We start from the raw sequence: 144,179 nt of genomic DNA on the forward strand, positions 1-144,179 counted from the left end.
GTTGAACTTAGCCAATTAAGTTTATTTCAGTGTTGCCACTGGCCTTGTGTAACCTGCATGTGAGGGACTGATGGCAGGAAGACATCATTGAGCACAATATGAAAGTAATATTTGTTACATGTACTATGCCCATTGGACTTCTATTGAAGGAGCGAGTTGCCAGCTTGATCTCTCATTGACATCGCTGATAGATTTTTATTAGACAAGGGCATTAAGGATTATAAAGCCAAGGTGGGTGGATGGAGTTAAGATATAGAACAGCCATAATCTAACTGAATGGTTGAAGAGACTCAAGAGGGTGAATGGCCAATTCCACTTCCTATGTTCCATCCTTCCAATCACCCAACAATTGAGAAGCACGGGGGAGAGGGATGTTGCAAGTGAATCTGTTGTTACAAATGTTCCACTGCACTTTTACATCATATTCTTCAAAGCCGTGCTTTATGGTAAAAGAAATTACAGTGGATTGCATTTGCATTGATCGTGCCGATGTAAGTTTCAAAATATGTTTGCCAAAACCCCCCAGTTAGATTAAGCCTGGAAGCTTTCCATTGTTTGCACTACTAGAATGAAATTGGTTCTACCAATCAATTGGGTCTGACTCCGCAAAAAGAAGATAGAAAAGTGGTGGCAACTCTTCATTCCTTTGCTGCAACCTCTGTTAACAGGAGTGACAGTTTAAGTAGTGCACTATGGGGTATGGTAGCGTTAAGAGCTCAAAATGCACAATGCAATTTTCAATACACGACATCCCTCCCCTTCTTAGTAAATGTGAGGCAGGGCATGTTTCAATGGTTTATTTCCAAAAGTATAAACAATAAACATAACTTTATTGAACTTTCAACTTCACCAGTAACACTTTTGTATATACCCAACTTTTGTGTTAATTTTGCAATGCACTCAGTCATACACAATGAAATCAGAGATTTGTTCAACTAAAAATATTCACTTTGTAACGTAATTACTTAAGTATGGCGGATGTTTTCTCTCATGAGCAGAATATTGTCTGACATCAAGTGTGCTCTCATTTAACTCATGTTCTTCATCTGAGATGTCAGTGTCAGAAGCAGATGATTACGAATGACATTTTCAGTGCTTTGAAGAATGATGTATTTCCTGTGATGATATGTGAACCGCGTTTAGCAGTGATCATTGATTCTTTTGTGTTGTTACAACAAATGCCTGGATGTCATAAGGAGTTGTTTGTTTTCCAACATGACTATCATGTTTCACAAACACTTTATCTCCTGACTTTAGCAGTGTAGCTTTAAATTTCATGTTTTGCTCTGTATTTACTCTCATTGGATCCTTCTGTTTGCATGCATGTTGAGAATTAGCTATGTGGGGTAGCTCAGGAAGATATGTGTGCATAGGATGTGTAAAGGTGAGTGTACCTGAAGACTTTTCAGTAGTCAAGTAAGTAGCCACTTTGTAATTGTGAGCAAAGCAGTACAACCCAGGTAGTTCGCAAATTTACTGAACAATGGGGTCCATTGTCACTTCTCACCATTCTGGGGACTCCAAACAAAACAAAGATCTGGTCAAGCTTTAGGATGGCTGCTTTCGTTGAAGCTGACTTAATTATTTCTACGACTGGGAATCTGCTGTAGTTGTCAGTGACAATAAGCAGGTACTCACCAATGGGCAAGTCTGCAAAATCAACACTAACCTCAATTCATGGCCCTGGAAGTAATTCATGCATCTTGAGAGGATCATGAAGATTTGACATTGTGGTTGCTTGACATGGCAAACACTGATTGATTTTGTGCTCTACCATGCAGTCAGTTCCTGGGAACCATACCTTTTCCAAAAGGAGTTGTTTAGTTTTGACAATTCCCTGGTGACCTTCATGTGCTATATCATCTACACATTCCCTCAATGACTGTGGAATGACAATACAGTTTCTGCATAACACAAGATCAGATGTGGTTGTAATGGTGAGCCAATTTCAAACATTCTGAAGAACTTGTAGTGTGTGAGTGATTTTATTTGTAGATGTTCTCTCGATCATGTCTTTGCAGCTTCTATAGCCATCATACATAGTTGTAATGCCTCATTTTGTTTTGTTGCTGCTTTGATGTCAGCTAGTTTTAGCAACCGTATTTAGACTTACGTAAGACAACCTTTTCCTCATGACTTGCAGGACTAACTGTCAACAACGGATGTCATGAAAGATAGTCCGCTGGTTTGTGCTTGCCTGACTGATGCTTAACATAAAACTCATATTGTTGTAGTTTGAGAATCCAATGCTCTATTCCAGTGGCTGGTTTGCTTTATGGATTTTGAACAAGCTTACTAGTGGTCTATGAATGGACATTTCTTCAAACTTGCTTCCATACAAGTAGAGATGAAAGTGTAGAATACCCTACAGGCAGAATTTTACATCCTGTGGGTGGGCACGCACCCGACCCAGTCGGGTGTAATATCATGTGAGAAGACATCGGGCAAGCGTCCCGACGTCATCACGCACTCGCGTGAGATTTCGCTCAGCAGGCGCACTTCTGACTTTTGCGCGCAAAAGTTGGAAGCGCGCCCACTGAATTAGGCGGACAATGAAGCCCATTAACGGTGCAATTGTCTGCAATTTTTTGTGACCCATCCAACCTTACGGTTGGCAGACAGGTGAAGTGGCCAGGCGGCCTTTACATTTTTCATGAAACCACATCCAAGGGCGGGATGAGACGTCTGTTAGGAAATAAAATAAAAAGAAATATCTGGGGACAGCATTTTTATGAGGTATGCTTTCAGGTGCTTATTGTGATGCATGGATTTTTTTGCAGCTTTTTGGTGCTTCATTTAATTATTTGCAGGTCTGCAGGTCCCTGAGGCAGCCGTCTGCCTTCATGGATCTCTCTCAGCGCTCACCCGCGCCCGGGGTGATGCCATCACCCACCTTCTTCCTGCCCTGACCCCAGCAGCGTTGCGCTTTTCAGCGCACGTTCCACGCTGCTGGCCATTAATTGGCTAGCCAGCATGAAATCGTGGTCAGGGGCCAATTGCAGTCGGGGGCCTGCTTCATGGCCCCTCCCAGGCCCGCTGATCGCACACGCCCGACGAGGAAAAAATTCAGGCCTATGTGATTGAGAGCGCTTCTCTTTCGGTTTGCAAAGAAGGTTGCTCTACAGGCATTAACAATCTGCTTGCCACCAAAACAGTCGATGGGTTACCTGTTTTGTCTTTTTGAATGAGAACAGCACCTAAGCAAACTAGGCTTGCAGCCATGACAAGCTGGGTGGTTTCCTCCGGTTCAAAATAAGCATCTGTGCAACTTGCTGACAACTGTCATTTGATCTGATGTACAGCCTGTTTGTGTGATTTAGTCCACTCCCACTTAGTAATCCCTTTTGTCAGGTCACGTCAGGGGGTGCAGATAGTGTAGCAAGGTCAGGAAAGAAGCCACTACAGTACATGATGAGTGCTAGCAGACTCCAGGCTTCCTGCACATTTGTAGGATTCGCAGCATTTGAAATGGCTTCAACTTTCCATGGGTCAGGTGATACTCCATCACCGCTGAACACATGACCAAAAAATTCAAGCCTGCTTTCATTGAACAAACACTTGTCTCTATTCAAGGTGAGGTTACATTCTCTAAACATTGTAGGCATAGATGTAGGCATGCGTCAAAGTCAGGTTGAGTGCGACCATAGACGAAATTGTCATCACTGATGTTCAGCGTGCCTTCAAGTCCTTGAAGTGCAGACCGAATCAGGTGCTGAAATTCCTCAGCCACTGAATTGACTCAGCTGGAGTATTGTGTACAGTTCTGGGTGCCACATTACAGGAAGGATATGAACACATTGGAGAGAGTGCAAAAGAGGTTTACAAGAATAGTTCCAGGGGTGAGAAACTTCAGTTACCAAGATAGATTGGAGAGGTTGGGACTGTTCTCCTTGGAGAGAAGAAGGCTGAGAGGAGATTTGGTAGAGACATTCAAAGTCATGTGGGGGCTGGACAGAGTAGATAGGGAGAAGCTGTTCCCACTTGTAAAAGGATCAAAAACGAAAGGGCACAGATTTAAAGTGATTTGCAAAAGAAGCAAATGTGAAAAAACTTTTTCACACAACGAGTGGTTCGGGCCTGGAATGCACTGCCTGGAAGTCTAGTGGAGGCAGTTTCAACCGAGGCATTCAGGAGGGAATGATTATTTTATTTATTGGATGTGGACATCATTGGCTAGGTCAACATTTATTGCCCATCCCTAATTGCCCTTGCTCAGCGAGCATTTAAGAGTCAATCATATTGCTGTGGGCCAGGAGTCACATGTAGGCCAGATGGCAGATTTCCTTCCCCAAAGGACATTAGTGAACCAGATGGGTTTTTATGACAATCGGCAATGCCTTCATGGTCATGATTAGACTTTTAATTCCAGATTTTTTTTTTATTGAATTCAAATTCCACCATCTGCTGCAGCAAGATTCGAACACATCTCCCCAGGGTACTATCCTGGGTCTCTGGGTTACTAGTCCAACAACAGTACTACTACGTCATCACCTCCCCTGAATTTGAATAAAAACAATTTGCAGGGGTATGGGGACAAGGCAGGGCAATGCCACTAGGTCATAATGCTCATTTGGAGAACTGGTGCAGACACAATGGGCTGAATGGCCTCCTTCTGTGCCATTTAAATTCTGTGATTCTGTGACTCCAAAGTTGCGCCTCTTATATCAAAAAACTCCGATCTGAGTAGGGAATACCATTACATACCTTGATTCTCCTGCAAGCTCAATAGCTCAATTTGATGGTTACCTGCATTGATGTCAAGTTTAGCAAAGTGTTTAGCACCATTAGTGCCTCTTTGATTTCATCGATTATCGGTGTCAAGTCTCTTTCTCATTGTATGTCTTGGTTCGGTGACCACATATCAATGCAAATTGTAATCTGGTTCTCGCTCTTGGGTTTCTTGATGACTTGGATACATGAGACCCAAGGGGTAAACTAATCCTCAGCTTTCTCAATATTGTCAAGGTCAAGTGGGCACTAAAGTTCCTTCTCTGCTTTGTGACATGAAATGATATTTGTCACCATTGATATGTGACTGGAGCAGATTGCATGTAACATCTTCCAGTTTTCCAAAACCAGTGAAGTGGTCAGCATACAATTCAAGAAAGTTGTGACTTTGTGTAAGAATCATGTTTGTGACTGCAGTCACGTACAGATCTATTGCTGTGTGGAAACTGATACTCACAGAATCACAGAATTGTTACAGCGCAGAAGGAGGCAATTCAGCTGGTGCGTCTGCACCGGCTCTCTGAATGAGCAATTCACTTTGTGCCAAGCCCCCACCTTCTCCTCATAATGTTGCACATTCTTCCTTTTCAGATAACAGTCTAATTCCATTTTGAATGCTTCTATTGAACCCGCCTTCACCACACTCTCGGGCAGTGCATTCCAGACCCCAACAACTTGCTGTGTGAAAAAGTTTTCTCTCATGTCGCTTTAGTTTCTTTTGTCAATTACTTTAATTACTCTTGTTCTTGATCCTTTCACCAGTGGGAACAATTTCTCCCTATCTACTCTGTCCAGACCCCTCATGATTTTGAATACCACTATCAAATCTCCCCTCAACTTTCTCTCCTCCAAGGAAAACAGTCCCAAATTCTCCAATCTATCTTCATACCTGAAGTTCCTCATCTCTGGAACCATTCTCGTGAATCTTTTCTGCACTCTCTCCAATGCCTTCACATCCTTCCTAGGGTGCGGCACCCAGAGATGCAATTCTCCAATTGAGACCGAACTTGTGTCTTATACAAATTCAATATAACCTCCTTGGTCTTCTAATCTATGTTCCTAATAATAAAGCCTAGGATACTGTATGCTTTATTAATTGCTCTCTCAACCTGTCCTGCCACCTTCAATGACTTATGCACATATACATCCAGGTTCCTCTGCTTCCTTTAGAGTTGTATCCTTTATTTTATATTGTCTCTCCATCTTCTTCCTACCAGAATGAATCACTTCACTTTTCTCCGCTTTGAACTTCATTTGCCACTTCTCCGCCCATTCCATCAACTTGTCTATGCCCTTTTGAAGTTCTACGCTATCCTCCTCACAGTTCCCAATGCTTCCAAGTTTTGTATCATCCACAAATTTTGAAATTGTGCCCTGTACACCAAGATCTAGACTATTAATATATATCAGGAATAGCAATATATCAGTTCTAAAACTGCCCCCTGGGGAAGTCCACTACAAACCTTCCTGCAGCCTAAAAAACATATATCAACATCTGTTTTCTGTCACTCAACCAATTTTGTATCCATGTTGCTACTTTTCCTTATATTCCATCAGCTATAAATTTGCACAGAAATCTGTTCTGCAGTACTATATCAAATGCCTTTTGAAGACAATATACACCACATCAACAGCATTGCCCTCATCAACCTTTTCTGTTACCTCTTCAAAAACATTACATGCAAGTTAGTTAAACACAATTTTTCCCTTAACAAATCCATGCTGATTTTCCTAAATTAATCTGCATTTGTCCATGTGGCTATTAATTTTGTCCTGAATTATTGTTTCTAGAAGTTTCCCCATCACCAAAGTTAAACTCCAACTGGCCTGTAGCTGCTGGGCTTATCTTTAAAGCCTTTTTTGAACAAGGGTGTAACATTTGCAATTCTCCAGTTTTCTGAAACTAGCCCTGAATCTAAGGAAGAAAAATTATGGCTAATGCCTCTGCAATTTCCGCTCTGACTTCCATCAGTATCCTTGAATGCATCTCATCTGGTCCTGGTGCTTTATTAAGTATAGACAGTCTATCCAATACCTCCTCCTTATCAATTTTAAACCCTTCTAATGTATTAATTACCTCCTCATTCACCATGGCTTGGGTAGCATCCTGGTAAAGACACATACAAAGTTTTCATTTAATACCTCAGCTATTCCCCTGCCTCCATGTGTAAATTCTCTTTTCGGTCCCTAATCGGCCCTACTCTTCCGATTACCACCCTTTTACTATTTATATGCCTAGAGAAGGCTTTGGGATTCCCTATCATGTTAGCTGCCAGTCTCTTTTCATACTCTCTCTTTGTTTCTATTTTGTTTTATCGCTTCCCCTCTGAATTTTCTATATTCAGCCTGGTTCTCCCTTGTATTATCCACCTGATGTCTGTCATAAGTACACTTTTTCTTCTTCTTCTTAATCTCTATCCCTTTTGACATCCAGGGAGCTCTGGATTTGTTTACCCTACCTTTCCTTTTTGAGGAATATATCTTGTCTGTGCCTGAATGATCTCTTCTTTGAAAGTGGCCCACTGTTCAGTTTTCCTGCCAACCTTTGATTCCCATTTATTTGGCCCAGATTCATTCCTATCTTGTTGATGTTGGATTCCCCCTAGTTAATTATTCCTACATGGGATTGTTCTTTGTCCTTTCCCAGAGCCAGCCTAAACCTTATGATACAATGACCACTGTCCCCTAAATGTTCTCCTACTGATATTTGATCCACTTGGCAAACCTCATTCCCAAGAATAGGCGGTCGTGTCGGATCAGCGAGGAGAGCAGAAGAAGAGTCTGGCCAGTGGATGGGTGAGGACGAATATGAGGCAGCGATTGGGCAGGGAGGCTTCATAAACATGTGCTGCAGGCCTCAAACTGGGAACAAGAAGTTTCTGATCCTGCATTTGGACCGAAATGGCGGCTGTGGCATTTCTCTCGATAGCAGACCAGGATCAATGGCTGCCATATGTGGAGTGGTAGCGGAGTGGCTGTATAAAGAGTGGGAGTTCACCTGTGAGAGAGCGGAGCGGCTGTATAAAAAGTGGAGCACAGTTTACCTGAGAGGGAGCCGATTCTCACCCAGAGGCACTGGAAATGAGTGACATCAGGACAAGGGAGAGAGCTGATTGGTAGGTAGTGGGTAAGTTGTTTTTTCCATTTTAAAGTGATATTACAGAAGGTAGGCGCCTCAGCATTTGTTTTTTTTTTAAGAAAAATTAAATAGTTTTGTACTTAGCTTAAATTTAAAGAAATAGTTTTTTTAATTAAAAACTAACAAAATGTATGGCAAGGGAGCTCAGTCCCGTGTATTGTACAGCCTGCAGCATGTGGGAATTCTTAGACACTCTTAGCAGTCTGGATGATCACATGTGCAGGAAGTGCCACCGGCTTGACCAGCTTGAGCAACGGATTTCGGAGCTTGAGCGTCAGCTGGAGACACAGCGGTGCATCCGTGAGGCTGAGGGTTACATGGATAGCATGTTTTTAGATGTGGTAACTCTGCAGTTTAAGGAAGTGCAGTCAGAGAGGGAATGGGTGATCACCAGTCAGAAGAAGGGAGGCAGGCAGGTAGTCACGAAAGCCCCAGAGCGCATCTCACTCAAGAGCTGTTTTTCTGTGTTGGAAAACAGTGAGGGTGAAGGTTCCTCTGGAGAGTGCAGCCAGAGGCAGGTTCACGGCACTGTGGGTGGCTCAGCTGCACATGAGGGAAGGAGTAAGAGTGCCAGAGCAAAAGTGGTAGGAAACTCAATAATGAGACAGATGCTTCTGCAGCCGTAGACATGACTCCAAGGTGGTATGTTGCCTCCCTAGTGCCAGGGTCAAGGATGTCACAGAACGGCTGTAGGGCATTCTGAAGGGGGAAGGCGAACAGTCAGAGATCATAGTTCACACTGGTACCAACAACATAGGTAGAAAGAGGGATGAGGTCCTGCAACAAGAATTTAGGGAGCTAGGTAGCAAATTAAAAAGCAGGACCTCAAAGGTTGCAATCTCTGGATTACTCCCTGTGCCACATGCTAGTGAATATAGGAATAGCAAGACAGAGGGGATGAATGCATGGCTGAAGAGATGGTGCAGGAGGGAGGGCTTTAGTTTCCTGGATCACTGGGTCTGTTTTTGGCAAAGGTGAAGCCTGAACCGGAACAGGCAAACGTCCTTGCGAGGAGGTTTGCTAGTGCTGTTGGGTATCTTAAACTAGTTTAGCGGGGGATGGGATACAGAGTGGAGGCACAGCCAAATAAAGAAGAGAAACTAAGTCAGTCTGGAAGGTTGAGCAAATATAGACCTGTTAAGGCACAAGGGAATAATGCAAGGCTGGATTGCACCTATTTTAACGCAAAGAGTCTTACAAGTAAGGCAGATGAATTGAGGGCATTGATTAACACTTCGGAATAGGATATTGTTGCTATCACAGAGATGTGGTTGAGGGAAGGGCAGGACTGGCAGCTCAATATTCCAGGGTATAGAATCTTCAGGCGTGATGGGGGGTTGTAAAAGATGAGATGGCATTGCACTATTGATCAAGGCATCAATTACTGTGGTAAGGAAGGATGGTATCTTAGAAGGTTCCTCAAATGAACCCATTTTAGGGCAATCACTTTGCTGTGAGTGTACTATAGGCCTCCAAACAGTCAGGGGGAGATGGAGGAGCTGACATGTAGGCAAATCTCAGGGAAGTGTAAAAATAATAGGGTAATAATAGGGGATTTCAACTTCCCCAATATTAACTGGAATAGTCTTAGTGTGAAAGGCTTGAAGGGGGCAGAATTCTTAAAGTGCATCCAGGAGAGCTTTTTGAGCCAGCACGTAAAAGGTCCTACAAGAGAAGGGGCGGTACTGAACCTAATCTTAGAGAATGAAGCCCGACAAGTGGTAGAAGTGTCAGTGGGGAGTGTTTCGGGGATAGTGACCATAACTCTGTAAGATTTAAAGTAGTGATGGAAAAGGGCAAAGATGGACTGGAAATAAAGGTCCTGAACTGGGGGAAGGCTGATTTCAATATGATAAAACAGGATCTGGCCAAAGTGGACTGGGAGCAGCTACTTGTAGGAAAGTTTACATCAGACCAGTGGGAGTCATTCAAAAAGGAAATAGTGAGAGTTCAGGGCCAACATGTTCCCGTAAAGGTGAAGGGTAGAACCAACAATGCAGGGAATCCTGGATGTCAGGGGGTATAGAGGATTGGATAAGGAAAAAAAGGAGGCTTATGGCAGATACAATATAGAAAGTGTAGAGGGGTACTTAAAAAAGCAATTAAGAGAGTGAAGAGGGGGCATGAAAAAAACACTGGCGGGCAAGATAAAGGAAAACCCCAAGGCATTTTATAGATATATTAAGGGCAAGAGGAAAGAGTATGGCCCATGAGGGACCAAAGTGGCAACATGTGCGTAGAGCCGGAGGACATAGGTAAGGTTTTAAATGATTACTTTTTATCTGTGTTCACTATGGAGGAGGACGATGTAGGTGTAGAAATCAGGGAGGGGGACTGTGATATACTTGAACAAATTAGCATTGAAAGGGAGGAGGTATTAAAAATGGATAAATCTCCAGACCCAGATGAGGTGTATCCCGGGCTGCTATGTGAGGTGAGGGAGGAGATTGCAGGGGCCCTGACACTAATTTTCAAATCCTTTCTGGCTACAGGAGAGGTGCCAGAGGACTGGAGGGCAATGAGTGCGATACCATTTTTCAAGAAGGACAGTAGGGATGAACCAGTTAATTACAGACCAGTCAGTCTAACATCAGTGGTAGGGAAACTATTGGAAAAAATTCTGAGGGACAGAATTAATCTCCACTTGGAGAAGCAGGGATTGATCAGGGATAGTCAGCATGGTTTTGTCAGGGGGAGATCATGTCTAACAAAATTGATTGAATTTTTCGAGGAGGTGACTAGTTGTGTGGATGAGGGTAGTGTAGTTGATGTAGTCTACACGGACTTCAGTAAGGTTTTTGACAAGGTCCCGCATGAGAGAGCGGTCAAGAAGGTAAGAGCCCATGGGATCCAGGGCAATTTGGCAAATTGGATCCAAAATTGGCTTAGTGGCAGGAGGCAGAGCGTGATGGTTGAAGGTTGTTTTTGTGATTGGAAGCCTGTGACGAGTGGTGTACTGCAGGGATCAGTGCTTTTGTTATTTGTAGTGTACGTTAATAATTTAGACGTGAATATGTGACATATGATCTGTAAGTTCACAGATGACATGAAAATTGGTGGTGTCGTAAATAATGAGGAGGGAAGCCTTAGATTACAGGACGGTATAGGTGGGCTGATAAGATAGGCAGAGCAGTGGCAAATGGAATTTAATCCTGAGAAGTGTGAGGTGATGCATTTTGGGAGGAGTAACACAGTAAGGGAATACACGATGAAAGGTAGGACCCTAGGAAATACAGAGGATCAGAGGGACCTTGGTGTACTTGTCCATAGATCCCTGAAGGCAGCAGCGTAGGTAGATAAGGTGATTAAGAAGGTATATGGGATACTTGCTTTTATTAGCCAAGGCACAGAATATAAGAGCAAAGAGATTATGTTGGAGCTGTATAAAACACTAGTTAGGCCACAGCTGAAGTACTGTGTACAGTTCTGGTCGCCACACTATAGGAAGGATGTGATTGCACTGGAGAGGGTGCAGAGGAGGTTCTCCAGGATGTTGCCTAGTCTGGGGCATTTCAGCTATGAAAAGAGAGTGAATAGGCTAGGGTTCTTTTCCTTCAAGGAGAGAAGGCTGAGGGGGGTCCTCATGGAGGTATACAAAATTATGAAGGGGCATAGATAGGGTACATAGGAAGAAACTTTTCCCCTTAGTGGAGGTGTCAAATAACCAGCGGGCATAGATTTAAGGTAAGGGACAAGAGGTTTAAAGGAGATTTGAGGAAAAAAATGTTTCATCCAGAGGGTTGTTGGAATCTGGAACACACTGCCTGCGGGGGTGGTAGAGGCAGGAACCCTCACAACATTTAAGAAGTATTTAGATGAGCACTTGAAACTCCATATCATACAGGGCTATGGGCCAAGTGCTGGAAAATGGAATTAGAATAGATAGGTGCTTGATGTCTGGCACATACATGATGCGCCGAAGGGCATGTTTCTGTGCTATATAACTCTATGACTCTATGACTAAGAACCAGGTCCAACCAGGTTGTTTGACTGGAAACATACTGCTATAGAAAACACAATCGAGGAACTCTTGCACCTCTCTGCCCTATATATTACAACTATCCCAGTTTATATTTTGTTACAAAAGTATAATAATTTTCAAGATATTTTTCTGGTTTATTGTAAAGTGGGTTTATGGGTGTGAGTATAGTTGGTCCTGTCTGTGTAAGTTAATACATTTGGAGTCAAGTAGACTGCAAGCTTGAAATCATCAAAAGAAGCTAGGTGTAGAAATGTGCTTGACATGCTATGAGTAAACATAGATGTTGGCTTCACATGTAAAGTGTGAAGGGAATTTACATGTTTTTAGATAAATTAAGGGATTTTTTTGAATTTCAAAGGGATGTTAGTCTGTTTACAACAAGCCAGGTAAGCAAGGCTAAGGAGTGTGTTTATTTTTCCCAAAGGTTACTGAAAATATTAGCAACATGAAAGTTTTTATATCATTAGGAAGATACTGTTTCAAAGACATATGGAACAATAGCATTTACATATTAAAGAGAGAGAAACATATATAAAGAGAATGATAGGCTTTGTGAGGAGTGAGCCAGGTAAAATCTAATAGGAGTGTGTGAAACAGCCTTCAAGAAGCCTCCAGCCATTTGTGCATAAGTTTGCTATGTAAAGTACCTGAAGTTGGGGAAGCCATTTGGAATTCCACTGTTAATGGGTACTGTGTTACCTTGTTGGCTTTGTTTTAAATCTAAAATCTGTTTTAGGCTGTTGCCTTAAAGGTGGTGTGTAACTGAGAGTCAGGTTAATTAGGGATTTTAGGAGTTATTATAGTAGTAAGTAATTGTAGTCTTTTGTATGTGCTCAAAATCTTTAATTTTGTTAATGAATATTTTGATGTAATTTTTAAAATTTCTAAAGGTCTTGGTGGACTCATTACTTCTGAATTCAGTGCACACACCTTCCCATAATAAATACAATTTTCAAAACCTTTGTGATAGCTACCAAGTTTCCCTTATGGATTTGGTCTGCCTGGCATGCATCATCTGCCACATCATAACAATTTGGATAATTAAAGTCCCATTATGCCTGCTCTTTAATTCTTGCACTTCTCTGTAATTTCCTTGTGAATGTGTTCCTCTACATCCTTCCCACTAGTTGATGGCCTATAGAATACGCCAAGCAATGAAATTGTACCTTTTTTGTTCCTTAGCTCTAGGCAAATAGATTCTGTCCCTGAACCCTCTGGGACATCCTCTTTCTCCAGCACTGCAATGCTCTCCTTAACTAATACCACCACTCCCACACCAATCCTCCACAACTCCCTCAAAATTTTCTTCCTTTCCTATCTTTCCTGAACACCTTATACCCCGGAATATTTAGCACCCAGTTCTGCCCTTCTTTGAGCCAGGCATCTGTCATAGCCACAACATCATGGGCGGAATTGTTCCAGATTTTCACAAACTGCGGTAGCAGGCGGGTAAAATGATATTTTACCTACTGACCTCAATGGCGACCTTTCACACCTTATTTTCCTAGACCCACTGCATTAATGATGCATTCCAGGGAAACACGCCGTTTCCATGGCAGGCAGTCTCTAATTCGCCCACTGTGCCATCACCTCACTGCTTCAGCATGCTGGGCACCATATTTAATGTCCAGCCATGCACACACATCTCAGAGCTTCCAGTCCACCGCTGCTGTAAAGAAGGCATGGCCCTGAAGGGCAAGAAGACTGCAGCTCCCAGGTCCAATGACGCACCCCTTGAGCGCCTTTTGGACTCACTGTGAAGCCCTCTACCCCTGCCCTGGCTGCAGGATGGGCAGCAACCTCACTAATCCAGTTTGGAAGGTGGTGGCAGCAGTGGTCAGCGCCAACGCCCTTCAAAAAAGGACAGCCACCCAGTGCCGCAAGCAGATGATGATCTCCTTCATTTTGCCAGAGTAAGACACTCTTTCATCATTCTCAACTCACACACTCACAAACCCATCACACATCCACAGGGCCCTCACTCGCTGATGGTTCAAGGAACATCACCATTTACTCTCTCACACATACCTTCAGTGCTCTCATTCCATCCATGGGACCACTCACCACCTACACATGCCAGGCATACTTATCATCTGGCCTGGCAGGTGTCGTGCTCACACTCTCTACATATCTATTCATGCAGGACAAGCTGGCACACAATAAGGGGGAGAGGTCGCAGACTGATGGAGGAATTCCTGAAATCAAGGTCCTCACGGATTTTGAAAACAGAGCCATCCAGCCGGTTGGCGAGGATCTGGATCATTCCTGTGCTGATGGTGAGGTTGTTGGTGATCTACTGAGTGAGGATCCAGCAGTGCAACATCCATCAGACAACCATGCCATGAGTGATGTGTCCTATTTCATAGGCCACTGCCATGCACTAATTATCTCTCCTTGCTTTCACAGGCACATCTGGGAAAACAGCTGACGGAGTCCATAACCCAGGGCATCCAATCAAGCCCCAAAGAAACCTCTGAAGGGGAATCTTGGGGCATCCTCCTTGAAGTCCCTGTCGCAGCGCTCACCCACACCCTCGACCAGTGCAAAGACACACACCTCGTTGGGACATAACTTTAGAATAACCTCGGGATCACAATCTGGTGAGTACATCGCACTTTCTTTTTTTTTTATTATTCGTTCATGGGATGTAGGCATTGCTGGCTAGGCCAGCATTTATTGCCAATCCCCAAACACCCTTGTTCAGAGGGCATTTAAGAGTCAACCACATTGCTGTGGGTTTGGAGACCAGGTAAGGATGGCAGATTTCCTTCCCTATAGGACATTAGCGAACAAGATGGGTTTTTATAACAATCGGCAATGGTTTCATGGTCATCATCAGACTTTTAATTCCAGATTTTTATAGAATTAAAATTTCACCATTTGCCATGGTGGAATTCAAACCCGGGTCCCCAGAGCATCACCCTGGATCTCTGGATTACTAGCCCAGTGAGAATACCTCTACGTCATCACCTCCCCATCTCCTCTGATCCACAGCTGGTGACTGTAGGGACCTCCCATGTGTCCGGCACTCAGAGGACTGCTGGTGGCCAGACATTTGCTGAGCCCAAGTCAGATGACGAGCCTCTGGACTTGGTCATGTCTCAGTTCTTGGAGCTGCAAAGGCAACATCTGGAACACCAGGAAGGAATGTTCACTGTACTCCTCAGATTGCAAGGCATGATGGAGGAATCCATCCACTTTCTGGCTGAGCTGATAGCGCCAGCATGCCAATGCACTGAGGTCAACACTGGTGGATGACCGATGGCGGATGCAGGCCTTGGTCAAGGATGTCGCTCCTGCACTGCTGCGTGGGCTCAACTCCATCGCTGATGCCATAGTTGGTCTCCAACAGTGTGTAGAAAACAGGGTGTGGGGAAGCTCAATCTCAATCAAGCTACCCCTTTTCCTCAAGGAGTCAGCAGTGGCCATTGGGCACCCATAGGGAAGAGGATCAGCAGGTGTACCCCCAGGACCATCCATTCAGGTGATTCTGGGAGTGTCCAGCTCATCCGAATCCCCTCTTCCTGTGTCCTCAGCAGTTCCAGCTCCACAGGCTGAGGAGGGTGCCACTGCCACACTGCAGGACCCTGAAACCAGGCTGGGACCCTCCAGGTCTCGGCCCTCTAGATAACACCTGTCAAGGTCATCATAGACAGGGCATCGCAGTCAGCAGGCTACCTTCGCTGTGAATGGCTCGGGAAAACTAAGACATAGCGGCAGGGTTAGGAAAGTTAAGAATTAGTCGCACAGCCTGAGCACAGGTGTTAATCACTTGTACATAATGTTCATTATTGTCAATAAACTCCCAAGAACGTCTCCCTGCCTATGGCTCCTTGTTCTGATGGACAGTGTTTGTATCACTCAGGTGTGAAACCTTACTGTACAAAATAAAGGCAGGTGTCTCAGTCCAGGGTCTCCTCCCTGTGCTCTGTACCGCCTTTAGACCAAAGTGATGGTCCGGCCTCACACTCACTGGAAACATTACCGATGCCTGCACCTCGGCGGTACTTGTCATTGCTGCCAGAATGTCGTGAGCAGGCATCACAGAGTTCCATCATTCTCTTTCTGTGCTCTCAGCACCTTTAAGGTGGGGCTGGCCCCCATCCGCTTCAGTATTTGTGACCAGCGACGCAGCGCTTCTGAAGGGCTCAGGTGCTGAAGGCAGACAAAGGGCCAGATGGTTTTAAAGTTTCATGGCTGCGTCACTATGATATGACCCTGATCACAGAGCGCAAGCGAGTTGGCCTCTGCCAGACAGGAGTCAAACATTCTCAGAGGCTATGTGAAGATCTATGGAGTGTTCTCGCTGCATGTCACCATCATTCTCCTGCAATCGAGCGAGTATTATGGCCTGCACTGCATCCCTATGACAGAAGTATTATCACAGAAAGCATGCGCGTTGCCATAAGCCAAACTGGAGTCAAACGTTCATAGAAGCAATACGAGGATCTATGGTGCCTCCTCACTGCATATTGTCATCATCCTCCACAAATCTAACAGCTATGAGGGCCTGCCCAAGCGTGCCTGCCTCATCTGGCTGGTGCAAGAGCCTCACCCTAGTCATTTTCACCTTCGAGGACCTCGTCACACTCATCCCTGTCAGCGTCCTCCTTATCGGAGGAGACCTCCAGCTCCTCCATCTCCTCCTCAGCTCCTCTCCCCATTGCAGCCCCAGGTTATAGAGGGCACAGCAGGCGACGACGATGCGTGACACCCTCTGTGGACTGTATTGTAGGGCTCCACCAGACAGGTCCAGACACTGGAACCTCATTTTCAGCATCCCGATGGTCTGCTCCACCAAGTTGCGAGTTGCAGCATAAGCCTCGTTATAGCGTCGCTCTGCTGCAGTCTAAGGCCACCGCACGGGCGTCATCAGCCATGGCCTCTGCAGCTTGTCCTTGAGGAGCCATCCCTGCAGCTTCTGTGGACCCTGGAAGACATCAGGGATCTGTGACCGAATGATAATGTAGGAGCCCTGCACACGCCCTGTAAACCATGCACAGACCTGTAGGATGCGTTTGGGGTGGACGCACACCAGCTGCACATTCAACGATTGGAAGCCTTTGCGGTTGACATAGTTGACCATGTGTTGCGACGGAGATCTGAGCGCCATGTGAGTGCAGTTGATGGCACCCAGCACCTGTGGGAAACCTGAGATCTGGGCAAGTCCAATCGGTCTTGCATTCTGGCTGTTCTGGCCCTGGGCGAAATGCACAAAGTTCTGTGCCCTCGCGAAGATGGTATCCGTGACCTCATGGATGCATTTGTGGGTGTAGGCTTGTGATATCCCACAGAGGTCACTTGTGGAGCACTGAAAGGAGCCACTGGCATAGAGTTAGCATTCCAGGTCGCGACCTCTGATCAGCACTGGGACAGTGGAATTTTACTGTATTGTAAAAGATCTAATACACAATATTCCATGGAAGAGTGGAGAACATTTGGTGCAGTAGAACATTTAAAAACAATTTTCATTTGAGAAACCTAATTCCTTATTTTCAACCTACATTCAAATGATCTACTTCTCTTAAATGGCATTATACTCTCCACAGCAAAATACCAATTTTTACACCTGTGTGTTTAAAAGTGATTCACATGCTCTTATTTATATTTGGCTTATGCAAAATGCAGCTGCACTCTGTGTAATAATGTATTGACCTAGAAATCTGGCTGCTGAGCCCTCTAATATGGGCACTTAACAGCCTTGTTAACCTCCAATATGGTGAGCAGGAAGAGCACACTTACTCCGAGCCAGAATTGCACCATCTGTTATGTAGGCGAAGGCCAAAAGATTGATATGCAGTGCCTATGCCTGTAGGATGTTACACCTTTGGATATGCCCATTAGCAGCCAAATAACAGTGACGCCCCACTGCAAGACTGCTTTGTCAGAAAGGAGGAAGAAAGCAACCTGGCATGTAAGAAAGAAATAAGCTTGCATTTAATGCCTGTTGGAAGGAAGGAATGAAAGAAGGAAAGAGAGAGAGAGAGAAAGAAAGATACATAAATGCATGCATTTATATTCAGCCTTTCATGGTCTCAGGACACTTTTGATACTGTAATAATGTAGGGAAATGTAGCAGCCATCCTTTGCACAAAGTGGCTCCAAACAGCAGTGAGGTAAGTAACTAGATGATCTGTTGCATACCTGAGAAATGGCAGCAGTGATGTGGACTTCAATCCTTTTCTCTTCAGTGAAAATCAGCAGCTCTTCAATGTGACATTTGTGTTTTAACAGTGATTTCATAGAATCATAGAATCATGGCTACAGAACAAAAGGAGGCTATTCAGCCCAGTGTCTCTATTCTGACTCCCTGCAAGAGCAATTCAGCTAGTCCCACTCCACCGCCCTTTCCCGATAGTCATGTAATTTTTTCTCACTTCAGATAATTGGCCAATTCTCTTTTGAAAGCCACAATTGAATCCACCTCTAACACACTCTCAGGCAGTGCATTCCAGATCCTAACCACTTGCTGTGCAATAAAATTTTCCCACATTGCCTTTGGTTCTTTTGCCATTTTCTTATATCAATATTCCTTGGTTCTCGATCCTTCCGCCAACAAAATTTCTCTCTATCTGCTCTGTCCAGACCCTCATGATTTTGAACACCTCTATCAAATCTCCTCTCAACTCTTCTAAGGAGAGCAACCCCAGCTTCTACAACCTATCCTGGTAACTGAAGTCCATCATCCCTGGAATCATTCTGGCAAGTCTTTTCTGCACTCTCTCTAATACCTTCACATCCTTCCTGAAGTGCAGTGGCCAGAAATGGACACAATACCCCAAATGAGGCCAAACCAGCGTTTTACAAAGGTTCATCATAACTTCTTTGCTTATGTATCCTATGCTTCTATTTATAAAGTCCTGGATCCCATATACTTTTGAACTACTTTGGCAACCTGACCTGCAACCTTCAACGATTTGTACACGTATGTCCCCAGGTCCCTCTGCTCCTGCACCACCTTTAGAATTATATCCCTTATTTTGCATTGCCTCTCCTCATTCTTCCTACCAAAATGTATCACTTTTTCACACTTCTCTGCATTAAATTTCATCTGCCATGTTTCTGTCCATTCCGCCAGCCTGTCTATCTACTCTTGGGCCAGGACCTTTGCTCCCAAAGTGGTTAGCATGAGTCAGGAAATTTCCCTGCTCGCCGCTCTTGGAAGAAAATGGCAGGATCTTCGTTCCAGGTGGGGGAAGTGGGGGGCAGCTGCAGGGTAGAGTCAGGCCTGCCGCTCCCAGATGCAAATCAGAAGCAGCCACAGGGGCAGCTGAGTGCCGAGGCTGGTTAAAAAGCTTCCCTTGGTTCTCTAGGTTTTCATCCAAGTTGTTTAGCTAAATATTTGGCCCTCTAGCCCTCACCCTGTACACCCCATCACCCCCCACCCACTCCTCTTGCCTCCATGCCAAATTAATATCAATCTATGCCCCTATGCACTCCCATGGCCTCTTATAATCCCCTTAATGCCAACTCATGCTAATCCATGCTCCCCATTCACTACCTTTGCCCCTTATGCCCTCCATGCCAACTCACTCAGTATCCTGTTATGTCACAGCCAATGGTAAATGCTGAGTTATTCAAATCCCAGAGGGAAACTTGAGACAACTCTCACAACTATCTTTGCAATTTGTATGTTTCAAGATATGGGCTTTGAATTCAATAGTAATAAGACCACCGAGCCTTATAGGTTTTTACAAAACTAGATTAGCCATTTATTAATAGGAGAAATTACTTTAAGCACATACATATGTCTACAAATTACTACTATAACTTCTAAACCCCCTAATTAATCTGACTCCCAGTTACACCTTCGTTAAGGCAACAGTAAGATGCACAGATTTTAAAAGACCCAGGCAAAGAAACATGATACCCTGAACAATCCAATTCAAAGTGAGTTTTCTTAACTTCAGATCGTTGTAGACAGCAGCTTGAAGTGTAGATGCTGAAGGCTTTTCATACCTGTTAGATCTTAAAATGTCTGCCTTTATACACAGCCTTCTCTCCTTTATACATATTTTCCCCTTTGAATACAAATTCCCATTGTTTCACTATGCCTTTTGACTTTACCTCTCTGATCAAAAAAATTTATCATAGTATCAATTTTACCAGTAAACTTTGGGAAAAAGAAACACTATTTCTTAACTTCTGCTAGTTAGGTGCAATATTTCACTCCCTCTTTTGAATTTAACCTAATCTAACTTATTCAAAAATGTAAATGTCCTTTTACACCTTACATTCTAAACTTCTGTCATGTTTGCCTACTTAACATTTCAAACCTAACTTATCTTCTAATACATCAAAGCCTTCAGACCAGCTGTCTTCAATCCAATTAAGCCACACACACACACACACATATAGACACAGATATCACTATTTTACAATAAATTCCACAGACGCCAGGAGCCATGTTAAAATTAAATAAACAATGGTCTAAACATCTATTACAAACTTCACTCTATATGTAAAAAAAACTCTCATTCATGAGTGCCCTTTCAAATCTTTTAAATTTCTTCAAGTTTTTAATATCATATAAAAAAACTTTTATGCATAACCCCACATCAATGACAGTTCCTTTGATGACCTCTTTGAGCTATCAATCAAACAGTGAACTTAGGAAACCCCTGCTAGAATAATTATAGCTTGTGAAAAGCAGAAAAACATTCATGATGACATTAAGATAGCTCCTGGGGAAATGGCAACAATGAGCTACTGTAACTGCTAGAACAGAGTTTTTCAACTTTCACTGATATAGGCGGCTTATTTTTTTTAATTTTTAAAGGGTTAAGGATCAAAATACCTTCACATCATGAGAGTTCTAAAGACCTTATCCATCCTTCAAGAACAGTTAAGTCTGCCTTAAAAATTTATGGCTTCCACATTACGGATTAAGGCTCTTGCTACAATGAAAATGAGGCTTGTTTGAACTCAGCACTGAGTCTAAATGACCCTGCATGTTTGTGTTTCCGTGTTGTGTGAGTCAGGCCCACTACCTTTTCCTACTACCAAAAATGGAATATATTGGAAATGGGGTGGGATCTCTGTATCCCACCTGACATTTTTAAAGGTTCACGGGGTCTCCACAAAAATCACGGCCTTTAAGCCTATCATTAGCATTGGACGATAGGAGCTGGGGTGGGCCATTTGGCCCTTTGAGCCTGCTGCGCCAATTAACCAGATGATGGTTGACCTTCTATCTCAACACCATCTTTTCGCATTACCCCCGCATCCCTTGATGTCATTGGTATCTAGAAATCTATTGACCTCTGCTTTGAATATATTCAATGACAGAGCCTCCACAGCCCTCTGGGAGCCTCCTGACAGTTCACAATACTATTGTGTCATTTCAAATTTTGAAGTAGTGCCCAGAAAACCTCAGTTGAGGTCAGTAGTGGTCTTAGTACTGACCCCTGGGGAACCCTACTATGTACGTTAAGAACATAAGAACTAGGAGCAGGAGTAGGCCATTCGGTCCCTCAAGCCTGCCCCGCCATTCAATAAGGTCATGGCTGATCTACCCCAAGACTCAACTCCTCTTTTGTGCCAGTTCCTCATAGCCCTTAACTCCCCGATATTTCAAAAATCTGTCTACCTCCTCTTTAAATAATTTCAGCGATCTAATCTCCACAACTCTCAGGGTTCGAGAATTCCAGACATTCACTATCCTCTGAGAGAAGAAATTCCTTCACATCTCAGTTTTAAATGAGTGTCCCCTTATTCTGCAACTATGTCCCCTAGTTCGAGATTCTCCCACTACTGGAAACACCTTCTCAACATCTACCCTGTCAAGCCCCCTCAGAATCTTGTACGTTTCAATAAGATCTCACCTCATTCTTCTAAACTCTAATGAATAAAGGCCTAACCTGTTTAACCATTCTTGATAAGTCAACCCCTTCATCCCAGGAATCAGCCTCGTGAATCTCTTTTGAGCTGCCTCCAATGCCAGTATATCCATTCTTAAATACAGGGACCATAAATATACACAGTACTCCAGGTGAGGTCTCCCCAACACCCTGTACAGTTGTAACAAGACTTCACAATTTTTAAAATCCAACCCCCTAGCAATACAGGCCAAAATTCCATTTGCCTTCTTAATTACTTGCTACACCTGTATGCTAACATTTTGTGTTTCATGCACAGGAACACCCAGATCCCTCTGTGCTGCACTTTTTTGGAGTCTCTCTAGATTTAAGTAACAGTGTGCCTTTTGATTCTTCCTACCAAAGTGCATGACCTCATACTTTCCTACATTAAACTCCATCTGCCAAGTTTTTGCCCACTAACTCAATCTGTCTATATCCCCTTGCAGAATCCTTATTTCTTTGACATAACATGCCCTCCCGCCTATTTGTGTATCATCAACAGATTTGGATAAATTACAGTCTGCCCCTCAGAATCAGAGGGTCACAAAATCACAGAATCACACAGTGCAGAAGAGGTCCTTCAGCCCATCGAGTCTGCACCAACACGTGAGAAACACCTGACCTCCCTACCTAATCCCATTTACCAGCTCTTGGCCCATAGCCTTGAATGTTATGACATGCCAAGTGCTCATCCAGGTGCTTTTTAAAGGATGTGAGGCAACCCGCCTCCACCACCCTCCCAGGCACTGCATTCCAGACCGTCACCACCCTCACATACCCCCAAATCTCCTGCCCCTCACCTTGAACTTATGTCCCCTTGTGACTGCCCCTTCAACTAAGGGGAACAGCTGCTCCCTATCCACCCATCATAATCTTGTACACCTTGATCAGGTCGCCCCTCAGTCTTCTGTGCTCCAACGAAAACAACCCAAGTCTATCCAATCTCTCTTCATAACTTAAATGTTTCATCCCAGGTAACATCCTGGTGAATCTCCTCTGCACCCCCTCCAGTACAATCACATCCTTCCTATAATGTGGTGGCCAGAACTGCACATAGTACTCCAGCTGTGGCTTCACCAAGGTTCTATACAACTCCAACATGACCTACCTACGTTTGTAATCTATGCCTTGATTGATAAAGGCAAGTGTCCCATATGCCTTTTTCACCACCCCACAAACATGCCCCTCTGCCTTCAGAGATCTATGGACATATACGCCAAGGTCCCTTTGTTCCTCAGAACTTCCTTGTGTCATTCCATTCATTGAATACCTCCTTGTCCAATTACTCCTTCCAAAGTATATCACCTCACACTTTTCAGGGTTAAATTCCATCTGCCCATTTGACCATCCCGTCTATATCTTCCTGTAGCCCAAGACACTCAACCTCACTGTTAATCACCCGGCCAACCTTTGTATCATCCGCAAACTTACTAATTCTACCCCCCACATAGTCATCTATGTCATTTATATAAATGATGAATAATAGGTGGCCCAGCACAGATCCCTGTGGCACGCCATTGGACACTGGCTTCCAGTCACTAAAGCATCCTTCTGTCATCAGCCTCTGTCTCCTACAACTAAGCCAATTTTGAATCCACCTTATCAAATTACCCTGTATCCCATGCGCATTTGCCTTCTTTATAAGTCTCCCATGTGGGACCTTATCAAAGGCTTTGCTGAAATCCATATAAACTACATCAACTACACTACCCTCATCTACACACCTGGTCACCTCCTCAAAAAATTCAATCAAATTTGTTAGGCATGACCTCCCTCTGACAAAGCCATGCTGACTATCCCTGATCAAACCTTGCCTCTCCAAGTGGAGATAGATTATCTCCTTCAGAATTTTCTCCAATAGTTTCCCTACCACTGACATGAGACTCACTGGCCTGTAGTTCCCTGGCTTATCACTACAACACTTCTTAAATAGCGGAACCACATTATCTGTTCTCCAGTCATCTGGCACCTCCCCCGTGGCCAGAGAGGAATTAAAAATTTGGGTCGGAGCTCCTGCGATCTCCTCCCTTGCCTCCCTCAGCAGTCTGGGACACAAATCATCTAGACCTGGAGATTTGTCCACTTTTAAGCCTGCCAACACCACCAATACCTTGTCACTCCCTATATCAATTTGCTTAAGAACCTCGCAGTCTCTCTCCACAAGTTCGACACCTTCATCCTCATTCTCTTGGGTGAAGACAGATGTGAAGTATTCATTCATCACTCTAGTGACGTCATCTGGCTCCACCCATAGATTGCCCCCTTGGTCCCTTATGGGCCCTACTCTTTCCCTGGTTATCCTCTTCCCATTGATATACTTATAGAATAACTTGGGATTTTCCCTACTTTTACCAGCCAGAGCTTTCTCATATCCCCTCTTTGCTCTCCTAATTGCTTTCTTAAGCTCCACCCTGCACTTTCTGTACTCCTAAAAGCCTCTCTTTTCCTTCTCATCGTAACCTGAATATCTCTGGTTATCCATGTTTCTCTGGGCCTGTTACTCCTTCCTATCACCCTAGAGGGAACATGTTGAGCCTGTAACCCCCCCCCCCCACCTCCCATTTCCTTTTTGAACATCCCCCACTGTTCCTTTGTAGATTTCCCCACAAGTAGCTGTTCCCAGTCTACCTTGGCCAGATCCTGCCTTATTTTACTAAAGTCCACTCTCCCCAATCGAAAACATTTTTTTGCAAGTTGTCTATTTCTTTGTCCATAACAAACTTAAACTGTACCATATTGTGGTCGCTATCACTAAAATGCTCCCCCACCACCACCTCAGCCATCTGTTCAGCTTCATTCCCCAGAATTAGGTCCAGCACTGCGCCATCCCTTGTTGGATCCTCTACATATTGATCTAAAAAGTTCTCCTGTACACATTTCAAGAAATCCACTCCACTCAAGCCCTTAACACTATGTCTACCCCAATTAATGTTGGGAAAGTTGAAATCACCTAATATAATTACCCTATTGTTATTGTTTTTACACACCTCCGTGAATTGTGCACATATTTGCTCCTTAATTTCCTGCTGACTATCTGGGGTCTATAATAAACACCTAACAATGTGGCTGCCCCTTTTTAATTCCTAAACTCAACCCACAAAGCTTCATTCAATGCCCCCTCCAAGATATCATCTCTCCTTACTGCAGTAACTGACTCCTTAACTATTAATGCAATGCCTCCTCCTCTTTGACCCCCTCCCCTGTCTCGCCTAAAGATTCTATATCCCAGAATGTTGAGCTGCCAATTCTGCCCCTCCATCAACCACGTCTCAGTGATGGCTACTATATCACAATTCCACGTGTCAATCCTCACCCTTAACTCATCCGTTTTACCTGTAATACTCCTGGCATTAAAGTAGAGGCCATCCAGCCTTGCCTTACTCCCTTGAAACTTAATGCAGCTGTACTTCCTCTGACTTGATAGTTTTACTGTATTATGATGTGTCCCTATTCTCCCTCCTCCAAGGCATTAATATAAATAGTAAATAATTGAGGCCCTAGGACTGATCCTTGTAGCACTCCACTAGTTATGTCTTTCCAACCTGAAAAAGGCCCATTAACCCCAACTTCCTGACTTCTGTGTGTTAACCAATCCTCAATCCATGCTAATACATTACCCCCAATACCGTGCGCTCCTATCTTGTGCAATAACCTTTTATATGGCACCTTATCAAATGCCTTCTGGAAATCCAAATACACTACACCTACCTGTTCCCCTTTATCAACTCCACTTGTTATATCCTCAAAGAACTCTAGCAACTGTGTCAAACATGATTTCCCTTTCACAAAACCATGTTGTCTCTGTTTGATTGCATTAAGCTTTTCTAAATGTCCTGCTACTTCTTCCTTAATAATGGACTCTAACATTTTCCCAACGACAGGTGTTAGGCTGACTGGCCTATAGTTTCCTGCTTTTTGCCTCCTTCCCTTCTTGAAAAAGGGCGTCACATTACCGCTTTTCCAATCTGCAGGAACCCACTGGAATCCAGTGAGTTCTGAAATATTTCCACCAATGCTGCCACTATCTCTGCAGCCACTTCCCTTAAAACCCTTGGATGCAGGCCATCAGGTCCTGGTGACTTGTCTACCTTTAGTCCCATTAGTTTGTCAACTACTTTGTCCCTCATGATAAAGACTGCTACAAAATCTTTCCTCCCATTGGCTCTTTGCTTATCTGATATCTTTGGGACATTTATGGAGTGCTTCACCGAGAAGATGCATGCAAAATATTGGTTTAAATTATCTGCCATTTCCCTGTTCCCCGTTATCAATTCTCCAGTCACATCCTCCAAGGGTCCCACGCTCACTTTAGCTACTCTCTTTTTATATACCCATAGAAGCTTTTGCTGTTTGTTTTTATATTTCTTGCCAATTTACTTTCATAATCAATTTTCTCCCTCTTTATTAGCTTTTTAGTAATCCACTGCTGGTTCCTAAAAAATTCCCAGTAATCTGGCCTACCACTAGTTTTTGCCACTTTGTATGCCTTAGTTTTTGATAAGATATTCTCCTTGACCGCCTTTGTTAACCACAGGTGGTTCATCCTTTTCATCAAGTCTTTCTCTTTGACAGGGATAAATTTTTGCTGAGCGTTATGAAATATCTGCTTAAATGTTTGCCACTGCTCGTCCACTGACCTTCCCCTTAGTCCTTTTCCCAGCCTGCTTTAGACAACTCTTTCTTCATACATCTGTAATTGCCCTTATTTAAATTGAGGACACTGGTTTGAGAACCAAGTTGTTCGCCCTCAAACTGAATTTGAAATTCTACCATGTTCTGATCACTACCCCCTGGAGGATCCTTAACTACGATATCTCTTATTAATCCCACCTCATTACATATTACTAGATCTAAAATAGCCTGTGACTTCTTCCCCTTGCTATTCCTTACTCCACCTAAACTGATTCCACATCACGATCAATTGCACCTATTCACCACCGCACTGATACCTTCCTTTATTAACAAAGCTACCCCACCCCCTTTTCCTTTTGACTATTTTTTCCAGAACGTTGAATACCTTTGAACATTGAGTTCCCAGCCTTGGTCACCCTGCAACCACGTCTCTGTAATAGCTATCAAGTCATATCCATGTATTTCTATTTGTGCCATCAACTCACCTATCCTGTTACAAATGCTGCGTGCATTCAGATAACGAGCCTTAAGCTTTGACTTTTTACCATTATTGCTCATTCTGGTTCTGATTTCTGCCTATATTTCCTGCCCCTTCCTGTCACTCTTTGATTATTGCTTGCCTCTTCGCTACCCTGAACTTCTGCTCTCTTGTTTCTTTTTGATTTTTTAAACTTCCCTTCAATTGAACCCCCCCCCCACCAACTAATTAGTTTAAAGTCCTATCTACAACCCTAGTTATACAATTCACCAGGATTCTGGTCCCAGCATGGTTCAAATGAAGTCCATCCCCATGGAACTGCTCGCTCCTTCTCCAGTACTGGTGCCAGTGCCCCATGAAGCGGAACCCATTTCTCCCACACCAATCTTTGAGCCACGCATTTACCTCTCTAATCTTATTTACCCTACATCAATTTGCATGTGGCTCAGGTAGTAATCCGGAGATTATTACCTTTGTGGTTCTGCTTTTTATTTTAGCGCCGAGCTGCAGAACCTCTTTCCTATCCTACCCAAGACGTTGGTACCTACGTGGATCACAACAACCAGATCCTTCCCCTCCGACTCCAAGTTCCTCTCCTGCACAGAAGAGATGTCCTTAACCTTAGCACTAGATAAGCAACACAGCCTTCAGGACTCTCTGTCTGTGCTGCAGAGAACAGTATCAATTCCCCTAACTCTGCTGTCCCCTATTACTACTATATTTCTCTTCCTGCCCCCACTTCAATGGCACTCTGTACTACAGTGCTGTGGTCAGTTGACTCATCCTCCCTGCAGTCTGTGCCCTCATCCACACCAGGAGCAAGAACCTCGTACCTATTGGACAAGGGCACTGGCTGAGGCTCCTCCAAAGCTAAATTTTGGATCCCCATACCTGCATCGCTCGCAGCCACATCCTCCTGTCCCTGACCACGGTCCAGATATGATGTAATTAATCTAAGGGGTGTGACTGTCTCCTGAAACAGTGTCCGGCTAACTCTCCCTCTCTCTGATGTGTCGCAGTGTCTGGAGATCCACAGCCAGAAAGTTTTTTTTTTGAAAAATATACTTTATTCATAAAATATCTGGCAGAACATTCCAAACCATTTCAAAATCACTATCACATAAGTACAATCAGATTCAACTTTTACACATGTATCACAAGATGCATCAATACAATCAATGAATATTACAATCATTTCAATATGGTCAATGCAAACAATCAGACAAAGGTATTGGAGTTATCAACATACATCACGCTGCACTCTGAGGTGCTTCAATACATTTATAATACACTTAGTATTCACTGCATACATTCATTTTGAGCTGTACAGCCCGAGAGGCTCTCAACAGTCCCGGAGATCCACAGCCAGAAAGATTTTTTTTTTGCAAAAATATACTTTATTCATAAAATATCTTCAATCACATTCCAAACCATTTCAAAAACACCATTACAAGGGTACAATCCGGTTAAACTTCTACAAAATGTATCACCAGGTGCATCAGTACAAACAAAATTACAATCATTTACAGCCTTTCATTTTGAGCTGTACAGCCCGAGGGGCTCTAAACAGTTCCCAGTCTCTCGGTGCGCTGTGGCAGAAAGGTCTTAGACAGCGACCCTTCCCCATTGCGCCTTTGCGGCAGCTGCCCCAAGCTTTAGTGCGTCCCTCAGCACGTAGTCCTGGACTTTGGATTGTGCCAGTCCGCAACAATCGGTCGGGGACAACTCTTTGTGCTGGAAGACCAACAAGTTTCGGGCAGACCAAAGCGCGTCTTTCACCGAGTTGATGATCCTCCAGCTGCAGTTGATGTTTGTCTCGGTGTGTGTCCCTGGGAACAGCCCGTAGAGCACAGAGTCCTGTGTCACAGAACTGCTCGGGATGAACCTCGACAGCAACCACTGCATCTCTCTCCAGACTTTCTTTGCAAAGGCACAATCCACAAGGAGGTGAACAACGGTCTCTTCCCCACCACAGCCACCTCGAGGGCAACGTGCAGAGGGGGTGAGCCTCCTGGCGTGTAGGAAGGATCTGACGGGGAGGGCCTTTCTCACCACCAGCCAAGCTACGTCTTGGTGCTTGTTGGAAAGTTCTGGCGATGAGGCATTCTGCCAAATGACTTTGACAGTCTGCTCGGGGAACCATCCAACAGGGTCCACCCTCTCCTTTTCCCTCAGGGCCTCTAGGACGTTACGTGCTGACCACTGCCTGATGGACTTGTGGTCAAAGGTGTTTTTCTGCATAAATTTTTCCACCAGGGACAGGTGGTACGGCACGGTCCAACTACTTGGAGCGTTCCGCGGCAGCGTGGCCAGACCCATCCTTCGCAACACCGGGGACAGGTAGAACCTCAGCACGTAGTGACACTTGGTGTTTGCGTACTGAGGGTCTACGCACCGCTTGATGCAGCCACACACAAAGGTGGCCATCAGTATGAGGGCGATGTTGGGCACGTTTTTTCCCCCTTTATCTAGAGGCTTGTACATCGCGTCCCTGCGGACACGATCCATTTTCGACCTCCAGATAAAGCGGAAGATGGCTCGAGTGATCGCCATCGCGCAGGAGTCTGGAATGGGCCAGACCTGCGCCACGTACAGCAACAGCGAGAGTGCCTCACACCTGATGACCAGGTTCTTACCCGCAATGGAGAGGGAGCGTCGCTCCCACATGCCCAGCTTGCTTTTCACCATAGCCACTCGCTCCTTCCAGTTTCTAACGCATGCCCTGGTCCCTCCGAACCATATCCCCAGCACCTTCAGGCCGTCAGCCCTGACAGTGAAGGGGACAAAGGATCGGTCAGCCCAGTTCCCAAAGAACATGGCCTCGCTCTTCCCACGATTTACCTTGGCTCCCGAGGCCAGTTCGAACTGGTCGCAGATGTGCATCAGTCTGCGCACCGACAGCGGATCCGAGCAGAAGACGGCGACGTCGTCCATGTACAGGGAGGCTTTTACCTGAGTGCCTCCACTGCCTGGGATCGTCACTCCTCTTATGCCCGGATCCTTCCTGATGGACTCGGCAAAGGGTTCTATGCAACACACGAAAAGGACAGGCGAGAGAGGACAGCCCTGCCTGACTCCAGATTTAATCGGAAAGCTATCTGTTTCCCACCCATTGATTGAGACTGCGCTACTGATGTTAGTGTAGAGCAGTTGGATCCAATTTCGAATTCCCTCCCCAAACCCCATTTTGGAGAGCACATCCCCCATGTAGGTGTGCGATATTCTGTCAAAGGCCTTCTCCTGATCCAAGCTGATGAGGCAGGTATCCACACCCCTGTCTTGTACATAGGCAATCGTATCCCTGAGCAGCGCCAGGCTGTCAGAGATCTTCCTGCCTGGCACAGAGCAGGTCTGGTCAGGGTGAATCACCAATTCCAGAGCGGATTTGACCCGGTTGGCGATGACCTTGGACAGAATCTTATAGTCCACATTCAACAGTGAAATGGGTCGCCAATTTCTAATTTCCTCCCTTTCCCCCTTGTGCTTGTAGATGAGGGTGATGATGCCTTTCCTCATGGATTCTGACATACTACCGGCCAGGAGCATACTCTCGTACACTCCTAGCAGGTCTGGGCCGATCAAGTCCCACAGAGCCGAATACAACTCCGCCGGCAAGCCGTCGCTTCCGGGGGTTTTACTCTTCTCGAAGGACTCGAGGGCCTTAGTCAGTTCATCAGGAGTTAGCGGTTTGTCCAGGCTCTCCCGCGTACTGTGGTCTAAGACCTCCGTGATAGAGGACAGGAAGGACTGGGAGGCCGTGCTGTCCGTGGGCTTCACGTCATACAATCCGGCATAAAAGGATTTGCTGATCCTCAGAATGTCGGACCGTGTTGACTTTACTGAGCCGTCTTCTTCCTTCAGGCTGCTGATCACAGAGCGCTCTCTGTGTACCTTTTGGAAGAAGAAACGTGAGCACGTCTCATCCTGCTCCACGGAGCGGACTCTGGAACGGAAGATGATCTTGGAGGCCTCCGAGGCAAAGTGCGAGGCTTGCTGGCCCTTCACCTCTTGGAGCTCCTCCTTGACATCGACCCCCATCGACTGCAGCCGGAGCAGATTCTGCATCTTTTTCTGGAGTCGGGACATTTCCCTCTGTTCCTTTCTAGCTTTCTGGGTGCCTTTGCGGATGAAAAACCTCTTGATGCTTCCCTTGATCGCTTCCCACCAGTGTGTCAGGAACTCAAAGAGGGGTTTCACGGTTCTCCAACCTTTGTAATCCCTCTTGAGCTCCTCAATGTTCTCTGGGGTCAGCAGTTGCACATTTAGCTTCCATGCCCCCCTGCCCACCCTCAGGTCCTTCTCCAAGTGGCAGTCCGCCAGTAGGAGGCAGTGGTCAGAGAAGAACACCGGCTTGACCTCGGTGGATCTGACTGTGAATGCACGGGACACAAACAGGAAGTCTATCCTGGAACGAATGGACCCGTCTGGCCGCGACCAGGTGTATCTACGCTGCGCTCCGTCTGCAGGGTTGCTGAAGACGTCGTGCAGCTTGGCATCCTTAACTGTTTCCATCAGGGATCTGGACGTAGCGTCCAATCTGCTGCCGGCCCTGCCGGATCGTCCAGCCGCATCGATGATGCAGTTGAAGTCCCCGCCCAGAATGACCGGCCTGGAGGTCGCCAGCAGCAGTGGGAGCTGCTGAAAAACCTCCAGCCGCTCAGCCCCTTGTGCCGGGCCGTACACGTTAATTAACCGGAGTGGAGCGTTCTTGTACATTACGTCTGCTACGAGGAGTCGCCCGCCCACCACCTCCTTGACCTCGGAGACGGTGAAGTTGCCTCCCCGCAGCAGAATACCCAGGCCGGAGGAACGAGAGTCATTTCCGCCCGACCAGATCGATGGCCCATGGGACCACCATCGTGACCATTGCCTGTAGGAGCTGAGGTGCGGTATCGCACACTCCTGCAGAAACAACAGGTCAGCTTTGACCTTGGCTAGGTAGTCCAAGGTCGCAACACATCGCGTAGTAGATTTAATGCTACGCACATTTATGGATACAATCTTTAAACCCATTTTAAAGCATTTATTCTCCTACCAAACCCACTGTCTCTGAGAGTCCCAGACCTTTAGTCTGCTCCTTCATACCCGTAGTGAGCTCAAATTCCTTCACTTTGGATGGGCTGAGGTAGATCTCCTTGGCCGTGTTCTGCTCCGGTGGCATCTGGAGGTTCAAGTAGAGAGTGGGTTTTGAGATGACCTTTGCTGGAGAAGCTTCTCCAAAACTCACCCCCTCTGGGGTGTTGCTGTTCCCGGCTTCCTGGAGCTGGGGTGCGATGATTGCCTCACTGCTCCCAGATTCCAGGGGCTGTGGTGCACTGGCCTCCTCAGGTTGCAGGCAAAGTTGGGGTGCGCTGGTCTCCTTGTTGTCTCCAATTTTCTGGAGCTCGGGTGTCTCGTCCTCCAACGCCCTGGAGCTTTGCCGCCTCTTCTGTCGGTGCCGCTCTGGCACTTCATCATCCGAAGAGCTGCTGCCCTTGTCATCCGTGTCGGATGGGAGACGCCTCTTGCCGCTTCTCTGGGAAACGCCTTTGCTTCTTCTTCGCTCCCTCTTACTTTTCTTGTTCTTCACCGTCCGCCACTCCCCCTGCTGCTTTTCCACTGCTGCCTCCTCCTCCATTGATTCGCTGTCCTGAGGACTGGGAGGTTCAGGGGGTAGTGCTGTTGATTGGCTCTCTGTTGCCTCGATCTCTTTCTCCACCTTGTCTCTCTCTGTGTCCTCCTTTGTCCCGTTTAGCTCCCTGGGGGCCTTGGTGGTTGGAGTGACACGAAACATTTCTTCTGCTTCCCCCTGGTCGGCTTTGGCTGCCTGTGCGTAAGTACGGCAGCGTTTGGGGCAGGTCCTGTAGAGGTGACTTGCCTCGCCACACAGGTTGCAGCACTTGGCCTGTTTGCAGTCTTTTGTCTGGTGCCCTTCCTGTTTGCAGATCTTGCAAAGGGAGGCGCTGCAGTTGGCCGCCACATGACCAGCCTTGCCGCATGAGCGACAATGCTTGGGTTGCCCAGCGTAGACCAGGTAGCCACGGTTTCCCCCGATAGCAAGATTTTTTTTTTTGTAAAAATATACTTTATTCATAAAATATCTTCAATCACATTCCAAACCATTTCAAAAACAACATTACAAGGGTACAATCCAGGTTAAACTTTTACAAAATGTATCACCAGGTGCATCAGTACAAACAATATTACAATCATTTACAGCCTTTCATTTTGATCTGTACAGCCCGAGGGGCTCTAAACAGTTCCCAGTCTCTCGGTGCGCTGTGGTAGAAAGGTCTTAGACAGCGACCCTTCCCCATTGCGCCTTTGCGGCAGCTGCCCCAAGCTTTAGTGCGTCCCTCAGCACGTAGTCCTGGACTTTGGATTGTGCCAGTCCGCAACAATCGGTCGGGGACAACTCTTTGTGCTGGAAGACCAACAAGTTTCGGGCAGACCAAAGCGCGTCTTTCACCGAGTTGATGATCCTCCAGCTGCAGTTGATGTTTGTCTCGGTGTGTGTCCCTGGGAACAGCCCGTAGAGCACAGAGTCCTGTGTCACAGAACTGCTCGGGATGAACCTCGACAGCAACCACTGCATCTCTCTCCAGACTTTCTTTGCAAAGGCACAATCCACAAGGAGGTGAACAACGGTCTCTTCCCCACCACAGCCACCTCGAGGGCAACGTGCAGAGGGGGTGAGCCTCCTGGCGTGTAGGAAGGATCTGACGGGGAGGGCCTTTCTCACCACCAGCCAAGCTACGTCTTGGTGCTTGTTGGAAAGTTCTGGCGATGAGGCATTCTGCCAAATGACTTTGACAGTCTGCTCGGGGAACCATCCCACAGGGTCCACCCTCTCCTTTTCCCTCAGGGCCTCTAGGACGGAAGGACTAGCAAGATTTTTTTTTTTTTTTTGTAAAAATATACTTTATTCATAAAATATCTTCAATCACATTCCAAACCATTTCAAAAACAACATTACAAGGGTACAATCCAGGTTAAACTTTTACAAAATGTATCACCAGGTGCATCAGTACAAACAATATTACAATCATTTACAGCCTTTCATTTTGATCTGTACAGCCCGAGGGGCTCTAAACAGTTCCCAGTCTCTCGGTGCGCTGTGGTAGAAAGGTCTTAGACAGCGACCCTTCCCCATTGCGCCTTTGCGGCAGCTGCCCCAAGCTTTAGTGCGTCCCTCAGCACGTAGTTCTGGACTTTGGATTGTGCCAGTCCGCAACAATCGGTCGGGGACAACTCTTTGTGCTGGAAGAGCAACAAGTTTCGGGCAGACCAAAGCGCGTCTTTCACCGAGTTGATGATCCTCCAGCTGCAGTTGATGTTTGTCTCGGTGTGTGTCCCTGGGAACAGCCCGTAGAGCACAGAGTCCTGTGTCACAGAACTGCTCGGGATGAACCTCGACAGCAACCACTGCATCTCTCTCCAGACTTTCTTTGCAAAGGCACAATCCACAAAGAGGTGAACAACGGTCTCTTCCCCACTGCAGCCACCTCGAGGGCAACGTGCAGAGGGGGTGAGCTTCCTGGCGTGTAGGAAGGATCTGACGGGGAGGGCCTTTCTCACCACCAGCCAAGCTACGTCTTGGTGCTTGTTGGAAAGTTCTGGCGATGAGGCATTCTGCCAAATGACTTTGACAGTCTGCTCGGGGAACCATCCCACAGGGTCCACCCTCTCCTTATCCCTCAGGGCCTCTAGGACGTTACGTGCTGACCACTGCCTGATGGACTTGTGGTCAAAGGTGTTTTTCTGCATAAATTTTTCCACCAGGGACAGGTGGTACGGCACGGTCCAACTACTTGGAGCGTTCCGCGGCAGCGTGGCCAGACCCATCCTTCGCAACACCGGGGACAGGTAGAACCTCAGCACGTAGTGACACTTGGTGTTTGCGTACTGAGGGTCTACGCACCGCTTGATGCAGCCACACACAAAGGTGGCCATCAGTATGAGGGCGATGTTGGGCACGTTTTTTCCCCCTTTATCTAGAGGCTTGTACATCGCGTCCCTGCGGACACGATCCATTTTCGACCTCCAGATAAAGCGGAAGATGGCTCGAGTGATCGCCATCGCGCAGGAGTCTGGAATGGGCCAGACCTGCGCCACGTACAGCAACAGCGAGAGTACTTCACACCTGATGACCAGGTTCTTACCCGCAATGGAGAGGGAGCGTCGCTCCCACATGCCCAGTTTCCTTTTCACCATAGCCACTCGCTCCTTCCAGTTTCTAACGCATACCCCGGTCCCTCCGAACCATATCCCCAGCACCTTCAGGCCGTCAGCCCTGACAGTGAAGGGGACAAAGGATCGGTCAGCCCAGTTCCCAAAGAACATGGCCTCGTTCTTCCCACGATTTACCTTGGCTCCCGAGGCCAGTTCGAACTGGTCGCAGATGTTCATCAGTCTGCGCACCGACAGCGGATCCGAGCAGAAGACGGCGACGTCGTCCATGTACAGGGAGGCTTTTACCTGAGTGCCTCCACTGCCTGGGATCGTCACTCCTCTTATGCCCGGATCCTTCCTGATGGACTCGGCAAAGGGTTCTATGCAACACACGAAAAGGACAGGCGAGAGAGGACAGCCCTGCCTGACTCCAGATTTAATCGGAAAGCTATCTGTTTCCCACCCATTGATTGAGACTGCGCTGCTGATGTTAGTGTAGAGCAGTTGGATCCAATTTCGAATTCCCTCCCCAAACCCCATTTTGGAGAGCACATCCCCCATGTAGGTGTGCGATATTCTGTCAAAGGCCTTCTCCTGATCCAAGCTGATGAGGCAGGTATCCACACCCCTGTCCTGTACATAGGCAATCGTATCCCTGAGCAGCGCCAGGCTGTCAGAGATCTTCCTGCCTGGCACAGAGCAGGTCTGGTCAGGGTGAATCACCAATTCCAGAGCGGATTTGACCCGATTGGCGATGACCTTGGACAGAATCTTATAGTCCATATTCAACAGTGAAATGGGTCGCCAATTTCTAATTTCCTCCCTTTCCCCCTTGTGCTTGTAGATGAGGGTGATGATGCCTTTCCTCATGGATTCTGACATACCAGTCACCTACCCGTTTTTCTTTGACTTCATACTTTGGCTCTGACAGGTAGAAATAAGACCTCCTCTCACACCATCTTTTAGGTACTGCTGACTACCTGTCTTGGGGTCCTCCCCTCACACTCTCCTTCTTCTTCCAGTCTGAAAAACAATTTCTCTCTGTTTCCAGTCACTCTATGAACGTTGTATCCATGTGACCACTGTCCCTTTTACTCCATGGGTTTTGATTTTGCTGACAAAATTTGCTTATCTTAATGTGGAATTTGAATCAATCATCAGTTGTTCTTTTTTTCATGAATGTAACATATTGAGCCAAACACCAGCCTTCACATCTTACGGAAGTTTTCCACTAACATCAGATACAAAAATTTAATAGTAAGGACAGTTTAGGAGAAATGATTGCAGTTTAGAGAACATAATCCAGTTTTTGCCAGTGGCATCAGATAAGACACATCCTACACAAATATTGTACTGGTGCTAGGACTCTCAGAATTTCAAATAGGACTAAACACTCTACTAGCAATTGCTGAACTATCCCGGAGGGATAAGCTGCCACAAAGCTCCGAAAGATTCCTTCCTACATATACGCTGGATTTGAAAGATTGTCCTGGAGGAGAAGAAATTGTACTGAAAAAATAAGTGGGAAAATGTGAAATCCTCAGGTACTCTGACATGCTCCGGCCATACATTGGATGGGAATGCAACCAAAGTCCTGTGAATTAGGCTGGAAACACTTTCTACTCCAGATGTCAGAGGGGCATGGGTCTGGAGGAAGGGACTGCTGGGTCAGGTGTTTCCTTGGCCCCAGCCGGAGCTCCCGTGGTAATCACCAAACTAAACAAGCAAGGTATGCTGACTGCAAGATGTGGTGTCCACCTTGGAGTTCAATGTTGGCCTGCCTGCCCACTCCATCTCAACACCAGCAAAGGCAATTCTTTACCTGATTTCCTCTGTCCCTTTACAAAGGTAGCCAAGTGACCACAAATTTTAATCTTCTTTTTCAAGGGGACATACATTTCAACCCATCACCCAAGCTCCCACCCCGACCCCCATACACAGCCCTGGCACCAGTGTGGCTTTCCAGTAATGGTACCAGAACTGAACCCACAGTGGCATGGATGCCTGACAGTAAAAGGCAGATAAAGGACTCCGGAATTTCTGGTGTGATCAGTGTGGGTGTTGCCAACAGGCATATCCAAACACAAAATACAAACTTGGGAGATATTTGAGACCCTTTTTACTTTGGTAAGGAAAAATATACTACAGGTTAAATTAATTGTCATTATTTAGTAAGAGAAAAACTTACATTTATAGAGATCCTTATCACCTCCTCATGCCATTACAAAAACCTCCAGTCAGTTAATTACCTTTGAAATGTAGTCACTGTTGTTATGGATAACTCAGCAAAATGATGGAAGGTGTCATTGACAGTGCTATCAAGCGGCACTTAATAACAGTAATAACCTGCTCACTGACATTTAGTTTGGGTTCTGACAGGGCCATTTGGTTCCTGACCTCATTATAGCCTTGGTCCAAACATGGACAAAAGAGCTGAACTCCCGAGGTGAGATGAGAGCGACTGCCCTTGACATCAAGGCAGCATTTGACCGTGTGGCATCAAAGAGCCCTAGCAAAACTGGAGTCAATGGGAAAACTCTCCACTAGTTGGAGTCATACATAGCACAAAGGAAGATGGTTGTGGCTGTTGGAGGCAAATCACCTCAATCCCAGGACATCACTGCAGGAGTTCTTCAATGTAGTGTCCTAGGCCCATCCATCTTCAGCTGCTTCATTAATGACCTTTCTTCCATCATAAGGTCAGAAGTGGGGATGTTCGCTGATGATTGCACAATGTTCACCACCTTTCACGACTCCTCAAATACTAAAGCAGTCCATGTCCAAATGCAACAAGACCTGGACAACATCCAGGCTTGGGCTGACATGTGGCAAGTAACATTCACACCACACAAATGCCAGCAATGACCGTCTCAACAAAATGGAATCTAACCATCCCCCCTTGATATTCAATGGGATTACCATCGATGAATCCTCCACCATCAACATCCTGGGGGTTAACATGGATCAGAAACTGAACTGGAACAGCCTTATAAATACAGTGGCTATAAGAGCAGGTGAAGGGCTGGGAATTCTGTGGTGAGAAACCCACCTCCTGACTCCCCAAAACCTGTCCTTCATCTGCAAGGCACAAGTCAGGCTTGTCACTGGGTCAAAATCCTGGGACTCCCTTCCTAACAGCACTGTGGGTGTACAAATACCACATGGACTGCTGCGGTTTAAGAAGGTGGCTCACCACCATCTTCTCAAGGGAATTATGAATGGGCAATGAATGCTGGGCTATCCAGCAACGCCTACATCCCATGAAAGAATAAAAAGCCTAAAAAATAATTTTTAAAAAATCACATCCATCTATCTATCTGTTTGTCTATCTGTCTATCTGTCTATGGCTGGGATTTTCCGTGTTTGCCGGCATCAGGCATGTTTGGCAATATAGTGCAATTGGTTTCATCATGGCGTGAAACCAGTTTGCAATTGTCCGCTCAGCCCGCCAAAGGCAGGCCGCATTTCCTGCCATCGGACGTCATGAACCTCATTGTAATATATCAGCATATCATTATAAGGCCAGCCCACCAGACTCATCACCAACCCCCACCCCTCCCCCTCACCATGCTGAATCGTTTGCCCACTTCAGCTGGAAAACACACCGACATGTTTTGCAACAGCACATAAGCAGCGTGCACCTGGTGGGCTGCACTTCACTCAGGACTTCGAGGTTTGTTTGTCTATCTTGCTTGGGTCAGCACTCACAGTCATCAGCACCAGGCTTCACAGGCAGCACCACATCACTTTTAGGGGGCCTCATGGGTAGTTCCCCACCTACCGGATCAGCCATACATTGGTGGCTTTTCACTGGCTGCAGGGCAAGTTCTTGCTTGGGGAATGGGGAGAAATTGCCTGGGAAGGCTGGGAAGAGGCTGCAGGACAAGAGCTTTAGTGGGGAAGGAGGGTCTCCCAGGATGTGTGGGGCACAATGTTGATCTGTGCAAGTGGCCTCAAGAGGGTGAGGACTGAGGAGGCAGTCTCCAGAGAAGATGAGGCCAGAGGGACATGTAAGGGTGTGTGTGTGAGAATGGGTGGGGATGTCCCTTGAGCTGACAATGAGTGAGATGCCAGTGAATGTGTGATGGGCTTGAGTGTGTGAGTTTAGAGTGATGAGATGGCTGCCACACCCTGGCTGCATAGATGAGATCTTTCATCCTCTATCTGCATTGGATGGCCAATCTCTTCTGTGCAGCATTGGCACTGGCCACCACACCCTTCGCCTACCAAGCCGGGGTGGTACTGTTGCTGCCCCTCCTGTGACCAGAACGGGGCTAGAGGACATCATAGCGGGCCATCATGGCATGCAAAAGGCACTTGAGGGCTGCAGTCTTCTTACTTTTAGGAACAAAGGCCAGGATTTCCCGGTCAGCGAGCAGGGGGCGGGGCCCACTCGCCGACGCATAAAATGACACGGGATGACGTCCGGCGGAACTCCCGATGTCACTGCGCCTCATTTCAATTTCCAGGTCGGCGGGGGCTCAGCTGAGTCAGCTGTGTGCCCGCCAATCTGTCAATGGACTATTGAGGCCATTGACAAAGTCACTAAAGTAAAGACACATATTTCAATAACATTATACATGTGCACTATACACTCAATCCAGAGAGGACGCCAAACAGTAAAATAAAACAGAAAACAGGGTGCGGGTTAGCAAGCACCGGAGACAGTCAAACAGAAGGGCTTTGAAGAAGAAGAAGAACAACAACTTGCATTTATATAGTTATATACGAAAATGTGCCAAGGTTTATCAAACAAAATTTAATACTGAGTCACATAGGAGATGTTAGGGAAGATGACCAACACAGAGTGTCTTAAAGAAGTAGAGTGGTTGAGAGGTTGAGATGGTTAGGGTGGAAATTCCAGAGCTTAGAGTCTTCACACCCGAAGGCATAGTTGCCAATGGTACAAGCGATTAAAATCGGAAATGCACAAGAGACCAGAATTAGATGAGTGCCCATATCATGGAAGGCTGTAAGGCTGGAGAAGATTAAAGGTGTAAGGAAGAATGAGGCCATAGAGGGATTGTAAAACAAGGATCAGAATTTTAAGAGCAAGTCTTCCTTCAGCAGCAGCCAATGTAGGTCAGTAAGCACAGGCATAATAAGCGAATGATATTTGGTGTGAATTCGGACATGTGTAGCAGAGGTTTGAATGACTTTAAGTTTATGGGGGTGGGGTGGGGGGGTAGAACCCATAGGAGGCTAGTCAGGAGTGCAGAGGAGTAGTCAGATCCAGAGCTAACAAAACCATTGATGAACATTTCAGCAGCAGGTGAACTGAAGTAATGGCAGAGTCATGCAGCAGGAGCTAGAAATAGACAGTCTTTGTGTTGGTGCGGTTGTGTGGTAAAAAGTTCATCTTGGAGTCAAAAATGACACCAATGTTATGAGCAACCTCGGTTCAGCCTTAGACTGTTGCCAGGGAGAGGAATAGTCAGTGCTAAGGAAAAGCATTTGTGGTGGAGACTGAAGGGAATGGCTTGGGACTTCCGAGTATTTGATTGGAGAGTATTTCAGTACTGGATGCTGGACAAGCAGGTGGACAATTTAGAAATAGAAGAGAGCATTGAGCTAGAGCTGGGCATTATCAGTGGAAACTGATGCTGTGTTTTTGGATGATGTCACCGAGGGACAGCACGCAATTAAGAAATAGGAGAGGGCTGTAAGACTTTTTGAGGTGTCAGCTGTGGCTCAGTTCATAGCACCCTCGCCTTTGAATCAGAGGGTTGTGGGTTCATGCCCCACTCCCAGAAACCAAGAACTGTGATTGTACTCGAAAGAGTTGCAATCTGTGACTGTTGGTAACTCGAAAGAGTTTCCTTATGAAAACTTGTTTGTTTGTTTTGACGAGGGAACTACAGGAGAATAAATTGATTACTCACTCAAACATTTGTTTCCTTAATGGGGTGAACTTATTTGTACTCATGATTACAGAATTAAAATGGGAACAGATTTAAAATGCTTACCGAAAAATTAAATAGGTTAGAAAAAATGATTACAGCTTCAACAGTTTGAGAAAGAAAAGAAAATAATGATTAAAAAACAACAGAACTGCTTTGACAGCATCTGCAGAGAGGAACACAGTTAATGTTTTGAGTCTGTATGACTCTTCATCAGAAAACTAAGGAAAAATAGATAAATAATAACAAATAAATTCCTATTTTTCCTTAGTTCTGATGAAGAGCCATATGGACTCAAAACGTTAACTGTATCCCTCTCCGCAGATGCTGTCAGACGTGCTGAGTTTTTCCAGCTATTTTTGTTTTTGTTTCAGATTTCCAATATCCGCAGTATTTTGCTTTTAACAGAACTGCTTTATTGCATTACTCCCAGCAAATGAATGCTTCAACAATATCTAACATTAGAACGCTCGAATATATTACCAATTAGTCGTACAATGAAATGACCAGCTCCCATTGATTGCAGATTCTACTTCCAATCCTCCATGGAGTTTCTCCTCTTGACTGCAGTGATGGTCTTTCGTCATTCAGTAATGATCTCTAATGTGCTCAGCCTCTTGTACCACTTTTCAGGGCTGTACCTATGTTACCATATTGACAGGCCACACAATGCTATGACACTACGAAGCTTTTCCCAATTATATTCTGCACCCTTTATTTAGGTCATATGATTTGAACTCGCCCATAAAGAACCATAGAACCATAGAACACTACAGCACAGAAAACAGGCCATTCGGTTCTTCTAGTCTGTGCCGAAATATTATTCCGCTAGTCCCATTGACCTGCACCTAGTCCATAACCCTCCAGACATCTCCCATCCATGTATCTATCTAATTTATTCTTGAAACTTAAGAGTGAGCCCGCATTTACCACGTCAGATGGTAGCTCATTCCACACTCTCACCACTCTCTGAATGAAGAAGTTCCCCCTAATATTCCCCCTAAACCTTTCCCCTTTCACCCTAAAGCCATGTCCTCTCGTGTTTATTTCTCATAATCTAAGTGGAAAGAGCCTACTCGCATTTACTCTGTCTATACCCCTCACAATTTTGTAAGCTTCTATCAAATCTCCCCTCATTCTTCTACACTCCAAGGAATAAAGTCCTAACCTGTTTAATCTTTCCCTGTAACTCAACTCCTTAAGACCCGGCAACATCCTAGTAAATCTTCTCTGCACTCTCTCAATTTACTGATATCCTTCCTGTAGTTAGGCGACCAGAACTGCACACAATACTCCAAAGTTGGCCTCACCAATGTCTTATACAACCTCACCATAACATCCCAACTCCTATACTCAATACTTTGATTTATGAAGGCCAGTATGCCAAAAGCTTTCTTTACAACCTTGTCTACCTGTAACGCCACTTTCAGAGAATTATGTACCTGAACTCCCAGATCCCTTTGTTCCTCCGCACTCCTCAGTGCCCTACCATTTACTGTGTATGTCCTACCTTGGTTTGACCTTCCAAAATGTAACACCTCACACTTTTCCGCATTAAATTCCATCTGCCATTTTCTGGCCCATTTTTCCAGTTGGTCCAGATCTCTCTGCAAGCTTTGAAAGCCTTCCTCGCTGTCCACAACGCCTCCAATCTTAGTGTCATTAGCAAACTTGCTGATCCAATTCACCACATTATCATCCAAATCATTGATGTAAACAACAAACAACAATGGTCCCAGTACAGATCCCTGAGGCACACCACTACTCACAGACCTCCAGTCTGAGAAGCAATCATCCACTACCACTCTCTGTCTTCTCTCACACAGCCAATTTCGAATCCAGTTTACAACCTCTCCATGGATACCAAGTGTCTGAACCTTCTGAACTAACCTCCCATGTGGGATCTTCTCAAAGGCCTTACTAAAGTCCATGTAGACAACATCCACAGCCTTTCCTTCATCTACTTTCTTGATAACCTCCTCGAAAAACTCTACAAGGTTCGTTAAACACGACCTACCACGCACAAAGCCATGCTGACTATCCTTAATCAGCCCTTGGCTGTCCAAATAATTATATATCCGATCTCTCAGGACACCTTCCAATAATTTACCTACTACTGACGTCAGGCTCACTGGCCTGTAATTACCTGGTTTACTTTTGGAGCCTTTTTTAAACAACGGAACAACATGAGCTACCCTCCAATCCACCGGCACCTCACCCGTGGCTAAGGACATTTTAAATATTTCTGCCAGGGCCCCTGCAATTTCTACACTAGTCTCCCTCAAGGTCCGAGGGAATATCATGTCAGGCCCAGGGGATTTATCTACCTTTATTCGCTGTAAGGCAGCAAGCACCTCCTCCTCTTTAATCTCTATATGTTCCATGAAACTACTGCTTGTTTCCCTTCCTTCCTTATACACTATGCCAGTTTCCTGAGTAAATACTGATGCAAAAAAACTGTTTAAGACCTCCCCCATCTCGTGAGACTCCACACATAGACGGCCACTCTGATCTTCAGGGGGACCAATTGTGTCCCTTACTATCCTTTTACTCTTAATATACTTGTAGAAACCCTTCGGGCTTACCTTCACATTATCTGCCAAAGCAACCTGATGTCTTCTTTTTGCCTTCCTGATTTCCTTTTTTAGTATTTTCTTACATTTTCTATACTCTACAAGTACCTAATTTGCTTCTTGTTGCCTATACCTGCTATATACCTCTCTCTTCTTAACCAGATTTCCACTGAGGAAACCAAGGTTCCCTATGCCTGTTAACTTTGCCTTTAATCCTGACAGGAACATGCAAACTCTGCGCTCTCAAAATTTCGCCTTTGAATGCCTTCCACTTACTGAACACATCCTTGCCAGAAAACAACTTATGCCAATCCACTCTTCCTAGATCCTTTCTCATTTCCACAAAATTGGCCTTTCTCCAATTTAGAATCTCAACTCGAGGATCAGACCTATCCTTATCCATAATTAGCTTAAAACTAATAACATTGTGGTCACTGGACCCAAAATGTTCGCCTACACATACTTCTGTCACCTGACCTGTCTGGTTCCCTAATAGGAGATCAAGTATTGTATCCTCTCTCTTTGGTACCTCTATATATTGATTTAGAAAACTTTCCTGAACATATTTGACAAACTCCAAGCCATCCAGCCTTTTTACAGTATGGGAGTCCCAGTCAATATGTGGAAAGTTAAAATCTCCTACTATCACAACTTTCTGTTTCTTACATCGGTCTGCTATCTCTCTACAGATTTGCTCCTCCAATTCTCTCTGACTATTGGGTGGTCTATAATACAACCCTATTAGTGTGGTCACACCTTTCCCGTTCCTCAGCTCCACCAATATGGCCACTGTAGACGAGCCCTCCGGGCTGTCCTGCTTATGCACAGCTGTGATATTTCCCCTGACTAGTAATGCCACTCCTCCCCCTTTCATCCCTCCCCCTCTATCACATCTGAAACAAACGGAACCCCGGAAGATTGAGCTGCCAGTCCTGCCCCTCCTGCAACCAAGTCTCACTAATAGCAATAATGTCGTAATCCCACGTGCCAATCCACGCCCTAAACTCACCTGCCTTTCCGACAATACTCATTGCATTGAAATAGATGCACCTGAGAACATTTCTATCACGTACGGACCCTTGATTTCTGTCTATACATGCATTCCTCGCTTGACCTTTGTCCTCCTCCACCTCACTACCTGCTTTAACACTCTGGTTCCCCTCCCCCTGCAAATCTAGATTAAACGCCCCGGAGCAGCACTAGCAAACCTACCCACAAGGATGTTGGTCCCCATCCAGTTCAGGTGCAAACCGTCCTGTAGGAACAGGTCCCACCTTCCCTGGAACAGAGTCCAATTGTCAAGAAACATGAAGCCCTCCCTCCTGCACCATCTCCTTAGCCATGTATTTAGCTGCATTATCCTCCTATTTCTAGCTTCACTAGCACGTGGCATGGGTAGCACTCCTGAGATCGTAACCCTGGAGGTCCTGTCCTTCAACTTTGCACCTAACTCCCTAAACTCTCTTTGCAGGACCTCCTCCTCCTTCCTATCCACATCATTGGTCCCTACATGGACCACGACATCTGGCTGCTCACCCTCTCTCCTGAGAATACTGAGAACTCGATCTGAGATATCGTGGACCCTGGCACCAGGGAGGCAACAGACCATCCGGGATTCTCGATCTCTCCCACAGCACCTCCTATCTGTCCCCCTAACTATCGAATCCCCTATCACTACTGCTCTCCTCTTTTCCCTCCCTCCTTTCTGAGCTGAGGGTCCAGCCTCGGTGTCAGAGACGTGACCACTACAACTTGTCCCTGGTAGGTCATCCCCACCAACAGTATCCAAAACGGTATAACTATTGTTGATGGGAATGGCCACAGGGGTGCTCTGCTCTTTCTGTCTATTCCACTTCCCTCTCCTGACATTCACCCAGTTGCCTGCCTCCTGACTTTTAGGGGTGACTGTCTCCCTGAAACTCCTGTCTATTACTGCCTCTGCCTCCCGTATGATCCAAAGTTCATCCAGCTCCAGTTCCCTAACTCGGCTTCTCAGGAGCTGCAGCTGGATGCACCTTTTGCAGGTGTAGTCATCAGGGACAATTGTGCTGTCCATGACTTCCCACATGCTGCATTCGGAGCACTCGACTGCCCCAAGTGCTGCCTCCATTACCTACTCCTAATTTACTTAAAAGGACTTTACCCGGCTGTGCATCTTTTTTGTTTTCAAAAGTAACTTTCCATTATGTAAATCCCCTTGCTGTCAATCTTCCAGAAAAAGATGTTTGTGTTTTGGTGGAACACTATACTTCATCTTAACTAAGTTGCATTGCCTTCTCAAGACCTGGCCTTCATAAATTCAAGCACCAGTGTCTTTTTTTAATTTAATTTATTCTTTCATGGGATGTAGGCATCATTGCGAGCATTTGTTGTCCATCCCTACCATGGTGTAGTTGTATTGTCACTGGACTAGTAATCCAGAGACCCAGGGTAACGATCTGGCAGATGGTGGAATTTGAATTCAATAAAAATCTGGAATTAAAAGTCTAATAACAACCATAAAACCATTTACAATGATTGTTGTAAAAACCCATCTGGTTCACTTATGCACTTTAGGGAGGGAAATCTGCCATCCTTGGTCTGGCCTACATGTGACTCCAGATCCACAGCAATGTGGTTGCCCTCTGAACATCCCATGAATGAATAGAAAAAAATACCTTTGAACCTACCGGCTTGCTAGGCCATTTCACCGGGGGGACTCACACCCAGAAGTGGGTGGATAGCCAATCTCCCGCTCCTACCATCGCAGCACACTGTATAAAATGGCAATAACCCAATTAATGACAGCAAGGTGGGTTTTAAGCCCGCGATGTCACTGGAGTGTTGCTCCCCTGCCCAATCTAAACTGTAAGGCGGGATGTCTGGTAGCCTAATCATTGGCCGTGACCTGGAAGGAGGTCATAGCCTCTCATTTAAAGGGGCACCTGGCATGGAATAGCGTCAGGTGAGAGCAAAGCCAGAAGGAGGTGTTTGTTTTCTGCAAGGTTATAAGGCATTGTTTGAGGCCGCTATTATTGTTATGAAAAACATGTCAAATTCTGCAGAGGCTTTGAGTTAAGTGTTTTTGCGAGTGAACACAGATGGCATGAAATCTGATCATCTTAACATTATAAAAGATCTGAAAATTGAGCAGCTGCTTAGCTAGAACATGGTTTCCTCCAAAGATGGCCAAGACAAGGGAGCGAGGCGCGAGGCAGGAAAGAAGGTCCAGAACTGCCCAAAAAGCTGAGTATTACTAAAAAGGAGAACAGCTGCGGAATTTTGAGGTGCATAGGGATCTAGGTGTTCTAGTGCATGGGTCACAAAAGGTTAGCATGCAGATACAGCAAGTGATTAAGAAGGCTAAAGGAATAACATCCTTTATTACGAGAGGAATTGAACATAAAAGTAAGGATGTTATGCTTCAGTTATACAGGGCATTGGTGAGACCGCATCTCAAATACTATGTGCAGTTTTTGTCCCCTCATTTAAGGACGGATGTAGATGTGTTGGAGGCAATTCAGATACCTGGATTGAGTGGGTTGGACAAATTTATTGGAATTCTTTGAGGAGGTAACAAGCAGGATAGATAAAGGGGAACCAGGCATTCGATAAGGTGCCACACATAAAGATACTTAACAAGGTAAGAGCCCATGGTGTTGGGGGTAGTATATTAGCATGGCTAGAGGATTGGCTAACTAATAGAAGACAGAGAGTTAAGATAAGGAGGGCATTTTCAGGATGGCAACCTGTAACCAGTGGAGTGTCACAGGGATCAGTGCTGCGACCTCAATTATTTATAATAGATATTAATAACTTGGATGAGGGAAATTAATGTACTATCGCTAAGTTTGTGGATGACACAAAAGTAGGTGGGAAGGCAAGTGGTGAGGATGATACAAAGAGTCAGCAGAGGAATATAGACAGGTTAGGTGAGTGGGCAAAAACTTGGCAGAAGGAATATAATGTGGGAAAATGTGAGGTTATGCACTTTTGCAGAAAAAATAGAAGAGCTGAATATTATTTAAATGGAGAAAGACTGCAGAAAGCTGCAGCACAGAGGAATTTGGGAGTCCTCGTGCATGAATCCCAAAAGGCTAGCATACAAGTTCAGCAGGTAATACGGAAGGCAACTGGAATGTTAGTCTTTATTTCAAAGGGAATGGAGTATAAAAATAGGGAAGTCTTGCTAAAACCATACAAAACACTATTTAGACCATACCTAGAATACTGTGAACAGCATTGTTCCCCTTATCTAATGAACAATGGACTGGCATTGGAAGCAGTCCAGAGGAGATTCAACTAGGTTGATCCCAGGATTTTCTTATGAGGAGAGGTTGAGTAGGTTGGGCCTGTACTCATTGGAGTTTATAAGAATGAGAGGTGACCTTATTGAAACATATAAGATTCTTGGGGGGCTTGGCAGGGTAGATGCTGAGAGGTTTTTTTCCCCTTGTGGGAGAGTCTAGGACCAGGGGGCATAATCTCAGAGTAAGGGGTCACCCATTTAAGATGGAGATGAGGAGGACTTTCTTCTCTCAGAGGGTGGTGAATCTATGGAATTCTTTACCACAGAGGGCTGTAGAGGTTGGGTGGTTAGGTGTATTCAATGCTGAGATAGACAGATTTTTAATCAGTAAGGGAAGCAAGGGTTATGGGGGAAAGGCAGGAAAGTGGAGTTGAGGATTTTCAAATCAGCCATGATCTCATTGAATGGCAGAGCAGACTCAATGGGCTGAATGGCCTGATTCTGCTCCTACATCTTATGGCCTTATGGACAGACTGGACTTATTTTCACTGGAGTTTAGAAGGTTGAGGGGTGACTTGATTGAAGCATATATGATCCTGAAAGGTCTTGACAAGGTGGATTTGGAAAAGATGTTTACTCTTGTGGGTAAGTCCACAATTAGGGGGCACTGTTTTAACATTAGGGGTCGCCCTTTTAAGACAAAGATGAGGAGATTTTTTTGACTCAGAGGATTGTGCAACTCTGGAACTCTCTGCCTCAGAAGGCAGTGGAGGCGGGGTCATTGAATATTTTTAAGGCAGGGGTAGATCAATTCTTGTCAGGCAAGGGAATCAAAGGTTATTGGGGTAGATGGGAATATGGAATTCAAAACACCAACAAATCAGCCATGTTCTTATTGAATGGCAGAGCAGGCTTGAGGGGCTGAGTGGCCTACTTCTGTTCCTACCTCATATGTTCGTATGATCTTATATCTGTATGCTGTTGTCCTCAACGGAATGGAGCTGCTCCATCAGCAGAGGTGAAATTGGAGGGAGGCCTGGGGCTGGTGAGATTGCAAGAGGCTGAAACCAGATCTGGGGCACAAACTGGGAGAGGGCTAGGGGAGGGGGACTGAGGTCTGGCATGGTTACATGAATAGTACATGCGTCTTTTATGTGTTCAAATGCAGGGAAGCTGCCTAGTAGAAACCTTGTGAGTTGGCTACAAGTGTCATTTAATGGATGCTAGGTGTCATATCTTGTAATCCACATGTTACTAATGGTGTTTAATATTGTGTCTTCACACACCCCATGAAGGCAGTGGAAAGCCAATTAATGATATTTCTCCTGTGTCTCCTGCACAGGTGAACCTTCTTCTGCTGACCATGCCAGGCCCGAGCCACCACCGCTAGCCTCCAAGGAGGAAGGGGAAGTCTCGGTGGGTGCAGCATCACATCCTCTCCCTGCACCAAGCACCAGCACAGATACTGGCACATCAGTGCGGATTATTGTGGCAGGACGAGGACAAGCACAATCTGGTGAGGGCACTTCACATTCGCATGTGCAGCTGCCGGAGAGTGTGGTGGACCAGGCCTCAGGCAGACGAAGGAGTGCCCAGGATGATCCAGAGACTGAGTCTGAGTTGGATGATGAAGCTCTGGAGTCACCCATATGGCAGCAGGTGCTGGGTGTCCAGCGTGAGGTGCATAGAGATTTGGTGGATATACCGGAGGGGTTCTGTGCTCAGACTGTTGCAGTGTCCATCCAGGCCATTTACACTGTGATCACCCATCAGAGCATCAAGCTTCCTCCATGGACAGACTGGAGACTGTTCTGGAGGGGCAAACCCATTGTACTGCATATGCATTCGTAGGTATGCAGTCGGACCTGCACACCATCGTCCTGGCTCTGAGCTCAGGGGCCCATAGCCAGGGCGGCAGGGGGACTGGGAGCCTGGACACTGAGCCAGCTTCTGGGACCTCATGGGAAGACATGGAAGAGTAGCAGCTGCCACCATCTGGGAGCACTGCTCAGGGCACATCTGATGGGGGAAGCCTCTCCTCCACCCCTCCGCCATTGACACAGTACACCTCAATTGCCATGGTGATAGAAGCTCCTCCTGCCACCCAGCAGGAGTCTTGTAATGTGGCGGGACCCTCAAGGCTTCAATCACACAGAGGACACCTGCCAAAGTCACCCAGGGCAAGGGGACAAGCAGATCAGCAGACTCCAGCGCAGCAGCAACTGAGGGGGAAGCACTGTGATGGAGCACATGGAAAAGAACGAAGAAAATTCCACACTAGTCACTGATTGGCTCACATGGGTATGCTTTGTGGATGTTATCATCAGATGGGCCATTGCCAAGATGTTAATAAACCTTCAATTTACTATCCCTCATGCAGAGTTTCAGCTTATCTGTAAGTGCTTTAGGAAATGTAAGGGGAAAGATTCCTGACTTGTCAGTAGTGAACATTGGTCAAGGTGCATTACTGCCTAAGGAATCAAGATGGTGAATGTGCTGACAGGACTGTCTCAGTGAGCTGATAGTCTAGATGGAATGACATTGAGACACAGGCAGTACACACATCTCTGAGGCCAAGAATGCCTGACCTACTGGAACCTCTGTATTATCAAGGCTTCCCATGTGTCACAGCCATCCATTTGCTCCTGTGCAGGCCCTTGCAACTCTCCATTGGGGCGTTCCCTCAACTCCTCTTCGGTCTCATCATTAGAGGAATGCCCCCTATCTTGCTTCTCCTCTTCCTCCAGGGCATCCCCTCTCTTAATGGCAAGGTTTTGCAGAGTGCAGCACACACTGACCATCAGTGAAACTCTGGATGGGGTGTACTGTAATGCTCCTCTTGATCTATTGAGGTATTGGGACCTCACCTTTAACAGCCAGTTGTCTGCTTCCTGATGGCCCTGGTGGTTCCATCGCTGTTGTTATAGCTCCTCTCTGTGTCTTTTCCAGGGGCCCTCACAGTCGTTATGAGCCATCTCTTCAAAGGGTACCCCTTGTCACCCATAAGCCAACCATCCAGGGCATCAAGTTCATTGAAGGTGCCTGGCACCTGGGAGTTCAGGAGGATGTAGGAGTCATGGCTGCTGCCCGAGTACCCTGCACATACCTCCATTAGTCTTCCTGTTAATGAATGTACAGGGCTGGCCTGCTGGAACCTTTCTGGCAACATGCAGTCTATTGCTCCCTGGACCCTGGGGAAACATGTGACCACTGCAAAGCCGCTGGCTTATTCAAGTTGACTGTGGCGGTCCATTGAAAATGCAATATAGTGACCTGCCCTTCGGAATGTTGCATCGATAAAAACCTTAATGCAGTGGTGGTCAGCAGGCTGCGTAATGCCACTGAGGTCTCCTCAGGCAGCCTGAAAGGATCTAGTGGCAAAGAAATTCAGCGCAACAGCCACCTTTACAGCTACTGGCATTGGGTGATCATCCAAGCAGTTAGAAGCTATCTCCCCTGCCAGTATCTCACAGAGAGAGGTCCCTGTAGCTCTGGAGACCCTTAGTCTCCTCCAGCATTGTGTCTCTGACATTTGAAGGTAGCTCATTCCCTGCCTATATACTTGATTAGCAGCATAAGTCCTTGCTCTGTGCCTCTGTTACCGCAACATCAGGCCTGCATCGGCTACTTGCTCTGGCACAGGTCTGTCACTCTGATGCACCACCAGTGAGTGCACCCTGTCCCTAACCATCTGATCTTCTTCCTCTCCCTTTCAACCTCCTCCTCCTCCTCACTGGAGAATGTGCCTCCCACAGAGACCACTATCTCATATTTGTACAACCAAACAAGCTGAGGTACAGTTGAGGATCTAAGTGCGCCTTTCTGCAAGCTAAATGATGCCTCAAAACAGCAAGTCAGGATCTTCCGATCAGCGAGAGGGGTGGAGGTATGATGATGTCAGGCGCTACTCCCAGCATCACCCCGTGTCATTTCCATTTTCAGGTCAGCGGGGGTGCTGCCGAGTTAGCTGTGCACCCGCCGACCTGTCAGCGGCTTATTGAGGCCATTGAAAAACTAATTGAGGTCATTAATGGACCTGCCCGTCCAACCTTAAGGTTGGCGGCAGGTTGGGAGTCCTGGCAGGCTTTGGAAAAAGCATAAAGCCTCATCCATGGGCAGGATGAGGTTCCATGAGGGCATTTAAATTTTTATTAAAGGTTTCAATATAAGTTATGGATATGTCCCAGCTCATGTGCCAGGGAAATTTTTTTATCATTTGATTTACAAATTTTAATTCTGAGCCTATCTCCCTGAAGCAGCACTGAGCCTCAGGGAGAACTGTGCGCTCTTTCATGCGCATGCGCGAAAGAGCGCACTCCTGGCTGAGGGACTCCCCCCGCTGCCCACACAAGGAGCGCATATCCGAGCAGACGTCACGTTGGGCGGGCCTTAATTGGCCACCCACGTAAAATGGCGGTGCGCCCCCAATTTGGGGTGCCAATCGGAGGTGCGTCTGCTTCCGCACTTCCCCCCACAATGGGGGGAACATTTTTCCCCAAGAGTATACCCTGGAAACACAGCTTCCAGTAGCAAATGCTGGCAGCACTCAGAGCAGCCTGAACTGCTGAGGTCAAACTAAGGACCCAGCTGGTGATTTTTAACCTGCCCTTACAATCTAACAGTGAAAAAAAATTAAATTCCCACCTGGTGTGATTCACACTCCTTAAATGTTTTATTGTTCCCAGCAGCATTATCCCAGTCAATTGCCACACTAACAAGCTTAACTAAGCAATTAAATTCAAATAAGGTGGGCGGGCTGCCAATTTCTCGGGCATGATGACATCAGAACACGACCCGACATCATCCCATCTAATAATATGTCAGCACAGGTAGAAATTAAGCCCATTAACGGAGCAATTGACTCCGATTTTTCCTGGTCCGTACAATCTCACGGTTGGCGGGCAGGCGAATCAGCCAGGCGGCCTTTACATTTTTCTTGAAACCTCATCCAAGAGCGGGATAAGGTTACCGTTATGAAATAAAATAAAAATAAAAATCTGTGGGCAGCATTTTTATCATCTATATTTTTAGGTGCCTGATTCTGATGCTTGGACATTTTATTCCGGCTTTTTGAAACTTTATTTGATGGTTTTCGGGTCTGCAGCTCCCTGAGGCAGCTTTCTGCCTTCAGGGTGCTTTCTCTCAGCACTCGCCCGCACCCACGTTGATGTCATTACCCACCCTCTTCCCACCTCCACCCCAGCAGCGCTGAGCTTTTCAGCACGCATTTCACACTGGCTAGCTGTTAATTGGCCAGACAGTGTGAAATCACAGTCGGGGGCCGATCGCGGTCTGTTTCCCAGCCGATCGGAGACCCACTGATCGCGCCCACCTGCCCAGCTAAAAATTCAGGCCTTTGTTTTCAGTCCAGTTTGGTTCATGCAGAACATGACAGGTAATATGGTGAAGCTTTGCTTTCTGCCATGAATTTGTTTTAAAGGGGTTTCTTTTGTCCTACAGGCTAAGAATAGATCCTTAAGGAACGTCAGAGGTAATGGTATGAAAGCAGGAAGAGACCCATGGCCAGTGATTTTCTGCTAACGGCTAGATAAGAATGGAACTAAGCAAGCACGGTCCCATCTAGCTGGATAACAGTGGAGAGGCATTGGAGGAAGAAGATCTGTCCCTATATGTCAAAGGCTGCAGACAAGTCAAAGAGGATGAGAAGGGATAGTTTGCCTTTGTCAGACTCACTTAGGATGTAATTTATGACTTGAGCCATTTCCGTACTGTGGCAGGTCTCAAGCATGATGACGTTCTAGAAAAGATGGGCACAGATTTGGCAGGAAACAGCACATTCAAGGACTTGAAGCAGTTTGTAAGGATGAAGGGCTCAAGTGTTGTGATGACTGCATATTTGAATGAGAGGAGGATAATACTTGAGGAAAGAGAATGTTATCAATGTCAACTAAAATAGGAGCCAGGAAGGGAAGTTGGGTGGGTTTTGCAGTTTAGTGACAATAGATTTGAGGAAGTATGGGAGGTGGGTCTTATGGATAGAGTAAATAATAAGAAAACTTTTCTAGTGGCAGAAGGTTAAGGAACCAAAGAATACAGATTTCAGGTGTTTAGCTAAAGAAACAGAGGCCAGATGAGGAGATTTTGTTCTTATGCAGTGAGTTATTATGATGTGGAACCACCTGAATAGGTGATGGTAACAAATTCAAAAAATGACTTTCAATAGGGTATTGGATAAACACCAAAGAAAAAAAGTTTGCCGAGCTATGTGGATAATTGGAGTGGGACTAATTGGATAGCTCTTCCAAAGAGCCAATACAGGCATGATGGACTGAATGGGCTTCTTCAGCGTTGTATCATTCTAAGTTCTTAATATCCAATGATACCAGTTGGGGGGGGGATCTCAGTGGAGGAGGGGTTCTGAAACAACTTCAGTGGAGAGTTTGGATGAGCTGGGGACAGGACAGTAGTCATTTGGGGAAAGAACTTTGGTGAAAAGAAATGATGGGGGTGGCAGATTGAAAATTAGGCATCTAAATCAGGATGCCATGGTACAGGTCACTCATCTCAAAGTTGGACTGCAATATGAACAGATTGGAATCAAGGACTTTTTTTTATCAAAACAGTTTCATTTAGGTCAGGGAGCTAATTGATAAAGCAATCTGGCTGGAAGGCAAAGGCCCATTTTGATGATTATAGGAATAGGAGGTATCCTCATAGGCAGACGCGTGCCACGGAATCAACAGGATCAGCAAACAGATCAAGTACCAAAGACCCAATTCAAGAATGTGCAAGGATATAAATGTTTGGGGGAAATAGCTCAAAATTAAAGATAATAAGGTATTATAAATAAGTAAATTTTGAACAAAACTAAAACATACCTCAATTTACCCTTACTTAGTTAGCCGATAAATATGCATTTGAGAGAGCAGACAGCTGCAGAGTCACCTAGAGGTAAAAGCATGGAATTGCAGCCTGATCAATGGCGAACTGCTGCGCATGACGGGTTTTTGTGACTGGAAAGAATGACAAATCACTGGGTGCTCTAAATGGGAAAACTCTATTTGAATATCATCTACAGACAGCTCAGGTAATAACAGATGTAACTGGGTGCTGATACAATTTACAACAGAAAGTCCATGAACAATGTTGACAAGTAAAATGAAAACCTTTATTTAACGCCAGATCTAAAATATAGTGTGTAGAAAATGTAAAACTACAAAAAACCTCATTACAAAGGGTCACACTACGACCAACATATTGTTCACTGCAGCCTAAACTTGCTTCCGCAGCTAACAGAACAGTACTTGGCTATAAAATGAACCAATTGAACACCTTCTCAATACGGTGACAAATACCTTTCAACCTTTATATTGGCATTGAGTATGCTTCCTTTCTCAGCTCTTGAGAGACAATAAAACAATTTCAAACACCAGACCTAAATGTAACAAAAAATAGATAGAAACCACACATTGTGCCTAGTTGCAATAATGAAAGGATAAAAGATTGATTCAACTTTGTATTTTTCCCTTCAATGGTTCTATGTGGAGTTAAATGGAAAAAATAGCCCTGGGAAAAGCAGTTTCAAGTTCAAATAAATACATTAAACCTTTTAGATGGCTTTCTTTGGGAGCTTGACAAAAACATGTTATGCAGCATGTTTCAAGAGATGTCTTACAGTATTTTCCAATTCCTACTATATCAGTTTAAAATATATTAGAAATTTATAGTGAGATTGTACTCTTTTTAAATTTAAGGATGATTTTTATGGACATGTACTCATTTTATGCACTCATACAGAGTAAAGTAATAGTTTGACATCACTCTGTTTCTCAGGCCTAGAGTAGAGGGAACACAAGATTGGTTTTTAGCTTTTCTAGATATAGAAATAGCACGTAGTGTGAAACTATTCTATTTGTTCACTTAGCTATTGACATATTCAACAAAATATTTTGGACATATATTGTGACATAACCCAAAACCTTAATAAGTGTGCGTAATGATGTACTGTAATAATCAATATTAGCATATATTCATATATGTCATATGTATTCATTTGTGCTTAACCATACTTAATCAGTAATGGTTAATAAATGGTCAGGAAATAAATGTATATTACTTAATAGCAGTGAGTTATTTCTGGGTGTTCATAAATCATCTACTGAATAACACAGTAACTGAATTCCTTATGGAGCACACCAAAATGTTTGTCTTTGTATACAGCTTCATTTATTAAAAATGGCAAGTATTCTTTATTTCATTTTCCATCTTCCACTGAAACTTGAATAGATCCAAAACTCTTCTATTTTCCTTTCATGAGATGTGAGCATTGCTGGCTAGGCCAGCATTTGTTGCCCATTTTTAATTGCTCTTGACAAGGTGCTGGTGAGTGGCCTTCTTGAACTGCTGCAGTCCATCTGTTGTAGGCACACCCACAGTGCTGTTAGGGAGAGAGTTCCAGGATTTTGACCCAGTAACAGTGAAGCAATGGCACTATAGTTCAAAGTCATGATGGTGTGTGGCTTAGAGGGGAACTTGCAGTTGGAGGAATTCCCATGCATCAACTGCCTTTGTCCTTTCAGTTGGTAGATATCATGGGTTTGAAAGATGCTGTTGAAGGAGGCTTGGTGTGTTGCTACAGTGCATCTTATATATGGTACACACTGCTGCCACTATGAGTTGGTGGTGAAGGGAGTGAGTGTTTAAGGTGGTGGATGGGGTGCCAATCAAGCCAGCTGCTTTGTCCTTGATGGCATTGAGATTGAGTGTTCTGGGAGCTGCACTCATCCAGACAAATGGAGAGTATTCCATCACACTGCTGACTTGTGTCTTGTAGATGGTGGACAGACTTCGGGGGTATAGAAGTGAGTTACTCTCCATAGAGTTCCCAGCCTCTGACCTGCTCTTGCAGCCACAGTATTTATATAGCTGGTCCAATTAAATTTCTAATGGTAATCTCCAGGATGTGGATGGTGGGAAATTTGATGATAGTAATGCTGTTGCATGTCAATGGGAGATGGTCAGATTCTCTCTTGTTGGAGATGATCATTGCCTGTCACTTATGTGGCACAAATGATATTTCTAATCATATCTTAACTTGCACAAAGATCCGCTCACACATATTCTCTGCTCTCTAACCTGTTTTAGCTCCTGGTTTGGCAACACCACAATTTTAAAATTCATACCCTTGTTTTCAAACCCCTCAATGGGCTCACCCTCCCTATCTCTGTAACCACCTCCAGTTCTACAACCCTCCGAGATACCTGCAGTCTTCCAGTTCTTTAGTCTTGTGCACCCCTCATTTTAACCTCCACAATATTGGCAGCCGTTCATTCAGCTGTCTGACCCTAAGCTCTGAAATTAACTTCCCTACACCTCTCCTCCTCTCTCTTTTTTCCTTTAATATCTCATGTGGCTCAGTATCAAATTTTGTCTGATAACCCTCCTGTGAGGCACCTTGGACCATTTTATTACATTAAAGGCATGATATAAATGCAAGATGTTGTTGCATCCTTAAGTGAGATTGGTCTATCTCAGAGCTGGCTAGTTGGTTATGAATCATGAGCCGGGGGAGGTGATGGCATAGTGGTATTGTCACCGGACTAGTAATCCAGAGACCCAGGGTAATGCCCTGTGGACCTGAGTTTGAATCCTGTCACAGCAGGCGGTGGAATTTGAATTCAATAAAAATTTGGAGTTAAAACATCTAATGATGACCATGAAACCATTGCCGATTGTTGTAAAATCTCACCTGGTTCACTAATGTCCTTTAGGAAAGGAAATCTGCTGATCTTACCTGGTCTGGCCTCCATGTGACTCCAGATCCACAATAATGTTGTTGCCTCTTAAAATGCCCTCTGAACAAGGGTAATTAGGGATGGGTTATAAATGCTGGCCTAGCCAGCAATGCCCATATCCCATGAACAAATAAAAATAAATAAATAAATTGTATACCAAGAGCTGCAAATTTCTAATATATTTGAATCTTCATTGGTATTTTATTCAAAAGCAAATATACTATACGCTATAACTAGAAAACTAAACTATTATTGCGGCTTTATATGTGTGAGCTGAATTTTCTACTGGCATTGCCACCAGATGTGTAGTACGGTGAGCTTCCTGTTCATCCAGCATTGGCCTAATGTCAATTTCTAAGTTCAGTCTCAAAGTAGAAATTTCTAATGGTTCCTGGCTGCATCACACATATCCTTGGAAAACTGCCACTGGGATGTGGGAGCAGGAGTTGGCAGCTGCTGCAGTGATTTAATACCTAGAGTAGCTTTAAGGGCTAGGCAGTCTTTTCAAATGGGGACCATGTTGCTGGCACCATTATGGTTGCAAATTTCAGCAGTGTGTAAATGTTGAGCTCAAGTGCCTTATTCCATTGTAGTGCCCAGGGTTGATATTTAGATGTTAATTTTCCTCTTTTCGCTCTGCAATGTGGTGTAGCACACCAGAAGTGCCTGAAACTTGCTACTATTTGATGAGTTATATATAGTGGGTGTTCCATGAGAAAGCCTAGTGTGCTGTAATTAGACACACTTTCATTATTGAGGAGTAATTTGTTTTGCTGCTCTGAGGTTTAAAAGCAGCAGCTTTGAGCAATGTGGCAGTTGCTTTTATAAGCCCTTTATTGTGGCAGGTTAAAACGGGAAGTCATTTTTTTCTCTGACTGACTATGTTGAGTGTAAATGTAATCTTGTGCAAGTTGTCTGCAATGCCTGGTTAGTATTAATTAGCTCAGAGCTAAATGATAGGTGATATTGATCCTGTCCAACTTGTCCCTCCTGGTGAGGTCTTGTTTTTCTGATGCGCAGCCATGTCCTCGTACTGATCTTGTTGGTAACAACAGCAGAGATATTTTGCTGTAGGAAGTGCGGCAGAGGAGGGAAATACTATCTCTCCTCATCTCTGTCCCAAATGGGTGACCCCTTATTTTCCACAGTGGCCCCTAGTACTAGATTCTCCCACAAGAGGAAACATCTTCTTCACATCGACCCTGTCGACCCCTTGCATCTCAGAACTCCGCAATCTCTCACCATTTAGATAATATGCTTCTTTTTCATTTTTCCTCCAAAATGGACAATTTCACACTTTTCCACATTATACTCCATTTGCCAGGTCTTTGCCCACTCACTTAACCTATCTATGTCACTTTGTAACTTCCTTGTGTCCTTCTCACATCTTACTAACCTAGCTATCTCTGTGTCATTAGCAAATTTGGCAACCATATCTTTGGTCCCTTTCTCCAAGTTATTTATATAAATTGTAAAAGGTTGAGGCCCCAGCACTGATCCCTGTGGCACACCACATCTTGCCAACCAGAAAAAGACCCATTTATGTCTACCCTCTGTTTCCTGTAATCTAGCTAATCTTCTGCCATGCCACTAAGTTACCCCCTATACCATGGGCTTTTATTTTTCACGATAACTTTGATGTGGCACCTTATCAGATGCCTTCTGGAAATCTAAGTACAGTACATCCAATGGCTCCCCTTTATCCATAGCATATGTTACTTCTTCAAAGAACTCCAATAAATTGGTTTAGCATGATTTCCCTTTCACAAAACCATTTTGACTCTGCCTGATTACCCTGAATTGTTCTGTGTACCTTGATATAATGTCTTTAATAATAGCTTCAAACATTTTTCCTATGATAGATGTTAAGCAAACTGACCTGTAGTTTCCTGCTTTCTGTCTCCCTCCCTTTATGAATAATGGAGTTATATTTGCTTTTTTTCAATCTAATGGAACCTTCCCTGAATCTAGGAAAATTTGGAAAATTAAAATCAATGCATCATCTTACTAGCCACTTCTTTTAAGACCCTAGGACCATCAGGACCCAGGGTCTTGTCAGCCCGCAGCTCCAACAACTTGTTCAGTTCCCTGATGATTGTAATTTTCCATTGTAATTTTTACTAAGTTCCTCCCTGCCTTCCAATTCCTGATTTACAGCTATTTCTGGGATGTTATTTGTATCCTCTACAGTGAAGACTGATGCAAAATGGGTAAATGTGAAATTGTTCATTTTGGCAGGAAGAATAAAAATAAGCTTATTACCTAAATGGTGAGAAATTGCAGAGCTCAGAGATTCAGAGGGATCTTGGTGTCCTTGTGCATGAATGTCAAAAGGTTAGTATGCAGGTACAGCAGGTAATTAGGAAAGCAAATAGAATGTTATCATTTATTGTGAGGGGAATTGATTACAAAAGTAGGGAGGTTATGCTTCGGTTATACAGGGCATTGGTGAGCCCACATCTAAAGTACTGTGTACAGTACTGGTCTCCTTATTTAGAGAAAGATGTAAATGCATTAGAAGCACTTCAGAGAAGGTTTACTAGATTAATACTGGGAATGGGTGGGTTGTCTTATGAGGAAAGGCTGGACACATTAGGCTTGTATCCACTAGAGTTTAGAAGAGGAAGAGGCGACTTAATTGAAGCCTTTAAGATCCTGAGGGTTCTTGACAGAATGGATGTGGAGAGGATGTTTGATCTTGTGGGAGAATCCAGAACTAGGGCTCACTGTTTAAAAATAAGGTGTCACTCATTTAAGACAGAGATGAGGAGAATCTTTTTCTCTCAGAGGGTAATGAGTCTTTGGAACTCTCTTCCTCAAAAGTCAGTGGAAGCAGAGTCTTTGAATATCCTTTAAGGGAGAGCTAGATAGATTCTTGATTAACAAGGGGGTGAAAGGTTATCGGGGTTAGGCAGGAATGTGGGGTTGAGGTTACAATTAGATCAGCCATGATCTTACTGAATGGTGGAGCAGGCACGAACGGCCGCGTGACCTACTCCTGCTCTTAATTTTTATGTATGTAAGATATCTACCCGCTCCTTGAGCAGAATTTTTTGCTGAATGGTTGAGCGTGCTTAAGCTTTAAATGACGTGTGATGACATTGGGCAAGGGTCCCGACGTCATCACGCATTCGCGCGATATTTCGCTCAGCAGGCATGCGTGGGAGCTGGAACGATGCCCGCCATTAATTAACAGGCCAGTTAAGGCTCTTAGCAACCAAAATGACGGCGATTTAACATTGCCTGTGCGAGGTTTCGCTCATTGCACAGGCAAAACGGGCAGGCGGGCAGGCCACAATTTACAAAACCACATCCACGGGCGGGATAAGAAGGGTCAGCAGCATTGTCAATTTGAGTAGAAGGAGTTTTGCAGATAGTTTGTTGCTGGTGGCTTATTGAGAATTGGCAGCTTATTCTCTGATCAGGGCTTCAATCTTAGCATTTCCAGGCTTCATTTCTGGACTCATTGGTGTATTCCAGGCCTCCCTCAGGATTCGGACCATGTGGACCCTTCCAAGTATCAGACAGCCTTCCGTTACCCTGCTAATAGAGATTGTGGTCTCCGCTGGTGGCATCTCCTCTGAGGAGGAAGAGAGGGACAGAAGGAAGAGGAGGCCAGGTGTCCCAATGCAGCTTCCCGGGGAGGAACCAATGTGAGGAGATGCGCAGGCACAAGGGGTGCAGGGCCAGCAGGAAGTCCAAGGTGGAAGGAGCTGCAGAAGACGCCACTATCCTGCTGCCAGGGTTTGCAGACGGCAATGCAGCTACCTCAATATGTCCAATGTGCAATGCCAAAGAAGGCTCCGCCTTTCAAGGGAGGCCATGACCACCATTCGCCAGATGATCGGGCCTGAGGTCAGCTCTGACTGTGTGGGTGGACACCCCATGCTAGATGGTCTCAGTGGCCCTCAACTTCTATGCCTCCGGCTCTTTCCAGGGATCAGTGGGGGAAATCTGTGTGGAGTCTCCCAATCAGCTGTCCACAGTTGCATCAAGCTGGTGACAGAAGCTCTGTTCAATCGGGTACTGACATTTGTTCATTTCTGTATGGGTGAGGCCAACCAGGCTGAGCGAGCCAGAGGCTTTGCTGGGTTCCACCATATCCATGGTGCAATAGACTGCACACATGTGGCCATCAAGTCGCCAGCAGGTGAGCCCGGTGCCTTCGTCAACAGGAAGGGCTTCCACTCCATGAACGTGCAGATAGTGTGTGACCATAGGATGCAGATTCTGCAAGTCTGTACAAGGTACCCGGGCAGCTCCCATGACACATACATCCTGAGGCACTCCCAGGTGCCAAGGCTCTTCAGTGCTCCAGCCCAACTGGATGGATGACTTCTGGGTGACAAGGGTTATCCCTTGAAAAGGTGGCTCATGAAGCCTCTCCACCACCCAAGAACAGAGGCAGAGCAGCGTTACAATAGGAGCCACAAGGGCGGTGGTAGAGAGAACCATAGGTCTTCTCAAGATGCGCTTCCGATGCCTGGACCGTTCAGGGGGTGCACTGTAATATCCCCCAGAGTGGGTAGCACTGAAAGTGGCTGCATGCTGCGCTCTCCACAATCTGGCACTGGCAAAGGGAAGTCCACTGGAGGAAGAGGATGCACAGCTGCACAGACCACAGAGGATGAATCCAATAGTTGCTCAGAAGGGGAGGACAGGGAGGAAAACGCCGAGGGCGTGGAGGCAGACCTCGGTAACCTCCAGGGAGGCCGGGACACCAGGGATGCCTTGATCCAACACTCCTTCAGCTAGGCTGCCAAATAAGAACTACCACCTCATGTCAGGGCTGCCACCACCATCATGGATCTCAGAAATGAACCTTTCCTTTGCCCCCAAGATACACTCAGTGCCTGTGCAATAACATTTCAAGACATCCATGCCCAGCATTACATATTGACTGACCCTGCACCTACAAAATAAATGAAGCACACTCAGGCCAATAACACAAAAGCAAATTTAATTGTACGTTTGAACTCACATGGTCTTGGATAGAACGAAACCGGTGTTGGTAGTCATGCCATTAAAAAAATTTTTTAAATGAGTAAACAGAAGGTCACCCGTGAGCAGTCCGTCCTGGGCTTAAAATGCTTTAAATTCACATTTGCGGGTGTTAGGTCTAGGTGCTCCCCCCTTGCTGACACTGGCATTGGAGACAGCCTGCTCACTCTGCTGTCCTATTGGCCTTGACGACCTTGGTGGGCGTCCACTTACCCGTGGAACCTGTACTAGGCCCACCTGGGAGGGAGCGGCCGGTGCCATGGGAAGTATTTCCCCAGTCGCCGTAGCCTCTTCAGATGTGAGGGTCACTGGCAGAGGGGTGGAGGAGCTGCTGCCATCATCCAGAGCATCCTGAGGGGAGCCCGCTGAGATGACAAGCAGCTCGTGTGCCACTGTGAGGTCGCTCTGGACCTCCCTGCTCATCAGTGATGGATGGGCACCTAGTTGGGATACTGGGTGCCTCATCCATCTCCCACACTGATACTGACCACCTGAGGTCAGTGCCTGTGTGAGGACTTGCAGGTCCGAATGCAAACCCAGGAACCCCTGATTCTGTTCCTGGAGCAGCCTCTCCCTGATGGTCGCCACTCTCTCCATGGAAGAGGCATTGCGCTCTGCCATGAGGGTCAACACAGTGCTCATGCTCCACAGGGACTCCCTCACAATGGAGAAAATTGCATGCATACCCTCTTGGATCTCCGCCAGATCCTCCCACACACTCCACTGGATGTCCAGCATCTGCAGCCTAATGGACAATTCAAGAGGTCCATCATCAGCCTTCAACTGAGCATTGTTCTGGTCCCCAGTAGTCCTCTGACTGCCGGTGCCTTGGCACTCTCTGCCTCCATTTGCACCCCAAGTGAATGTGAAGTGCCCTCACCAATGTGCACCGAGATATAGCCGCTGAACTAATGCCCACTGAGGTGCTGGTGTCTCCGCTGGTGCCTGCTTCAGATAGCAGGTGTGACTCAGGTGCTTGGGGAGCATGGTGGTCCTCCAGTGTCAAGGGTGACCCTTCGGGGTCCGGAGGGCGAACGCTTGCTGGCAAACCTAAAAGGGAGAAGAAGGACATGAAGAAGGACAAGTCATTAGTTAAAGTCATCACACTGTCACTGTGCATGCCAGGCACCCTGGTGAGACAGTGGAGATCTGCATCATGGTGCCCTCATCTTTCAATGACTCCAGGTTCGAGGCTCACATCAATGAAGAGATGACACTAGTATGGTTTCACAAGCCGAAATTCTCACCTCAGTGCACTGCACTCTTACCTTCATCTGACAACCCAGCCTCACCGCGGCTACTTGACCGAGGTGCATGGCGCCTCTCGAGCTCCAAGGCCTCCTGCTCATAGCGGGAGAGGATGAGGAGGTGATGGGGGGGTTCTCCGCCGTCCATGAACTCTCAATATTATTATGGCATGTCTTCTCCTGAAAGAACAGGGGAGCATTGACTAGTCCACTCACTATCTGCAGCGCCATTGCAGCCTGGCCAACCCCAACTGAGGAGCACCTTGCAGGGCAGATCCTTGTCGTGGCTTTCAAGGTTCAAGGCACTCAGTCAAAGCAGCAAGGTCTCACCCCCTTGGCCAGATCTGGTGTTATTAACAGTTGGCACTCAGACTCTAACATCCCTGAGCTCCACAGGGGTGGGTGGGGGGGTTGGTCAGCCCAAAACAATTGAACACACTGACCAATGCCAACATGGTACTCACCCTCCCTGAGTGCAGCAGGTCATTGAAGCACTTCCGGCACTGCATCCAGGTGCGCCACACCACGTCGTGGCTGCCCACCCGGGCTGCCACCTCCTCCCATGCCCTCTTGGTGAGATGCCGTGGGCTCCTCCTCCCATCTCTGGGGACAAGGATGTCCCTTCTGGCAGCCACCTCCTCCAGGAGGGCAGCGAGGCACTCGTCGGAAAAACAGGAGGAATCCAGCGCCCCCCCCGCCACCATCCTCGACCTGCCCTCCCGCCTGGCATTTGCTGACATTCTGGACTCCATCCTTGCAGCGGCCCTTCCCTGGCAGTCTTTATGGGGCTGCCTGGGCCATTTTTAAACAGGCCACTGGTCTGCCGTTGGACCCGGCAGCCGACAGGCCCCTACCCCCGCTCGGCCCTTCCCAGCCAGTGATGAGCTGCGTTTCACACTGGGAGGGTCTTAATTGGCCCACCAGCGTGAAATCACAGGCTGGGCCCGATCATGTGCAACAGTTGGTTTCCTGACTGCCCGCCGAGCTCACTGACAAGGGCAAAATTCTGACCCTCATTTTCCATTATTAATTTCCCAGTCTCACTTTCTATGGGACATCACTTACTTTGTTAACTCTTTTCTTTTTTAAATATCTATAGAAACTCTTACTATCTGACTTTATATTACTAGCTGACTTTCTCTAATATTCTAATTTTTCCTTCCTTATTAATCTTATGGTCATCCTTTGCTGTTCCTTATATTCTGTCCAATCTTCTGACCTGTCACCTATCTTTGCGCAATTATACACTTTTTCTTTAAGTTTGATACTATCTTCAATTATTTTAGTCAACCACAGATGGTGGGTCCTCCCCTTGGAATTTTCTTACTCGTTGGAATGTATCTATTCTGCGTATTCTGAAATATCCCCTTAAATGTCTGCCACTGCATCTCTTTTGATCTATGATTTAACCTAATTTGTCAGTTCACTTTAGCTAGCTGTGCTTTCATACCCTCACAATTGCCCTTATTTAAAATACTAGTTTTGGATCCACTCTTCTCTCCCTCAAACTGAATGTAAAATCAGTCATATTATGATCGCTGCCACTTAGGGGTGCCTTCACTATGAGATCATTAATTAGTCCTATCTCATTGCACAATACCAGGTCTAGTGTAGCCTGCTCTCTGGTTGGTGCCAGAAATGCTGTTCTAAGAAAATATACCAAAAACATTCTACAAGTTCCTCATCTAGGTTACCTTTGCCCATCTGATTTTCCTAGTCTGTTTGCAGATTAAAATCCCCCATGATTATTGCCATACCTTTCTGACAATCTCCCATTATTTCTTCCTTTATACCCTGTCCTACCATATGGTTACGGTTGGGAGGCCTGTACACCACTCCCACAAGTGGCTTTTTGCCTTTATCTTTTAGCACCTCTATCCAAACTGTTTCTATATCCTGGAAAAACTCAGCAGGTCTGACAGCATCTGCAGACAGGAACACAGTTAATGTTTCGAGTCCGTATGACTCTTCATCAGAATTGAGTTCTGATGAAGGGTCATACGGGCTCAAAACGTTAACTATATTCCTCTCCACAGATGCTGTCAGACCTGCTGAGTTTTTCCAGCTATTTTTGTTTTTGTTTCAGATTTCCAGCATCTGCAGTATTTTGCTTTTATGTTTCTATATCCTGGTTTCCTGACCTTAGGTCATACCTCTCTATCTTGCTAATACCATCATTAATTAACAGATCCACCCCTCCACCTTTCTGTAGCTTTCTGTCCTTCTTAAATGTCATGTACTCTTCAATATCTGGGTCCCAATCTCTGTCATCCTGCAGCTACGTCTCTGTAATAGCTATCTGTAACAGATCCTACTTATACATTTCTATTTGCGCTCTCAGTTCATCTGTTTTGTTTCAAATGCTACGTGCATTCAGATACAGAGCCTTTAGTTTTGTCCTTTTATTATTTTTGTAACCTCTAGCCTTATCTGCTGATTTACTCATAGATTTGTGCTCCCTGTGCTCTCTGTCCCTTCCTGTCACAATCTATTTATGATTTCCCACATTAATACCTTACTCTCTTGCCTTTTATCTACTCGTTGATTTACCACATCTTCCTAAATTTGATTCCTTGCCCCCACTATTTATTTTAAAACCCTCTTTACTTCCCTAGTTATGCAGCTCGCTAGAACACTGGTCCCAGCACAGATCAGGTGTAAACCATCCCAGTGGTACAGCCAGCACATTCCCCAGTACTGATGCCAGTGCCCCATGAACTGGAGCCCACTTCTTCTACACCAATCTTTGAGCCACGTTTTGATCTCTCTAATGTTATGCACTCTGTGTCAATTTGCTAGTGGCTTAGGGAATATTACTACCTTTGAGGTTCTGCTTTTTAATTTAGTGCCCAGTTCCTCATACTACAAGCAGAACCTCTTTCCTAGTTCTGCCTATGTCATTAGTACCTACATAGACCACAATAGCTGGATCCTCCAGCTCCCACTGCAAGCTCCTCTCCAGCCCTGAGCAGATGCCCCGAACCCTGGCACTGGGCAGGCAACACAGCTGTCTGGGCTTTCGCTCTTTACTGCAGAGAACAGTGTCAATCCCCCTCACTATACGGTCCACACTCACTACGTTCCTTTTTGCTCCCCCCACTTGAATGGCTTCCTGTACCACGGTGCCGTGGTCAGTTTGCTCATCCATCCTGCAGCCCCCACTCTCAACCAAACAAGCTGAGAGAACCTCAAACCTATTGGACAATTACAAAGGCTGAGGGTCCTTCACTCCTGCCCTCTGGGTCGCCTTACTTGCCTCACTTGCAGTCACACCCTCCTGTCCCTGACCACTGACCAACTCAGAAGACCCTATCCTAATTGGTGTGTCTGCCTCCTGGTAAAAAGCATCCAGGTAACTTACCCCCTCCCTGATGTGTTGCAGTGTCTGCAACTCAATCTCCAACGCAATGACTCTGAGCTGAAGTTCCTCAAGCCGCAAACACTTGCTGCAGACGTGTTTGCCCTGAATCATAATGGCATCCAGGAGCTCCTACATGCTGCAGCCTTGACAGATCACCTGTCTTGCCATCCTTAATATGTTTTAATTAATTACTTATTTATATTATTCACTTATTTATTTTCCTTTTTTATATATTTTATTAACTTTTCCACCAGTTGGGGTATACTATTTTACATCTTAGGGCTGGAATAAACCTTAACCACTTACCAGATAATTACCAAACAGCTAGCTCCTTTCCCTGCAGTGGAGTAAGAACCAATTCCTATAGGGTGAAAAAGGTAGAAAAAGCAGAAGGATAGGAATACCTTCTTCCCCTCTGTACCAGACTCCCTCACTCACCAAACTCCCTGGTATGCACTCAGTCTCAGTTTAATAGTAAACTAAACTGGAGCTGGAGAAACCAGATCAACCTGGTAGCTAATTAACTGCTCAGCAGTCTCAGCAGAGTGTGTTTACCTTGCCTAAGGCTGGAAGAAAGAAAGAATCTTAGTCTCTTTACACAGTACTTTCCAGTTACTGCTAATTACAAACTAGACTAGATTTTTCAAGAACAAAATTAACACTTTGAACTCCCCCACTCACCAACTCCCAGGTATGCACTCAGCTCCAAAGCTGCCTTAACTGCACTAAAGAACCCTGAATTTATAGTAAACTGACAGCAAATGAGTGCAGTTCCAAAGCTGTACTCATTTGCTGTCAGCTTACCATAAATTCAGGGTTCTTTAGTGCAGTCAAGGCAGCTTTGGAGCTGAGTGCATACCTGAGTCCATGGATTTTGAACATGATGTCCTCTCTCAGGGTGACAGCATTCATTGTCTCATTCCTGCTGTTCCACCAGTGACCTGTTAGCCAGCTAGCCCAGACTGCTACCCGCCCCCATGCCAAAATGGTGCAGCTTGAAGGCAGGCCTTCTAGATCCAGAGCAGCTTGGGCTCATCCTGCAAGAACATCTGTAGTCTCTTCCACTGAAATTATACAGCCTTCCACCAGCCATGCTACAGCCACTGAGCCACAGCATAAGAGCTCGGGCAAAAGCACATAAAATACAAGCACTAAGGGCACAGGGATGATTAGTTTCTTTTGTATGCAATATGATATAATCACATTGATAGATTTGGTTTGAAATGTTTACTTTGTGTTCACTTTTAGTTTTGCATTGTGGCAAGAGGCAATGTTATGGTCAGTCAGTGACAGAAAAGAGGGACGGATTGTTGGTGAATGGGGAATTGGGGGTTGCAGTGACTGGCATCTCCCTTAAAGCAGCTATTCACAGACAGCTGGGGCAGAAAGTGGTTGTCTAGGTGGCTACGTCCCTTCAACTTTCTCCCCTTCCACTTCCTCATGCTCCTTCTCCTCTTCTCCTCCACCCTTTTTCAGCAGTTTGTCCTTCTCTGCATGACCTCTGTTCATTCTTCCAGTCATGTGGTAATCCAAGGGGAAGGCTTACCAGTGCATCCATGGCTAGCAGTAAGTGCTTTGTGCAGAAGGCTTGAAGTCAGGTCAAAGTCCTTTAGCACTTGCCACATCACTACCTGTAGACTCTTGCAACCTGAAGCTACTTTGGAAAGTACCAAACACTTGTAGAATCATAGCAGCAACCAGAAGAAACCAACTAGTAACTGATCAGTATGTAGTTGATGATCCCTTTAAAAAGCTCAAGTAGGGGGTACTTCCTGCTGTTTAACATGTGTTCAGCCATGCAAGGTTAAAGCATGGCATAGCTGGAGCATTGAATTCCAAAATGTTAACGCTGGTGTCAGATTGCATTATGATCTGCCTTCTCTGCATACTCCTGATGGACATTAGCTTCATGTACGCTAATGCCTTCGCCAATATGGCTTCTAGTATGATTTGCAGCATATGTGTGCGCATTCACATCAGGTGCTATTTTGGTTCCCAAATAGCACCCATAGCACCCAAACAACAGGTGCTCCTGGGCCCCATTTCATGGGCTGAATTTTTAGCTCAGCGGGCAGGCACGTGCCTGACCCGACTGAGTGTAAAATGACGCTCGATGACGTCGGGCGAGCGTCCTGATGTCATTGCACGTTCACACGATATTTCAGTCAGTGGGCGCACGTTGGAGTCCGCAGCGCGCCCGCCGACAATTAAAAGGCCTATTAAGGCCATTAAAAAGGTAATTAGAAGAATTTTTTTGTTGCCCGTCCAACCTTATGGTTGATGGGCAGGCGAAAAGGCCAAGCGGCCTTTGCATTTTTTTGGAAACTTCATCCAGAGGCGGGATGAGGTTTTCAACAGCAAATAAAATTATAATTTTAAAATGTATTTAATAACATGTCCCTTCTCATGTGACAGTCACATGAGGGGACATGTTTTATAACAGTTTTAACATCTTTATTTTTTATTTTGAAAACTGTTCATCAGTTCATCAGTTTTCAAGCAGGCATTTGCGTGCATGTGCGAAGCTTGCGCTCACCATCCTCCCCCCCCCCCACCACCACCCCCACCCCCCTCAACCCCCACCCCACCAACACAGTTTCACGCTGAGCGTGAAATTGGTCCACTTAATTGGCCCGCTAGCATGAAATCACAGTCCAGCCCCAAGCACAGACAGTGGTCGGCTTCCCGATCGCCTCCACCTGTCCCCACAAAGCCTGCCTGACAAGGGCAAAATTCTGCCCCATGTCTCTTATCTTCAAAGCGACATTGAGATATTGCAACAAATTCAGAGAAAAATGACCAGTATAACCATGAGATTAAAATTTAATACAAAATTGCAAACAAAGACTAATGGGATGTTAGAACCCTAGAACCATAGAACACTACAGCACAGAAAACAGGCCATTCGGCCTTTCTAGTCAGAGCCGAAATATTATTCCGCTAGTCACATTGACCTGCACCTAGTCCACAACCCTCCAAACCTCTCCCATCCATGTATCTATCTAATTTATTCTTAAAACTTAAGAGTGAGCCCACATTTACCACGTCAGATGGCAGCTCGTTCCACACTCTCACCACTCTCTGAGTGAAGAAACTTCCCCTAATGTTCCCCCTAAACCTTTCCCCTTTCACCCTAAAGCCATGTCCTCTCGTGTTTATTTCTCCTAATCTAAGTGGAAAGAGCCTACTCGCATTTACTCTGTCTATACCCCTCACAATTTTGTAAACTTCTATCAAATCTCCCCTCATTCTTCTACACTCCAAGGAATAAAGTCCTAACCTGTTTAACCTTTCCATGTAACTCAACTCCTTAAGACCCGGCAACATCCTAGTAAGTCTTCTCTGCACTCTCTCAATCTTACTGATATCCTTCCTGTAGTTAGGTGACCAGAACTGCACACAATACTCCAAAGTTGGCCTCACCAATGTCTTATACAACCTCACCATAACATCCCAACTCCTATACTCAATACTTTGATTTATGAAGGCCAGTATGCCAAAAGCTTTCTTTACAACCTTGTCTACCTGTGACGCCACTTTCAGAGAATTATGTATCTGAACTCCCAGATCCCTTTGTTCCTCCGCACTCCTCAGTGCCCTACCATTTACTGTGTATGTCCTACCTTGGTTTGACCTTCCAAAATGTAACACCTCACACTTTTCCGCATTAAATTCCATCTGCCATTTTCTGGCCCATTTTTCCAGTTGGTCCAGATCTCTCTGCAAGCTTTGAAAGCCTTCCTCGCTGTCCACAACGCCTCCAATCTTAGTGTCATTAGCAAACTTGCTGATCCAATTCACCACATTATCATCCAAATCATTGATATAGACAACAAACAACAATGGTCCCAGTACAGATCCCTGAGGCACACCACTACTCACAGACCTCCAGTCTGAGAAGCAATCATCCACTACTACTCTCTGCCTTCTCCCAACAGCCAATTTTGAATCCAGTTTACAACCTCTCCATGGATACCAAGTGTCTGAACCTTCTGAACTAACCTCCCATGTGGGACCTTGTCAAAGGTCTTACGAAAGTCCATGTAGACAACATCCACAGCCTTTCCTTCATCTACTTTCTTGGTAACCTCCTCGAAAAACTCTACAAGTTTCGTTAAACACGACCTACCACGCACAAAGCCATGCTGACTATCCTTAATCAGCCCTTGGCTGTCCAAGTAATTATATATCCGATCTCTCAGAACACCTTCCAATAATTTACCTACTACTGACGTCAGGCTCACTGGCCTGTAATTATCTGGTTTACTTTTGGAGCCTTTTTTAAACAACGGAACAACATGAGCTACCCTCCAATCCTCCGGCACCTCACCCGTGGCTAAGGACATTTAAAATATTTCTGCCAGGGCCCCTGCAATTTCTACACTAGTCTCCCTCAAGGTCCGAGGGAATATCTTGTCAGGCCCGGGGGATTTATCTACCTTTATTCGCTGTAAGGCAGCAAGCACCTCCTCCTCTTTAATCTCTATATGTTCCATGAAACTACTGCTTGTTTCCCTTCCTTCCTTATACACTATACCAGTTTCCTGAGTAAATACTGATGCAAAAAAACTGTTTAAGATCTCCCCCATCTCGTGAGGCTCCTCACATAGTTGACCACTCTGATCTTCAAGGGGACCAATTGTGTCCCTTACTATCCTTTTACTCTTAATATACTTGTAGAAACCCTTCGGGTTTACCTTCACATTATCTGCCAAAGCAACCTGATGTCTTCTTTTTGCCTTCCTGATTTCCTTTTTTAGTATTTTCTTACAATTTCTATACTCTACAAGTACCTCATTTGCTTCTTGTTGCCTATACCTGCTATACACCTCTCTCTTCTTCTTAACCAGATCGCCAATATCCCTTGAAAACCAAGGTTCCCTATGCCTGTTAACTTTGCCTTTAATCCTGACAGGAACATGCAAACTCTGCATTCTCAAAATTTCACCTTTGAATGCCTTCCACTTAGTGAACACATCCTTGCCCGAAAACAACTTATGCCAATCCACTCTTCCTAGATCCTTTCTCATTTCCACAATTGGCCTTTCTCCAATTTAGAATCTCAACTCGAGGACCAGACCTATCCTTATCCATAATTAGCTTAAAACTAATGACATTGTGGTCACTGGACCCAAAATGTTCACCTACACATACTTCTGGAGATGTCAGCTGTGGCTCAGTTCATAGCACCCTCGCCTTTGAATCAGAAGGTTGTGGGTTCATGTCCCACTCCCAGAAACCAAGAACTGTGAATGTACTCGAAAGAGTTACAATCTGTGACTATTGATAACTCGAAAGAGTTACACATACTTCTGTCACCTGACCTGTCTGGTTCCCTAATAGGAGATCAAGTATTGCATCCTCTCTCGTTGGTACCTCTATATATTGATTTAGAAAACTTTCCTGAACACATTTGACAAACTCCAAGCCATCCAGCCCTTTTACAGTATGGGAGTCCCAGTCAATATGTGGAAAGTTAAAATCTCCTACTATCACAACTTTCTGTTTCTTACATCGGTCTGCTATCTCTCTACAGATTTGCTCCTCCAATTCTCTCTGACTATTGGGCGGTCTATAATACAATCCTATTAGTGTGGTCACACCTTTCCCATTCCTCAGCTCCACCCATATGGCCTCTGTAGACGAGCCCTCCGGGCTGTCCTGCTTATGCACAGCTGTGATATTTTCCCTGACTAGTAATGCCACTCCTCCCCCTTTCATCCCTCCCCCTCTATCACGTCTGAAACAACGGAACCCCGGAACATTGAGCTGCCAGTCCTGCCCCACCTGCAACAACCAAGTCTCACTAATAGCAATAATATCGTAATCCCACATGCCAATCCACGCCTTAAGCTCACCTGCCTTTCCGACAATACTTGCATTGAAATAGATGCACCTGAGAACATTTCTATCACGTATGGACCCTTGATTTCTGTCTATACATGCATTCCTCGCTTGACCTTTATCCTCCTCCACCTCACTATCTGCTCTAACACTCTGGTTCCCTTCCCCCTGCAAATCTAGATTAAACGCCCTGGAGCAGCACTAGCAAACCTACCCGTGAGGATGTTAGTCCACCTCCAGTTCAGGTGCAAACCGTCCCATCGGAACAGGTCCCACCTTCCCTGGAACAAAGCCCAATTGTCAAGAAACATGAAGCCCTCCCTCCTGCACCATCTCCTTAGCCATGTATTTAGCTGCGTTATCCTCCTATTTCTAGCCTCACTAGCACGTGGCACGGGTAGCACTCCTGAGATCGTAACCCTGGAGGTCCTGTCCTTCAACTTTGCACCTAACTCCCTAAACTCTCTTTGCAGGACCTCCTCCTCCTTCCTATCCACGTCATTGGTCTCTACATGGACCACGACATCTGGCTGCTCACCCTCCCTCCTGAGAATACTGAGAACTCTCTCCGAGATATCGCGGACCCTGGCACCAGGGAGGCAACAGACCGTCCGGGATTCTCGATCTCTCCCACAGAACCTCCTATCTGTCCCCCTAACTATCGAATCACCTATCACTACTGCTCTCCTCTTTTCCCTCCCTCCTTTCTGAGCTGAGGGTCCAGCCTCGTTGCCAGAGACGCGACCACTACAACTTGTCCCTGGTAGGTCGTCCCCACCAACAGTATCCAAAACGGTATAACTATTGTTGATGGGAACGGCCACAGGGGTGCTCTGCTCTTTCTGTCTATTCCCCTTCTCTCTCCTGACATACACCCAGCTGCCTGCCTCCTGACTTTTAGGGGTGACTGTCTCCCTGAAACTCCTGTCTATTACTGCCTCTGCCTCCCGTATGATCCGAAGTTCATCCAGCTCCAGTTCCCTAGCTCGGCTTCTCAGGAGCTGCAGCTGGATGCACCTTTTGCAGGTGTAGTCATCAGGGACAATTGTGCTGTCCATGACTTCCCACATGCTGCATTCGGAGCACTCGACTGCCCCAAGTGCTGCCTCCATTACCTACTCCTAATTTACTTAAAAGGACTTTACCTGGCCCTACCCCACTCGCCCTCTGCTCACCTAAGCCTCTCGAGCCAAAGCCTCAAAGCTCCACTCCTTCACTGGGCCACTCGCACACTGGCCCCTCAAAGGCTGGCCACTCCTCTTCAGTGTCTCCTCCTTTTATTTTCAATCTCCGCACTCTTTTTCAACTGACTTGCCTTCAAGATCTGCGCTCTTTTTCAAATGACCTCCCCCACGCTCTCCGTGCTCTTTTTCAACTGACCTGCCTTCAAGATCCACGCTCTTTTTCAAATGTTGAGTGCAAGAGTCCTTCTCCTCAATTCCCTCCTGAGTCGTGGTGACTGCGCTGACTTCTCCCAGAATGCTTTAGTCACTTCTCACCAGCGCCCTCTGTTGGTTGCCCTTCCTCCTGTTGAGTGCAAGGGTCCTTCTCCTCGATTCCCTCCTGAGTCATGGTGACTGCGCTGACTTCTCCCAGAATGCTTCAGTCACTGCTCAACAGCGCCCTCTGTTGGATGTTCTTTTTGCTTTTACTGCAAGGGCGCTAAGCATCATCTCGATGGAAAGCAAAGGGGATTATAGGCCTGTTGTAGTTGCCTTACAAACCACCAGGAGCCTCAGGTACAGGCCATGATTGTTTATTACTTGTTCAAGCGTACACAGGGAGAGACAGCCTTGGGCAGTCTAAGACTGAGCTCTACAGATTATAGCAAAATCGCCTTTTTATACACAGTTAGTGACGTACACATATTCTAATCTTGTCAACTCACAATCACATGTTCAACAGATGCCTCCAGCTTTGGTCACTTATTTCCCATGTGAACAGACATCCTTGCAAGACCACCACTGTGCAGCAGTCTGGGCCTCCTTGATTCCAACACCCACTCCCAGACCTTGTTCTTTGTTTTACGAGCTTGCTTATCTCATTTCCTGCCCGAAACACATCTGTTACTTCCCAGTTCTGCTTTTCTGTGTCCAGCTCTGTCTTTACTGAAACACACTTCTAACAAAATAAAATTATAACCCTTTCAAGGCCCATAATGAAATTCACCTTATTTTCTTTATATTTAACTAATGTTAGGAAATTTGGGTGAGTTTTGCAACTGCTGTGCTACCTCTCTGCTCTATGTTCTTCTTTGCATTTAACCTAAGTGTTTCCTAGTGCCGAGGTGCTGAAGATAAAAATCTATCCCCTAGGCCCTATTGCTTTGAGGGCATGTGGAAATCAGGTTTCACACACAGGATGGTCGGAATTTTAAATGGAACCTAAACTAGCTGGGATTCTGCTCATTTCGGCTCTATCACAAATTTCAATGGTGGGGGTGTGGCTGAGGGCATTCCTGGAACTTTCACCCAGCTCACGGACTGACAAAGTAGTGTTGGAATCATTGAGTGGGAACCTATAATTCACGAGCCTTTCTGCCTTGGATTAATCAGGGCAGAAGTGGGAAGGCGGTAGAGTACCCATCTAGTCCCACCAGCAAACTCGCCACAGGAGAGGTCACTAAATTTCACCCTTCATTTCACAACATCACGGATCTCAGTACTGACAAAGTCACCACATTCAGCCCCACTGCAAACTCAATTCCTTTGCCGCTGATTTTATCCCTTTCCTGACATTTTCTCAGTCCAAACCGCACTGTTTTCAGTCTTTCAGTTTTCAGTTCTTCATCCTATTTAGCCTTGAGCTGAGTATTAGATGTGATTTCCTTTCCATCACTAAGACTGCTTCTTCAATGCTACCAACTCTGTCCCTACCTCAACCCACCTACCACTGAAACCTCATACATGCCTTCATACATGCTTTTACACTCAATCATTCCAGAATTCATCTTGCTAACCTTCCATCATCCACCTTCTATAAACGTTGACTTGCCCTAGATTCTGCTATCTATATCCTGTCCCACACAAAGTCCTGCTCATCCATCAACCTGTCCTCACTCCATTTGTTGACTTCTCATCCCTGAATGCCTCGGTCATTCACTTTTCTAGAACCACTTTATCTAGTTCAGCGCTGTGGGGAGTTAACGCCTAACCCAACAGGCAATGGGCATTAGGCATGGTACACCCAGGGTGGGGCACCAGTCCATCACAGGGCACACACACACATTCTCACACACACACTCTCACACACACACACACACCACCACCACTCAAATACCTTAAATTAAAAATTCTTATCCTCATTTATAAATCTCACCATGGCCTTGCATATGCTATCTCTACATCCAGGTTTATATCCCACCCATTCTGACCCAACACCACCCCATCCCTCCTCCCCAACACTCTATTCCTCTAATACAAACCTCATGTGCTTATCCTTCCCTTTGCCTCACCATTAATGGCAAGGCCTTTAACAGCCTGGGCCCTACGATCTAAGATTCCTTCCATCTTTCCACCCCTCCTCTGGTCTTTGAAAACAATCCTCAAAATCCATCATTTGGACCAAATTCTTTGGTCAGTCCATTAATCATTCAATATTTGTCTCAGAATCTGTTTTGCATACAAGTAATCTGTGAAGCTATTTGGTTCAATTTTTGCATTACACACACTGCATATACGGAAGCTGTTGATATATCGACGATATTCGTACAGAAGTGTGAAGATGTTACTCCTTAAAGTGACAGCTGTACTTGCTGTTTGCTGGAAATTGCTTCATTCGGCTTCTCCTGAAGAGTAAGTTGTGGGATCAGACACCGAGATTGGGGGGGTGGGTGGTGGGGGCTAGTGGCGGGGGGTGGACAGCTCGGTAGCTTTCTTCTCTGAGAAAGCACCAGGAATCATGCTGAGGGAAGTGATTGCAATAAGGGTTCAACATTTTTGGCTGTGATAGGTCCCCTTCCCAGAAAGCACAGTAAGCAACTGAATACAGCTTCTACAATGCATATTCTCCCAGACAAGCAAGGAATTTAACATCTCAGAGAGGTTTGCCTTGGTAAGTGGCTGCAGTTCTTTCTTTCAATGTTCTGCAATGGCATGCCTGATACATACACAAAAACAGGAAACTCGCGTGTGAGGCTTCCTTATCTTTTACTAGGGTAGAGAAACCCATATTTGGACATGACATACCTAGAACATTCCCTGCAAAAATCTTTTGTGGTCACTGGCAGAGGATATAATTATGTCCTGAAAGGCCTTCCATTTGGTCCTCCAGCTTCAAGTACCCACCCCCAATTGCACAGCAAATATGCCCTGTGGCTAATAATTGGTCAATTCAGATAAAATCGAGGTCATATGACTGCTCCCGACACAACGCAGGGTTGGGACCCCATTTGACACCGACATTAGGTCCTGACTTAAAACTAAAAATCCTGTCCAAGAAGTCTGTAATAAAATGAAGAGGCTGAAAACCAAAGGAGACCCAGCATCAGCAGCCCTTGATAAGCTCAAAGTAGACGTGGTATACTGCGACTCTATGGTCTCCATGCAGGTAGCAAACCTATTTCTGCAGGTTAGCATCTTATTCTTTCACCTCTTCTTCAAAGAATTAGTCTTCCACTGTACATGCATTCTACCAATAGCAGCATAACCACACTTATAGCAAAGCATGTGAGATCTGTTAGAGAGAGTAAGTTTCAGATTCCAAATTATGTTACTTTTTCATCATTTTTCCATAGAAGAAGGACATTAGCAAGTAGGCCTGTTGGCCAGCTTGAGTTTGCCCTCAATGATGAGTTCTTGGACTAGTGCAATGCAAGGCAATACCTATGATCGAAGGCTGTTGGAAGGACCAGAATAAGGGCAAGTCCAGGCAGCCAACAGAACAGCAAAAATAGTGTCCGCAATTGCAGGGACTTCTTCTGATCCTGCAGAAGGAGGTAATGAGCCACTGTCAGCCCAAGTAGCCTTAAGGGAAACCAGCAGTCTAGTACCTCATTTTGTTCTCCCACCATGGTAACATATAGGCAAAATTAGCAAGAAACGCTCACATTAATTGTCAACAATACCAAGCACTAAGGGAGGAAACACCATATCACAGTTAAATTGTGGAAACTTGCATTTGAATTTATATTGGAAGTTCTTTAAGTTTGACCTTTGTTAGTTAGGAAGAAGATTTCTCAGGCTGTGAGTTGCTGCACAGCATGTTCTGAAATAGCTTGACCCTTGGTTTGTTCCGGAATATATTGTTTTAACAAACTGCCCAGAGTACACTCTAAGAACTCATCCCCAAGGCTACCTTTGCCAACTTGGTGTGTCCAAATGAGTTGAAGATTAAAATCACACACGTTTATTGAGTACCTTTCTAAAAAGCCCCCATTATTTCTTCATTTATACTCTGTCTTACTGTGTAGCTACTATTAGGGGGCTCCCACTGGTGGCTTCTTTATTTTGCTATTTCTTATCTCCACCCACATCTTGATCTCCCAATCCAAGGTCATTTCTCACTATTGTACTGCTCTTATCCTTTATTAATACAGCCACCTCATCTCCATTTCCTTTCTAATCCTCCCTCCCCCGCTGGATCATCCGCCCATGTCGGCGTGATTGCATGTCGACATGTTTCACAACAACATGTAAAAGGTGTGCACTTGGCAGGTTGCATGGTGAGCACACAGTAACGTTGCAGAGTGCCTGATGGCCTTCAAGGTTGAGGCGACTTGGCTGGGGGGGTGGGGGCTGCAAGGGTTGCCCTGCAGTTGAGGAGATTTGGAGTGGGGGGTGCAAGGGCTGCCCTGCGTTTGAAAGTGGTGTACAAGCACTGTGGGGTTGGGGGGGTGGTGGCTGATGGAAGCGGCCGTGCATTAGGGAAACCTTGTATAAAGTGACAATTCCTCTGCAACTGAGACAGTTCAGGTGCAGCCACATTGATATGATTGGTTTTGAGTCTGTAGCTTCTCTGCCCACTCAAGCAATGCAGAGGCATCAAAGTGCCAGCAAGTGCTCCAGAGCTTTTCAACGCTCAATCAGACTGCAAAGTAATGGGCATTTTAATGGACTGCAGAACAGTTGGATGACTGCACATGTTGTACAATCTTCTTGCTAAATCTGGCCATGGCATGCTCACAGCCCCTTGCAATGTCATCATCCCGGTTTGGGCCAGCCTCCCATCTGGTTCAAGCTATCAGTGCAGCCTTGCAGCGCGGCTTAGGAGAATGCCTGTGCCTGAGCTGAGAGCACAGCATGCAGTCCATTGGGCAAAGCTGCTGCCAATCGGTCAGGTGGAGTGGGTCGGACATGGGTGGGGTTTCAGGCAGCTATGCAGAGCACTAATCTCTGGCCATCCAAGTGGTGGCCAGCATTCTCCAAGATCTGTTACGGGGCCTTCAGACTTAACCAAGACAGGTTCTTAGCGCACCCATGCTAACCTATGCGTCTCTCTCTTTCATCCTGCAGGAGGAGTACATCAGGATCATGGAGCCTGGTGACCTAGCTGTATGCTTCGTGGCTTACAGAGAGCGAAGACGACTGAGAAGAGAGCGACTGAGGCACCCGGCTGGGCAAAGGGAGGAGCAGCAGCCTCTGGAAGAAGAGATGGCTGGGGCTCTTGAACACGCTGCTGAAGAGCCACAGCGAGCTATCATTGGTCAGCGTCTAGCTAGACAGCGCCGTTCATTACTGCAGATAACTGAGAACCAATGTCACTGATGACTGTGCATGTCTAGGGAACTGGTCGGTCACATCTGCCAGCTTCTGCAGGATTTGGTGCCACAAGGACATGGAAGGCATCCACTGCCAGTGGCCGTGAAAGTGACCGTGGTGCTCAATTTCTACGCCAGTGGCTCCTTTCAGAGCTTCACAGGTGACCTCTGTGGGATTTCACAATCCGCCACCCACATATGCATCCATGAGGTCATAGATGCAATCTTAGTGACAGCACAAAACTTTGTGCATTTCGTCCGGGACAAGGAGAGCCAGGATGCAAGAGCGATTGGATTGCCCAGATCTCGGGTTTCCCACAGGTGCAGGGTGCAATCGACTGCACTCACATGGCGCTCAGATCTCCATCGCAATACGCGGTCAACTATGTCAACCTCAAGGGATTTCATTCGCTGAACGTGCAGCTGGTGTGCGACCACCACAAATGCATCCTGCAGCTCTGCACATGGTTTCCAGGGACTGTCCATGACTCCTACATTCTCAGTCAGTCACAGGTGCCTGAAGCCTTCCAGGGTCCACAGAAGCTGCAAGGATGGCTCCTCGGGTACAAGGGCTACCTGCAGAGGACGTGGCTGATGACGCCCATACAGTGGCCTCAGAATGCAGCAGAGTGAAGGTATAACGAGGCTCATGCAGCAAATCACAACTTGGTGGAGCAGACTATCGGGATGCTGAAAATGAGGTTCCAGTGCCTGGACCAGTCTGGTGGAGCCCTGCAATGCAGTCCACAGAGGGTGTCACGCATTGTCGTCGCCTGCTGTGCCCTTTACAGGTTCAACGGGGAGAGGAGCCGGCTGAGGAGTTGGAGCTCTTCTCAGATGAGAAGGATGCTGCTGAGAATGACTGTGAGGGGGTCCTTGAAGGCGACGATGACGGGGTTGAGACCCTCGCACTGGCTAGACAAGGCAGGCATACTCGGGAGGCCCTCATAGCTAGTAGACTTGGGGGAATAATGGCGACATGTAGTGAGGAGACACCATAGATCCTCACATTGCTTCTATGAAAGTTTGACTCCAGTCTGGCTTATGGCAACACACATACCCTCTGTGATAATGTTCCGGTCATGGAGACACTGGGGAGGCCCTAATACTCGCTCGATTACAGGAGGATGATGACGACATGCAGTGAGGACATTCCACAGATCTACACATCTCCCCTGAGAATGTCTGACTCCTGTCTGGCCGAGGGCAACTCGCTTGCGCTCTGTGATCAGGGTGATATCATTGAGACGCAGCCATGAAACTTTAAAAGCATCTGATCCTTTGTGTTAGGAGTTTATTGACAACAGTAAACAGTATGTACAAGTGATTAATACCCGTGCCCAAGCTGTGCAACTAATTCTTAACTTTCTTAACCCTGCTGCTACATCTTGGTGCTCCCAGGACATCCACAGCGGAGGTGGAGGCAGCCTGTTGACTGCTACAACCTGTCTGCGATGACCGTGACAGGTGTCCTCTGAAGGGTCGAGACCTGGAGGGCCCCGACCTGCTCTCAGGGTCCTGCTGTGTGGCAGTAGCACCTTTCTCGGCTTGTGGAGCTGAGGCTGATGGGGTCATAGGAAGAAGGGATTCAGATGGCCGGACTCTCCTGGAGTCGCCTGGATAAATGACCCCAGGGAGGTACACCTGCTGATCCTCCTCCCTATGGGTGTGCAAGGGCCTGTGGCTGACTACTTGAGGAGAAGAGTTAGCTGGAGTGAGATCAAGCTGCCCGGCACCCCTCTCGCATACACACTCTTGGAGGCCAACTATGGCATCAGCGATGGAGATGAGCCCGCGCAGCAGTGCAGGAGTGATGTCCTGGACCAAGATCTCCATGGTGGCCACCATCCTACTAGTGTTGACCTCGATGCGTTGGCATTCTGGCGCTATCAGCTCAGCCTGAAGGTGGACGGACTCTTCCATTGTGCCTTGCAATCTGAGGAGTGCAGTGGACATCCCTTCCTGATGTTCCCGAGCTTGCCTTTTTAGCTCCAGCAACTGTGACATGACCGAGTCCAGAGGCTTATCATCTGACTTGGACTCAGCAATGTTCTGGCCTCCAGCAGTCCTTAGAGTGCCAGGCACCTGGGAAGTCCCTGTTGCCACCTGCTGCGGATCAGACAGTGCGATGTTCTCACCAGATTGTGATCCCAAGGCTACTCTAAAGCTAGGTCCCACCGAGGTGTGTGTCTCTGTGCTGGTGAAGGGTGTGGGTAAGCACTGTGACGGGACTTCAGGGATGGTGCCTCCAGATTCCTCTTCAGCGGTTTCTTTGGAGCTTTTTTGGGGGGCCTGGGTCGTGAACACTGTCAGCTGTTTCCTAGGTGTGCCTGCGGAAACATGGGGAGATAATTAGTGCATGGCAGTGGCCTGTGAAACAGGACACATTACTCATGGCATGGTTAGCTAATGGATTTTGCATTACTGGATCCTCACTTGCCCAGCTGGATGGCTCTGCTTTCAAAGTCTTTGAGGATCTTGATTTCAGGCATTTCTCTTCCGGTCTGTGACCTTTTCCTCTTGTTGTGTTCCAGCTAGTCCTGCATGAATAGAGATGGAGAAAGTGTAAGCAGGGTGCCTGCCAGGCCAGATGGTAAGTATGCCTGGCATGTGTGGGTGGTGAGTGGTCCCATGGATGGGATGAAGACAATGAAGGTGTGTGTGAGAGAGTGAATGGTGATGTCCCTTGAATTGGCAGTGAGTGAGGGCCCTGTGGATGTGTGCTGGGTTTGTGAGTGTGTGAGTTGAGAGTGATGAGAAGAGTGACTTACCCTGGCGGAACTGAGGAGATCATTTATCCTCTTGTGGCACTGGGTGACTGTCCTCTTTTGAAGGCCGTTGGCACTGAACACTGCTGCCACCGCCTCCCAAGCCGGATTAGTGAGGTTGCTGCAGCCAGATGGGGAATAGAGGACATCATGGCGCTCCTCCACTGTGCCCAAAGGTACTTGAGGGATGCGGCATTAAACCTGGGGGCTGAAGTCCTTTTGCTTTTCAGGGCCATGTCTCATTTACAGCAGTCGTGGGTTGGAAACACTGAGATATGTGTGCGCGCGGCTGGACTTTGAATATGGTGCCTGGCACGCTGAAGCGGCGAGGTGATGGCATTGCAGGCGAATGAGAGCCTGCCACCCTGGGAATGGCTTGTTTCCCGGGCATGTATAATTAATGCTGCGTATTTGGGACAATATAGCGTGAAAAGTCACCATTGCGGCCAGCGGGTAAAACAACCCACTTCATGCAAATCTGGGACGATGCTGCCTAATGGAACAGCCCCCTCTTTCCCCAGTAATGGTGGCAGTGCCCCAGTTGAAATTGAAACCCATTTTTCCCACACCTGACTTTTAACTACTTTCAACTCTCTGACCTTATTTACCCTATGCCAATTTTCTTGTGGCTAAAATAGTAATCCAGAGACTTTGTGGTTCAGCTTTTTCATTTAGCCTCTGGCTTTTGAAATTCACTTTGCAGAACTTCTTTCTTCGTCCTACAGAACAGTCATAGGATGTTCATTTTGAAGATAAATCTGTTTCCTAATATTGCATTTATCAAAAAAAAACATGCTTTCATTACTAGTCTACAAAGTCTGATGTCAAACATTTTCGGAATGGGAAGATTTGCTGAAAACAATTAAATCATAACCCTCCCGTTCATTGTTTTTATATTTGGCAATGGCAAGCCATCTTTTATTACCAGCCAGAAGCAGCTGTGCAAGGCAGTGAACAGTAGTATCAATGAGATGTCAGCCTCTATATCTGAACACGATGATTGAGAAAACTTTAAATTAGGTAGATTACATTTCCAGATTGCTGATTATGTTAAAGGACTAATTGTAGAAATTAGATATATTAACAATTAATGGCCAAGCTTCAATAAACTGCAGCCTGTTCTCCATAGCTTATTAAACCTTTCATGTAGTTCCCACTGTCGTTCTACTAGTGGAGTTCCGCAGGGGTCAGTGTTGGGACCACAACTTTTCACTTTATACATTAATGATCTAGATGAAGGAACTGAGGGCATCCTGGCTAAGTTTGCAGATGATACAAAGATAGGTGGAGGGACAGGTAGTATTGAGGAGGCGGAGAGGCTGCAGAAGGATTTGGACAGGTTAGGAGAATGGGCAAAGAAGTGGCAGATGGAATACAACATGGGGAAGTGTGAGGTCATGAACTTTGGTAGGAAGAATAGAGGCATGGACTATTTTCTAAATGGGGAGAGAATTCAGAAATCTGGAGTGCAAAGGGACTTGGGAGTCCTAGTCCAGGATTCTCTTAAGGTTAACTTGCAGGTTGACATGGTAGTTGAGAAACTTCTTTAGCCAGAGAGTGGTGAATCTATGGAATTCATTGCCACAGAAGGCTGTGGAGGCCAGGTCATTGAGTGTATTTAAGACCGAGATAGATAGGTTCTTGATTGGTAAGGGGATCAAAGGTTACGGGGAGAAGGTGGGAGAATGGGGTTGAGAAACTTATCAGCCATGATTGAATGGCGGAGCAGACTCGATGGGCCGATTGGCCTAATTTCTGCTCCTATGTCTTATGGTTTTATGGTCTTATGGTATACACTTTGGTTTGAAATAATTTTGCAAATAGGAACGGGTAGATATTTAGCTTTCAACTGCCAAGGTTGCTACAGTTTACTCATGAAAATAACACCTTTAAACTTGTTGACAGTGTTTGATGCAGGCAACACTGCTAATGCAGATAACAATTTGAATTTTAAAATTACACTTACAAAATTAGCAGCAATGGTATTAGATTAGCACAGCTACATCGGCAAGAGTAGTGAGAAGAAATTTAAGACATAAAGTAATTATTTCAATGTTTAAAGCAGCATTTTCTGTCATAACAACATGTTAACTGGGATTTTATAAAAAATAACAGCAGCAATAGAAGTAGTCACTGAAATAAAAGCAAAACGCTGCTTATGCCGAAAATCTGAAATAAAAACAGGAATTTCTGGAAAAACTCAGCAGGTCTGGCAGCATCTGTGGAGAGAGAAACAGAGTCAAAGTTTTGAGCTTGCATGACTCGTCTTCAGGTCTGAAGTAGTAGTCAACCTTCCTATTGAAAAAATAAGTAAACCGACCAATGCTGGGCAAATATCTTAATACCAATCTACTTAGTTCCTAATACTTCATTGGCATATCAATTCCTTGCTAGTGGGTGCTTGATATGCAAGCAATTGACCACCGTCCCTGAAGCAAACCCCAGAAATTGTGAGGAATACAGTCCTCCTGAATGACAGAAGCTCACCATAGTACATTGTGCTGTTGAACCTTGAGGAAACTTTACCCCATGCAAGTCACCTGGAACCCTTTTCCTCTGCGATATAGCTAGCTGAGAATAATAGATGAGGGGTGCCTAAAGAGATTAGGAGAGGTTGTAGCAGAATTGTTACATCTTATTCAAGTACGCTCATGAGAATGACTAACATCTGAACAACAATGCTAGTCATCTTCACCAGCAATTTCTTTCAGGATACCATGGGAATGCCTGCAATATAGGTCAATTTTCTAATAAAAGATGTGTCAACACTTGTATTTTTATAGCAAACTTGATGTAGTTAAATATTCAAAGTTGGGTGTCAGACTTATGCAGAAGTAGGAGAAGGTGGAAGGGTATTCAAAGTGATATGTTTTAACTCTGTGATACGTGGCTTTTGAAGTTGAGGTAAATATAACAAAACAAAAGGGGTTAGGGAGGGAGTTCCAAAGTATCGGTGCAAAATATTGGAAGGTTCCGCCACTGATGGTCTTGCAGAAGGACAGCAGAATGTGCAGTAGACAAGAATTAGAAGAATGGTTTTAGTTATTATTCAATAAGCTACTTTTATAAAAAAAACACTCTGTATATTGTATTAATCATAAGGTTATGCTTGTCCTCAACTCAGTCATTCTGCCATCTATAATGCAATTATAAAGTATAGACAAGGTATTATAGGTGATTCATTGCTGGACGGCTTTTCCTTTGATTATTTGTATTTGACAAATGATTTAATTCCTCACATATCTCCAGCTAATCGCTGATTTGTCTGTCTTCAATCATTATGTTCAGATGTTCACATGTACTACCCATTTTAGGTATGTTTTGATAGTTAATCATCTATGTGTATATGGAGGGCCTAATCTGAATTGTTTTTAAAAATATTCAATATAGTGATTCCTATTTTCCAAAGAAGCATTTTCAAAATGAACAGCAGCATGTCTCTGAAACCTTTTGCCAAAAAACTGGCAGCTTGGAAAAGAAAACCTTGCCAAATGTGCAGGTGGGAGTGACTTGTAAAGTTGCCAATGTAAAGGTGACCTTAGAACTCTCAAGGTCGGAGAAGTGAAATATACAATTAAAAAATGACATATATCACAAGCCTAGTTAAACATATGAACCTATAAATTACTGTTGGTACCAGACTCACTTTTGAAGGTCACTGTACAGTAATTTTGAGATTGCTATGTCGAGTGCACTTTCCATCTGCTTTTTAAATGCTGCCAAATTGTTTTTCAGGAAAATAGTTATTGTGTGTTATATTGAGGAAGTGTGTGTGACATAATGGGTAAAAAAGTGGAAGCTGCATTATTTTCCAATGATAATGCATCACATGTTATGAGTCCTTTCAGAAAATGATGAGATTGCAATTTATTTACTTGACTGTTTACTGAAGCCCATTCATTGTTGGATACTATAAAAATCAAATAACCAGCATTTTAATTGGCAGAGAATCACTAACAAAAGTGGGAAAGCACGTCCCATAATGCCATGCTTTCAGCCTTTGCTAGTATGCAACACAGTAGGTTTACCAGATTACCACACCATTAGTCCAGCCATAGTTACTTGACAACTAGAAAAGAGATTTATCTAGAGGTTGAAGCTCAGGAGAGAAGTTGTGAAAGAATGGCGCCATCTCCTTCAAAAACCCACGTGAAGAAGGTTAACACCTGCTTCACACTGCAGGCTTTGACCCTCAATTTTTTATGCATCTGACTCCTTCCAAGCTAATCGGATAAGGCCATTTGCTGTCCAAAGGTGTATCAACGCCTTATATTTATATAGCATTTTTAATGTAACCAAGTTTGTCAAAGTTTCACAATTGGACATCAGACTCATGCATGAATGGGAGAAGTGGTGAAGGAAAATGATCAATAATATGATGGACAGGCTTTGGAGAGTCAGGAGGTGAGTTACACTCCGCAGGATTCCCAGCCTCTGACCTGCTCTTGTAGCCACAATATTTATATGGCTGGTCTAGTTCAGTTTCTGGTTTCTGATAGTGGGGGATTCAGCAATGGTAATGCCATTGAATGTCAAGGGGAGATGGTTAGATTCTCTTTTGTTGGAGATGGTCATTGTCAAGCACTTGTGTGGCGCAAATGTTTCTTGCCACTTATTAGCCCAAGCCTGAATATTGCCCGTCTTGCTGCATTTGGACATGGACTGCTTCAGTATCTGAGGAGTCATGAATGGTGCTGAACAATGTGCAATCATCAGCGAACATCCCCATTTCTGACCTTATAATGGAGTGAAGGTCATTGATGAGCCAGTTGAAGATGGTTGGACCAAGAACACTCCACTGAGGAACTCCTGCAGTGATGTCCTGGGACAGGGAAGATTGTCATCCAACAACCACAACCAGCTTCCTTTGTGCTAGATATGACACCAACCAATGGAGAATTTTCCTCCTGACTCCCATTGACTCCAGTTTTGCTAGGGCTCCTTGAAGCCACACTTGGTCAAATGCTGCCTTGATGTCAATGGCAGTCACTCTCACCTCACCTCTGGAGTTCAGCTTTTGTATCCATGTTTGGATCAAAGCTGTAATGAGGTCAGGAGCTGAATAGCCCTGGCAGAATCCAGACTGAGCATCACTGAGCAAGTTATTGCTGAGTAAGAGCCACTCGACAACACTTTCCATCATTTGCCTATGATTGACAGTAGACTGATGGGGCAGTAATTGGATGGGTTGGATTTGTCCTGCTTTATGTGGACTGGTCATACGTGGGAAATTTTACACATTGCCGGGTGGATGCCAGTGTTATAGCTGTACTGGAACAGCTTAGCTATGGGTGCGGCTAATTCTGCAGCGCATGTCTTCAGTACTTGCAGGAGGTTGACCATGAGCCAAGGGTCTATCGAGTACCTGTGCCCAGAAATGACAGGTGACAGAGCAAAAACAAGGCAAGAATCAGAGCACAGGACCAATATGCAGAAATTTGTTGATTCTTTTCCCTCAAGAGTCTCCTAATACAGAGGTTCCCAAACCATGGGTCATGATCTCTGGGGTCGCAGAGATAGCATTTGGGGTTGCAAAATCCCCTCCTCTTCCAAGGCAACAATGGCGACTGTGGAGAGGAAACTTTTGTGAGACAGTCCAGAACTCATTGGCTGCTTGCTGTCAAATAGCAAGAGATGAACAGTGAGCTCAAAGCGATGAGTACTGAGCAGGCCAAATTGGTGCAGGCCGAGGCAGACAAATGTAACTCAGTGACTGACTGTGTGTGGGAAAAACTGGGAGCTCATGCAGCTGAGTTGGGGAGGTGAGTGGCGGATTCTGCTCCTGTTGTACAGGCACCTTATCCTGGGCTGCCGACTCAGCTTCACAGGCATTGGCAACTAGACCAGAAGTGGGGGCCAGGGGAGGCAGCGGCAGGGAGGGTGGGAGTGGTGGTGGAAGAGGGGCTGATTACTGTGTGGGGGGGGATTGGGAGGAATAGCTGATTACTGTGTGTGGGGGAAGGGAGGAGGGGCTGATTACTGTGTGTGGGGGAAGGGAGGAGGGGCTGATTCCTGTGTGTGGGGGAAGGGAGGAGGGGCTGATTACTGTGTGTGGGGGAAGGGAGGAGGGGCTGATTATTGTGTGTGGGGGGAGGGAGGAGGGGCTGATTCCTGTGTGTGGAGGGAGGGAGGAGGGGCTGATTCCTGTGTGTGGGGGAAGGGAGGAGGGGCTGATTACTGTGTGTGGGGGGAGGGAGGAGGGGCTGATTACTGTGTGTGGGGGAGGGAGGAGGGGCTGATTCCTGTGTGGTGGGAGGGAAGAGGAGCTGATTACTGTGTGTGGGGGGAGGGAGGAGGAGGTGATGACTGTGTGTGTAAGGGGGAGAAGGAGCAGCTGATTACTGTGTGTGTGGGAGGAGGGAGGAGGAGCTGATTACTGTGTATGGGGGGAGGGGGGAGGAGGTGATTACTGTGTGTGTGGGGGGAGGGAGGAGGAGGCGATTACTGTATAGGTGGGAGGAGGAGCTGATTACTGTGTCTGGGGGAGGGAGGAGGAGCTGATTACTGTGTGTGGGGGAGGGAGGAGGAGGCAATTACTGTGTGTGGGGGAGGAGGAGCTGATTACTGTGTGTGTGGGGGGAGGGAGGAGGAGGCAATTACTGTATGGGTGGGAGGAGGAGCTGATTACTGTGTGTGGGGGAGGGAGGAGGAGCTGATTACTGTGTTTGTGGGGGAGGGAGGAGGAGCTGATTACTGTGTTTGTGGGGGAGGGAGGAGGAACTGATTACTGTGTGTGGGGGAGGGAGGAGGAGCTGATTACTGTGTGTGGGGGAGGGAGGAGGAGCTGATTACAGTGTTTGTGGGGGGGGAGGAGGAGTTGATTGCTGTGTGCATGATGGGAGGGAGAGGGACTGTGTGGTAATTATGGTTGTATGTAATGTGTAGTATATCTTTAAGAAGGATGTTATAAAGGAAGATCACATGATCTCCTGTAACCAATAGAAGAGTAGCATGGGCTATCTCTGTAGTCAGTAGTTAGAGTCAGAAGTATGGAGATTGGGTTTGATGTGAAAGCACACAAATGTAGCTGCTGAGAACCTTGTAAATAAAGAGAATGTGTTCCACCTAAGGAGTGTCTGCTCATCAGCTCTATCTATAGTACCAACTCGACCATCCCACAACAAGCATGCAACTGGGATTCACAAGTCCCAACAAACTGGCGATGAGGAAAAAGCGAGCATAAAACAAGGATAAAGTGAAGTCCCAAAAAACTTGTGATGAGGATGCAACAAACTGACAACGAGGAAAAAGCAAGGAAAAAGCGAGGAGTGAAGAAAGATACAATGAACTAGCGCGAGAGTAAATCACTTAACGGAAGAAATCAAGAGAAATTAAATTGAGCTGTACCTCCTACAATAATTGTAAGTAGAATTTCGAAATTGTCGAAGTAACCCCTTCACAGAATGCCGCAATTAGGAAGAATTGATTCTTTCGATCCAGCCATGGACGACTGGTCTCATTAAATTGAACTCCTCACATTCTATTTCCAAGCAAACGATATTATGGGAGAGAGTAGAGGTGGGCGATCCTCTTATCTACATGTGGGAGTAAAGCCTACGGCTTGATTTGAAGCTTGATGGCACCCAGTGCTCCAGATTCGAAAAATTTTGATGAATTGGTGGACCTCGTGAAGGTTCATTACCAGCTAGAGCCCTAGGTAACGATGCAATGTTTCAAGTTTAATTCAAGGAATAGAGGAGACAGTTGCTTGTTATGTGACAAGTTTAAAACAGTTAACAGAACATTTCAAGTTTGGTACATCTTTAAACGGTATGCACAGAGACCGTTTAATGTGCGGTGTGAATGAGGACACGATTCAGGAGAGGTTACTGTCCGAAACAAATTTGGATTATAAGAAGGCACTAGAGATACCATGGGCCATGGAAAGCACAGTAAGGGATTCAAAAGCCATACAGGGAGCGCAAAATGGTGCCCCTCCCCCCTCCACTCCATGTTGGGCGGGAAGCCCCAGCCAAAAAGGACACAAGAATGCAAGACTCTGCCAAGAAGTGGGATACAGCCATCGCTAGCAGAAAAATTAAAAGAAATGTTTTAGCAGCGAAAACAAGGATTAGTTGGAGCAGAGGTGGAAACAAGCAGTCTTATAACAAATGGCAGTTTAAAAAAATCGAATGTTTTTATTGTCATTGAAATGGGCACATAATGAGACAGTGCAAGGGAAGAATCAGGCAGACTTTCAAACAAAGGAAAAAAACTCCAGGAGATTTATAGTGTAGAAGAGCCTGAAGCAACAAATTCATATATTTATTCATTATTTAATTTGAAGGTTGGAAACTTAGAACCAATATATGTAACAGCGAAAGTGAATGGCAGACCTATTAGACTGGAAGTGGACATAGAAACTTCCACTACAGTAACTGGTGAACACACTTTCAAATATCTAAATTATAGTGAACATAAATTAAATTTAGATGAAGCTGATGCCAAATTAAAAACATACACCAGTGAAGACATCCAAGTCAAAGGCATAAGCAGAGTTACTGTCCATTACGGGAGCCAATCGGCAAAACTGTCAGTGTAGATATTGAGAGGCAGAGGACCAAGTCTCCTAGGGCAAAACTGGCTGAGGGAAATCAATCTTGATTGGTCGCTCAGATTCCAAAACGAAGGTGAAAACATTCCTGTTTTGGAAAAGATGTGTGTAAGGACTCAACAACCTGAAGAATCACAGGCTATCTTAAGTCAAAACATGGTAGAGCAGTAAAAGGAACTCGAAGAGACCCTGCTTGATGACAGAGTTCGAGATGAGGTGAGCAACCTCCAAAAGGAAAAAGAAAACCTGTTAAAAGACCTTCACACACTATAAGATTCCCTCAGGTCTAAGTTTGTACCTCTGGAAAAGTACAAAATGAAACAGAAAGAATTCAGCACTTTTCTGAATGAGCTGCAAGATGAGTTGTCAGAGAAGACACAACGATGCTCAATTTTCTAGGAGGCAGCAAAAAAATAAAAAAAGAGATGGAAGAGCTGAAGAATCAGCTACATGAAGTCAAAGAGGCTTTGGAGGTAAAAGTCGCAGAATTTTCTAAGAACAGGCAGATGATGAAATTCTGGGAGACACAACCATTGAGTTCACTCAAGTCGAGTTTGCATCTGAGAGTAGTCTGGCCAATATTGAAGTCGAAAAGAAGGCCGGGATTAAAGTCAGTGCTAGAAAGAAGAAGGCATGTAGAAGAAAGACACAGAAACACAAATAGGGCCCTGATCCTGGAAGCATATGAGTATACTTTTGTACATAGGCCTGGAAAGCAAATCACAAACACCAATGCATTTAGTCGTTTGCCTTTACAAGAAAATAGTGAGAACGTCCCAGTTCCACACCGGTATGTGCTAGACAGATCGGAGACTGGACAAGTTGGGACACAGTCCTATCTCAAGTATGAGAACAAGTGCTTCATGGTTGGTCACAAGAACCTGTATCAGATGAAATGAAACCGTACTTTAACAGAAAACATGAAATAACCAGCCAGGATGATATCTTATTGTGGGGAGCATGAGTGATAGTTCCTCCAAAGGGAAGGGAGCCAATTTTAATTGAACTACACAGTGCACATCCAGGAATTTCCCCAATGAAGACCATAGCACGCATCTATCTATGGTGACCTGGGATGGATGGAGAAATAGAGAGCTTAGTGAAGAATTGTGTGCGATGTCAGTAATTGTAAAAGTTACCTTCAACAGCTCCGTTACACCCTTGGGAGTGGCCAGGAAGGCCATGGGTATGTTTCCTGGGAACAATGTTTCTGCTCATTGTTGATGCCCACTCAAAATGGATGGATATATATGAGGTGAAGTCACCAACGTCTTCTGCTACAATTGAGAAGCTACATCAAAGTTTTGCCATTAATGGCCAAAACTTTTGCCAGAAGTGGTTGTTTCCGATAACAGCATAGCCTTTACAAGTGCTGAGTTTCAATGGTTTATCAGCCTCAATGGTATCATTCACGTAAAAATTTCACCATACTACACTTCCTCAAATGGACTGGCCGTAAGGGCATTCAAGTCAGGCATGAAAAGTTTAGCCGGAGATTCCCTAGCAACCAAGTTAACACACTTTCTTTTTCATTATAGGACCACCCCTCACACAACAGATGTCACGCCTGTGGAATTATTGATGAAACACCGTCTCAGGATGAGCTTAATAATGCCGAATTTAGGGGTGAAGGTGGAAAGGAGTCAGGGAAGTCAGAAAACTAGACAAGACTGGCATAGACGTGAGAGGAAATTTACTGTGGGAGAGACAGTATGAAGACACGTGAAGAATTTTGGAGGAGGACCAAAGTGGTTACCGGGTGAAATAAGTAGTGGCTGGACCTCTATCTTACCACATGGAAGTGGGAGGCCGAGTCATATGGATCATCTAAGGAAGAGAGAAACAAATCACTAAGAAATGATTCCACCAGTGTCCACGAACGAGTCAATGTTTCCTGTTGAGGGAACTCAGCCTAGTACAGATGTGTCTGATGTGTCGGGTGTACCTGCAAAAGTTGAGGGGACAGATTTGCAAATGCCCGCCGAAGAACCTAATGTTCAGACAACTCCAAAAAATGAGGTTCCTGACGAAGCATCTGAAGTTATAGAGCTGAGACATTCTACACACCAAAGGAAACTCCCAGAAAGACTGAATTTGTAAATTACTTATCTGTGTAAATAACTTGCTATTTTGAGAAAATTGTAATTGTAAATGTAAAATATGTTTACGAGTAAAGGGGAGGGAATGTGGTAATTGTGGTTTTATGTAATGTGTAGTATACCTTCAAGAACGATGTTATGAAGGAAGATCACATGATCTCCTGTAACCAATAGAAGAGTAGCGTGGGCTATTTCTGTCGTCAGTAGTCTGAAGTTAGAGTCAGAAGTATGAAGACAGGGTTTGATGTGAAAGCACACATGTGTAGCTTCTGAGTACCTGAGTAAATAAACAGAATGTGTTCCACTTAGGAAGTGTCCACTGATCAGCTCTACCTATAGTACCAACTCGGCCATCCCACAACAAGCATGCAACCTGGATTCACAAGTCCCAACAGACTAATTACTGTGTGTGGGAGGCAGGGGAGAGGGGTTGACAATTGTGTACATAGGAGCAGAGAAGAGGAGGAAATTACTGTGTCTGATGGTGGGGGCAGAGGGGTTGACCACTGTGTGCGGGGTGAAGGAGGCTGACTACTGTGTGTGGGATGGGGGAAAGAGGGACTGACCACTGTTGGGTGTGGGGAGAGGGACTATACTGTGTGTGGGAGGGGAGGGAGGAGGAGCTGATTACTGTGCGCGTGGAGGGAGAGGGGTCAGTCACTGTGTGCGAAATGAGGAGGACTGATTATTGTGTGTGGGAGAGGGGAGAGGGTCCGATTACTGTGTTTTGGGGGGGAGAGGGACTGACTACTGTATGTGGTTGGGGGAAGAACTGATTACTGTGTGTGGGAGGGCGGAGAGGACTGATTACTGTGTGTGGGGGAAGGGGAGAAGGACTGATTTCTTTTTATTCATTCACAGGATGTGGGCTTCGCTGGCTGGGCCAGCATTTATTGCCCATCCCTTGTTCCCCTTGAGAAGGTGGTGGTGAGCTGCCTTCTTGAACCGCTGCAGTCCATGTGGTATAGGTACACCCACAGTGCCATTAGGGAGTTCCAGGATTTTAACCCAGCAACAGTGAAGGAACGGTGATATATTTCCAAGTCAGGATGGTAAGTGACTTGGAGGGGAACTTCCAGGTGGTGGTGTTCCCATCTATCTGCTACCATTGTCCTTCTAGATGGTAGTGGTCATGGGTTTGGAAGGTGCTGTCTAAGGAGACTTGGTGAATTCCTGCAGTGCATCTTGTAGATGCTACTGATTACAGTGTGTGGCTGGGGGAAGGGGAGAAGGGCTGATTTCTACGTGTGAGGGGAGAGGGGCTGATTACTGTTTTGGGGGGTGTTGAGGGGAGACAGACTTCACTGACTCTTCTGTCATTAGGGAATATGGAGAGCTTGTCTGAAACATACATTAGTACATAAAAATTAATATTTTTACTAAGTTTACTCTTAAAGAATTTAAAAAAAATAAACTGAAGCACACTGTCAGAAACAGAACACTTGAGTCAACATATTGTCACAAAGCTTTTAGAGTGTATTCACCGGCTTGCTGTTGTAGGGTGGCCTAGTTGTACTATTAATGATAGAGTTGATCTGCAGACACTTCTTCAGTGGAAACATTAGGCAGAATTTTCCCGTTGGCGTGTGGGGGCAGGACCCACACGCCGACACGTAAAATGATGCGTGGTGACGTCGGACAAGCGTCCCGACGTCACCGTGCACCGTCACGATATTTAGTTGGGCGGGCGCGCGATGATCTCTGATGCACGTCCGCCATTAATAAACCGGCCTCTTTAAGGCCCTTGAGGCGCCATTCGACGACGATTTTTCGGTGACCATGCGATCTTCAGGTCAGCGTGCGGGTGCAATGGGCAGGCGGGTAGGACACATTTGTATAAGCCTCATCCAGGGGCGGGATGAGAGGGCTCAGTGGGGTCGCGAGTGTGCTCTATCAAATATTGATTTTTTAAAGTTATTGATACTTGCTTGTGTGATCTGCAATACTTCAAAATGCATACCAGCTGCTTGGACTCGATTCATAGCCTTCAGGTCAGCACTCTGCAGTGAGGAATCTTTTTTGGGCCTGCAGGTTTCAGAAAGCTTTCCCATGGCCTGGGAATGGGAGCTGAACTCTCCACTGGAGGCAGCTCCTCTGAGGAGGAAGGGGGGGTCTAGAAGGGGGAGGAGGCCAGGGGTGCACATTCAGCCTCCAGGGAAGCCACCTTTGGGAGGACAGGCGCAGGCACAAGGGGCGCAGGGTCAAAAGGTAGTCCAAGGTGGAAGGGGCTGCAGAAATCGCCACTTTCCTGCTGCCAGGGTATACAGATAGCGAAGCAGCTACCTCAATACGTCTGAGGTGCAGTGCCGAAGGAGGCTCCTTCTCTCAAGGGAGACAGTCAACTATATCTGTCAGATGATTGGGCCTGAGATCTCCATTAACTCAACTTCTCTCAGCTTCTATGCCTTTGGCTCCTTCCAGGGCTCGGTAGGTGATCTCTGCGGTGTCTCCCAATCAGTTGTCAACACTTGTATCAAGCAGGTCACAGACGCTCTGTTCAGGCATGCATTGACTTTCATCCACTTCCATTGGGACCAGGCAAACCAGGTACAGCGAGCCAGAGGCTTCTCAGCCATTGCTGGCTTCCCACACGTCCAGGGTGCAATAGGCTGCACACATGTGGCCATCAAGGCGCCAGCAGATGAGCCCAGTGCCTTCGTCAACAGGAAGGGCTTCCACTCCATGAATGTGCAGATAGTGTGTGATCACAGGATGCTAATTCTACAAGTCTGTGCAAGGTACCCAGGCAACTCCCACGATGCCTACATCCTCAGACACTCCCAGGTGCTGGGGCTCTTCAGTGCTCCAGCCCAGCTTGATGGATGGCTGGTGGGTGACAAGGTCTATCCCCTCAGAAGGTGGCTTATGACCCCTCTCTGCCATCTAATATCAGAAGCTGAGCAGCGGTACAATAGGAGCCACGCCTCCACAAGGGCTGTGGTGGAGAGAGCTATCATTCTTCTCAAAATGCGCTCCCGATGCCTGGTGCACTCCAGTACCCCCCCAGATCATGTGTCACTGGTAGTGGCTGATGGTGGTTGCATGCTGTGCTCTCCACAATCTTGCGCTGGAAAGGGGGGACACTGTGGATGAAGAAGATGTAGACGCAGTGGCTGCAGCTGCACACAAAGAGTCCAGCAGTGAGTCCAAGGATGAGCATGCACAGGGAAATGCTGAGGGGGTAAACGCTGACCCAGGCATACTCCAGGGAAGCAGGGATACTCAGGAGGCTTTAATCCAACAAACCTTCAGCTAGCACACCACAGATGGACCTCCAGGACAAGCCTGAGCTGCAGGCTCCATACTTGACACCGAAGTGCCAAATCTGCCTGGATAGGAACATTAACTAAGGGCCTTGTTAATAAAGCTGAATGTCCCACAAATCACTCATAACATTATTGGAAACCATCCACTTGCAGAAGAGGCACCCTCAGCCATGGTGACATGTCTGAATTTAATATTACAACCAAAGGAACTTAAGAAAACAAAATGACAAAGGTGTTAAAAATCACACCAGCTTATAAAGACCTCATCTCGGGCCAACACAAAAGCACCAGTGATAAACCGATGGTGTGCCTAAGGTGCCTTATGTTTATGTTTCCGGGTGCTACTTCTTGGTGCTGTCCCCTCGCTGGGACTGGCGTCTGAGACAGCCTGCTCACTCTGCTGTCCTGTTGGCCTCGATGACCTTGGCGGCTGTCCTCTGGTCCATGGAGCCTGTGATGGCCCCGCCTGGGAGGGAGCTGCCAGTTCCACAGCTGGCATCTCCCCAGTCGTCGTAGCCTCACTGGATGCAACGGTCTCTGGCAGACGGGAGGAGGAGCTGCCGCCCTCATCCAGAGCGCCCTGAGAAGAGCCCGCAGGGACGACAGGCAGCTGCTGCACCGACGTGAGGTCACTTCTGACCTCCCTGCTCACCATGGATGGATGGGCACCGAGCTGGGAAACTTGGTGCCCAGGCCATCTCCCACACTGGCACTGAACAGCTGAGGTCAATGCCAATGTGAGGGCTTGCTGGTCAGAGCGTATCCCCTGGAAGCCCTGATGGGTCTCCTGGAGAAGCCTCTCCATGAGAGTCGCCACTCTCCATGGAGGACGCATGGCGCTCGAACATGAGGCTCATTGCATCGGTGATAGTCTGTGTAGACTCCTCCACCACGGACACCAAGCCAATCATAGCCTCATGTGTCTCCACTAGATGGTCTCACACACCCGGCCGCATTTCCTGCATTTGCTGCATTGCAGACGACTCCAGAGGCACATCATCTGGCACCGACTGAGCATGTGCCTGGTCCCCTGCAGTTCTCCGACTGCTGGCGCCATGGGCACTCTCTGTCTCTGCCAGCTCCTCCAGCAACTGTGAAGTGCCCTCTAGTGCTAGTGGGACACTAGCCGATGTTCTAATTCCCACCGAAGTGCTAGTATCTGCGCTGGTGCCTGCCTGGCAGAGATGGTGTGAAGCTGGTGAAACTTCAGGGCCCTCAGGTGTGAGAGAGGACCTCTGGTGCTCCTCCCCCCCCGGGTCCTGCTCCGCTGATGCTGAAAGGAAGAACAAGGACATTGGATTAGTTAAAGTGGAGACAATGTCAATGTGTATCCCTGTCCCCGGATCATTATGCGCTCATCCTTCCATAAGCAATGGTCAAGCCATGTTGTAAACTTCAATCACTGAACATTCAGCACTGCCATGGCTGCTGGGAGAACAATGCTGACCTCACTGCTGGGCAAACATACCTGGCCATGGCACCCCAGCTACACCGACACTGATGGACCTGAGTGCTTGGCGCCTCTCCAAATCCAGGGCCTCCTGCTCGAAGCGGCTGAGGATTACCACCTGGGCCGGCCATTCCCAGTCCTCGCCCACTCGGCAGCACTATGTGCATTTTTCTCCTGAAAAGGAGAGAAGAGCATTGATTAGTGCTACTTGTATCTGGACTCTCTTCGCAGACGGCCCACCCCAACCAGAGTGGGACATATCAGAGCTCCAGTGCCTCCTCACCCCGCTGCTGCCAAACACTCACACAAAGATGCCAGGCCTGTACCCCCCACCAATCCCACCCACATCCCCTTAGCCAAATGCTGCCAAAATCACATTAGGCACCACACAGTCTAACCGTCTGTAGCAAGGAAGCGTAAGCACATGGAGCGCAGAGGTCAGCAGATCGATCGGTGCCACCCCACCTTGAAGCACCCCTTCCAACATGTCATCACCCTGACTTTGACATGTCCTGGAGTTCCAGCACTGCGCCTAGGTGCAGACCCTCCAGGTTGCCGCCAAAACAGTCATATGGGTCTCAGTGTACCACATGCTGCGGGTGTAGAACCCATCTCTTCACCACCCTCTCAGGGCGACCTCAGCATGGGCAATATCTGCTGGCCCACCCAGCGAAGGACACAGGCCATCAATGATTCAATGCGGTCACTATACTCAGACTTGGTGGAGGGCGGGGAGGGGCGGCACCAGGGGGGAAAGCCTACCTGTTGGGTTAAGTGACCAATGCCAACATGGTACTCACCCTTCCTGAGCGCAACAGGTCATTGAAGCGCTTGCAACACTGGATCCAGGTATGTTACACCACGTCGCGGGAGCTCACAATCTTCGCCACCTCCTCCCAGGCATGTTTGGTCATGTCGCAGGGCCTCCTCCTCCCATCCTGGGGTACCAGGGCCTCCCGCTTTGCTGCCACCTCCTCGAAGAGGGCAGCAAGGCAATCATCAGATAAATGAGAGGCATAGTGCCCCCCTGCCCTTCCCTCCTGCCCTTCCAATGGCCATGAAGCACAGCCTTTGAAAGGCTCCAGTAACTTTTTAAAACAGGCCGCCGGGTTGGCATTGGGCCCGGCAGTGATTGCAGTCTCATGTGCTGCCCACCCACTCCCACTGACCCCGGGAACCGCGATTCACACTGGGTGGGCCTCAATTGGCCCGCCCACATAAAATGGCGGCACAGACCTGATCGCGGGCGGCAATCAGGTCCATGCCCACCCATGCCCGCTCCCGCACCACCCGCCCGACAAGCAGAAAATTCTTCCCATTAAGCTTATTTACAATATACTCAGCAGCAATGACATGTGTGCTTTCAACTCCAACTCTAAGCTGACTGCTATTGGTTACTACAGATCATGTGGTCTTGCCTAACAGGTATTATTCTTAAAGGTACATTACACATTAAATAAAACCACAATTATTACATTCCTCCCCCTTTAACTCGGCTATACATATTATATTTACAAGTACATATTTTTCAAGACAGCATAATATTTACACTGGGTAAGGAATTTACAAGTTCAGTCTTTCAGATGGTTTCCTGGTACGTGTGGAATGTCGCAGCTCCACAACTTCAGATTCTTTATCAGGAATCTCCTTTTCCGGAGCTGCCTGATCATCAGGTGGGCACTTGCAGTTCAGTATCCTCAACTCTTACAGGAATAACAGACCTGGCAGTCCTGGGTTCCGTATCCTCAACAGGAAACGCAGACCCGGTCATGGTCACTGGTGGAACCAAATCTCGGTGATTTGGCTTTCTCTTCCTTAAATGGTCCACATGTTTACGGATGATCCGGCCTTCCACCTCCACATGGTAAGATAGAGGTCCGTCATTGCACTTATTTCACCTGGTAACCACTTTGGTCCTTCTCCGAAATTTTTTACGTATACTGGCTCTCCCGTGGTAAATTTCCTCTCATGGCCATGCCAGTCGTGTCTAGTTTTCTGGCTTCCCTGACTCCATTCCACCTTTCCCCCTAAATTCAGCATTATTAAGCTCAATCTCGTCCTGATACAGCGTTTCAACAGTAAATCTGCAGGTGTGACACCTGTTGTTGTGTGAGGGGTAGTCCTGTAATGAAAAAGAAAGTTTGCTATCTTGGTTGCCAAGGAATCACCAGTTAGGTTTTTCATGCCTGCCTTGAACGTTTGAATTGTCCTTTCGGCCAGTCCATTTGAAGAAGGGTGGTACAGTGCAGTTTTCACATGAGTGATACCGTGGAGGCTTATAAACCATTGAAACTCAGCACTCATAAATGCTGTGTCATTATCGGAAACGACTACTTCTGGTAGTCCATGAATGGCAAAATTCTGACGTAGTTTCTCAATTATAGTGGCCGCCATTGGTGACTTCACCTCATACATGTCCAACCATTTTGAATGGGCATCAACAATGAGCCATTGTTCCCAGGAAAGTTCAAATGTAATTGATGTGTAACTGCACCCAGGGTCTACCTGGCCACTCCCATGGGTGTAACAGAGCTGTCACTGGCAACTTTTGCAGTTGCTGACATTGCACACAGTGCTTTACTAAACTCTCTATTTCACCATCCATCCCTGGCCACTATAGATAGCTGAGTGCTATGGTCTTCATTCGGGAAATTCCTGGATGTGCACTGTGTAGTTCAATTAAAATTGGCTCCCTTCCCTTTGGAGGAACTATCACTCATGCTCCCCACAATAAGATGCCATGCTGGTTGGTTATTTCTTGTCTTCTGTTGAAGTACAGTTTCATTTCATCAGATACGGGCTCCTGTGACCAACCATGTAGCACTTGTTCACATTCCTGAGATAGGACTGTGTCCCAACTTGTCTAGTCTCTGATCTGTCGGGTACATACCGGTGAGGAATCTAAGAAATTTAGCAGTAAAACAAGTTCCTGTGGAACTGGGAAGTGCTTATCATTTCCTTGTAAAGTTAAATGACTAAGGGCATCGGCGTTTGCGATTTGATTGCCAGGCCTATGTACAAAAGCGTATTCATATACTGCCAGAATTAAGACCCTATTAGTATTTCTGTATCTTTTTTCTATGTGCCTTCTTCTTTCTAGCACAAACTTTAATCTCAGCCTTGTTTTTGACTTCAATATTGGCCAGACTTCTGTCAGATGCAAGCTCAACTTGTTTGAACTCAGTGGCTGAGTGTTCCAAAATTTTGTTATCAATCTGCTTCATGGAAAATTCTGTGACTTTTGCTTCCAAAGCCTCTTTGGCTTCATTTAGCTGATTCTTCAACTCTATGCTAGACAGTTAGTTTCACTGAGCTGGCACTGCCTTGGAGTTTATCTGAACTCCTGTCTCCTGGCTGTATCCAGCTATACACAGCTCCCAGGGTTTCTTGAGAACCCTCTCCGATTACCAGGGCTTCCCCTGAGCCCTCTCCGATTACCAGGGCTTCCCCTGAGCTCTCTTTGCTTTTCTTCTGCTGTGCTTCCATTCTATTGTTTGAGACAGCCTTCATTTCTCCATGTTGCTGAATAGTTACGCATTCCTTTTGCATTTGATCTTTAAGGACAATAAATTGTTCTTTCAACTATTTAATTTCTTGTTGCCCTTCCTCTAGGGTCTCCTGTTGCCCTTGGCAGAGTTGCCCTCTCTCTGGGGTCTCTTGTTCCCTTCGGCAGAGTTGCCCTCTATCTGGGGTCTCTTGTTCCCTTCGGCAGAGTTGCCCCCTCTCTGGGGTCTCTTGTTCCCTTCGGCAGAGTTGTCCACTCTCTGGGATCTCTTTTAATTTTCTGTCCATAGCCATTTTTCTTATAGTTACCACTTTAAATTGTCATTTTAAGAGCAGTGACTTTTCTTTCTCGGGCTGTCTCTGCATGTCGGCTTTTCAGTGCTATGTTTCCCACACTTTTTGAGTTTTGGCAGGATCCCCACTTATGTTGTGAAATAGGCAGCAGCCCCACAGGCTCAGTAGGTTAGAGAAGCTGGCACACAGTTCTCTTCTAATTTTCTGTCCATAGCCATTTTTCTTATATTTACCACTTTAAATGTATTGCCACTTTAAGAGCAGTGACTTTTTATCTCGGGCTGCCTCTGGTTCCTACAGATCATGTGATCTTGCCTAACAAATATTATTCTTAAAGGTACATTACACTAAATAAAACCATAATTACTACACTTGTTTTGCAGAACAGTTGGAATAAATCCTTGTCTGTACTCTTGGCTCTGGCAGCGAGTGTATGGGTCTTGATTGCTGCTAGTTTAAAACCTCAAACCTATTTTTAAAAGATTGCGCACTTGTTCTATTAATATCGCATATATTTTATATCATGTGACAAATATTGTGACCTGATTGCCACAAGTTTTGCGAGCAATGAAATCCTATTGGGCAACACCTGAGTTAGAGAAGACATTTCAAACTTTCTGAGCAAGCTGGTTAAAGTCTAGTCCTGATGATAGTGCAGAATGTTGAGGAAATGCACTGCAACCAAGGTTTAGAGGAAGAGATGCTACAAGAAGGGAAGTAGAATGGAGGAAGCTGCAGAGATAGGATGAGCTGAGGCCAGGGAGGAAAGTGGGTAGGTGAAGCTGCAGATTTAGGATGGGCTGAGGCCACAAGGGAATTGGCGATCAGGATGAGGAATTAAAAATTATTGTGCTAAAAGATGGGGAGGTCAGCAAGGATTTGAAATTCAGGTTTAGTAGGGTTTTATGCAGAAAGCAATCGGGCAAGGAATTTTGAATGAGGTGAAGTTTATGTAAAATGGAGCTCAACAGGCCAATGAGGAGAGTGTTTGAAAGTTTGGTCCAGTAAAAAACAATAGCATGAATATGAGCTTCATTGCACTGGCATAGGGTAAGGATGAACTGTGTTGAAGGTTGGTGTAGGCAGCCTTGGTAATGCACTGGTGGACAGGATATGGGTTTAAAGGTCAGCTCAGGGTAAAACGGTACACCAAGCTTATGCACCTGGAAGGGAGATGGGATCAGGCGATGGGCACAGATATTCTTAAAGGGCTAATGTGGCTGCTTTGTCTTACAATAATGAACTCAAAGAATCCTAATTCTTACACAACAAAAACAAAAATACCTGGAAAAACTCAGCAGGTCTGACAGCATCTGCGGAGAGGAACACAGTTAACGTTTCGAGTCCGAATGACTCTTCAACAGAATTAAGGAAAAATAGAAAAGAGGTGAAATATAAGCTGGTTTAAGTGGGGGGGTGGGACAAGTAGAGCTGGATAGAGGGCCAGTGATAGGTGGGGGTTGCCAAAAGATGTCATAGACAAAAGGACAAAGAGGTGTTGACGGTGGTGATATTAGCTAAGAAATGTGCTAATGATGACATTAAAGGTAGAAAGCAGAATGAGCAAGGTACAGATAGCCCTAGTGGGGGTGGAGTGGGGGGAAGGGATCGAAATAGGCTAAAAGGTAGAGATAAAACAATGGATGGAAATACATTTAAAAATAATGGAAATAGGTGGGAAAAGAAAAATCTATATAAATTATTGGAAAAGGGGGGATCGGAAAGCGGGTGGGGATGGAGGAGAGAGTTCATGATCTAAAGTTGTTGAGCTCAATATTCAGTCCGGAAGGCTGTAAAGTGCCTAGTCGGAAGATGAGGTGCTGTTCCTCCAGTTTGCGTTGAGCTTCACTGGAACATTGCAGCAGGCCAAGGATGGACAAGTGGGCATGAGAGCAGGGTGGAGTGTTGAAATGGCAAGTGACAGGGAGGTCTGGGTCATGCTTGCGGACAGACCGAAGGTGTTCCGCAAAGCAATCACCCAGTCTGCGTGTGGTCTCTCCAATGCAGAGGAAACTGCACTGGGAGCAGCGAATGCAGTTGACTAAATTGAGGGAAGTGCAAGTGAAATGCTGCTTCACTTGAAAGGAGTGTTTGGGCGCTTGGACGGTGAGGAGGGGGAAAGTAAAGGGGCAAGTGTTGCACCTTCTGCGGTTGCATGGGAAGGTGCTGCAGGAGGGGGTTGAGGTGTAGGGATTGATGGAGGAGTGGACCAGGGTGTCCCAGAGGGAACAATCCCTGCAGAAAGCCGCCAGGGGGGTGAAGGGAAGATGTGTTTGGTGGTGGCATCATGCTCGAGTTGGCAGAAATGGCGGAGGATGATCCTTTGAATGTGGAGGCTGGTGGGGTGATAAGTGAGGACAAGGGGGATCCTATCATGGTTCTGGGAAGGAGAGGAAGGTGTGAGGGTGGATGCATGGGAGATGGGCCGGACACAGTTGAGGGCCCTGTCAACCACCGTGAGTGGAAAACCTCGATTAAGGAAGAAGGAAGACATGTCAGAGGAATTGTTTTGGAAAGCGGCATCATCAGAACAGATGCAACGGAGGCGAAGGAACTGAGAGAATGGGATGGAGTCCTTACAGGAAGCGGGGTGAGGAGCTGTAGTCAAGGTAGCTATGAGAGTCGGTAGGCGTGTAATGAATATTGGTGGACAGTCTATCACCAGAAATTGAGACAGAGAGGTCAAGGAAGGGAAGGGAAGTGTCAGAGATGAACCATGTGAAAATGATGGAGGGGTAGAAATTGGAAGCAACATTAATAAATTTTTCCAGGTCCAGATGAGAGCGTGAAGCAGCACCAAAGCAGTCATCGATGTACCAGAGAAAATCAATTTCTCTCCTAATTCTTTCACAACTTGATATCAGATCAAGGAATTCACAGTTGCATTGTTCAGCTGACCAAATATACATATCACTTTTGCCAATGATTAACAGTAGCAACTTGATAGAGTAACATAATTCTATGGGTTTGGTAGCTTTCCTAGTGGAGCCAGTGATTGCACTGATGTTGCTCGGCTAAACCTTGTGTACAAAGGATTTTGTTCCAGCTGGTATGATACCTCCAGCATGCAATCATGCAGATAAATGCCTGTTATCTTGGGATCTTTTATTGTGCCTTCATTTCAAAACAATCTTCTGTGTCGTACTTTTTTGAAAGATCAGAAAGAGCAATGGCTGCACAGTGCCAAAAAAAAACAAGAAACTGGACTAGATATTTGAAGCAAAGATGCTGAAGGATGTGGATGAATAGAGAGACCTAGGAGTTCAAATACATAACTCCTTTTAAGTGTGGGTTAGGCGGATAAAACCGCAGGAAAATACAACAATATTTTGGATTCTATAAATAGGGACATAGAATACTAGAGTAAAGAAGTAATGATAAAGTCAAACAAAATATTGATTAGGACACAGTTAGAGTAACTTGTGTGGCTTTAGTGTAAAGTTTCCATTGGTCGGGAGAATGTCAAGAATCAAGGGAGTAAGGCTTTGGAGTATGTTTTTGATTGGTCTGGCAAAAAGCCAACATAGACACAATGGGCTGCTTTCCTTTATTCTGTAGTTTAAACTTCTGTGACAGCCAAAACTAACCTTTCAGACAGGGCTCATAACAGTTTTTCCACCAGCAAAGGGTAAAAGCAGAGCACAATGAAACTCCTGCTAGAGCTAGGAAGATTATCGAGCGTACCACTGGGATCATAAAACAGCGCTTCAGATATCTTGACTGGGAATGCCTCAGAGCACAATCTGTCCCAAGGGTCTCACAAATAATTGGTCTTTGGTACACACTGAATGAATTTGCCCTACAAAGAAGCCTCACCATGACTGTGGAAAAACAGGATGATGAAAGCAAAGTGGAGCAAGAGGATGAAAATTACAACGGATAAAACAGCAGGGAAGACTCGTACCTCAGACATTAATTGTGGATCTCTTCCAATGAGTGCCCCAGTGACACCATTTCTTAAAACTGAAAACCGTAACTGCAAAGTAATTGTTCCAAGTCACATTCGTCTACACTACGCATGCAGCTTCTCAAATCATGCGTTGCGTCTTGTCTGATAGAGATGCAGATTAGGGAATGGGCATGGAGTTCAGTGCTCCTCATTTGTTGCAAACCTAACATTTCAGCCATTAGAAGTGTGCGGCCAGTTGCTAGGTTTCATTGATAGCAGAGGTTCAAGTAACTGTTGACTATTTTTTGCTGTGCATTACGAAGATCCTGCATTTCCGTCTGCTACATCCAGTATTGTGGTGGCTACGTGGTTCTCCCTGCTTAAGTTTCTGGTACCTTCACTTTTACTTCCACAGTGATGTTTGCCACCGTGGCTTCAGCAGTAATTTAATAGACAGCCTCATTAATGACCAATCAAAACATGCCAATGCGGCTGGGAACTCTCTGAACACACTGATTTGTCTGACAGCAGAACTTTAGGCAGTTATAAGATCTCAAAGTTGTCTATAAGTAATCTTTCAGAGAATATTTTAAAAATTTGACCACAAAGGCCTGTATAAGAGAAAACTGAGGAGTCATTGGAGATGCTTCTACCGTGTTCATGAACTGTACCACTACAAACTCTGCAGGTATCATAGACGTTGCCATGGGCTATACACAGACTGAGTTCAGACAAATGTTCATTCAAGACTTTGCAGATTGAGGTGATGGACTCTTCCTTGCTCCTCCAATCCTTCTATTGTATTTTGCATGGCCACAAGTAGCAATCCTGTTAGTCAGAAATCGATAGGTTGTAAGCAGGTCTTGTCTGGGCATTACAGGAGAAGCAGGTGTCCAGCTATAAGCAGCCTAAATGCTCCTTACTGGTAATTGCTCTGACTTGCCTATACAATGTGACTCACCTATATGTCGTCTCCAAAATTGATGGTTACATCCTCTAGGGAGTGTAAATGTACTGGCAGAGAGGATAATTGTACTGGTGGTTGGCAAAAGTTTAGAAGGTATGTCTTTATGCTTTAACAATTTGTTCAAAGACATAGGGCAGGATCATCCCAGATTTGCACTAAGCACGGTGGAGGGTGGGTAAAATGTTTTACCCGCCGGCCGGGATGGCGGGTTTTAACGCCGTATCGTCCCAAACCTGCCACATTATTTATGCACTCCCGCGAAGCATGCCGTTTCGATGGTGGGCAGGCTGTCATTCACCCGCCTGCCATCACCCCGCCGCTGCATCACACCAGGCACCATATTTAAAGTCCAGCCACAAGCTTACATCACAGTGCTTCCAGGACAGCACTGCTGTAAGGGAGACATGGCCCTGAAACTGAAGAAGGCTGCAGCCCCCAGGTTCAGCGACACAGCCCGCAAGCACTTTTTGGATGCTGTGGAGGCCCGCCCGGATGTCCTCTACTCTAGCAGGATGGGCAGCAACAGCACTAACCTGGCTTGGGAGATGTGGCTGTGGTGGTCAGTGCCCTTCAAAAGAGGGCAGCCACCCAGTGCTGCATGAGGATGAAAGACCTCCTCCATTCTGCCAGGGTATGTCACTCTTCTCATCACTCTCAGCTCACACACTCACAAGCCCATCACACATCCACAGGGCCCTCACTCACTGCCAAAAGTAAACCAGGTAATTACAGGCCAGTGAGCCTGACGTCAGTAGTAGGTAAATTATTGGAAGGTGTTCTGAGAGATCGGATATATAATTATTTGGACAGCCAAGGGCTGATTAAGGATAGTCAGCATGGCTTTGTGCGTGGTAGGTTGTGTTTAACGAAACTTGTAGAGTTTTTCGAGGAGGTTACCAAGAAAGTAGATGAAGGAAAGGCTGTGGATGTTGTCTATTTGGACTTTAGTAAGGCCTTTGACAAGGTCCCACATGGGAGGTTAGTTCAGAAGGTTCAGACACTTGATATCCATGGAGAGGTTGTAAAATGGATTCGAAATTAGCTGTGTGGGAGAAGACATAGAGTAGTAGTGGATGATTGCTTCTCAGACTGGAGGTCTGTGACTAGTGGTGTGCCTCAGGGATCTGTACTGGGACCATTGTTGTTTGTTGTCTATATCAATGATTTGGATGATAATGTGGTGAATTGGATCAGCAAGCTGACACTAAGATTGGAGGCGTTGTGGACAGCGAGGAAGGCTTTCAAAGCTTGCAGAGAGATCTGGACCAACTGGAAAAATGGGCCAGAAAATGGCAGATGGAATTTAATGCGGAAAAGTGTGAGGTGTTACATTTTGGAAGGTCAAACCAAGGTAGGACATACACAGTAAATGGTAGGGCACTGAGGAGTGCGGAGGAACAAAGGGATCTGGGAGTTCAGGTACATAATTCTCTGAAAGTGGCGTCACAGGTAGACAAGGTTTTAAAGAAAGCTTTTGGCATACTGGCCTTCATAAATCAAAGTATTGAGTATAGGAGTTGGGATGTTACGGTGAGGTTGTATAAGACATTGGTGAGGCCAACTTTGGAGTATTGTGTGCAGTTCTGGTCGCCTAACTACAGGAAGGATATCAGTAAATTGAGAGAGTGCAGAGAAGATTTACTAGGATGTTGCCGGGTCTTAAGGAGTTGAGTTACAGGGAAAGATTAAACAGGTTAGGACTTTGTTCCTTGGAGTGTAGAAGAATGAGGGGAGATTTGATAGAAGTTTACAAAATTGTGAGGGGTATAGACAGAGTAAATGCGAGTAGGCTCTTTCCACTTAGATTAGGAGAAATAAACATGAGAGGACATGGCTTTAGGGTGAAAGGGGAAAGGTTTAGGGGGAACATTAGGGGGAATTTCTTCACTCAGAGAGTGGTGAGAGTGTGGAATGAGCTACCATTTGACGTGGTAAATGCGGGCTCACTCTTAAGTTTTAAGAATAAATTAGATAGATTCATGGATGAGAGAAGTCTGGAGGGTTATGGACTAGGTGCAGGTCAATGTGACTAGCGGAATAATATTTCGGCACAGACTAGAAGGGTCGAATGGCTTGTTTTCTGTGCTGTAGTGTTCTAGGACTCTATGGTTCGATGGCCCTCACTCACTGCCAGTTCAAGGGTCATCACCATTCACTCTCTCACACTCACTGTAATTGTCCTCAGCCCATCCATGGGACCACTTACTATCTGACCTAGCAGGCGTCCTGATGCACTCTCTCCATCCCTATTCATGAAGGACAAGCTGACAACAAGACAACAAGAGGGAGATATCGCAGACCGGTGGTGGAATGCCTGAAATCAAGGTCCTCACAGCCTTTGAAAACAGTGCCATCCAGCTGGCAGGCGAGGATCTGGATGGGTCCGGTGCTGACGGTGAGGTCGGTGGTGCTCTGCCAAGTGAGGATCCAGCAGTGCAACATTCATCCGGCAACCATGCTGTGAGTGATGTATCCTGTTTCACAGGCCACTGCCATGCACTAATTATCTCCCACTTCCTCCTACCTCCCCCTGGACCATGACCCCACCACTGAACATCAAGCCATTGTTTCCAGGACTGTCACTGACCTCATCTCCGCTGGAGATCTTCCATCCACAGCTTCCAACCTCCTAGTCTCCCAGCCTCGGACGGCCCGCTTCTACCTCCTACCCAAAATCCACAAACAGAACTGTCCCGGCAGACCGGTCGTGTCAGCCTGTTCCTGCCCCATGGAACTCATTTCTTGCTATCTTGACACCATTCTCTCTCCCCTTGTCCAGTCTCTTCCCAACTACATCCGCGATTCCTCTCACGCCCTACATCATGTCAACAATTTGCAGTTCCCTGGCCCCAACCGCCTCCTCTTCACCATGGACGTCCAATCCCTCTACACCTCCATCCCCCACTGGGATGGTCTGATGGCTCTCCGCTTCTTCCTCGAGCAGAGGCCCGAACAATCCCCATCCACCACTACTCTCCTCCATCTGGCTGAACTTGTTCTCTCACTGAACAATTTCTCCTTAAACTCCTCTCACTTCCTCCAAATAAAAGGTGTGGCTATGGGTACCCGCATGGGCCCCAGTTATGGGGTATTTGGAACATTCCTTGTTCTAGTCCTACTCAGGCCCCCTCCCACAACTCTTTCTCCGATGCATCATTGATTGCTTCGGTGCTGCTTCATGCTCTCATCTGGATCTGGAAAATTTATTAAGTTTGCTTCTAATTTCTATCCCTCCATCATTTTCACATGGCCAATCACTGACATTTCCCTTCCCTTCCTTGATATCTCTGTCTCAATTTCGGGTGATAGACTGTCCACCAATATTCATTACAAGCCTACCGACTCCCACAGCTACCTCGACTACAGCTCCTCATACCCCGCTTCCTGTAAGCACTCCATCCCATTCTCTCAGTTCCTTCGCCTCCATCGCATCTGTTCTGATGATGCCGCTTTCCAAAACAATTCCTCTGACATGTCTTCCTTCTTCCTTAATCGAGGTTTTCCACTCACGGTGGTTGACAGGGCCCTCAACCGTGTCCGGCCCATCTACGCGCATCCGCTCTCACACCTTCCTGTCCCTCCCAGAACCATGATAGGGTCCACCTTGTCCTCACTTATCACCCCACCAGCCTCCACATTCAAAGGATCATCCTCCGCCATTTCCGCCAACTCCAGCATGATGCCACCACCAGACGCATCTTCTCTTCACCCCACCTGGCGGCTTTCTGCAGGGATCGTTCCCTCCGGGACACCCTGGTCCTCTTTTCCATCACCCCCTACACCTCAACCCCCTCCCATGGCACCTTCCCACCTGCCCCTTTACTTCCCCCCTCCTCACCGTCCAAGGGCCCAAACACTCCTTTCAAGTGAAGCAGCATTTCACTTGCACTTCCCTCAATTTAGTCTTCTGCATTCGCTGCTCCAAATGCGGTCTCCTCTACACTGAAGAGACCAAACGCAGACTGGGTGACCGCTTTGCGGAACACCTTCGGTCTGTCCGCAAGCATGACCCAGAACTCCCTGTCACTTGCCATTTCAACACACCACCCTGCTCTCATGCCCACATGTCTGTCCTTGGCTTGCTGCATTGTTCCAGTGAAGCTCAACGTAAACTGGAGGAACAGCACCTCATCTTCCGACTAGGCACTTTACAGCCTTCCGGACTTAATATTAAGTTCAGCCATTCCAGATCATGAACTCTCTCCTCCATCCCCAGCTCCTTTCCGATCCCCCTTTTTCCAATAATTTATAATTTTTTTACAAATATATTTTTCTTTTCCCTCCTATTTTTAAATTTATTTCAATCTATTGTTTCATCTCCACCTTTCAGTCCATTTCGATCCCTTCCCCCCACCCCACCCACACTAGGACCATCTGCCATTAGCTTGTCCTGCTTGCTACCCTTAATGTCCCCATTAGCACATCCTTTAGATAATATCACCACCATCAACACCCCTTTGTCCTTTTGTCTATGACATCTTTGGCAGTCTCTTCTCGGCCTCCACCTATCACTGGCCCCCTATTGAGCTCAAAACAAAAACAGAAATACCTGGAAAAACTCAGCAGGTCTGGCAGCATCGGCGGAGAAGAAAAGAGTTGACGTTTCGAGTCCTCATGACCCTACAACAGAACTGAGTAAAATTAGGAGAGGGGTGAAATATAAGCTGGTTTAAGGTCGGGTGGGGGGGTGGGGGGGGTTTGTACCACCCCCCCTCTACCAGCTTATATTTCATCTCATTTCTATATGTCTTAGTTCTGATGAAGGGTCATACGGACTTGAAACATCAACTGTATCCCTCTCTGCAGATGCTGTCAGGATGCTGATTTTTTTCCAGGTATTTTTCTATTTGTACTAATTATCTCTCCTTGCTTTCGCAGGCACATCTGCCAAACAGCCGACGGAGTCTATGACCCAGGGACTCAAATCAAACCCCGAAGAAACACCGGAAGAGGAATCCGGAGGCACTCTCCCTGAAGTCCCGTCACAGCGCTCACCCACACCCTCCACCAGCGCAGAGTCTCACACCTCGGTTCGACCCAGCTTTAGAATAGCCCTGGGATCACAATCTGGTGGGCACATTGCACAGTCTGATCCACAGCAGGTGGAGGCAGGGACTCCAGGTTTGTGACATTCAGAGAACTGCTGGAGGCCAGAACATTGCTGTGTCCGAGTCAGACGACGAGGCTCTGGACTCCGTCATGTCACAGTTGCTGGAGCTGCAAAGGCAAGCTCGGGAACATCAGGAAGGGATGTCTGCTGCACTCCTCAGATTTCAAGGCATGATGGAGGAATCCATCTGCCTTCAGGCTGAGGTGATATCGCCGGCATGCCAATGCACTGAGGTCAACACTGGTCGGATGGCAGCCACCATGGAGACCTTGGTCCAGGACTTCACTCGTGCACTGCTGCGCGGGCTCAACTCCATCGCAAATTGAACCCCTTGCGGTTGATGTAGTTCACTGTGTGTTATGACGGAGATCTGACTGTCACATGAGTTCACTTGATCGCACCCTGCACCTGTGGGAAACCCAAGATCTGGGTGAACCCAATCGCTCCTGCATCCTGGCTTTCCTGGTCCCAGGCGAAATGCACAAAGTTGTGTGCCCTCCCAAAGATGGAATCTGTGATGCATTTGTGGGTGGAGCCCTGAGAGACCCCACAGAGATCACCTGTGGAGCGTTGAAAGGAGCTGCTGGTGTAGAAATTGAGTGCCGTGGTCACTTTCATGGCCACTGGCAGTGGATGCCCTCCATGTCCCCATGGCGCCAAATCTTGCAGTAGCTGGCAGATGTGATTGACCAGTTCCCTAAACATGCACAGTCTTCGGCGACACTGGTTCTTGGTCACCTGCAGGAACTGAAGGTGGCGACAATATACCCCGGGTGTCACTAGGGGACGACCAGCGTTGGCTCGCTGTGGCTCCTCGGCAGCGTGTGCGGTAGCCCCAACCACCCCTTCTTCCTGAAGTTGCTTCTCCTGCCTCTGCCCTTCCAGGACCCTCGTCGCTCTCTCCTCCGTCTTCTTCATGCTCTGTAGGCCATCAGGCATACATCTGGTTCACCAGTAACTCCTCCTGCAGGATGAAAGAGAGAGACACGTGGTTAGCATGGGTGTACTAAGAACCTGTACTGCTTAAGTGAGAAGGCCCTTAAAGCTTCCCGGAGAGCGCTGGCCATCACTTGAGTGGCCAGAGACTAGTGCGCTGCATGGCTGCCCTGTTAGCTTGAACTATGGGGGAGATGGTCCAAAGTGGGATACTGACATTGCAAGGGGCTGTGAGCGCCTCCAGCCATGACTGCTCCATAGCCAGCTTTAGTGAGGAGATTGTACAATGTGTGCAGTTGCCCAACTGCTCTGCAGTCCACTAAAACACTCATGACTTTCCCGTCTGTGCTGGGGTGGTGGGGGGTGCTCTGTAGCACTTGGTGGCACTTTGATGCCTCTGCGTTGCTTGAGTGAGCAGATAAGCTAGGAGCCCAACTCCAATCATATTAATACAGATGCGCCTGAACTGTCTCAGTAGCAGAGGAATGGTCACTTTCTACAGGTTTCCCTAATGCGTGCCCACTTCCCTCACCCACCCCACCCCGAATGCTTGTGCGCTATGTTCAACGGCAGGACTGCCCTTGCCGACAACCCCCCTCTGCTACCACCAGTCGCCCTTAACCCCGACACCCCCTATGCCCCTGAAGCTTGAAGTCCAACAGGCAACCCTGGCGAGCGATGCACAACATTACTGTGTAGTCACTTCCGAATTCCCCTCAAAGTGCAGGCTGCCAAGTTCATGCCTTTTAATGCTGTTGTGAAACACGTTGGCGTGCTTTCCTGCCGTCATGGACGGACAATCCAGCCAGGGGGGGACGACTCTGGCGGTCTGGCCTGATAATAATATGCTGATGTAATACAATGAGGCCCCCGATGTTTGATGGCAGGAAACACGGCCCAACATCGGCGGGTTGAGCGGACGGTCACGAACTCGTTTCTTGCCATCGTAGAACTGATCGCGCCATATAGTCCGCTCACACAACTGATCATGCCCGGCACCAGCAGGCACGGAAAAATCCACCCTCAGTCTGTGTACAGCTCTCAGAATTCTGCTCAATATTTTCTCTTGTATTTTCTTTAAATGATTGAAAGCAAGTCTATTTATTGCAGGAGCATGCAATGGCTTACCTTCTGCAGTCTCCTCCCCCAAAACAGATGAGAAGCAGGAACAAATAAATGTGGGGAAATCATTATTAACACCAATAAATAATTTTCAGGCAGCCAAAATGTTTGTATTAGGAAAGATTAAAAATAAATTTTGTCCCCCAAGACTCCCTATAGTAAGACCCAATGTGAGATGAGCTATACTTCTAGAGCTCTTTTACAAGAACTGTGATATCAACCTGTCCTCCCATTTCTAGGAAAACATAAGAGAACAAAATATCAAAAATATAGCCTTCCATAACCATCTTTAAGAAAAGCCTTGGTTGTATATACTTTCACTATATATGTAACAGTTTATCAGTATTATGTAGCACGTAGACCACAGAAAAAGACCTTCAGCCCAACTGGTAGGAACACAGAAATATAGGAAATAGGAGCTGGAGTAGAACATTCAGTCCTTTGAGCCTGCTCTATCATTCAACAAGATCATGGCTGATCTTCCACCTCAATTCCATAGCACTCATAGAGTCGCAGAATTATAGTGCTGAATTTTGCTGTTCAGGTGGGGTCCCGACAAGGGGCTGGAAAGCCGGGGGTGATCGCACCTCAACCATTTGTGAGACCCCCAGCTGCATTTTACCTCTGTCAGGCAACTAATTAGTTGCCATCGGGCTCCCATCCCTTTAAAGGACGGCCGGCCTCCTCCAAGAGCTGCCAGCCAATCAAAGAGCCACTAGGTCAACAGTCTCAGCAGTGTCACCAGGAGCGATGGCCACTGTTGAATCTGCGCCTGGTAGAAGAGGAAGGATGTGCCTCCCCCGCCACCTCAACCAGGGAATTAGGGCCTGGGGCCAGTCAGGCAGGCTCTAGCCAGGGGGTGTATGAGAGAGTTGGTGAAGGCAGGGGCTGCCATTGCTGCCAGATGGGCAAATAGGAGGGCCTTCCCAAACCCAAACCCGCCGGGAAACCGCCAGGGTTTACCAGGCAGCCTCCCCAAGCAAAACCAAAAAATGCTGAAAAAACTCAGCAGGTCTGACAGCATCTGTGGAGAGAAAGACAGAGTTAATGTCAAAACAGTTTGTATGACGCTTCTTCCAGCATTTTTTGTTTTTGTTTCAGATTTCCAGCATCTGCAGTATTTTGTCTCCTCAAGCAGCAGAGGGTCCATCCGCTGCTGGTAGAATGCCAACACCTGTGGGAAGAGGCCCTTAATTGGCCACAAGCGGTTCAATTCATTTCTGGGCGAGAGGGCCATCCTCCACCTTCCCTGCCACTGGCAAAATGGCATGGTGATGGGAAGGCAATGGGAACTCCACCCTCTGGCTTACCTTGTGATTTTATGGGTCCTCCTGCCTCTCAGGCATCCAAGAGGGCTGGTAAAATCCAGCCATAGAGTCATTATGGCAGAGAAGGTGGCCATTCAGGCCATCATGCCCATGCCAGCTCCCTGTAGAGCAATGTAATCAGTCTCATTCCTCCACTCTATCCCCCCTAGCCCTGCAAGTTTATTTCCCTCAAGTGTGATCCAATTTATTTCTGAATTCACTCTGCATCTCCACTTCTACCACTCGCATAGGCAACAAGTTCCGGGTCATTACCTCTCACTGTGTCAAATGGTCTCAGTCACACTCCCCTATATCTTTTGCCTTAAATCAGTGTCCCTTGGTCCTTTTTTCTTCAGCAAATGGAACAATTTTTCTTTGTCTACCTTATTTAAACCTGTCAAATCTTGTATACCTCGATCAGATTTCCCCTCAACCTCCTTTGCTTCAAGGAGACCAACCCCAGCTTCTCCAACCTAACCTTGTAGCTAAATTCCCTCATGCTTACAACCATTCTGGGAAATCTCCTCTTTACCCTCTCAAGGACCCTCACACCCTTCCTAAACTGTGGTGACCAGAACTGGATGCAATACAGTAGTTGAAGTCTAATCAGAGCTTTATAAAGCTTCAGCATGAATTCCCTGCTTTTGTAATCAATGGCCCATCACTACCAAGCTCCAGGGAAGTGCATCTGGGTGGCTTCCCCAAAGATGCGCTGGGGAAGGCCACAGCCCGGGAAGTTTACACGTCCTTTGGGCAATTGTCCTGCACTGGGAACCATCTGATAAAATGATTTAAATCACAATCTTGGGATGGTTCCGACTGTCGTACAATGATAGTTACTCAGAAAAAGTTGGAAGAATTAAAACCACTTCTACCTTCTGTGTAACTATAGTAATGACCCACCCTGACCCTGCCCCACAGTACTCCACTCACCACCACCCACAACCTCCCGCGGGACTCTCCCACCACACACTGCTCACTGCTCTGCACAACCTCCCGCAGGACTCTCCCATCACACACTGCTCCCCACAACCTCCCGCGGGACTCTCCCACCACACACTGCTCCCCACAACCTCCCGCAGGACTCTCCCACCATATACTGCTCCCCACAACCTCCCGCAGGACTCTCCCACCATATACTGCTCCCCACAACCTCCCGCGGGACTCTCCCACCATATACTGCTCCCCACAACCTCCCGCGGGACTCTCCCATCACACACTGCTCCCCACAACCTCCCGCGGGACTCTCCCACCACACACTGCTCACTGCTCTGCACAACCTCCCGCAGGACTCTCCCACCACACACTGCTCCCCACAACCTCCCGCAGGACTCTCCCACCATATACTGCTCCCCACAACCTCCCGCGGGACTCTCCCACCATATACTGCTCCCCACAACCTCCCGCAGGACTCTCCCACCATATACTGCTCCCCACAACCTCCCGCGGGACTCTCCCACCATATACTGCTCCCCACAACCTCCCGCGGGACTCTCCCACCATATACTGCTCCCCACAACCTCCCGCGGGACTCTCCCACCATATACTGCTCCCCACAACCTCCCGCAGGACTCTCCCACCACACACTGCTCCCCACAACCTCCCACGGGACTCTCCCACCATATACTGCTCCCCACAACCTCCCGCAGGACTCTCCCACCATATACTGCTCCCCACAACCTCCCGCGGGACTCTCCCACCATATACTGCTCCCCACAACCTCCCGCGGGACTCTCCCACCACATACTCCTCCCCACAACTTACTACAGGACTCTCCCACCACACACAAGCTCACGCAGGACTCTCCCACCATATACTGCTCCCCACAACCTCCCGTAGGACTCTCCCACCATGTACTGCTCCCCACAACCTCCCACGGGACTGTCCCATGCACAACTACCCTAAGGGACTCCCCCATAGGTCTCACCCCATCCCCCCTACTCCACACGACACCCTATAGGACTCTCCCTATGGGATGATCCCCCACGTGATCCCCTCACAGGACTCCAACCACAGGACTCCCACCACGGGACTCCCACCACCCCACCCACTGCCTCCCACCCAAGACTACCCTCAACCTGATCCAATCCCCTGATCTCCAGCTGCCGGATTGAACCCCCTCCACCCCGAGGCCCTGCCCGGCCCGACCCCCGCCATCCCCCCGGGCTTGGCCCAATCTGACCCAAGCACCCCCATCCACCCACCGCCAGACTTGACATGACACGACGCCACCCCGCCACTCCCCACCCCCAACCGACAACCCCCACCCCCTCCAAATCCTACCTACTTACCTTTTCCCTGGCTTGTCAAAATGGCAGGACCTTTACACTTACCTGGTTTACGGCAGGTAGTGCTTACTTACCTTCGACTCTCCTGGACTTGACAATAGGCCTCGCGAACCTGCTGCGCTGGAATGATCTCACCTGGCCTGAGGTGGAAGGTCGGGCAAGACAGGAGCAGCTTAATTTTAAGGTAAGAAACTAGAGATGGAATCATCCCAGATTTGCACTAAGTGCTGAAGTGGGCAGGATACGGCTTTTCACGCCATATTGTTCCAATTCCACCTCATTAACCATGCATGCCAGTTCGCTGGCGTGGCGTCCTACCATTCACCCGCCATCACCTCAAGCCTTCAGTAAATCGGGCACCATATTTAAAGGCCACCCCTACTAAGAGCTAACACTCTTCAAGTGATAGGAAGCTGCTGTGAACGGCCTGACAAAAGAGGACAGTCACCCAGTATAGAAAGATGATGAATGGTCCCATCCGTTCCGCCAGGGTATGTCATTCTTCTCATCAGTCTTAACTCTCACATTCCCAAACCCACCACACATCCACAGGGATCTCATACCTCAAGGGACAACACCACTAACCCTCATACGCACCCTCATATCTCCATCAGGCTCATATCCTCTGGAGCTCGTGTCCTCATCCCGTCCATGGCTCCACTCACTACACAAACATTCCACACAGTGTCATGTGCGCTGCTCACACTCTCCATCTGTTTTCATGCATGAGAAGCCTGCTCACATCAGCAGGAAGAGATCCCAGGCCTGGGGTGGAGTGGCCCATATTAGGCCCCTCACTCACTTTGAGGAGTGTGCCATCACGCTGACTGGTGAGGATGTGGTGATAGTGACGTCAGTGGCGACCACCCATGTGAGGATCCTGCACCACATCATCCTTCTCTCAATGCAACTGTGAGTACTCTCTCTCCTGCTTTTGACCCTGCTGCCATGCACTAATCATCTCTACTTTGGCTCACAGGGAGCTCAGCCAGCCAGTCCCTCAGCTCCATCCAGGTCTTCACCTCCAGCCAACAGGACACCTCAACCATTGAAGAGCTGGAAATGAGCAGTCCAGGAGATCGGTCATAGAGTTTATCCACACACTCCACCAACACCGAGACACACACCTCAGTGAGACCTCGATCTAGAGCAGGCTTGGGCTCTCAATCTGGTGGTCACTGCACGGACATGTGTCCACAGCAGGAGGAGGCAGGTTCAGCCGAGCTGCTGAGCACTCAGAGGACTGCTGGAGAAGAGGCATTTGTGAGGTCCGAGTCAGATCTCGAGCCTCTAGATGTGACGTTCCAACTCATCGTGGAGAGTCAGCAGAAGGTGGGGGAACATCACACAGAGCTGTTGGAAGTTCTCAACAGAGTGGCACGCGAGTCGGAGGAGTGAGTCTGCCTGCTCTCTGATCAAGTGGTGCCCACATGTGCGGGTATAGAGCTCTCCATGGGAAGGATGGTGGATGCCATGGAGACCCTGGTCCAGCAGAATGTGGAGATGCGTGCCGACGTGCACTCCATCACGGTAGCTATGGGTGAGTTCCTGCAGTGGTAACGCGAGAGGGAAACAGGGCACCTCAACATCCCTCCATGTGCTCCTTCCCCTCAAGGAGTCAGGCCAGGGCTCTAGGGCACCCGAAGGGAGGCGGAGCGGCAGCTGGACACCCCTGAGTCATCCACTCAGGAATCTCAGAGGCTGTCCTCTCCCTCTGAGTCCCCTTTGCCTGTGACCCCCTCAACCTCGTCCTCTGTCACTGCAGAGGGAGCAGCTGGCCCACAGGAGGACAGCCAAAGCAAGCCGGGGCCCCCAAGGCCTCGGCTCTCTAGAGTACCCATGCCAAAGTCATCAGAGGCAACAGGGCCAACCATTGCACAGGCTGTCTCCACCCCTGCTGCGGATGTCAGGGCAGCACCTAGAAGAAGTAGTAGGCCGAGAAGAGTTAAGAATTTCTGATCACAATGCATGTGTGAACACATTTTGTCACTTTATAATCTGAAAATATATTCACTTTCACTGAAGAATGTGCAATGGTATCTTTCAGCTTCATTTACAGCCTTTGCCATTCCTTCCCCTGCACACCCCACCACCACCCCCCCCACCCCCCACCAGCCCCGGGCCCCCCACCACACCCCAGCAGTTCAGCTGCACGCAGCTGGCTCACGAGTGATTCTAGAGGGAAGTGTGTGTGTGTGCAGGGCCTTGCGGAGCCTCGTGCAAACACTCTCGCACACACGCAGATCCTTCCTCCATCACAATCATCTCTGATGCCCTGAACATTTTCAAGGCTGTCTGTTGGGGTTCTCTTTCAGTTTTCTATCTGAGTTGATCTCTGCCCACCCACTGACCGCACTCCTGTGCAGCATCTGTTCCTAGCCAACACGAGGCTCCTTTCATTTTGGATTTTACAGGACGGTACTGGTGAAGTATGCCTTTAGCTCCCCCATGCTTTCCCCACCCCCTACCACCCATGTCCTTTCCCCCATCACTGCTAATCCCCCAGGCATCACCTTCTACTTCCCCATCGTCACCTACCAACCAGACCCCTTTCCTTTCCAGGATGTCCAGGTGAACCTATACCTTCCCTACCTTCCTGAGAATCCCATCCCCATCCACATTGACCTCTCCGACCTCCTCCTTCCCACCCCTGCCTCTGAGTCCCCATCAACCACCCTCACTGTCCCTTCTACCGCCGCACCCTCACCCTCCCACCCTACCGGCTCACTCTCTCATTTTCACCATCCTCTCCTACCATGCCTACCCTCATTTCGCTCCCCAGGAGGCAGTCATCAACTCCACAGACCCCTCCCTTGCACATTCACTTGGACATCATTGCAACCTCCCGCCTTATTCATTCCTACCCCACCCCCCTCCTCTCCATAGACCTTCCTCCCCCTGCCTCATACTCCTTCCTCCCTCTGGAAGTCCTGCCATCCTCCAGACTCCTTCCTCCCTCCAACGTGCTTCCCCCCTCCACACTCCTTCTCTTATATCTGTTATGACCAATGCAGTTGGTAAAGCGGAGTTATTTAAAAATCCCAGAGAGAAACTTTAAGCAACTGTCATAATCTATAATTTTCAGTGTTATGTTTGAAATGCAACTCTAAACTCAGGAATCAGAGTATCAGTTCTTGAGGTTTTACATTAAACTAAAGGAAACATTTTATTAATTTACACAGGTTAAAATGTACGTACACATGGATACAAGTTACTATTATCATAACTTTTAACAAATTCACAAACTAATCTCCATTAAGGCAACAGCAACCCACAGACTTAACCAAACACCAGGCAAAGCATTTTTACCGTACGAATTCAAAATTAGGTCCTTTTCACTGTGGAGCCAGTTGGACCAGTTGAAGGCTTACAGCTGCCTTTTAATCTCACATTGCCTCTCCTCTGTACACCTGAAAACTGCTGAAGTTATACCTACCCCCACTGATTGAATTCAAATTCTCATTGTCTCACCAGCCTCTTTCAACTTCACCTTTTAACAATGAAACCCCTTTCATAGTACCAATTTTATTAGTAATATAAACATATGGCTTGGTATCTGCTAGATAGGCATCAAGTTTTCACCACGCTTCTTGAATGCCCTATTCAAAAAATGCAAATACATTCTACCTCTCTGTTTATATCTCAAACTAATACATATCAAAGCACCCAGACTAGCTGACTTTAATCTAATTAAGACACACCCGCAGACTAAACCTCTATTTTAAAAGAAAAATATTTTCCAAAATATTATATACATTAATAGCTTCATGCCAAGCCTTCCTCCCCCTACAACTTCCTCCCCAATTGCCACATTCTCCCCCGTTACACCCTCCAATACACATGTTCCTCTAGGATCTGCTTGCTGTTGGGCTCCAGCATCTTCTGCTCCTCGGATGTCCGCTATGTAAGCAAGGCCATGACGGTAATTCCCGACTTCTGTGCGTCACACTTGTCAAGATGTGTTTTGCGCCAGTGTGTTTTCCCGCCGACATGGGTGGTAAATTTGGCGTGGAGGGATGATTCTGGTGAGCAAGGCTTATAATGAAACGCAGATGTATTAAAATGTAGTTCCCAACGTCTGGCAGCGGGAAAGGCAGCGGACAATCGCCAACTGGTTTCACGATGGTGTAAAACTGATTTTTGGCCTTCCCGCCATATTGTCCACTCACACCAGCCATGATGCCTGACACCAACAGGCACGGAAAATTCCGTCCTAGGATTGGAGTGGCAATCCAACTCAGTTGCGACTCCACCAGAATTTACTGGCCAATACCTCTATTTATGAAACCCAAGATCCCATATGTTTTGCTAATTTCTCTCTTAATATGTCCTGCTACCTTCAAAGATCTGAGCATCTCTCTATCAGATCCCTCTGACTATGCACATTCTATAGAGCTGTGCCATTGTGTCTATATTGCCTGTCCCTATCTCTTCTGCCAAAATATGACACCCCACACTTCTCTGTATTAAATTCACTTGTCTGCCCATTCTGTTAGCCTACATCCTGATAAAAAGAAACACTTCCTTTTATAGTGCCTTTCATGACCCTCGGACATTTCAAAGCACTTTACAGTGTTTTTTGAAGGGTATAGTCACTGTTACAATGTAGGAAATATAGCAGCCAATTTTCACCCATCAAACTCCCACAAACAACAATGTTACAATGACCAGTTTTTATGAGGTTGACTGAGGGATAACTATTTTCCAGGGCATCAGGAATAATTCCACTGCTGTTCTTTGAAATAGTGCCATGGAATCTTATACATCCCACTGAGCAGGCAGATATGGGGCCATGGTTTAATGTTTTATCTTGAAAAATGGCAGTGATGACAGTGCAATGTGCCCACAGTACAAACATACGAATTAGTAGCAAGGGTAGGCCACTCGGCCCCTCGAACCTGCTCCGCCATTTAATAAATCACGACTGATCTTTATTGTAACCTCAACCCCACATTCCTGCCTACCCCTGATAACATTGCACCCCCTTGTTAATCTGCCTAAAAAATATTCAAAGACTCTGCTCCCACAGCCTTTTGAGGAAGAGAGTTCCAAAGACTCATGACCCTCTGAGAGCAAAATTTCTCATCATCTCTGTCTTAAATGAGCAACCCCTTATTTTTAAACAGTGACCCCTAGTTCTAGATTCTCCCACAAGAGGAAATATCCTCTCCACATCCACCCTGTCAAGACCCCACCTTAATCAAGTTGCCTCTTATTCTTCTAAACTCCAGTACTGCACTGGAGTGTCAGCTGTGATTTTAGCACTCAGGCCCTGGAGTAGGAATTAAACCCAGAACTATGTGATTCACAGGTGAGTGAGCTACCAACTGAGCCATTGTTGGTGCACCTCCAAGTTTGGTATCCTGACAAATTTTAAAATTTTGCACTGTATTCCAATATCCAAGTCATTTACATCTATTAAAAAATCTCCATATATCACTATCCCAATATCCCTTGATTCCCTTAGTACCCCAAAAAAATCTATCAAACTCTGTTTCGAATGCACTCAATGACTGAGCATCTACTGCTCTCTGGGGTAGAGAGTTCCAAAGAATCATAACACTTTGAGTGAAGAAATTTCTCATCTCAGTTCTAAATGACCAACTCCTCATCCTGAGATGGTGATCCTATGTTCTAGATTCCCTAGCCAGGTGTAACATTTTCTCAGCATCTATCCTGTAAATCCTCTTAAGAATTTTATATGCTTCAATTATATCACTCCTGTAAATCCTCTTAAGAATTTTATATGCTTCAATTATATCACCTCTCATTCTTCTAAAATCCAGGAAATATAGGCCTAGTCTATACAAACTCACCTTGTAAGACAATCCCCTCATACAAGAAACCAATCTAGTGAACTTTCTTTGCACTCCTCCAAAGCCAAATATGTCCTTACCTATGTAAGAAAATCAAATCTGTACACAGTACTCCAGATGTAGCTTCCCCAAGGCCCAATATAATTGTAATACATTTTTTTACTCATAACTGGAATCCCTTTGCATTAAAAGCTAACAAACCATTTTCCTTCATAATTGCTTGCTGCATCTGCATGTTAACCTTCAACATTCATGTACAAGAATACCTGGGGTGGAATTGCCACAGATTTGCACTAAGTGTGGTAATGGGTGGGTAAAAAAATTCCCAACCAACCTCACCCTCCCCCCGACATCTCTTCCTCTGCCAGCCGATCCTAAACCTTCCTCTCCCACCCCCTCAACCACCATCCATTGTGAGCATTAATGGTGACTTTCCAACTTCCGTGGGCTGTTTCGCAGCAGAACCATGTCCATGAGAATCCACTCAGCATGTTATGGACATCCCTCCAGTGTGTCGTTGCTGTTGGGCTGCAGCCTCTTTCCCTCGGATGTCCACAATGTGAGCAAGGCCCTGGCAGTAAGTTCTGACTTCTGCATGTCACACTTATCAAGAAGTGTTCTACACCGGTGTGTTTTCCTGCTGACATGGGCGGATGATCCAGTGGGGGGGTTGAGTCTGGCAGACTGGCCTTATAATGATATGCTGATGTATTACAATGAGGTTCCTGACGTCCGATGGCGAGAGACACAGCCCGCCATCTACAGGCTGAGCAGACGATCGCAAAATGGTTTCACGATGGCTGTTAGATCAAATCTGTTAATTTCCATGTCATTTGATCTCTCCTGTGAAACTGATTTATTGCCTTCTCACCATATTGTCCGCTCACACTGCCGAACACGTCTGACGCCAGCGGCCATGGACGATTCTGCCCAGAGTTAACGTTTTGAGTCCATATGACTCTTCTTTAAGGGCTGGTAAGTATGTATTTATTTTTTCTAATTGCTGGAGGCCATCTCTTTCCAATGCTCATCAGAAGTTACAGCCCATTATTACCAATCCCAGGAGTCATAATTTTATACAATGACCTCTTTGGTCACATCTTATCAAATGCTTTTTGAAAATCCAAATACAAGACATCTCTGGTTCTGTCCGATCCATCTTACTAGTTATATCCTCAAACACCTCTAACAGTTTTGTAAAGCACTATTTCCCTTTCATATATTCTGCTTAATCATATGATTTTCTAAGTGCCCTGGTTCCATGTCCCTAATAATAGATTCTAGTATTTTGCCAATAACTGGCCTATCGTTCCCCCCTTTTTTCTCTCTTCCTCTTGCTTAAATAGCAGGGTTTATTTGCTACATTCTCATCCTTGGGAACTATTTTAGAATCTAAGGAATCATTGAAGATCAAAATCAATGCATACACTATCTCTGCAGCTATCTCTTTTAAAACCCTATGGTGTTGGTCACTTGTTGCCACAAAGCCCCATTAATTTCTCCAGCACTATTTCTTTACTAATAATGAATTCTTTAAGTTCCTCATTCTCGCTTGACGCTTGTCTTCTACCTTGAAATATTTGTTTAAGATACAAAGTATTTGTTTAATGTCTCTGTCATTTCTTTATTGTCTATTATAATTTCACATATCTCTGCTTCTAATGGGCCCACTTTTACTTTCACTAATCTCTTCCTATTTAAATAGCTATAGAAACATTTACAATCTGTTTTTATTGTCTCTTGCAAGTCTATTTTCATATTCTTTTTTCTCTTTATTAATTTCTTTATCCTCCTTTGCTGAATTCTAAAATCCTCCCAATCCTCAGTCTTACTACTCTTTTTGGAAACATTATAAGCCACTTCCTTTAATCTAATACTATCTTTAACCCCTCTAATTAGCCATGGTTGGACCACTTTTTCTGTGATGTTTTTGTATCTTAAAGGAATGTATATTTGTTGTAAGTTATATATTAATTCTTTAAATGATAGCCATTGCTTGTTTACCATCATATTTTTTAATGTAGCTTCCCAAACTCCGTTGGCCAACTCGCCCTATGTAGTTTGCTTTGTTTAGATTTAAGACCCTAGATTTGGACGAAATCATATTCAAACTCAATAAAAAATGTTTAGCGTATTATGGTCACTCTTCCCTAAAGGCTCCTTTACTACAAGGGGAGGTGATGGTGTAGTGGTATTGTTGCTGGGATAATAATCCAGATACCCAGGGTAATGTTCTGGGGACCTGGGTTTGAATCCCACCATGGCAGACGGTTGAATTTGAATTCAATAAAAATCTGGAATTAAAAGTCTGATGATGATCATGAAACCACTGTCAATTTTTGTAAAAACCCATCTGGTTCACTAATGTCCTTTAGGGAAGGAAATCTGCTGCCCTTACCTGGCCTGGCTTACATGTGACTCCAGACCCACATCAATGTGGTTAGTTCTTAAATGTCCTCTGAACAAGGGCAATTAGGGATGGGAAATAAATGCTGGCCTAGCCAGTGATGCCCACATCCCACGAATAAAAAAAAATCCTTTCTCATTGCACAATACTAGATCCACAATAGCCTGTTCCCTGGTTAGTCTTCAAAATACTAATCTAGAAAATATCTTGTATACATTCCATGAACTCTTCCTCCATACTCTTACTGAAAACTTGGTTTGTCCAATCTATATGAAGATTAAGGTCCCCCATATTTACCGTATTACATCACATGTGCATCTCATTTCCTTATTTACACTTTGCCCTGCAGTCCAACTACTGTTAGAGGGCCATAAACAACTCTTATCAATGTTTTCTGTCTTTTGTTGTTTCTTAGCTCCACCAAAACTGATTCTCTTTCTTGATTTTCTAAGCTGAGACCCTTTTCTTTACTATCTTTATCCATCCTTCACTGTCACTGTCCTCCTTTGTCATTCCGCCCATCACTTCTTAAAGTTAAGTATCCTGGAGTACTTAGCTCTTAAGTCACTTTGTAACCACATCTATGTAATGGCTGTTAAATCAAACCTTTAATTTCCATGTCATTTGATCTCTCCTGCCCTCCACCTTGTATGCTGATCTGCTGATCATTTCCGGCAATTTCTGTTTTGCTTTGGATATCCAGCATCTGCGGTATTTTGCTTTTCTATTAATTTCTATCTATGCTATTAATTCATCTAATTTGTTGCGAATGCTTCACGCATCCAGATATAATGTCTTTAGCTTTTACTTTTTTCTAATTTTCCCTGACGTCACCTTAGTTACTAATCCCGATTACCTTTGTTACTCTCACTGTCTTTCCCTGAACTACTCTGCTTATTTTTACCCAAAATGCTGCTCTGCACTACCACCTTGATATTTCCCTTGCAGCTTTTGAACTTGACCCTTTCCTGAATCCTCACCCTGCACCCCCGCCCCTCCATTTGTTTGAAGCTCTGTCTACTGCCCTAGTTATTTGATTAACTGGGACACTAGGCTCAGCCCATTTTAAGCGGTGCAAGTCACAATAGAACAGCTCGCTCTGTTTTCCAATACTGGTGCCAGTGCCCATTAAGTAAAACCCCTAACTCTCACACCACTACTTCAGCCACACATTTAACCTTCCGATCTGTTTATTCCTATGGCAATTCATGTGTGACTCAGCTAACAATGCAGAGATTATTACTTTTGAGGTTCTGCTTCTTAAATTTAGACCCTAGCTCCTCAGACATCCTCAGCATCCTCAGTGCATCATTTCTGGTTCTACCTATGTCATTGGTTCTCAAATGGACCATAACAACTGGATCTTCCCCCTCCAAGCTCATCTCCATCTGCAAGGATATGTCTTTAATCCTGGCACAGGGCAGACAACACAATCTTCAGAACTCCCAGTCACAAATGCAGAAAACAGCGTATATTTCCCTGATAATTCTGTCCCCCATCACTACCAAATTCCTTCGCTCACATAAATGCCCTCCTGCATCAGGGTGCTATGGTCAGTTTGCCCATCCACCCTGCTGTCCTGTTCTCATCCACACAGGTGGCAAGTACCTTGTACCTGTTGGTTAAAGTCAAAGCCGGGGCTCCTTCATCACTACATCCTGGATCCCGAAGCCTGCCTGACTTTCAGTCACACCCTTCTGAACCTGAACAACTCAAACCTAAGGGGTGTAACTGCCTCCTGGAACAAAGTGTCCGGGAAACTCACACACTCCCTGATGCTCTTTAATGTCTGCAGCTCAGACTACAGCTCAATACCCTCTGAGCCACAGGTGCTTGAGCCACAGATAAGATTGCCAGGATTACATTGCTCTCCACAATCTCGCACACATTGCAGTCCTAGCATTCCGCCTGCCCAGCCATTTCTATGTTTATTTATTTGTTCAATTAGTTAATTATTTTTAATTGAATTGATTATTTTAGTTTCATTAATGAATTGATTTATCTAATTTAAGTTACTAATTTAGTTAAGTAATAACAAGTTACATTCTCCTGGCTTAGAGACCAAAGAAAAACACTCGTTAGCTGCTGAATGTAAAACTAAAATAAAAAGCTACAGCTCCCTCCCCCTCTGCTATGAATTCCCACTTGCACCAAATTCCCAACTTGAGCACACAGCTAACGAAGCACTCTTTCACAACCATTCTGTGCTGCACACTTTATGTGTTAGCAAATGCTATTTACTTACATAGAGTTTACAGCTCACATCCAAGTTACAACTGCTAAATTCAGCTTCCTGCGACAGTAATTAACATCAATTCAGGAACCCATTTACAGCTTATTGACAACTGCCACTGACAGGCAGTTTCTGTTAACTAGATATCCTAGCTAGCTTGTAGTTTTTAAGTCATATCCCCCATCATCAACATCCTTGGGTCACCATTGACCAAAAACCGAACTGGCCAGCCACATAAATATTTGGTTACAAAAGCATGTCAGACACTTGGGGGGGGGGTGGGGTGGGATTTTCCACTCTGGAGACTGATTGGCATGCCGGCACCTTTCCCACCAGCTGGAATGGCGGGTTTCCGCACCAGTACGTCTGATTTTCAGCTCATTAAATTACATGAACATGAAGCATATTGGATCTCGTGGCAGGGCAGCCTGAGCTTCATCTGCACTGCCGTGAACTCAGTGGATCAGCTTTCCAGGTGCCATATTTAAACTGCACACATCCTTCACTGTCTGTAGCAAAGGGCTTATTGAAAATAGTGATGGCCCCAAAGGGAAGAAGCAGAGTGTCCCAGGTTCTGCGACAACGCATTGATATGACTTCTGGACGTGGGGGAGACACACCGGGTTGTCCTTTACCCCAGTGATGAGAGAAAAAGGTCCACCAACTTCACCACTCCCACTTGGATAGGTGTGGTCAGCGCAGTCAGCGCCAACTCAGCACAGAAGAGGTCCACCATCCAGTGCAGAAAAAGGATGAACGATCTCATCCGCACAGCCAGGGTAAGTTAATCGTCTCCTCACTCTCAACTCTCACAAGCCGATCAGGCATTTGCAGGGTTACATTCCACAGGGATCTTACACGCTACCAGCACTAGGGACATCAACCTGACCCACACACAAACTTTGACATCGTCATCCCTTCTCACATCCTGTGCAGCTCAGCCCTTACACAGGTCCACTCAGCACACACAGAGGACAGGCATCCTTATCATCTGCCTTGGCATCTGTCCTGCTCACATTCTGTCCATCTGTCTATATGCAGGAGAAGCTCGCCCACAGCAAAAGGGAGAGGTCCCAGACCGGAAGGGGGATTTGCCTGAGCTCAGGCTCCTCACACAGTATGAAGAGCGTGCGGCAGAGCTGGCAGGCGAGGGCCAGGACCATGCCTGCACCAAGAATGAGACCAGCATCTCCCAAGCCAGTGAGGATCCATCACCAGCTCATCATTCACCCAATGAAACTGTGAATGATTTGTAATGTTGGTTACTATGTAGCAAATCACTAACTATCTCTTCTCTCTGTTACAGGCACCAGTTGGAAATGGAAGAGGCCCATTAGCAGCCAACCCCTTAGCCCCAGCCCCCGCCCACTTTAGATGAGGATCCTGAGGACCCACTAGATGTACAGCCGTCACAGCATTCACCTGCATGCTCCACCAATGCTGGTGGAACCTAGATCTAAAGCAGGCTTGGAGTCACAATCTGGTGAGCACAGCACAGATTCTGGTCCACAGCAAGAGGAGGCAGGGACACCGAAGGTCACCAGGACTCGGAGGACTGCTGGAGGCCAGGATTCTGCCGAGTCCCAGTCAGATAACGAGCCTCTGGACTTGGCCCTAACACAGATGTTGCAGCTGCAATGACAGACACCGAGATATCAGGCAAGGTTGTCAGATGCAGTCAACAGATTGCAATGGATGATGAAGAAGTCAATCCACATTCAGTCTGAGGTCATTGTGCCGACATGCCAGATCAATGCTGGTAAGATGGTGACTGGCAATAAGAGATTAGTCTAGGATATAGGGCCTGATATGCACCTTGAGTTGCACTCCATCACTGTAGGCGTAGGTGGGATCCAACCAGTGGTTAAGCGAGAGGGGGACAGGGCACCGCGACCTCACTCCAGGTGCCCCTTCTCCTCAAGAAGTCAGCCAGGGGCCCTTGAGCACCCATAGGGATGAGGATCAACAGCTGGATACCGTGGAGTCATCCACCTAGGCGACTCCAAGAGTGTCCAACCGATCCCAATCCTCTCTGCATGTGACCCCAACATCTGCAGCTCCACAGGCCAAGGAGGGCACATCTGCCCCACAGCAGGAGACCCAAAGCTGTCCAGGGCCCTCCAGGTCTCAGCCCTCCAGAGGATCCCCACTAAGGTCTCCACAGACTACAAGGTTCACTGTCAGCAGGCTGCCTCCACCTCTGCTGTGGTTGTCAGGGATGCACAAGACACAGCGTCAGGGTTAGAAAAACTAAGAGGTACTAGGAGCACAAAGACTGCATGAGCGTTCACAATTTGTATGGATTTTTCACAAATGTAAATAAATTTCTACTCATTCCACATCTTAAGTTCTATCTGATGATACTCCTATTCAAGCATCACAGATTCCTCCCCACCCCACCTCACAGATGTTCCATCATGTGTATCAACTCTATGGTGTGCCAAACCATTTCACAACAGTCTGTCCATTCTGTGCTCAGTACCGACATGAGTGAAGCGTCAGCCTCCAAGAATTTTGTGATTTGCCAAGGCATCTCTGAGACTTGCATCAGAGATTCATCTGATGTTGAGTCATGAGTCTAGAACCTGGAGGCTGCTTTAGTCCCCTGATGCTTCTGCATTGTAGGGTGCTCAATTTTTATCCTAGAAAATGAAACGTGGACGCGCATGGAAATGGGGCATTTTGCATTGTCCTGCATGTATTTTCTGTCAGCCTTTAGTGTGCTTTACTCCTGATCCTGAACTCTGAGCTCTTATGCACTTCTGTCTGCCTGCAGTGTGTGTGTGTATCTGTACATCACACCAAAATTAGTGCTCACTTTCCCACCACCATGTGTTCAAGCTTTCGAGCTCACTGACATATGTTGGTCCTTGCGTTTCCTGACACAAGTTTAAAAATGTGCAACCTAGGAGCTGTGTGCAGTGGCCCTATATGGATGATGTGGACATGGGAGGATGCAGCGCTGGGCCATAAGGTCTGGCTAGCATCTCCTGACATTAACCCTCTGCCAGCTCTCAGATGGTCAATCAAAGTGGCTATGTGCAGCGAAAAAAGATATTGGTGTGCCTGGTTTCTGTGTACATACTGTTATGACCCCAGCTGATGTTATTACTGGACAAGTCAGACCCCAGGGTGGAACCTGGCTTGGTAGATCCTAATTTTTATTTTTTGTTTAGAAACATGGAGGGCGGCTACTGAACAGAGTCACAGAGTCTGCTGATGCACTTTTAACAAAATAATAAAATATTTATTAAACAAGAAAAAAGATTAATTATATTACACTATTCCTTCACCCACAACCATACCTTTACAGATATATACAGATTCATAAGAATCACACAAGTTACAAAAATCTGTCTTACATTCTAATGTTCACAGTACATATGCAATCCATATAAATCAATACGCGACCTGGTGTCAGACAACCCACACTCCAAGGTCAAGTGACAGATGCCACCCAAAACAGATGCAATAGATCTCTCATAAATCCCCCAGGTACTCATCACATTGAGCCAACTGGTCTCATGGAAACTCCATCTTTCACAAAAGGGTTCCCAATCTCCACTTTCGAAGAACTCGCCTTGAAATCTTCTCCCAAGTAACACTTCCTCTCAGACATCCTCAAAAAGGATCTACCACCTGTGTTTCGATCTCTCCTTCTGATGGATCTGGATCTCTCACCTGGATCATCACATGCATTCAAGCTTCGCCTTCCATGCATGCTCTCAGATACTCAGCCATGCCAACCGAACACCACCGCTTCACAAGCCCGTAGAAAGGAGTCACCAACCTTTGGCTATCTCCTTGGATCTTCTGGCTTCTCACAAGCCTACTCTGCCTTAATTCTGCTCCATGCAGCTTTCTCCCATTAATTCAGAGTTTTTCTTCTGCTCTTTACTTTAACTGCACTGAATAGGATTGTGTTCCAGATTCCTGTCCTTGTCCTTTGACTTCAATTAAAGCTCTTCTTGTGACCTTTCTCCTTTTGCTTTATGATGTGCTCCCTGCAGTTCTCTCTCCCAGTAAACTGCAGACAACTTGATATCTCCCTTGAGAACCAGAACTCACTCAATATTCACTCTTACCTTAACTTTAGAGCAACTCACCTAAGATTCTTAGACTTATTTTCCTCAGCAATATGCTAGTATGTCCAGCTAGAGAGAGACTTAAACTGCTCCCATCACCTTAGAGCTTAATCACCAACTGAACTCAAACTGCTTTCTGGTTCTCTGTCTCTGTGGGTCCCCTGTTGCTAGGCAACAGCACAGTTTTCCCTACTTTGTTTTAACTTCCCGAAACAACTTCAAGGGTCATAAAACCTCCTTAAAATATAGGTATACAAACAAAACCACAGTCTTAAAGGCAACATTCTAAAGTGAAACAAAAACCCAGGTTTCCCCTTTCTTAACACACGCATGCACACAAAATATAAGTTAAACTTAAACTTAAAGCTACAACTTAAATTAAAGCTATAGCTCATTCCTAACACACACAATACACAAAAAACTTACTTAAAACTATCTCTCGTTCCTAACAATATATCAGACTATTGAGGTGAAAATGTGTAGCCCTGAAATGGGATCAGAGTGAGGTTACAATGCATCTGATGTGTTCCCTTTATTTTCAATGATTTGGGTCCTTAAGGGCTAGATAGAGTGTCAGCATTTTTGGGAGCACAAATGCCATGGCTAGGCAACATGGGAAACTGCGAGACTCCTGGGAGACAAGCTCATGAGTGGCAGGGAGATATCAGAATATGCTGCTCATGAAATTTTCAAGGTTCATTGAAAGATTTTTGGGCGACGGCCAAATTTTTCCATCCTGCCTGCCATGATACCCATTGCTGGCGGGACTGGAAAATCCCTCCCTAGGAATTTTGCAGTAACTCATTCCTGACTTCTCAAAGCCTGTCCCAATCCACAAGGCAGAAGTCAGTAGTGTAATAAAATACTCCTCACCCGCCTGGATGAGTGCAGGTCCAATAACGTTCCAAAAGCTCAACACCATCCAGGAAAAGCAGCACGCTTGATCAGAATCCCATATGATACCTTAATCATTCACTCTCTCTACCACTGACGCACAGTGGCAGCAATGCGTACCACCTACAAGATGCACTGCAGCAACTCGACAAAGCTCCTTTGACAGCAACGTTTAAACCTGCAACTTTTACCAGCTAAAAGAACAAGGGCAGCAGATGTAGGGGAACACCGCCACCTGCAAGCTCTCCTCCTAGTCACATACCATCCTGACTTGGAAATACATTGTTGTTCCTTCACTGTTGTCAATCAGATTCCTAGAACACCCTCCCTAGCAGCACTGTGTAAGTACTCCGTATGAACTGCAGCAATTCAATTAAGTGACTCACCACCACCTTCTCAAGGGCAATTAGGTTGGGAAATAGATGCTGACATTTCCAGCAATGCTCACATCCCATGAATGAATAAAAACTGTTGTTTTGTATTGACAGGAAAATATAAATTGAACTGCATGCTCCAAATTATGGAGAAACCTGCATACCCTAGATGTTGGCGTATAAGTTGACCTTTGAAGTTGCCAAAAATCATTCAAGAAATGAGGACCGACATATATGCCAAGTGTAAAATGTGAACTGCTGGTGTGGGTGGTCACCATTCTGAATTGTGAAAAATAATATAACACTGATAATTCATATGAATTAATGTGGTATGGTTCATTGGATACATTAATTGTACAAAGATACATTTAATCACATGCCAACAAGAAAGAAAAATTCCAAGGGAGGACCCACCATCCGTGGTTAACTAAAAGAGTTAAAGATAGTACCAAACTTTAAAAAAAAGCATATAATTGCGCAAAGATGGGTGACAGTTCAGAAGATTGGACAGAATATCAAAAACAGCAAAGAATGCCCATAAGACTGATAAGGAAAGAAAAATTAGAGTGCAAAAGTAAGCTAGCTAGAAATATAAAGACAGGAAGAATTTCTATAGATATTTTAAAAAGAAAAGAGTTAACAAAGTGAGCATTGGTCCTACAGAGAGTGAGTTTGGGGAATTATTAATGGAAAATAAGGAGATTGCAGATGGATTGAATGGGTATTTTGCATTGGTCTTCACTATAGAGGGTACAAGTAACATCCCAGAATAAACTGTAAATCAGTACATGGAAGGGAGGGAGGAACTGAATAAAATTACAATCATCAGAGAAGTGGTACTGAGCAAATTGTTGGAGCTGTGGGCTGACAAGTTCCAGGTCCTGATGGACTTCATACTAAGGTCTTAAAAAAAGTGGCTAGTGAGATAGTTGATGCATTGGCTTTAATTTTCCAAAATTCCGTTAGATTGGAAACTAGTGAATGTAACTCCTTTACTCAAAAAGAGAGGGAGACAGAAAGCAGGAAACTATAGGCCAGTTAGCTTAACATCTGTCATAGGAAAAATGTTAGAAGCTATTCATAAAGACGTTATAGCAGGGCACTTGGAAAAATTCAAGTTAATCAGACAGAGTCAACATGGTTTTGTGAAAGGGAACTCGTGTTTAACCAATTTATTGGAGCTCTTTGAAGAAGTAACATGCTGTGGTTAAAGGGGAACTGGTGATTTCCAGAAGGTATTTGAAAAGGCCCTTCCTGAAAGGTTATTGGAAAAAGTAAAGGCTCATGGTGTAGGGGGTACCATATTGGCATGGATAGAAGGTTGGCTAGCTAAAAGGAAACAGAGAGCTGGCATAAATAGGTCATTTTCTGGTTTTCGAGATGTCACAAGTAGTGTGCCGCATGGATCAGTGCTGGAGCCTCAACTTTTTACAATTTATATAACTGACTTGGATGAAGGGACCAAATGTATGGTTGCTAAATTTGCTGACGACACAAAGATACATAGGAAAGTAAGTTGTGAAGAGCAGATAAGGAGGCTTCCATAGAAGCACAGAAAGAGGCCATTCAGGCCAGCCAAGAAATAAAAAATAAAAAACCAGCTGCTCAATCTAATGCCTGGTCTGTGGCCTTTCAAGTTTCAGCATTTCAGGTGCAGATTCAGGTACTTTTTAAATGTGTTGAGGGTTTCTGCCTCTACCAGCAAACCAGGCAGTTATTCCAGACAACCACCACCCTCTGAGTGAAGAAGTTTTTCTTCATGTCCCATCTAGTCCTTCTACCAATCACCTTAAATCTGTGCCCCCTGGTAATTGACCTCTCTGCTACGGGAAATAGGCCTTTCCTGTCTAATCTATCTAAGCCCCTCATAATCATGTACACTCTGTTCTAAGGAAAACAACCCTAGCCTATCCAATCTTTCCTCATAGCTGCAATTTTTAAGTCCTGGCAACATTCTTGTAAATCTCTGTAGGCTATCCCCTTCCCTGGATCAGCTATTTAACCCTTGTGGTTCGGAGGTCTACTCTGTGTATCAATGACTCAATGTACACATTATTTGCATTACAAGCAACACTTTTATTAACCTAAGTCCCTTAGCATATAAATCAATGTAAAAATACTGTTACAAATATCTACTAATGTATACTCACAATCCAGTTGCTTGTTTTCTTGAGAGACAGACAAGATTGGGTGGTCGAACCGTCCTGTTCTGTAACTCACGTTGATCACTGACCAAGCTATCCTCTCTTCTGACTGCAGCCCCCTGCACATCTGCTTCTTATACCTTTTGTTGGACTTGCATAACACATTTGCAGTGATGTCGCTTTCATATTGGCACTGTGCTTTCAACTTCAAGTTACCCCCCAATGAGATGATGAGTCCTTGAGGTCATCACAACTGCCTGCATCCTGATTGTAGCATTCAAACCATGCTGGGCCTGTCCTTTGTTCCAGGGTTCTGCCTGTATAGGTGCTGTTTGACTCATTTTTGCCTACATGTCTGGGCAAATTATCTCTCTTCTGGTCAATGTCTGTCCACAACCTAAGCCTCCTCCTGTTAGCTCTCAGTCCACCAAGTAACCTGTGTTATACTGAAAATACATTGTTCAGCGTCTAATACTACATTTGGTGTGACTTCTACAAAGAAAACCAGTACATAAATTGTTTCAAAAATGCAGATCAAAGAAACAAATTACAAAAATATCAATAATAACATATCAATATCACAATATCAACATCTGTAATAACAAATGCTGGGCAAATTCCATTCTGACAATTCCATCGTGATCTTGTACTTTCTCTATATTGCAATAGTCAGTGATTAAGTTACAACACACTATCTGTTGTTTAACAACAATGTAAAGGCTGCTGTTGCCAGGCTTATTAACACTTTCATGGCCCACATGTCCTCTGTACTCTCTCCAGGACAATTATGCCCTTCCTGTGATGTGGCAACCAGAAATGTACATAAAATTTCAGCTGTGGCCTAACCAGCGTTTTATACAGTTCTGGCATTACATCCCTGCTTTTGTATTCTATGCCTTGTCCAATAAAGGAAAACATTCCATATGCTTTCTTTACCACCTTATCCACCTATTCTGCCACCTTCAGGGATCGGTGGACATGCACTCCAAGGTCTCTCATTTCCTCTACCCCTCTCAATATCCTCTCATTCATTGCGTATTCCCTAGCTTTGTTTCCCCTCACTAAATGCATTACCTCACATTTCTTTGGATTAAATTCCATTTGTCACTTTTCCACCCACTCAACCAAACCATTGATATCATTCTGGAGTCGATAGCTATCCTCTTCACAATAAACTAAATAGCCAATTTTTGTGTTATTTGCAAATTTCACAATCATGCCACCCACATTTAAGACCAAATCAAAAATATACAACAAACAGCAAGGGGCCCAACACTGAGCCCTGTGGAACACCACTGGAAACCATTTTCCATTGGCAAAAACATTCTTCGACCATTACCCTTTGTTTCCTGCCACTGAGACAATTTTAGATCCAAATCGCCACATTCCCCTGCACCCCATGGGCTTTTATTTTTCTGACCAGTCTGCCATGTGGGACCTTGTCAAATGCCTTACTAAAATCCATATAGATAACATTCACTACACTACCCTCATCAATGCTCCTTGTTAATTCCTCAAAAAATGTAACTAAATTAGTAAGGCACAACGTTCCCCTAATAAAACCATGCTGCCTATCCCCGATCAATCCGTTCCTTTCTAAGTGACAGTTAATCCTGTCTCTCAGAATTGATTCTAGTAATTTTCCCACCACCAAAGTCAGACTGACTGGCCTATAATTATTTGGCCTACCCCTCACACCCTTTTAAAATAATGGTACAACATTTGCAGACCTCCAATCCTCTGGTACCTCACCTGCATCTAATGAGAATTGTAAAATGATCCTCAGAGCATCCACTATTTCTTCCCTGGCTTCCTTTAAAAGCCTGGGATACAATCCATCCGGCCTTGGTGATTTATCCACCTTCAAAGATTACCATCCCTCCAGTACTTCCTCTCTCATTGTGCTTGTTATATATAATATTTCACAATCCTGCTCTTTAACTAGAATTAAAACAAAAAGCTAAAAGCTACTGCGGATGCTGGAAATCCAAAACAAAAACAGAATTACCTGGAAAAACTCAGCAGGTCTGGCAGCATCGGTGGAGAAGAAATCAGTTAACGTTTCGAGCCTTCACGGCCCTTCGGCAGAACTGAAGCATAGTTAGGAGAGGGGTGAAATATAAGCTGGTTTAAGGTGGGGGGGGCGGGGGGGCAGAGAGAGAAGTTGAGGGTGTGGTGATAGTGGAGATAAGCAAGCAGAGATAGGAGCAGATAATCAAAAGATGTCACAGACAAAAGGATCAAAGAGGTGTTGAAGGTGGTGATATTTGTCTAAGAAAAGTGCTAATTAAGAATGGAAGACAGGACACTCAAAGTACAGCTCTAGTGGGGGTGGGGTGGAAAAGACTAACAAGGTTTTAGTTTTAGATTTAAAAATAATGGAAATAGGTGGGAAAAGAAGAATCTATATAAATTATTGAAAAAAAAGGAGGGGGGGGAGAAACGGGGTGGGGATGGGGGGAGGGGGGGTTTAAGATCTAAAGTTGTTGAATTCAATATTCAGCCCGGAAGGCTGTAAAGTGCCTAGTCGGAAGATGAGGTGCTGTTCCTCCAGTTTGCGTTGGGCTTCACTGGAACAATGCAGCAAGCCAAGGACAGACATGTTGGCAAGAGAACAGGGTGGAGTGTTAAAATGGCAAGCGACAGGGAGGTTTGGGTCTTGTCACTAATTAGATGACGAGGCATATGGCTAATTTAGTACGCACAAATTTTTGTAGCGTCCAATCCGACTGTTTATGTGGCTCGTCCACGTTGTGTCTTAACTCCAGGAAACCACATCCAAGGGCAGTGAGGAAACCGCAATTGAGGGCAATGACTCAGGTGGGAGCGGAGCTCTGGTAAATTGGTCTTGATTTTCAGTATGAAGCAAAATTATTTAGGCAAGCGTGGAAATTCGTCACTTAGGTATTGATGAAACTGGGAAGCCGACGACATGGTTAGTGGTCTTATAGATTCTTCTTTCCCCACCTATTTCCATTATTTTTAAATCTAAAACTAAAACCTTGTTAGTCTTTTCCACCCCACCCCCATTAGAGCTGTACTTTGAGTGTCCTGTCTTCCATTCTTAATTAGCACTTTTCTTAGACAAATATCACCACCTTCAACACCTCTTTGATCCTTTTGTCTGTGACATCTTTTGATTATCTGCTCCTATCTCTGCTTGCTTATCTCCACAATCACCACACCCTCAACTTCTCTCTCCCCCCCACCCCCCCCCCCCACCTTAAACCAGCTTATATTTCACCCCTCTCCTAACTATGCTTCAGTTCTGCCGAAGGGCCGTGAAGGCTCAAAACGTTAACTGATTTCTTCTCCACCGATGCTGCCAGACCTGCTGAGTTTTTCCAGGTAATTCTGTTTTTGTTTTTAACTAGAATGTCTGTATCATCTCTTTCTTTGTGAAGACAAAGACAAAGTATTCATTAAGAACCCTGCCCACATCTTCTGCATTCATGCATAAGTTATCATGTACATCTCTGATAGGCCCTATTCTTTCCTCATTTATCCTCTTGCTCTTAATGTACTGATAAAACACCTTTGGGTTTGCCTTGATTTAATCTGCCAATGTTTGCTCATATCCTCTCTTTGCTTTCCTAATTTCCTTTTTTACTTCACCCCAGTACTTTCTATACTCCTCCAGGCTTTCTACAATATTAACTTTTTTGTGACTGTCATAAGCGTTCTTTTTCTGCTCTATCTTATCCTGTATGCTTCTGGATAACCAGGGAGCTCTAGATTTGGCAATACCACCCTTTTTCTTTGTGGGGACATGTCTACACTATGCCAGTAAAATCTCGCTTTTGAATACCTCCCATTGATTTGACATTGATTTCCCTTCAAGTAACTATCCAGTCCACTTTCGCCGATTCAGCTTTCAGCTTCATAAAATTTATATTCCCCAGTTTAGAACTTTTACTCCAGTTCTATCTTTATCCCTTTCCATAATTATGCTAAATCTAATTGTATTATGATAGCTTTCTCCAAAATGGGACCCCACTGCCTCTTCATCCACTTGCCCAGCTTCATTTCCTAAGACTAAATCTAGAATTGCACCCCATCTCATTGGTTTTTTATGTTCTGGCTAAAAAAGTTATCTTGAATGCGGTTCAAGAATTTTTTGCCCTCTTGTGCCTTTCACACTGTTCATAGCCCAGCTGATATTAGGGATGTTGAAGTCCCCAACTATTACTACTCAGAAATTTGCCTACATATTTGCTACTTTAACTCCCTCTCACTATTTGGAGGCCTATCGTATACTCCTAATAGCGTGGTTACCCCCTTTCTTATCCCTGAGCTCAGCCCATATGTCCTCATTTGATGATTCATTTAATATATCATCCTTCCTCACAGCTGTAATTGATTCCTTAACCAATAATGTTACACCCCCACCCTTTTTATTCTCCTCTCTATCCTGCCTGAAAACTCTATATCCAGTGCCGCTGAGCTGCCATTTTTGCCCCTCTTTAAGCCAAGTTTCCATTATAGCGATGATATCATTGTTGCCATGTGTCTATCTGTGCCCTTAGCTCATTGCCTTTATTTGCTATACTCTTTGTATTTACATATATACCTTTTAGTACTGCTAAATTCCTGTGCTGTACACTTTTAACATTGGCTTCTTCCGTGTTTCAGAGTCACTCATTAATTTTCCATCTTCCGTTCTTTGTTCTGAATTTGTCCTATGTAAATCAGCCCTCATTTTCCTATTCCCCTGCCAATCTGGTTTAAACCATCCCCATCAGCACCAGCAAACTTCCCCATGAGGATATTTATCCTGGTCCTGTTCAGGAGCAGGCTGTCTGGCTTGTACAGATCCCACCTTCCCCAGAACTGGTCCTAATGCCTTAGAAATCTGATGCTCTCCTTCCTATACCAGCTTTCCAGCCATGTGTTCAATCGCTCAGCTCTCCTATTTCTATGCACACTAGCACGTGGGAGTAATCCTGAGATTACTGCTTTCAGGGTCGTGCTTTTCAATCTCCTTCCTAGCTCCCTAAAACCTGCTTTTGGATCTCATCCCTCTTAAGTCCTAAGTCATTGGTACTAATGTGGACCATGACCTCTGGCTGTTCACCCTCCCCCAGAAGAATGTCCTGCAGCTACTCTGTGACATCCTTGACCCTGGCACCAGGGATGCAACATACCATCCTGGAGTCATATCTAGAGCTATGGCCTGTCTGAACCCTTAACTAATGATACCCCTATCACTTCATTTCTTCTTCCTCCCCTCCTGTACAGCTGAGCTGACCGCTGTGCTAAGAAATTGGCTCTGACTGCACTCCTCCGAGAAATCAATGCCCTCACCAGTATCCAAAATGGAAAATCATTTAGCAAGCAGGACCCCAGGGGACTCCTGCACTACCTGTCAGGTTCTCTTGGATGGCTTGGCAGTCACCCATTCCCTTTCTGCCTCCATGCTCCTAAGCTGCGGTGTGACCACCTCTCTGAACGTGCTATCCACATAGCTCTCAGCCTCGCAGATGCGCCACAGTCACTCCACCCACCACTCGAGCTCCAAAACCCAGAGCTCAAATTTCTGCAGCTGGTGACACTTTGTACACACGTGGTCTTCTTGGTCACCGGTAGCATCCACGACTTCCCAAATATTACAGGATGTGCATTCCGCATGACCGAGCTGCCTTGCCATGCCTAAACTTTACATCCCTTATGTTAACTCAGTTTTACTTTGGTTTACTTATATTACTTTATTTTACTTGGCCTTGACTTTACTTCCTTCTTGCCTATGTTTCTTACATAAACCTAAGTAGCTACTTCTTTAAAAATAATACAATTTTCTAATTTTCAGCTATTTAAAGACATTCCCTGACAGCAATTTCACACTAACCAATGAGCTTACAGTTTTCCTGTGATATCACTCTGATTTTTTTTGAAACTGAGCCGGCACTCAAGCAGATCAAGTCTGGTTCTCTCTGCTCCCCGAAGGTAAGTGAAGGCCCCGAGCCTCGCCCTCTCTTTTATCCGCTCCCAAGGAGAAGGGTCTCCTGCAAGTCTGGTTTTCTCTGCTCCCCAAAAGTGAGTCAAAGGATGAATTTTAAGGATAAATGGGCAAAATATCCACCAAACAACCACTTATCCACTTTCCTCTGATGTCACACTTTGACTTCTGTCAGAAGGCAGCTGCTCTGTCAGGACACAGACTGGACAGACCTTCTAACTGATGCTGACTGCCTCTGGGTCTCCCTTTCCACCACTACAAAGGGACATAGATAAGTTAAGTGAGTGGGCAAAGATCTGGCAAATGGAGTATAATGTGGGAAAAAAAGGAAATTGTCCATTTTGGCAGAAAGAATAGAAAAGAAGCATATTATCTAAATGGTAGGAGATTGCAGAGGGATCTGGGTGTCCTGGTGCATAAATCGCAAAAGGTTAATACGCAGGTTCAGCACATAATTAGGAAAGCCAATAGAATGTTATCATTTATTGTGAGGGGAATTGAATACAAAAGTAGGGAGATTACGTTTCAGTTATACAGGGCATTGGTGAGATTACATCTGGAGTACTGTATAGAGTATTGGCCTTCTTATTGAAGGAAGGGTGTAAATGCATTGAAAGCAGTTCAAATAAGGTTTGCTAGACTAATACCTGGAATGGGTGGGTTGTCTTATGAGGAAAGGTTGGACAAGCAAGGCTTGTAATCACTGGAGTTTAGAAGAGTAAGAGACAACTTAATTTAAGCATATAAGATCCTGAGAAGTCTTGACAGTGCAGATGTGCAAAGGATGTTTCCTCTTGTGGGAAAGTCTAGCACTAGGGGTTATTGTTTAAAAATAAGGTTTTGCCCATTTCAGACAGAGATGAGAAGAATTCATTTTCTCTTAGAAGTTCCTGAATCTTTAGAACTCTCTTCCTCAAAAGGTGGTGGAAGCAAAGTGTTTGAATATTTTTAAGGCAGAGATAGTTATATTCTTGATAATTAAGGGGGTGAAAGGCTATTGGGAGTAGGCAGGAATGTGGAGTCGAGGTTACAATCAAATCGGCAATGATCCTATTGAATGGCGAAGCAGGCTTGAGGGGCCAAATGGCCTAGTCCTGCTCCTAATTCATATGTATATTCATATGAAAGCATTTTAACACCCGACAAATTTGGGATCTGACATAAAGAGTTCATCAAATTCATTCTGAGTTCTCATTGCATATCTTCTTCAGGGTGGATTCCTTCTTTATCTATTCTCGCACCAGTTTTTCACTGACACCAAATTCCCTCACTGTAGCACAGTATTTGATGAGCTAGCAAATGTTATGACTTTTAGATCGAAACCAGGTTCATATTTCATTAATTTAGTTGGATGACTAAGTTCTCTTTATCGTTCACCATGTGCAGTGTGCTCAATGTGGATGTGTCCTTACACTCCTGTGCGTCTTCACAACACAGCTCATATTGCCTGCTCATTCCCTTGCATCCAGTTATAGGGTAAGTAAAACAAGCGCTTGTAGGAAGAAAAATTGAGGCTGATTACTATTTCAAGTATAGCATGTCTTGCTGAAAAGGCGGGGTTAACATATATGCAGAGTATATGCAAAAATATTTTGGGGATGGAAAAATAGGGTTGTCTTTTATGCCGAGTTGAGTTATATGCCATGATCTATTGTAAGTATTTTCTGTTTGTGCAATATGGGGTATGCAGTCTCTGTATAGGAGCACACTACACTACAGTTTTCTCTTTTATACCTTGGTGGTGTCCTACACTGCGATCCTTGACTTTAGTTTCTGCAGGAACAGACTTAACATTTAGAGCCATGATTCTTTGTATTCGACTTAAGAATCCCAATACCAAAATTGGCAAGAGGCTTAGGAATCACAAAAATGCACAGGGAATTGCCAAACATCAGCTATCCAACAGCTTTTGGGGACTTTGGGATCCTAGTCCAATGTATGCATAATATAACATCAACCTATATTTACATAGCACCTTTAACATAGTGAAATGTCCCAAGACATTTCACGGGAGCATTACAAAGTATGACACCAAGCCACATATGGAGATATTAGGTCAGATGGCCAAACGCTTGGGCAAGGTTTTAAGGAGTGTCTGTAAGGAGGAAAGCAAGAGAGAGAGATGGAGAGATGTAGGGGGGCTTCCCCGAGCTTGGGGCCTAGGCAACTGCAGGCATGGTCACCAATGACGGAGCAATTCAAATTGGAGATGCACAAGAGGACAGAATTAGAGCAGCACAGATACCTCAGAAGGTTGTGGGATTGGAGGAGATTACAGAGACAGGGAAGGGTGAGATCATAGGCGCTTTCCCTTCAGGGTCACTCTTAACTGGTCTGGCAGGTTGTAGATAAGAATTGTCATTAGAGCAGGAATTCCAATCTGCAGTACAGAGAGGCCATTATCATTTGTAGCAGCTCAGGTTGCAGTGGCGCTAAGAGTGGTGGGATAGGGTAAGGGGAATTAATGCAATGGAGTAGAGGGAGAAATGCCTGGCAATGAAAGGGGAGTAGGTTAGGAAAAATAGAGAAGTGAGGAAGGGGCGATGAAAGGGGAAGAGCAGAAGGTGAGAGTGGAGAGCAAAAACAAAAATACCTGGAAAAACTCAGCAGGTCTGACAGCATCTGTGGAAAGGGATACAGTTAACGTTTTGAGTCCAAATGACTCTTTATCAGAACTAAGGAAAAACAGAAAACAGGTGAAATATAAGCTGGTTTAAGGGGGTTGGGGGGGGGGGGGGGGGGGGGCGGATAGGTAGAGCTGGATAGAGGGCCAGTGATAGGTGGAGATAACCAAAAGATGTCATAGACAAAAGGACAAAGAGGTGTTGATGGTGGTGTTATTAGCTAAGTAATGTGCTAATGGGGACATTAAGCAGGACGAGCAAGGGACAGATAGCCCTAGTGGGAGTGGGGGTGGGGGGGATTGAAATAGGCTAAAAGGTAGAGATAAAACAATGGATTTAAAAATAATGGAAATAGGTGGGAAAAGAGAAATATATATAAATTATTGGAAAAAGGGGGATTGGCAAGGGGGTGGGGATGGAGGAGAGAGTTCATGATCTAAAGTTGTTGAACTCAATATTCAGTCCGGAAGGCTGTAAAGTGCCTAGTCGGAAAATGAGGTGCTGTTCCTCCAGTTT

Source organism: Cetorhinus maximus, chromosome 2, assembly GCF_964194155.1.
Source record: "Cetorhinus maximus chromosome 2, sCetMax3.hap1.1, whole genome shotgun sequence".
Lineage (NCBI taxonomy): Eukaryota > Metazoa > Chordata > Chondrichthyes > Lamniformes > Cetorhinidae > Cetorhinus > Cetorhinus maximus.